Raw genomic sequence first — 138,025 nt, forward strand, 5'->3', positions numbered from 1 at the left:
CCACGCCCTCCAGGCCGAAGTCAGGGGGGCCCCGTGGCTCCCCCACCCCCTCAGCCCACTTGCCTTCTTTCTCTCCTGCTGGGCCCACGGCTTCCCTTAGTGCCCACAGGACAGGGCCCTCTGGTCTGTCTGGGGTACCCCTGCACCCCCTCCACTGGGGCACAGACACAAATGCCATGACCTGCTCCAGACCCAGAGCCCTCAGGGCACCCCCACTGCCTCCTCCCACTGCCCTCCCCCCAGGCCCCTCCTCAAGTCCAGCTGTGGCCTCTGCCTGGGCGCCGGGCTCTCCTAGCTCTGTCCCCTCTGGTGCATGGCCTTCCAAGTTCCCCAGGCCCTCTTCGGTCCCTCCTTTGAGAGCAGCTGGGAGGGGTCAGGGGTCTGCACTTGTGGGGCCTGGGCAGCCTACAGTAAAAACACCGCGGTTCAAGAATCAGAGCTCCCTGCCCCGCCCCAGGCCGCAGAGCACCTTTCCTGGGCCCGCAGTGGGGGTCGCGGGGATGAGAACACAGGAGGTGCCAGCGCCCCGCGGAAGGCACTGCAGGGATGGAGACGAGCGCCCTCCTTACTTCCGGCCCCAGGGGGCGGGCAAGTGCCTCCCCACGGGGCGTCGGCACACCCCCTCTAGCTCTGATGCCTCTCGCAGTACCTGGGGGCTGTCCCCGCGGCCGCTCGCCACCCTGCGCCGCTCAACCCCCCACCCCGCGCACCCGCCCCCTCCCGCCCTGCGCCCGCTCCTCATCCGGGCCGCGTTCGCCCCGTACCGACCGCGCACGGAACCCACGGCCCTACCACGCGCTGGCCCCCGTCAGCCCCGCCCCGCCGCAGGCCCCGCCCCGGGACGCGCGCGCGCCGTGACGCACAAGGTCTGTGACGCACAAGGTCTGCGCCGCACTCCGAGCCCAGCGCCGTCCTGAGACGCCGCCGCGTGGGCGTGGCTATCCGCTTCGCCGCAGCCCCAGGTCACCACGATCTCCCCGGTCAATACGATCTCCCCGGTCTCCACGGTCCCCGCGGCCCCGCGACCCTAGGCCATGGCCCCCGCGGCCGCCAGCCCCCCGGAGGTAGTCCGCGCGGCGCAGAAGGACGACTACTACCGCGGCGGGCTGCGGAGCGCGGCGGGCGGCGCCCTGCACAGCCTCGCGGGTGAGCCCCCGCGGGACCGCGGAGGCCATTGGGGCGCGAAGCGGGCCGACGAGCCTCAGGCTCTCCGGTCAGCCCCCCGCAGGATCGGCCAGGCCCTGCTCGCCCCCCCAAGACCTGAGCCGAAGGAAGGAGCGAGCGCCCCGGGCTTTGCCGCCTGCTGCCGGGGGCGGGGGTGGGGGCCAGGCACCCGGCGTGGAAGAGTCCACGGCTCTGGGGACACGGGGAGTCTCCCGTGGAGCAGCGGCGTCGGAGCCCAGTGGAGGGGCAAGAGCGTGGGGTGGATTCCAGACGACAGCGGGCTCCTCTTCGGAACAGCCGAAGCGAGGCTGGGCCGTAGACTCGGGCGGGTAGCCATGGGCAGGTTTTGAGCAGGAGAGGGACCCGACACGATCAGAACAAATGGCCCGTGTATTCGTTTTGCTAACACATTCACTTACTCTGTGCCAGACACTGCTCTCCGTGCTTCAGAACGTTAACTCATTTTATTCTCAACACATCTCTCTGAGTGGGACCTGCTGCTAGTCCTCTCCTTAGAGACAGGGAAGTGGGGATTCCAGAGAGATCTTGTAACTTCCTGAGGTCACAACCAGCAGTGTGGGAGCTGGGATTTGATGCTGGATGGGTGGTCTCGGCTTGAGCTCCTGGTCACTGTACTACACTGTCCTTGTGGCCCTTCTGGGCTCTAGAGCAGTTGCCCAGGCGGGTCCTGGACGGGAAGGTGGCTGCAGGTGGGTAAGTTCTCAGGATACTCAGTGGGCCAGGCGAGGCAGGTATAGATGGAGCAGAGTGGACAGCACAGGAGGCCAGGGAGAGAGCAGAGTGTGGTTTAGGACAGTCTCGGCCGCGTGAAAGGGTGACGGGGCTGGGCCTTGGCAGCAGGAAGGAGGCTTGTTCCTAATCCTTACGCTGCACCACCCTCGCCCCAACCCCTCAGAAATGACGTGGTTCCTCCTCTCAGGTGCGAAGAAGTGGCTGGAGTGGAGGAGAGAGATTGAGCTGGTGTCGGATGTCGCCTACTTTGGCCTCACTACACTGGCAGGTAGCAGCCCCTGGCAGGAACTCAAGGCCCACAACACACGCCGAGCCCAGAGGACAGGAGAGGGGCTGCCAGCAGAGTGAGAAGCTTCTGGAGGTGCTTCTCAGTGTCCCCGGAGCTGGGCCGCATGCAGCCTCAGGGAAGGAGGGGACCCCGAGCCCTTTCCCTAGGTGGGAGGCCAGGCCCTGAGCCCAGGCCGGGGCCTCTGGAAGCTCTGAAGTACCCGTCACGTCTGTCTGGGACCGTTTCTCCGTGGCTGAACCCATGGCCCGAGAGGGGTCCCAGCGCTGAGCCCTGTCACAGGGCCTGGGCTGTGAGGATCGTAGGGACCCGGTAGAGAGAAGGAGGTCGCTGGCAGGTCCCTGCCTGTCTCTCTCCCCGGTCCCTCTCCCCACAGGCTACCAGACCCTCGGGGAGGAGTACGTCAGCATCGTGCAGGTGGACCCGACCCAGGGCCGAGTGCCCTCGAGGTTGCGCCGCGGGGTACTGGTGGCGCTGCACACCGTCCTGCCCTACCTGCTGGACAAGGCCCTGCTTCACCTGGAGCACGAGCTGCAGGCCGATGGCGACGGCGCCTGGCCCTCGCGGGGCAGCCTGGCCCCCGGTGCCCGTGGCCAGTCGGGGGCAAGGCGCTGGGTGCGCCGGTGCACGGCCGCCCTGACGGAGCCGCAGCAGGGGACGCTCCTGCGGGCTGTGTTGGTGCTCAGGCAGGGCCTCGGGTGCCTCCAGCGTCTCCACGTCGCCTGGTTCTACATCCATGGCGCCTTCTACCACCTGGCCAAGAGGTTCACAGGCATCACCTATGTAAGTCACAGGTGCCGCCTGGGCCCGCTCTTCTGCAGGGGACTGCTCTTCGGGGCCTCTGTCCCCAAGCACAGTCACAGGGCCGGAGCTGAAATCCTCCACTGGAAACGTGGGTCTTGTCAGGTCCCGTTTTGCTGAAAGACCTGCGGAAGTCTGGTTTCCATAAACCCTGAGGTAGGGCGAGTCTGTCTTCCTGCCGCCAGCACGTGTGGCCGCCCCACTCTGTACCCTGAGCGCAGGCCTGGGGCCCCGGCTTCTGGGCCCCATGCCCACCCTTCCAGGCCGCCTGGACAGAGAGTCAGGTGTAGGGACATCCCGATGGTGACCCTACAGTGACCCTGTTGCTGCCAGCATCCCCGCTAGCCTCCCCTGGGCTCCGCCCACCGCAGGCACTCCGACCCTCCTGAGTCTCAGCTGATGCCCTTGCTCCCAGGTTCATCCGGAGGGCCTTCTCTCGGGCCCCCTGCCTCCCCGGAGGTCTCCAGGCTCCCCTGGCAGTGCTGTCTGGGCACGTGCACCCCCTCTCCTCAGCCCAGCCCCAGTCCTCACTGCGCTTGCTCTACCTGTTAGGTAGGGTGTTTGCTAAGCTGCTGCCACAGAGGAGCCTGGAAGCACGGGCTCAACCCAGTCAGGGCATTGGGGGTTGCCACGGGGCTCTTCCTACACAGGCACCCAGGGCCCTGCCTCTCGGGCTCCGAGCTCTGGCCAGTCTGGCTGACCTGACTGTCCCCGTTCCCTGGGGGGAAGGAGACAGAAGCGGGGGGCAAGCAGCTTTCCCTTGGGGGACGTGGCCGGGAGTCCCAGCTGCAGAACATCACCCGGGTGGTTGGTGCCTTGCTAGAAGCGGGAGCTTCTCTTCCTCCCATGGGGCTGAGTAGCGGGTGTGCCACGCTTGGCGCCCCCCCCCCATCCCACTGGGCGCCCCTGCTCAGGCTTCTTTGCCAGTTCTTTTTCTATGAGGCTTGGGGGCCTGGTCGTCCCCCCTCCCCGCGACACCTTGCCTGCAGCCTAGTGACTGCAGGCTTCGAGGTTCGTGGCCGTCCTCGCTCAGTGCTGGGCTCCCGCCGGGGGTGAGGCCCTGAGCTGTCCAGCTGCGCCCCCCCAGCTGCCGCCCAGCGCAGAGCCTGCCAGGCGCTCCTGCCCCATCCGCAGCCAGAGGGCAGGCCCTGGCTTCGTCCCACAGGGGAGGCCTGGCCCCTGGGCCACTCAGTGCCTCGTGCCAGCGGATCATGTGACTGTCCCCCCTCCCAACCCGGCTCCCTGACAGCTCCGTGTCCGCCACCCGCTCGCAGAGGACCCTCGGGCCCGTGCCAGCTACAGGTTGCTGGGGCTCGTGTCCCTGCTGCACCTGGCACTGGCCGCGGGCCTGCAGCTCTACGGCTTCCGGCAGAGGCAGCGCGCCCAGAGGGAGTGGAGGCCGCAGCGTGGCCTGTCCCACCGCAGGTGCGCAGGGCTGCGCCGGGGCAGGGGCTACCCAGCGCCACACGGAACTCAGGCTCAGTTCTGTCCCGTCGTCCCCCCTCTCCTGCCAGGAGCTACGCAGAGGAGAGAGCAGTTTCCAGAACCTCGCTGTGCACCCTGTGCCTGGAGGAGCGCAGGTACTCGACGGCCACGCCCTGTGGCCACCTGTTCTGCTGGGGCTGCATCACCCACTGGGCCGACACCAAGGTGGGCGTCCTGAGCACAGGCCCCCGGGCCACCCCCGCTGCACTGGGCCCGCTGCACTGGGCCCGCTGCCTGCCTCCACAGCCGCGCTCGTTCGGGGTGGGGGTGGGGGGCCTGTTTTTTAAAGCCCCAGGCTGGGCTGGAGGCAGGGAGCTGCGGTGGCCGGAAGCCCGCTGTGGCGGCTCCGCTCCCAAAAGGCAGGCCCCGGCCACCCACCTGGGAACCCTCGGAGCGAGAGCCGCCTGCTCGGCCTTGAGATCTCAGGGTGTGGGGTCCAGGGGGCCAGAGCAGGGAGCTCTGCCACCTCTTAGCCCTGCTCTGGCTTCAGGGAGGGGCCGGTCCCGGGCCCCCATGTACCTCCGCCCCGTCTCTCCTTGGGGCCTGAGGCCAAGCCCGCCTCGTTACTGGCATGTCCCGTCCACACGCTGCCCAAGGAGCCTTCTTCAGGGCCTGCGGGGTGTGGGTGGCTGCAGCCTCCTCCGTGGGGTCCAGGCCACTCCGCGAGGCCCCGGGGCACACGCGTGCCTGGCAGGCAAGGGGCTGACCTTCCCGGGCCAGGAGGGACCCAGCCCTGAGGGTGGGGACAGGGGACCCGTGAGCTCACACCCAGCAACTCCGAGACGCTCAGGGCAGCCACGGTTGTTCTGCGGCCAGGCGCCCTCCCTTGTCCCAAGTCACCCGTGGCCTGGCCATCTCCTCGCTGGTCACCGTCCCTGCTCTGCTCCCCGACTGCCTGCATCATCTCAAAAAAATGTTTTTCTGTCTTAAGAGAGACGTGTGTACATCCGTGTTTTACTGGAGATGCCAGTGGAGGAGGGACCCCCGGGGTTGTAGGGGTCACAACCCGTGACCTTCCTCCTCCCCCCACAGATGGAGTGTCCCCTCTGCAGGGAGAAGTTCCTCCCCCAGAAGCTGGTCTACCTGCGGCACTACCGCTGACCCGACGGAGGGAGGAACCCAGGAGTCTTTCCTGATGTCGGGAGGAAGTTTATTCTCAAGGTTGACAAGTTGACTTTACTTGCACAGAAATCGTGAAACTCTCAAGTCTTTTATTCTTTGTCACATAAGATACCGTGCCAGCCGCCGGGGAGGACAGGCGCTGGACCTGGACCTGGCCGTGAAATGGCTTCAGGGCAGGTTGGGCAGGGCCTGCAGGGCTGCCAGCCAGACAGCTCAGCACTTAAACAGAACTTCCCTCCCTTCCCCAAACCGGTCATTTCTATCCAACACCAGGCACACAGTGAGGGCGGGGCCAGACGGGCCAGGACTGAGCAGGCGCCGAGAACCAGCAGCGTGCCTTCCCGGCGTGGTCGGTCTTCCAGCCCCAACGACCCACAAACCTTACCCCTTGTCACCAGAGCCGGCTTTTGGGGCGAGGGGGCACAGCCCTTCCCGGAGAGCAAGGAGCCGTGATCGCCCCCTAACACATTTGGCAGGTGCCTTCTAATAAATGTCAAGTTTGTTTCCCGTTTTAGAAAATGGAGGGCTTTCCTGGTGGCGCAGTGATTAAGAATCCGCCTGCCAATGCAGGGCACACGGGTTCGAGCCCTGGTCCGGGAAGATCCCACATGCCGCGGAGCAACTAAGCCCGTGAGCCACAACTACTGAGCCTGTGCTCTACAGCCCTCGAGCCACAACTACTGAGCCCGTGTGCCACAACTACTGAAGCCCGCGCACCTAGAGCCTGTGCTCCACAACAAGAGAAGCCGCTGCAATGAGAAGCCCACGCACCGCAACGAAGAGTAACCCCTGCTCACCACAACTAGAGAAAGCCCGCGCTCAGCAACAAAGACCCAATGCAGCCAAAAATAAATAAATTTTAAAAATAAATAAAATGGAAGTGTGCGTCCTGGCCATTCAACACGAGCGGTCTCCTCCTGCTTGGAGCACCTGGCGGGCCCCAGCCAGCCTGACCCACTGAGGCCACCCGTCTCCAAAGCTGGTAGTGGGCCAGCTTGCCTACACCAGCTCACTGCTGTGTCCAACACACTTCCTGCCACCTTTTCTGTTATTTTCAGGTTTTTAGATCTACCTAAGCTGTGCAGAGACAGGACTTTGCCGTAGGCATCCTTACAACACCAATTCCACAGAAGTGCTGGTGTGTTAGCGCCATGAGGTGAACGGAAAAGGGGCCCTCCCAGGGCCCCTGCAGGCTGCTTCTCCCTCCATGCGACTCTGTGGGCGCGGCGATGCAGGAACAGAGACTCCTCGGTGAGCAGAGGTCAGCCCCAGACGCAGGCCGTGACCGTGGGCCCTGCTCCGGACAGGCAGGAGCCCCAGGGGAGGCTCCACGGTTCCCAAAACCCCTTACTTACACTCACCAAGTGCCCGCAACTTCCCGTATTTCAGGCCTGTGCATTTACCAGGAAAACAGTATGAAAAACAAAATAAAGTCTAGAGTTTGAACACCTCAGGTGCCATAATGTGGTAATAAAAGTACCGATTTGGACGTCATTTACACATGAAGTTAAAATTCAGGATCAGGTACACAAATGGTCTTCATACGGCCTCTTAAAAGCAAGAGGAGCTCAATTTCTGCTATGCAAAAACTGGCAAAAGAAAAGCCAGGCGGTAAACACTCGATGTCTGAAACCCGCAGACAGATGGAAACGGCGCTTGCAGCAGGGAGTGGGAACAGACCACCGGTGTCTGGGCCGCGGCCTCAGCAGCAGAGCCCGCCCTCCAGGGAGGCCACGCTCCCCCGCCAGGCCCTCACAGTGCCGGACGCGTAGCGGGTTAGATGAAGACTACAGGCGAGCAGGGACGTTGTCTTTAATGAAGTTGGAATTAAAAAGTCACTCGGTAAAATGTTTACGGGTATTGGTTTTTATCACATCAAAAAAGTTGACATGCAGGTCAGAGCTGTTTCCCTGTAGAAAGTGGGAAGCCATGTGTTAAAAGCCACAGAACTGGCTGCTCCTGCCAGGTGTTTCTGAAAAGGGGCTGCTGCATGAGAACACGTTTAAGTTAAAACAACCCTTCACGTATCAAAGAAATGTGTCAAAATAATCTCAAACAATTAAAATATATATATTTATAATTCCAGGCCCTCAGAAGCAATCATTGTAGTTAAGAACGAAGTTTTGAGTCATTATGATAGAGGCCAACTCAACACATCTCTAGCGAGATGAAATTAGGAAACCGGCATTAGAGCCCGGAGTTGCTGCAGAATCTCCTCCACGCGCCGGACGGACGGGCGAGCGTCCTCCGTGGCCACAGTGAGCGTCCTGGGAGGCGGCTGCTGGCGTCCTGGCTCCTTCCGCGGGCCCGGGCCCCCACCCCCGCCCACCAGCCCACCCGGCTGTCCACCCGGCCTGCGCTCTGCAAGGCCAGCGTCTGGACACCTGACCGGCACTGGAAAATAAATCAACGCGATTCGGTTTAAATGCCAGTTTCTTCAAGAACCTGATATTTCAGTTACAAATAATTGAAGCTCCTTTTTAAAAAGAACATAACTCCCTTGTAATCAACTACTTTATGTGAGGAAAGAAGACGGCGTCACAGCAACTTGCGGCCGTCCAGGGCCCGCGGAGGGCGGCCACGTCTAGCTGGCGAACGTCTTGCCCGCGTCCTCCTTCCCCTTGTACGTCCTCTTGCCGTGCGTGAACGGGATGTACCGGTACTTGATCATGTGCTGGGGACAGGCAGACACGTCTCAGCACGGCTTCCCCGTGACCCACCTTCCCTCCAACTCTGAGCCCCACCTTCTCCACATACCGGGCGTGGAGACAAAGCTCCGGCGGATGCCCCCGTCCCCCCACTGCCCAGCGGAGCCGGCCGAGCTGCTGGAAACCCTGAGGGTGTGGGATGGGCTTCGTGACGCCCCGTGTGCCGGACGGGCTAGCGCTACTGAGCTGGGGACGTGGGATGGGCGGCACCCGGGCCCAGGTGGTTGCGGTGGGGGGAGGCCAGGATGAAGCCGCACCGCCCTGTCTGGCCAGGCCCGTTCTAGGGTGATGTTGGTAGAACACACCATCCGGCAGGTCCTGGGCCCCGACTGTCCCGCAGTATGACGTGCCAGACCTGAGGGTGTTAACTGGCTGTGCTGTGCTGGCGGGGAGCGGGCACCACACCCATCAGACCTGCAGGGAGAGCAGGGTCCACACGGCCCTCCCGTGTCTCGGGCCCGAGCCGGCTCTCCCAAAGCTACCAGTACCGGGTGGCACTGTCTCACAGTGCAGAACCATCTGGGTTTTTACCTTTATTTGCCTCTTCATCGTGATACAGAAAAGCATGATGAAGTACATCACCAGGATGGGCCAGAACACCGGGACGTTGAATGCCTCAAAGAAGGTGCAGACCATGGCCACCAGGATGCCCTTGGTTGCTGCATGCCTAACGTAAGGAGAGAAGGTCAGTGCTGGACGGCGGCCCCGAGGAGGGTGTGGGTCTCCACTTGCGGAGTGGGGTGGGCGCTGCGTGTGGCATGTCTGACGTACTACGTGTGACCACGGACACAGCGTTCTTAGTCCCTTGAACACTCGAAGTTTTCTGAAATTACATAAAGTGTAAAACAGCAGTGGGGGCCCTGGCACTGCCCAGGCCGGCAGCTGGCAGATGCAGATGCCCCCCATGTGCTGCTGGGGCCCACGTCTAGAAATCCAGTCCTGAGCCTCAAGGCTTGAGTCCCACACGCCCAGCAGGCCGTCCCCCAGTGGCCGAGCACTGTCCCCAGGAGAAGCAGGTGGAGTCAGGCCTCAGGGCCGCCCTCCCTCCGGCTTAGAGCCCAACCCATAAGGGTCACAGCCCTACTTAAAATCCCCCTTGGTCTCCCTTTCCTAGAGAACAAACGCCACCTCAGAGAGCGGGCAGCCCCGGGCCCGGCGTTTCACGCTCATCCCACAGGGACTCGCCGAGCGCCTGCACGGCCGCCCCTGCACCAGGAGGACAGGCTGAAGGGCGGCAGCTCTTTGCCTTCACTTTTGTGACAACACAGGACAGACACGTTCATAGACTACCCCCCCCACACACACACACACACACTAGCGGGTCACCTCCATCCTCCTATCACATTCATCCTTGTCACAACGTCACACACACGTGACCGTCTCCAGGAGGCCTGGGGACGCCCAGGCCACCCCGAGGACCGAGTGGGAAGAGAGCTGGTTCCCCTTCGGGCCGCCGTGCACAAAGCAGCGTCCCCCCGAGGCCAAGTGTGCCGCATACCCGGGACCCGCCTCCCCAGAAGCAGCCTCTTTTCTGCAGCGTCGAGGTGCAGCGGTGTCACCTTGGGAGGGGGGTGGGCACTGCAAGGCCCCGTGACCCCCCTCCACGCCCAGCGGGCACGCTTCACGTTCTGGGTTGAGTCAACATTCAAAACGAGGAAACACAACAGAACTGGCGTTTCTCCAAGGGGTCTAAGCTGCTGGCTCGCTGGGACCGAAGCGCCTGCCCCCGTCTCACGGCCATGTGTGGGGACGAGCGCCCTTCGCAACCACCGTTAGGAAGTGACTCACCAAAACTTAAACTCTGGGAGCCTTCGAATGAAGGGCCGGAACTCCTCATTCTGTTTGGTTGGTAACGAGGGGCCATCGTCTGAAAGGCAGAATGTCACCCGGAGGTGAGGCAGGCGGTGCACCTTGTCATTTCCACCGCTGCCCTTTTAAGGTTCCCTAGAGCTTGTGAACCAGCAGGCCTGATACGTGACATACAGATTTACATCCTTTAACCGGACATAAAATGGGAACCTTCAGTTGATTTAGAAACCGATTCACTGCTTTAGAAGATCTGTATTAGAATTTCTTTTTAAGGCCACTTTAAGTGACCACGTAAAAATTCAACCACACGCCCATTTTCAGGAACGCGTCAACTGTACAACACGAGGTACAGGGAGAATGAACGTCCACAGGCCACGAGAGCACAGAGGCGGAAGCCGTGCATTCACTCTCAGGCGCGCTGGGCTCAGGACGGCCACCCTCTGCAGTGAGCCGCGAGCCGCCTCCCACCCCACGCAGGAAGGTGCCCTCCCCAGTTAACAGATGGAGAAACTGAGGCCTACTGAAAGGGCCTCTTGTTTCCTAATACCCCAATGCAGCACCAAACGAAAGGGTTGTTTCCTTTGCTATTTTCTTCAAATACTCCACAGAAAAAATACACAGGCTCCGAGCGTGACGCGAACAGGCTGCGTAAAGTGTGCCTCTGCCGTTAACAACTGTGCCTCTGCCTCCACGGGCTCCGCAGGAGCTGCGTCGGGTTTCCCCAACAGGGGCTGCGACGTGCCGGAATGGAGGCCTCAGCATCTGGTCGTGAGCCATCCCCGCCCCCAGCTGGCCCAGCAGGTGTGTGCCAAGGCCCCCACCTGGCCCAGGTACGCCAGGAGCAGCCAGAGCCACGAACCTTTCCACCCATCGCCCTCAGGGGACATCGGGGGGCCAGTGGCCTCAGTCAGCCACGCGGAGCCGCCGTGGAAGCCTGCTTTTGTGAGAAAGGGACCTAACAGGCAAGCGTGGAGGGGACGTGGACGGGCCAGCTACCCAGGAAGCAGGCCCTGGCTCCCCCCGCCCCCGTGGGACCTCGCCAGGTTCCACAGCCCAACGGCTCACTTTCCTCATCTGCCAAACGGGGGTGACAGGAGCGCCTGCCTCCTGGGACTGTCACAAGGGCTTAGCAAGTCGTTCCACAAACTTGCCAGGATCACAGAAGTTGCAGGTACATTTTAAGCGCCCAGAGAACAGTCCCCAAAATTTAGATTTCAAATGTTTCCAGAGAAAACAGAGCAACCCTGGCAAGTACAGAAAGACCACAACTCTCCCCAGACAAAGTGGACAGTCTCTGCTCTACCTGAGTCTTCCATTAAGGAAGGGTCCACTTTTGGAGACAGGAAAGCTATGAAGAGATTTAAATGGTAGATTCCCAAGGCGTAGGTCACGATGTACCAACCCTGGAAGAGAAGGAGAAACGGTCAGTGAGGCCACCCTGAACCCATCCCGTCTGGACTGAACCAGGACGTGGAGTCGTAACAAGTGACCGAAGTGCAGTGACCATCCACGCTGACAGTTTCTCTTAAACGGCACCGAGGGGTCTTGAGAGTGGATAAGCCACGGTCCACACAGCAAACGTTTTCAAGGGTCCCGTTAGGTGCACCCAGAATGTAAAGCCACCAGCCCCCCGGAAGGCAGCAAAAACGGGGGTGCTTCACAAAGCCTCACGCCCGAGCTGCACACCCGGGTCACAAGCCCTGCCCTCGGCCAGCGGCCCGTGACCCAGACGCAGGCTCCGGACCAGCCTGAGACACTGGGGCTCGAGCTCCTTCCGGCGGGCGGTTCACACCACCACACACTGTGTCAGGAATGTTCATAACGTTTGCCCAGAAGAAATCCAGAGCCGGAAAATCAGGAAACCAAGCACGAGTCAGCCGAGTGTCGTGGAGCCAACCTCCCTCAGGCGGCACAGAGAAGGGGGCACACGTGCCACGTGACTCGCTCTTCGAGGAGAGACTTCATCCAGTCAGAACCAGAGCTGCACTGCAGGACCAACTGTAAAAGCCTAGACATTTTCACACAAACAAGATGAGCCCCTTCTGCCTTAAAACGTTTTCAAGTCAAACAACAAAAACCTAAATGCAAAGCGTTAACAGCTGAATGTTCACACAGCTCCGCAGGGTGGGCTGAGTCTGAAGGGATGCCAAGTCGGGCAGAGACTCAGCTCAGAGCACAGGAAAACCAACCCGTACGAGATGCCCCCACCCAAATCCCCCAAGTCAAGGTTTCTAGGTCATTCTTTCCATTAAGAATGGACCAAGGTCCAGTTTCTTAAAAAAGTCTAGAGCCGATCACAGCAAACTGAACATCAGTTGTAGACACCCAATACAGACCGCACCCTGCTGCAGAGCTGGACCGGGGCCCCACCGCCTCTGCGCCGAGCCAGGGCGAGGCTTCCTTGTAGGAACGCAGACACAATACCATCCAAGGACAGGTCTCTACACTTAGCTTAGGTGAGAATTCCCCACAGCCCTGGAGGCAGCAGAGCGTCCAGCAGGTGAAGTATCCATCTACGCACACACGTACGCCTACGCCTTGGGAAGCACCTGGAAGGAGGTGTTTGCTTTCAAGGAGCGGGAGAAAAAGCCTCAGCCTCCTTCCTCTGGGCACAAGGGAGCACGAGCTGCCCTCCTCTCAGGACCTACAGAGCACTCCCGTCCAGGAGCCCGGCACTCACCAAAGGTGCAGGGAGGGCGTCCGTCCCGTGGAGGAGCCGTGCCACCCTCGGTCACCCCACCCGGCCCTCCTCGGACACCAGCACGGCTCACGGCGCCCAGGGAATGGGGTGGCCAGTCCAGGTGATTTTGTCCCTAGAGTCCCCAGCCCCCGGAAGTCCCGCGCGAGGCAGGGTCAGGGAGCGCCAGAAGGTCCCCTGTGCAGACCAGGACACTGGAGAGCGCTGTCACCTCACCAAGCCCGGCTGACACCAAGACTGTCCTGGGAAGTCCAGCAAGAGAATACGAGGAACTCAGGACGGGATGTAAACAACCCCCCTTTAAAGACAGTCACTGAAGTCTTTCTTTTGCTTGGTGCTTAACTGAAAAATGATCTTTAGAGACCCTTTCCTTCACCGTAAACCCACCTAATCCAGCGACAGAAGGAAAAACAACACCCCAGCCAACACCGCAATGCGGTGACTCATCACCGCCACCCCCCACCGACCTGCAGAAGGTAAACTCGGATCATGTAGACGAAGCTCAGGCCCAGCGTCACCACCCATCGCACAGCCGTGTATGGTGTAGACTTGTCCAGCCAGGACTGATAGATCTGGAACGAGAGCGCCCAAGTTACAGAGACCCTGCAATTCCTTCTGCAGAGCACACTTCCTGCCAGCGTTTGCCTCAGACTTTAAGTCAATGGCACTAAGCGGTGACTGCAATTAATCCAAGATTTGCAGTGCTTCCTGAGGCAAGTCCACCCCTTAAGCAAAACTACTACAGAACCACCTCTCGCAGCACGTGGTCCTACAGCATCGGCCCGAGGGGCCATCGTGGGGAGGCTGAACTTCAACCCCCGAGAGGATGGGACAGAGAAAGGAGAATGTCACCACCCTGCACGTGGGACACCACCCGAGGTCCCGTCCCAAAGCCTGCTCCCCCCGGAGCCGGTCCCAGCCCACCCAGGAGCTGCAGAGCTGACTGCCTTAATCCTTAGATTCACATATGTGCACATGTGTGCCTACATACACGTGTACGTGTGTGTGTAATTAATATACACGTGTGTAGTCTAAATTTAATTTTGAGATTTTAATTATGAAAAATTTCAACCATTCATGAGAGAGGATATGAGCCTACGTGTGCCCGTCACCTGGCTTCAATAATTATGAACTTTTCCAGACGCTATTTTTTAATTTTAAAAATCAAGACAGTTTTAGTTTTGAACCAAACTGTGCGATTCTTCACTGAGTTAGACTCCTTCCTGCAGAACCCACAGGCCTCGCTGCAGCCCCAAGGGGTATTCCCGCCGCGGAGCACAGGCCTGGGCCAGAGGGGCCGAGGGGACAGCAAGGGCAGAGCAGGGGCCGCCAGCTCCATCCCGCCCAGGAGCTAAGAATGGTTTTCACATTTTAAAAGCTGTTGGAAAAAAACACAGAAGACAAGTACGTGGCCTGAACCTCAGGAGACCCAGCACCCGCACGGCAACGGGAAAAGCTTCCGAGAGGGTGAACGAGAGGCCCAGGGAGGTGCCGCCCACCCTGCGGGGGCTGCCAGCACACTTACGCCCCAGGGAAACGTCCCAGGGTCAAGTCTCATTTAAATGTTTCTGCAACTCAGTGACCCAAAAACCAACCTGTCCGAGCCTTGTGAAGAACCTGTACACCACAGAAGGCTTCCCGTGGACGGAATCTCCCACACTGTCACCTTCGGACATGCTGTATACAAGAAAAATACAACACACTTTTAAATTCAATAAAAAGCACTCAAGGACTGGATCATTTTGCCCCATTTTCATCAACACCGTCAAGCAGGTTTCCTCAGTAGTCACTGTTTCATCCACGCCGTGGCTTCCTTCTGTGTGTCTTTACCACCAGTCACCCAGAAAAAAGAAACCAGCCAGCGACACGCCTTGGTGGAGAGCCAGGAAGGCATGTGACACGCGAAGCAGCAGCACCGGGTGGACTTCCGTTTCTGCTCATGTCACCTGCCTCACACGCCTCCGGCAGGTCCCCAGGAGCCGCCCTCGCTGACGGCCAAGTCCTGTGGCCCCGTTCCTGTGTCCACCTCCCGGGGCCGGTCCACAGCACGGGCCACGGCGCCCAAGCCTCCCCGGGGCTCGCCGGCCTCCAGCACCTCCTCCTGCCGCTCCTCGGGCTCCCCTTGGTGCCCCCACTTCTCTAGGAGCTGCCCTGCCCTCCGTCCAGGCCGCTGCCCACGGTGCCAGCTGTGCACCTCCAGGTCCTCCCAGACCCGGTCCCCACTCCATGGCCAGGCTCCTCAGCTGAGCGCCCGTCTGCGTCCCAGTTCCTTATCTGTGCGTGCAGGTAATCCTATCTGCTCCTGACCATTTCAACATGCCGTGCGACTCCACGCGCATCTAGCCCGCGAGAACCCAGGTCACTAAGGGAAGCCAAGGGCATCGTCACCCCTATTCCACAGCAGAGGATCAAGCCCCAAATAGTTTAAGCCACTTCTCAAAGTCAAGAGTAGCTCTGACCTCAGCTCCTGCAGCCCAGCACACCCCCACCTGAACCTCGGGACCAGAGGATGCAGAGGACGGAGGGCCCTGCCAGCCTGAAGCTGGTGAAGACGCCAGAGCAAAGCTCTCGCTGCCCGCAAACTTGCGGGCGGCTCCTTCCCGATCTGGCACCACGGCAGGGCTGGGGACCAGAAGCGGACTCCAGCTAGGAGTCTGTTTCCAGGGCCCCTGAGTGGCACGGCTGTGCGGCCTCAGTTTCCTCATCGGGGAGATGGCACCTGCTGGCACAGCAGCCCTTCCCATTCAGACAGAAAACCGCGGCTCCCGACGGCCCGAGCTGCCCCGTCGCCCGGCCTGCGCACAGCGGGGCTGGGGCCTGAACCCACGCCCGCCGACACGTCCTCGCCACGAGCACTGAGCAAGCCAGCAGGCTCACGATGCGATCCCGGGTCCCACGTGGAACAATGTGCCCGTTACAGCTGACCCTCGAAGAATGAAGAGTTAGGGGCGCCGGCCCCCCGCAGTCGGCAAGCCGAGTATACCTTTGCAGTCGGCCTCTGGATCCGCAGTTCAGCCAACCACGGACTGTGCAGTACCGCAGTACTCTTCTCGTGAAAAAAATCCACACGTGAGTGGCCCCATGCAGTCCAAACCTGTGTTGTTCAAGGGTCAACTGTACAACTCAGGTATTAAAATAACCTGAGCAATCCCACCACACACGTCATCACATCTGTGCTGAAAAGTCTGTCATTCAATAACACCATTTCCTGGAGCCACCGTGTGGAGGGGGCCAACTAGGCTAGCGGGCGCAGGAGTGCCAGGAGTGCCACGGAGGAGACTGAGAAATGCCCTTTGCTCTCAGGGGAGCCGAGGCTGAACTGAACAGGTGAATTGTGGCTCCTAGTCCTGTCGTTTGAGGAGGTTTGTCTTTACGTTCAACTGGGGAAAATTCCAGTTTTTAAAACGGGCTACGTTAGAGCCTGTTACCTAGGACAGCCAGCCACCCTCTTTAGGCCAGAGCCAGGCCAGCAGAAAGCTACATCAGTAACATCATTTATCCTGCGGTTCCATACAAATTACCCCTTATTTTACTTTTTTATGACCAAAGTGTTTACCTTTAGAATGCTTCTACTTGAGCTGAGGTATTAAGATGAACATTAGAAAAACCTGGCTATTCCTTTAAAGTACGTGCCCTAAACAGAAATGACCGCTTCTAAGTCTCATTCTTTCAACTGAACGTGTGGAAAAATCTTCCCAAAACAAAACAGCCAATTTCAGGTCACCTGGCAAACGACATACGTGGTAACACACGGCTCCACGCCGTGGCTGAGCTTGCCGACAGCGACGTTAAGAACGTGAACTTTGGAGTCAAACGGCCTGTCTATGGCGTGACCCGCAGGCCACCTCGGCCGGCCCCACTCGGATCTGTAAAGCACCGCAGGCCCCTCCCGGGCCTCTGTGGGAGTGAGCGGCCAGCATCAGCAGCAGGCCTGGCCCGTAGGGCGGCCGAGGGAGGGAGGGAGGGAGCGAGCGGGTCTCCCTCACACACGTCAGACCTGTTCCCGAGCCCGATCGGGGCAACCCTCGCAGGGCTGGGCGTCTGCGGTCCTCTTCCCTCTGCTGTTCCAAGGCCGCCTCCTCGAGAGAGGCGCCCTGTGACTGTCCAACAGGTGCCGGTCCCTCACATCACGTCACCCTGTTTTATTTTGTGTGACGATCGTTTCTGATTGCTTTCCGCTTTCTCTCTCTATTGCCTCCTACTAGAACGCAAACTTCCTGAGGGGGAGCCTTGTCTGTCCACTGCCAGCCCCACGGCCCACAGGGCCCGGCACAGAGCTCGCAGTGGGTAAGTTCTCTGTTGGATGTCACTGCTTCAGCCTCAACCTCAAGAAAACAAAGGCAAAAACAAGACAAAACCATTCCAAGCGGAGACCAGGAGTATCACGTGTGCAGATTTGCGTACAGAGTTCCAGAGTCATCACTGCACCTGTCTGTGGAGTGGACCTCCCTCCTCAGATGGCCCCCATCACACAGAGGACAGTCCCGCCCGGCGCACGGGACACCCACTGTTTGGCTCCCACTACCTCTCCATTCATCCCCCCTCCCCATTCCTCCTGGGTCCCCAGCGTGGTAATTTCCCCCACTTTCACCCTCTGATGCTGTTCCCTCCGCTGAAATGCCCTTCCAGACCTCATCCACTCAAGCGCTCGGCCAAGCCCCGCAGCCAGCTGCTCCCTCCCCTGGGCGTGACCACCTTCCCGTCTCCACCGGGCCCTGACCACACCGCACCTGCACCACCAAAACCGGGGGCCCCGGGGGGTCCACCTTACACATCCCCTGAAGTGAGACCCAGCCGACCGAGCAGCAGGCGCCCCGGGACGCTCCCAGGCCCAGTGCCCAGGGCAAGTTTCCCGAGGAAGCTCTGGGCCCAGCACGCGGGGCGCCGTCGGGCGGCTCGACCCGAGCGCTCGGAATCCTCGGTTCGCAGAATGGCCAGGACTCGACCTCAGGAGACCCAAGTCCACCGCGACGCTTCCTACCCAAATCCCGCAGACCGCCCTGGTTCGGCGAGGACACCGAGGCCCCACGGCCCCGGCCGGGCGGCCGACCCCTTCCAGGACGCGCCAGCGGGGGGCGGGAGCCGGTCATCGCGGCGACCCCAGGGGCCCCGTTCGGCCCCGGCCCCACGCGCGGCCCCCAAGCCCCCGGCCCCCGCCCCGCCCCGCCCGCCGGCACCTCGCGGTCCACTGCGGCCGAGCGCGGTCTCCCGAGGGCCGCGAGAAGGAGGACGCGGGTGGCGGCCGCGCCGGCGCTTCGCTCGGTCCGGGAAGACGCAGCCGAGCACTTCCGCTCCGTCTTGCGCGGCGCCGCCTCCCGGGCCTTCAAGATGGCCGCCGGGGCGGGGCCGAGAGCCTCCAACCATTTCCGCTTCCGGTGCGGGCGCCCAGGCCGTTGGCGGGGCGGTCACGTCGGCGGAAGGGATGTAAGCGGCGGAAATTCGCCGCGTTGCGCAAGCGCAGTCGCGTCCTCTGGCTCCGGGCCCAGACAGCTCCGCTCCAGAGATTGGTAACGCCCAGAGACTGAGACCGAGGCCACGCCCCCTCGCGACCAACGAGCCAATGGAGGAGTGCTAGGAGGTTGCTAAGGGAAACTCTAGAGGCAAGATGGCGTCCGCCCGTGATGGGTGCCCGAGCTCCCGCCTGGCGCGCCGAGACCCGCCGGCGCGGCCACCGCGGGACGGTAACAGCCGACTGCGCCCTACCGGGCCTCGGTCCGGATGGGAGGGAGGCGGGCAGGTCCGGACGCTCGCTGCGCGTCCCCGCACCCGCACTTTCACTTCAGGAAGTCCAGAACCCGCGGCCCCCAAGCCCAGCGGGGCTCCCCACGCGCGCCTCCCCCGAGTCTAGCCCGCAACCCCCGGAAGCCTTGTCGCCCCCGATCTGGGAGGGACGCGCCTTCGCGTGTCCCGGTGCCCGCGGGATGGGTGGGGTCCCGGGCCCAGAGTAGCAGAACCGGCCGTGTCTTGGAGACCCAGCCGGCAAGAACCGAGTCGGCCCTGGGTGTCCCTGCGTCCTGGCAGGGGTCGCCTCTGACCGCGCCTGCCGACGTCCCCGACGCGCGGTCAGAGGAGGTTTGATAGGACCTGTTCATAGAATGAAAAAAACGGGGCCATAGAGATCCGAGTCCACACCTCTTAACTTCAGGTAGAACCCGAGTCTCGTTTATGGCACATACCAGAGTCTGGCAACCCCACGCTTCCCTAGAGCCGCTCGCCCCAAGTTGGCCTTGAAATAGGGGGGCTGGTGGGGAGGGGGCCCTGCCCCCCCCAGGAACTACTGGAGTTGGGAGTTGGGGGATGGTGCGCCCAGCAGCTGAGTGGCAAGAAGTGATGATGGGCAGGCCCTCCTTGGGTGCAAGTGTGGATTTTGTCCGGAGGGCACAGGAGGCCACTGGGGGGATGAGGTCCCTGCAGAGAGATGACCGGGACGGCTCTTCCCCTTGTGCCCTCACTTACCCCCAGCTAATTCAGCTCAGTTCAAATGTCCCCTCTCAGGAAGGCTCCCCACCCCTGCGCACACCCGTCCACACTCCCACCAACCTGCACGCTCCTCTCAAGGACCCTGCGCTCACTCCTAGCCTGCCTCCCCCCGGGCCTCTCTGCACAGAGTAGGTGCTCAGCGTGTCTGGTGCATAAACAGATGAACAGGGAGAGTCGTGACCCGAACTGAGCCTTTAGGGAGCAGTGGGCAGGGGAGTTCACTGGGGGTGAAGCCACAGACACCTGGAGGAGCCCCCGGGACGGCCCGCACCTCAGTGCTTGCTGGTCATCAGCCGAGTCACCTGTGTCTCTTGCTCACCTGTGCGCCCTCCTTTCAACATTCAGGTTACGGAGTCTGCGTTTACCCGAATTCTTTCTTTCGATATGAAGGAGAATGGAGAGGAAGCAGGAAACATGGTAAGGATGGGCTGTGGCCTCTTCCTGCAGCCGTGCCGCTGATGGCCCGTGTCCCTGCCGATCTGGGGGCCACACGGGTGCTGGCCACACCGAGCCCTCAGCGCTCACTAGTGCCCGTGAGGGGCCATCCTGCAGCACTGGAGGCCTGGACGGCTCCCCTGGTGCTGATGAGATCTGCTTTTCTTTTTTTTCTGATGATAAAGAGACTGTCTGTTTTTGTAGAAAATCTAAGAAGCAGAGGAGAGCAAGTATCAAGTGGAAGTCCCCTGGAGTCCCCCCCAGAGTCAGGCCTGAACTTTCCAAAGTTTACACTCACGGTTTTATGCCTGTTTGGGGTTCTGTCTGCTCACATCCTCTGCCTGTTTTTCTGCTGGAGGATTGATCTTTCAGTATTTTCTCATGAGCTATTTTTATATCTGTTGGCTGCCAGGATTTTCTATATTTTGAACCTTTTGACTTTTATTGACTTTTCTTGTAACGTTTTTGCCCCACGGATGTTTCTCACTTTTGTGCTGAAATCTCTGATTCTCTTCCTGGCCTGGACAGAGTGGTCCCTCCTTTTTGAAATGTGCTTCAGTGTCACCCTGTGACCACAGACTCTCTCTCTCTCCTTCTGCCCCTGCGCTGACAGAGGTGAGGTGGCCATCGAGTCCCCTCTGAGGAGGTCTGGGGGCGGGGTCCTTGCACTTTTGATGGCCAGGACAGCAGGACGACCCTCAGTCATGTTTCACGGACGTTCTCGTTGGTGGACGTGTGTGGGTGAGCCTGCAGAGAGCACGTACTAGACGAGAGATGGAGCCAAACGCAGAGACTTTCACGGCTCCGCTCTCGTCCCTGAGAAACGAGCCCGGTCACACGCACGCCCCAGCGGTCACTCCCAGCCACTGCCTGACAGCACGATGTCTTTCACCAGGTCAGGGCAAACTTCTGTTTAAAGACGGGAGTTACTACGAAGGCGAGTTTGTGGACGGAGAGATCACGGGAGAGGGCTGCCGGCACTGGGCCCTGACAGGTTAGCGGCCCGACGCTTTCCTCCTAAACCAACCCTGGTGTGAGCTGGCCCCTCCCTTCCGGGTGCAAAAGGCACTTCCATCTGTAACCTGGGGACCCCTGGTTTCCCTAAGGTGTCTCGTAACAGCCTCGTGCCAGCCTGGGGCAGGGTGGCCACACTGCTGCCCGCAGAACCTCAGACCCCCACCGGCAAGCGGGTGTTGGGTTCTCAGCGGAGAGAAGCCTCACCCCACGGGCTCTGGCCTGGCGGGGCCTTTGCCCCCAGCACCCAGATGCCCCAGAGAGGGTCCCCTTGCGGTGGACTCCGCACGCACGCTGCTGGGGGGGAGGGAGTCCCACTTCCCTCGTTCAGGGTGAGCCGTGAGATAAAGGGACACCGTGTTCGGCTACCACTGCCCGGGGGTCGGGCAGGAGCTACTGGTTATCCCGCGGGACTCAGGAAACGAGTCTAACCCTGGACACCGCCTCCCGCCTCCCGTCCACACCAGGGAACACCTACACCGGACAGTTTGTTTTGGGAGAACCCCAAGGACACGGCGTCATGAAGTACAAAGCCGGCGGACGTTACGAAGGGGAGCTCTTCCGCGGCCTGAGAGAAGGTCCGGGGTCCGCGGGAAGGCGTGAGGCATCGGCCTCGGGGTGGACACTGGGGGGCCCGGACCTCAGCCCTCCCCGGATTCTGACTCGGGGCCTGAACGGGCCCGGGCGCCCGTGTGCTCCCCGGTCCGGTGCGGTTCAGAGCGCAGGGCTCACAGCGAGCCCCTCAAACCTGGTGACTCAGGTCCCCGCTCTGCCTTCGCCCTCGATCCCGCGTCAGCGGTCTGGCCTGGGCTCGGCCGGGCGGGTCTCCTGGCCTCGCTGAGGGTCGCAGTGGCTCGACCAGCGCTGTGGGTCCTCTTGACCCTCGGCTCGGTCACCTCCTCCACGTCCTGTGGGACCCAGCGAGTCAGGAGGCCACATTCCGGGGGGCAGCGGGCGGAGCAGCCCCAGCCCCCGACAGCACGCCCGGCGCGGGCGCAGCTCTGTCCCCCTCCGAGGCCTCCCGCGAGGTGTCAGGGCGCCCTCCCCTTCCCAAGTGTGCAGGCCCTGAGACTCCGTGTGCTCAGGGGCACTTCCTCTGGCCTCTGGGCCCTCTGAGTAGATGGTGGAGGCCCAGCACGACTGTCGGTCCTCAGCGTGCACTCGCACCTGCGAGCTGGCCTTGACCGCGCGGCAGCACCACCGCAGCCGGACAGCAGAGCGTTTCAGTCTCCGATGCTGGGGGGCCCGGGCGCCCCCACCCTCCCTCGGGACCTTGAGAGCTGGACCCAGAGCCGCTCCCGCTGCGTGTGGCTGCCAGGCCGCCCCAGATCGGATTGCGGGGCCGAGGGACCCCCATGGGGCCCGGCTACAGGGGGTGCCGACCCCGTCCTTCTTCTAGACACCCCCCTCCCTCAACGGAGGCACGAGGTGACCCTCAACTCTCGCCCCCCTCCAGGACAGGGACACCTGGTGGACGCAGATGGACAAGCTTACTGGGGGTCGTTTCACGACAACAAGCGGCATGGCCAAGGGCGGATGGTCTTCCGGTGAGTCCGCCGTCCTGTGGGCTGTTCCCCCGTCGAACACCCAGCCCTGAAAGTACAGTCTGGGATTTTTTCATGTGATCCTGCAGTTTCTCCCTCAGTTACTGACATTGGTTCTGTGTGTATTTAGTAGGAAAAACATCCATCCCCCTCCTCCAATGAAACACCAGGTGGGAAGGTGGGGTGGATGGGAGGGTCAGGTGGGTGGGTGGATGGAGCGCGGCCGAGTCGGGTGGCGCCCGCAGGCTCTCTGCTTCGGGCCCAGTGCTGGGTGTCTTTCACACTCCAGGCAGTTTTCGTGCAAAATTCTGCCCTTGGGATGTGCAGGCCCCCCCATTTCCTTCCCGTTATCCTCTCCAAACCTTCACACCCGGGGCCCGGCAAGCGGGGCCTCCCGTCACTGCACCCCACCGGGCGCCGAGGCCACCTGCCCCTCTGGCCGGGCCCTGGCAAGGCCACAGCTCGCACCATCTGTTCCGGGCCTATTTTTGCCTTGGTCCCGGGGGTGCGTGCTGAGCCCCAGTCGGAGGAGCCGGTGTGCGTCACACAGCCACCTGGCCCTTCCCGGCCTGAGAGCAGCCTCCGCGTTTGTCCCTCAGGAACGGAGATGAGTACGAGGGCGACTGGGTCCGGGACCAGCGCCAGGGCCACGGGACGCTGCGCCGTGCGGACGGCTCCATCTATGAGGTACTGGACCCACCGGCCGGGCGTCCTCTGCTCCCGGTGCCGCCCGGGGCGCAGCCCAGGTGCTGCCCTTCTGACCCTGTGAGGTAGGGTTGGCCGCCGTTCCCGTTTCGCTGACGAGAAGATGCGGTTCAGAGAGCTTAAGGGCCGCCCGCCAACACCTTTCTGTCCCGTCGGGTTCCTGAGACACGCCATGACCCAGCGCTCTCCTGTGGGAATGGCCTGGTGAAGCCTTTTTGAGAGGAGATACCCGTGGGGTCCCAGTGCCCTCGACAACCTGGGGAAGCAGGCGAGGGCCCCTCCCCGCTCCTCGCGAGCAGGGCTCTGCGCCCCACCCCCCATCATCGTGGCAGCTGCTACTCTCAGGTTGATGAGGGGTTTTAGGTGCCACGAGGCCAAGGATGCAGGCACGTGGGAAGACCTTCTCGGGCCCCCAGAATCCATCATCCTTGTGCCTCCTGGACGCCGGCCTGTGGGCCCAGCCTGCCCTGCAGAGATGCAGCCAGGGGCCAGAGAATGCCGCGTGAGCCAGGTCTGAAGGATGGGAAAGGGCCGCCGCGTGGAGACCACAGGGAAGGACATTGCAGGCAGCGGAAGGGCGAGGCTGGGCTCCGAGGCAGGAAGAAGCCTGCGTGGCCAGAGCAGGGGGCAGGGGAGGCAAGGCAGGAGGTCCGGGCAGTCCCACGCATAGGCCCCGGAGCCACGAGCGGTTGGAGTTTTATCCTACACATCACAGAAAGTGCTGGAAGGAGTTGGTGACCTGATCCCTGTGTTTGGAAGGTTTCTCTTGTTCTCACTCATGGAAAGAGGTGATGGCGGGCTGCATGGGGTATAGAACCAAATTTGGGGTGGTTTGGAGTTACAGACACTGGACTGGTTGACAAGAGCAGAAGCGAAGATGTCCCTGCATTTTTGGCCCAAGCGTCGGATGGATGGTGGTGATGCCTGAACCAGAATCTGCCGGAAGACAGAATTCACACCAGTAATTGAACGTGAAAGTATTAACTAGTGAAAGACAGCAAAATACTCAAAGGGGTAAAAGCAGGAATATGGCAAAAGCAAATGTGAAAGTGGCCCCAGGAGGCGCCCTCGAAGATGGGGTGTGGGTACCGGCTGGTTGCATCCTCGGGCCTGACCGCATGGGGCTGAGGCCATGGGAGATGTGACTCGTGGCACGTGGTGGCTTTGGGAGTGACTGAGCTGCCACCGAGCTCAGCTGTGATGCGCCAGCTGAATCTGGGCCTCGGGAGCCGAGGATTGCACGTGGCTGTGGATGTAGTGACGGCGGCCACGAGGCCCCTGGTGTCCTGGACGGGAGCTCAGGTCTGCACTCAGCTCCAGCCACGGCCCCGAGAGTCCCTCACTTCTCACAGCCTCGGGGCTGAAACAAAATTTGATCGTATGGGTTGCAGAATTAGGTTGTCAGCTGAATTCATATCTCTGCGAAGTCTCTCATGTGAAAGTCAGAGTGGAGATTGGGAAAGAAGTCCCGGGAGACGAGGGAAAGCCCAGCCCCTCTGGAGACTCAGACCCTGCAGACAGAGGGTGTGGCCGCGGCCCGCTGGGTTGGAGGAGCTTCCCTGGGCGTCGGCTACCAGCCGGGCCGTGTGTGCAGGAAACCCTGGGACACAGAGGAACTCGCCCAGGACAAACCCCTGTGCCTGAGGGATTAGGAGTGGGCACCCTGGAGCCCGAGGGAAGCCTCTTCCCGGCAGGGTCCCTGCAGTGCCCAGCACGGCACCAGCTGGCAAAGCGAGACGTTTCAGGGTCCAGCTCCCGGAGCCCAGAGTCGGCAGGAAGGGTCGTTTTGGGGCCGAGAGGCAGTAAGCTGGTAACTGGCCGGGGCCCTGCCTGAGATGGAGTGGCCTGCTGGGGAGCGTGGAGTCTTGCCCTGGCTGCGAGGCTCCCCCAGGCATGCTCACCTTGCCTGCTTGTAAAACGCGGAGCTCTGCTTAGGTAACACCACCTCCCGGGCCCCCTCCTGGGACCGCAAGTCCTGGTCTGGGCAGCCAGCCACTCCCGGGGTGCCGCCTGGGCCGCTGCGGTTGGCAGTTTGCGCCAGAGCCCATTTGCAGATGCCACTGTGCCCCGGCCAGAGCCCTGCTGCTTCTCCCCAAGGGGGACGTCTGTCCATCGTCATGGGGCCAGGCTTTAGGGCTCACCCTGGGCAGCCACAGTCCCTGGGCTGAATTCTCCAGAGCTGCCACGGAGGAGAGGAGCGCGGGGGGGCCTGGGAGAATCCTCCTCGCTCGGCACCCCCAGCAGAGTCCACGCCTCGCAGGCTGGGGGCGCGGGGGCGCGGTCTAGTGCCCGGCACTGCCCTCAGCTGCCCTCTGGCTCCCCGACTCTCTCGACCACCGTTCCAAAGATGAGGAGGCCACCCAAACCAGGGGGTGGCCGAGCCCTCGCCTTCTTCCAGAGAATCCCGCAGGCCTCCGCCCCCGCCCTCCACCCCGCGTGCCCTTCCCCCAGAGGCAGTTTGGGCGCCTCCAGGGCCTCCCCATCAGCGGCCTGGGCACTGGGGGCCCTGCTCGGGCCTCCCCGGCAAGTCGCTGCTCAGCCGGGGGGCTGGGGGTTCCCCGCCGCCATCCACCAGGGGGCAGCCCGGCCCTGCCGACCGCCTGGCCCTGCAGGGGCCTCCTCCACTGGCTGCGGAGCTAGAGCCGCTTCCGTCCAAGCGGATGCCCAGTGGACGCCGGCTTGGATGTCAGGCGGGAACTGGCAGAGTGCGAGGGGCCGGCGGCTTCGTCCCCCGGGCGCTTTGCAGGTGAATGAGGGTCCTTCCCCAGGGTTCAGACCGTCCGCCTGCGTTCCCGCTGTTCAGCAATGCCCCAGCCTCCCAGGGCTGCGCACTCAGACGACCTGCCCGCACGACCCAGACCCTGAGCCCCGGGACACGCAGCCCCGCGGTCGGGAAGCGCTGCCCCCACCCACAGTCGCAGCCATGACCATGTCCTGAGGGCCCCGGGAGGACACCCAGGCCCTGAGTCCCCGCGTCCCAAACAGCTTCCCGACGGTGTGGACACAGGAGCTCCCAGCTCTCAGCGCCCGCCTCTCCGTGCTGTGGGGATGCCTCCTGCGCCTGACCTCTAACCTGCGACCTCTGGGCATGAAGGGTCACCTGGGAGAGGTGGAGCCGCCAGAGGGAGTTGGCATGTCTCCCATGAGGGTACAGCTGTCCCCAAGCTTTCACTAGGCAAATAGCTTTCTCTGTTTTTCAACTTTATTGCAAAATACACATAACGTAAAATTTATCACCTCATCCATTTATAAGCGCGCAGCTCGGTGGCATTAAGCACATTCACATTGTTGTGCAGCCATCACTACCGTCATTTCCAGAACTTTCTCATTTTCCCACACTGAAGCTCTGCCCCCATGAGACACTCCCTCCCCACCCCTCCCCCAGCCCCCGGCCCCCACCCTCCTACTTTCTGTCTCTATGGATCTCCTCCAGGGACCTCGCAGAAGTGGGATCATGTAGGATGTGTCCTTTCGTGTCTAGTTCATTTGACTCGGCGGCGTGTCCTCTAGGTGCATCCACGGTGGCGCAGGGGTCAGGACCTCCTTCCTTTTCCGGGCTGGCTCCTGCTCCACTGTGTGGGTGGTCCTTCCACGCTGCACCCAGCTGCTCATCCATCGATGGGCACTCGGTCTGTGTCCACCTCTCGGCGCCTGTGAGTGACACCACCGTGAGCACATCCTGCTCCCAGTTTTGGGAGCAGCGCAACTGCTGGGTCACGTGGTGATTCTATTTTTAACGTTTTGAGGAACCTCCACACCATTTTCCATTTTCCATTCCCACCAGCAGCGCACCAGCGTTCCAGTTTCTCCACATCCTCCCCCAACACTTGTGTTTTCTGGGGTTTTTTGGTTCGTTTTTTGTTTATTTATTTATTTAATTATTTATTTATTTTTGGCTGCGTTGGGTCTTCGTTGCTGCGCACGGGCTTTCTCTAGTTGCGGCGAGCAGGGGCTACTCTTTGTTGCGGTGCGCAGGCTTCTCATTGCAGTGGCTTCTCTTGTTGCGGAGCATGGGCTCTAGGCGTGCAGGCTTCAGTAGTTGTGGCTCGCGGGCTCAGTAGTTGTGGCTCGCGGGCTCTAGAGCGCAGGCTCAGTAGTTGTGGTGCACGGGCTTAGTTGCTCCGCGGCATGTGGGATCTTCCTGGACTTCCAGGGCTCGAACCCATGTCCCCCGCGTTGGCAGGTGGATTAACCACTGCACCGCCAGGGAAGTCCCATGTTTTCTGCTTTTTAAATAAGCACGGTGCCAATGAAGTGATGAAGAGGCAGGCAGCCCCTCGGAGAGCAGCGTCCTCCGGGGCCGCCTCCGTGGAGCCTGGGGACGGATCGTGGGCTGTGGAGGCGAGCGCACGCCTGGCGGACGGGACAGAGGGGTGCTGTCCGGTGAGCCTCAGCCTCTGTGCACACGGAACGTTCCTACCTGTGCGGCTGTGCCGTGGTGCCGCCAGCAGTGCGCTTCCGCCCTTCCCAGGGCACCTCCGTGTGCATTGGCTGCATTTCTCGTGTTGGCGTTCCTCTGCGTTTCCCGAAGGGAGGCCTGCTGGGCGGCGCACCTGCTCACTGCACGGAGCAGGTGGTCGGCCTCGTGCGCATCTTCACCTGCTGGTGGCTCTCCTCACCTGCGCACCTGTAGGAACGCCAGGGGCTCCATGTCCCCGTGCCACTGTCCTGGCCGGGAGGTCACAGTCCAGGAATGGGGGCCTGACCGTGAGAAGCATCTGGGCCCATTGGAGCGTCGTGGGAGGAGGGGCCTGGGCTGCCAGAGCAGATCCAGCGCGGCCCCACGTTCCCGGTGGGGTTCTACGCAGACGGATGTCAGAACCCGGCATGTGAAGGCAGCTTGTATTTACATCAGCAGAACTTGTCACACTTTGAAATCTGAGGAACTTATGGCCAGGATCGTGGAGGTCAAAGACACCTTAGGGACCCTGCTGCTAGTTGGGAAGTGAGGAGCATTGTGTCTGCAGAGAATGATGGGCAGGGGCCACCAGCACTCTGGCCTGTGTGGCCACTGCTGCCCCAGCAGGCCACCCCGAAAGCTGGAGCCCCCGGCCCCCTGCGGCCACAGGCCCAGGCAGGTGACCCGGGGCCACGCCTCTCCCTGGTCTAGGAGCCGTGGCCTCAGGAAAGTCCTCACCTGCTCCAGGAGGGAGTTTGGCGACAGTGGGACGTCACGTCCTGCAGACTGGATGCCATCAAAGCAGATGTTGTGGAGAGCCGGGCCCTGGCCCCTCCTGGTGTGGTCGGCCAAACCCCGGTGCCCTGGAGAGGACTGGAGGTGGGGAAGAGCTGGATGAGCTGGGAAGGTGGGCTTCTGACCGGGACGGAGTTTCAGAGTGTGCCTGGGAGCGCCTGAAGACGCAATGGGGCAAGGCAGCCGCAGAAGCAATTCCAGGAAAAGCGCCGTCACTTTCCCCGGGAAAGAAAAATAGCATCAATTAACTAGAAAGTGCTTCCCGAAATGAGAAGAGTCAAGTGTGTATTTCTCACAATTTATTCAAACTCGTGTGGTGGGGAAGGCACCCAAGGAGCCCCTCGTCCCACCCCCGACTCCGCGCTCTTCAAAGAAAGGACCAGGGAAGGAGTCCTGAGCACGTAGGTCCCCATCCTGGAGCTGAGAGGCCCTGGGGTTGCCTCAGCCACCGCCGGCCACGAGGTGCGCCCCACTCACCCCGCGGGGCCTCTCCTAACGGGGACCCCGTCCCCCCCGTGCTTCGTGTGCAGTGTGGCCCGGCCGTCCTCGCATCCTCCTGCACTGCGCCAGCCGCACACAGGTCCTCACCTGGACGGGGAGGAGGAGGGAGAGCCGGCAGGCGCGTAAGACGCGTTAACACCTGTTTGTTCGTGCTCTGGTGCACGTCAGCTGACTGAGAAAGGGCAGGATTTTCAAAAGCATGATTTGTGACATTAATTAGATGCCACGCTGTTGGATGAGTTACTCTGCTGGAGTGTATCGTGTATCTGTCCCGGGAAAGTTCTGTGTTGCAGCCTGAGCTGGGCGGGGGGGGAGGGGGGGGTCTCAGATTACGGGAGCGCAATTGAGCGGTCGGTCAACGTGGATGACCGTGGATGCCCGTCGACGTGCTCGCGTGGGTGGCAAGCACTGGACGGCGACTTGGCGGGGAGCCCGACCCTGCACACAGCCCGCGGGGCGGGGTGGGCCGGGGCCCCGTGGTCTGACGGGCACGTTCACTGCCCGTCTGCTCTGCACGCGGCAGCCCGTGCGCCGCAGGCCGTGCTCCAAGGCTCTGTGTGCTGGACCCGCCTGAGTCTGCCCCTGGCTCCCGGGCGACCCCGAGGCCCTGCCTGCCTTCTTCCTGAAAGCCCACGCTGCACCTTCGCAGAGGGCCGAGGGGCCGGGCAGGGCGCGCAGAGACGTGGAGCCCGACACGGTCGAGGGGCCCAGTGGCCATCGTGCTGTTTGGAGAGTAGCCCGCGCTCATTCGAGCCCTAGTTGTCCCCACGGAGCCCTGCCCTGGGAAGCTCGTGCCCCGAGCAGACAGACAGACAGACAGACGAGACGGGACCACGGCTGAGAGGGAGCGGAGAGGCCGCTGGGAGGGGCCCACGGGGCGCCACGGAGCTCGGCCCTCTTTGGCGGGAGCGCTCGGCGTCACGTGATGGAGCAGCTCGAAGGGAGGCCGAGGCCGTGTCGTGGGGGCGGGCAGGCGTGCACACTGAGCTCCGCCACTTCCCCGCGGCTGGAATCCCCGTCTCCCACCTGCCCCTGGGCGTCCACCCCTGTCCACCCCGCGGGGGCGGTGACCCAGCAGCGCTGCCCAGGACGGGGATGAGGCCTGCGGTCGTGCGGGCGGGCAGCACACTGGCCCCAGGCACCGAGCGGGCGCAGCTCCTGCTGGGGGGGTGCGGGGGAGGCAGCCGGGCCCCACAGGAGGGTGTTTGGAGGTGACCACCCTTCCCCGGGGCCACCGGCCCACTGCCCAGGCACCCCAGCACAGAGCCTCAGAAGAGGGCATGAACCTCTACGTAAAAGGGCTGCGGGGCGGGGGGGGCGGGTTGGGGCGATGAGTTCATTTGGCTCCTGAGAGGCTGCATTCGATTGGCCGTGAGACCTGCTTCCCGAGTTGAAACCGGTCACTTCTCAAGCCTGGGGATGGCGTCGTGAGGGAAGCAAAAGGTTCCAGCGACTCGTTCAGCACCACTGCCCCCAGCAAACCGACTCCTGGCGGCTCAAGCTGGGAAAGCTCTGACATCCATTTGCTCTACAGAGCTCGGGGGCGGGGGGCGGCGACCCTGCCCCCCAGGGCTGTCCCCACCCAGACTGAGGGACAGCGGCCCAGCTCGGCCCAGGACCCTCCTGCTCTGCTCCCCCCCAGGCACCCCGCCCATCGCAGTCACTGAGCACTGCTGCCCCCACCGCACAGACACAGACACGGGTGCACACGCCCGTGTGCACGCACACCTGCACACAGCGTCCCTTCCTGGGAGCAGGCGTCCGGCCCAGCAGGTGCTGCCGCGTGCAGGCCGCACTGGCTCCGGGGATGGCCAGCTGGCGACGCCGGGGCTCCCCAGCGCCAGCCCAGGACGGCAGCACGGGGCCCACTGGGTTGGCTGCGGTCCCCCTCTGCTGTGATACCTGGGGCCTCGCCCCCTCTTTGGCCTGGCACGCTGCCTGCAGACGTGAGCCACGTCTGAGGGGAACGTCGATAGACCGTCTGTGGTGTCAGCCGTGCTGGCACCGAGCTTTCCGGGAACGCAGCCTGAGTGTGGGCCCAGAGGGCTCAGCTCTCTGGGGCTGGGGGCTGGAGGGACGAGGCTGCCCTGCGGCCCCAGGCCTCCCGTGGGGGGCACAGCCACGCCTCTGCCCAGCTGCCATCCCCAGCTGGCAGCCGGCCCCTCCTGCAGCCGCGAGCCGTTGCCTTGCCACTACTGCCAGGCACCCACCAGGGCGCCACAGTTGTCTGGTGCCCCAGCTGGAGGGGGAGCCGTGGCCAGGCCCTTCCCTGTCACCTTGTAATGTGAGCACAGTGACCCAAACAGCCGTGGAACCTGTTCCCCCAAATCTTGGGGTGTCTGAGCTCTTCAGGGCCCTTTCCCACAGGCCCCCCCTGCCAGGCGGCCCCTCCCGAGGGCCTGAGAGACTCCCGCCAACCGGAGCCCGGCCCCAGCTGCTGGGCGGCCTTGGGCCACTCGGAGGGCTGGGCAGGAAAGCAGGAGCCCAATCAACTTCTGCCAAAGAGTGAAAGAACCAAAACGTGCCTTTGGCTAGTTCTTCTTCTAATGGGAGTAATTCATAGTTGAATAAAACACCGTTAGGATCCCGAACTTTTCCACGAAAACAATTTTCCTGCTCTTTCCACCATTCTTCCACTCTGTCGTGTGTATCGTTTGCAAAGCAGGCTTATTATGGGGGTGGCAGAGTTGGGGTGGGCGGCGAGTTGGCACTGCCCCCAGGGTGCGGCTGTGTGGGTTCACAGTGTGACTTTAATTGGCCTTTTTATTATCAAGGAGCCTGTCGGAACGCTGAGCTCCTCGACCCCGCAAGCCTCCGCTCGCCCGCCTGCACGGTCGGCCTCCCGTGACTCTCTGCACAAATGCAGTATCTTGGTGTTAAAAGGCTTTTGTGCTAAAAAGTGTGCCCTTTGGAGCCATATTTTCTTTGCATTTTGTATTCGGGCCGTTGTCTCCAAGCTTCCTGGCTTCTTAAAATTCAAAGGGCAGTGCCTTCTGCGAGCAAATTGGCTTCCCGGCAGCCTGTGGTCCCCAGGGGCCCTCGGAGCCTGGGGGGCCGCCGGGCCGTGCGGCAGGGAGACCAGCCCATCTGAGCCCGTGGTTCTCTCCGCAGGGACAGTGGCACGGTGATGTGTTCAGTGGACAGGGCAGCATGGCCCACTGCTCCGGGGGCGTCTACCGAGGGGTGTGGATCAATGGCCACCCCATGGGTAGGTGCCCCCGGCCTTGCCGCTGGCCCCGTGGGGTCCTCTTGTGGGGTCACGTCTGGGTCTGGCCGTGTCCTTTCTCGGGTGGCCCTGGGCAGTCTCGCGGGAGGCGTGGACCAAGCGGGGCTGGATGAAGTGGAGCTCAGAATCCCCTTTTGGGAGAAACATGCTCTGCTGTGGTTTCACGGGGCTCGTGACATGCAGAAGCCCCCGTCAGACCCTGGACCCAAGTGGTCCTGCTTCAAGCGGGGCTCCCAGCCTTGGGGTCTCCCACTCGCGGGGCTCTGGGCATCTGGCCCCCGTGCACAGCCTCCATCCAGCCCCCCACCCTGAGCTCTCCACACTGCAGTGTGCGCACAGGTGGCCTGTGGCCTGCAGGGTCCTCTGCCGGCGCCACACCCTCCCCGTGTTGCCCCCGGGTGTAGGAGCTTCTGTTAGACTCCAGGGACTCGGGTCACTGGTCAGAACCTTGGTGCCAGGTCCACGGGTGCAGCTGCTCACTCAGAGCTGCGGGTGGACCCTGCTCGCCAGGCCGGCTCCCGGGCAGGTGGCCGCAGCCTCGTCCAGCGCTCATCAGGTCACTGACAGACGCACGCAATGCAGGGCCCAGGTCCGAGCAGTGGGTGGGAGGGAGGCCGTGCGGGAATGTGCCCCGGGTGCACTGGGCACTGCTGGGCCGTCGCCTCAGCTCTGCCGTCCCCCTACCGTGATCAAGTCAGTTCTGAGACGACCCACTTCAAATCACTGTAGGCGGCCCTCAGGACGGGGTTAAGGTCACGGCGTCAGTGACGGTCCCCCAGCCCTGACAGCTGTGCCATCCATGCGCCCCCCCCCGCCCCCCGCAGCGCCCCTCAGGGACACGGTCAGGCCTGAGCGGCTGCACAGGGCATGCGGGATGCAGACGTGTGGCACTCACCGCCCTGACCCCACGGCAGGTGCGCTCTGCTCTCCCCAGCACAAGCCACAGGGATCGTGACTTTAGATCCGGAGGTGATGGACGTGGCCCGGGGATCTTCCTTCACGTTGACCATTCAGCTGCAGCGGGACGATGGGGAAGTTGCCACGGGTAAGTGTCTCCAGGAAGGCGGCCAAACTTTTCAGAAGGATAAGCAGGTGTCGGGTTCTGAAGTAGCAAAAACGCAGACAAGATGCCACAGGTGGCTTCTGGCCTCCCGGCTGCGCCCAGGTCCCCCTGTTCCCAAGTCCTCGCTGCCGGAGCGTTGGCAGAAAGGGCAGTGGGCGTGCGAGCCCTCCAGCCAGCGGGAGGCGGCCGTGCGGTGCGTGTGCGTGTGTGAGCACGTGGGCTCTGTGTGTGCATCTGTGTGCGTGTGCGTGAGCACACAGGCGGCCCTCCCGGCGGTCACACTCAGAGTCAGAGGACAGAGGAGGCCGCGTGGGCGCTGGGCCAGCCGCTCAGCCTGGCAAGGGGAGGGTTTCTCAAGCTCCTCGTGGGGTAACCAAGGTGGACAGACGCCCATCCGTCTGGGCTGCGTTTAGATGCTCAGTCGGCCCTGCGGCCAAGCAGAGGGACGACCAGACTTCCCGCCCCGTGAGCAGAGCAGACCCAGAGGGACGGGGCGGGACCACCGGAGACAGACGTTCCTGTACGGTGGTCCACCTCGGTTCCACGGCTCTGCGTAGGAAGCACGACGTGCAGCATAAATCAAGTATACTTAGTCACAATTGGTTTATTTTAACAACTTTATTGCGGTATCATTTACATACCATAAAATTCATCTATATTCAGGGATTTAATGATTCTTAGTACACTTGCAGAGTTGGGCAACCATCGCTACACCAATTCCATTTCAGAACATTTCCTCCCCCCCAAAAAGACGCCTCATTCCTGCCCTGTTCCCTCCCTCCACCCCAGGCACCACAAGTGCCTTTTCCTGGACACGGAGCGTGGATGGAATCTCACCTGTGGTCGCGCTCCGCCCCTCCCTCCCGCCCAGCGCGCATCGCTGCTCTCCTCTTTGTGGACCACTAGCCTCCCATCCTGCCCGCCCAGCACTTTGCTCACCTGCGTCCGTGGGCAACAGTCCAGTCCTTGGCACTTGGCTGCTGTGAACATTCATGTGCAGGTTTTTGTGTAAACATGTTTCATTTCTCCCAGGTATATATTTATGAGTAGAATTGTTGGGTCAATTGTTGGGTAGGTTTGTGTTTAAATTTTTCAAGAAACGGCCAAACTCTTTTCCAAAGTGGCTGCACCATTTTACCATCCCATTAGCAATGTGCGAAGGTTCTGATTTCTCCACGTCCTCGCCAGGGAGTAGCCATCCTGAGGATGTCAGGTGGCATCTCCTCATGGATTTTTGTTTTCTTTGTTTTTGGGTTTTTTAAAAAATTTTTTGGCCACACCACGTGGCATGCAGGATCCTAGTTCCCCGACCAGGGATCGAACCTGTCCCCCCTGCAATGAAAGCACAGAGTCTTAACCACTGGACCACCAGAGAAGTCCCTCCTCATGGTTTTGATGTGCATTTCCCTAAAACTAATGATGCTGAGCATCTTCTCATGTGCTCATTGGCCGTTTGTACGTCTTCTACAGAGAAATGTTTATTCATATATTTCACCTTTTTTTTTTTTTGATTGGGTTGTTTGTCTTAGTTTTTAGTTATACAAGTTCTTTATGTATTCTGGATACAAGTGCTTTAGCAGATATATATTTGCAGATATTTTCTTTCAGTCTGTGGCTTATCTTTTAATCTTCTAATGTCTTTTGAAGGGCACAATTTAAAAATTTTGATGAAGTACAGTTTGTCAGTTTTTTCGTTTATGGACCATGTTCTTGGTGATTTGTCTAAGGATTCTTAGCCCAAATTCACAGAGACTTTCTCCTGTTTTCTTGTACAACTTTTGCTCTTATATTTAGGTCTCTGATCCCTCTTGAATTAATTTTTGTGGGTAAGATAAAGGTCTAAATTCATCTTTTTTCATGTGGACTCCAGTTGTCCTAGTGCCATGTGTTGAAAAGACTTTCCTTTCCCCACTGAATTGCCTGCGCACCTTGGTCAGAAGTCACTTGACTGTAAGGGTGAGGGTTTATGTCTGGACGTCAGTTTTGTCCCTCGATCGATGTGTCTATCCTTAGGCCACTGCCACTCCGTCTTGATTATTGCAGCCTTCCAGTACGTTTTTTTTTTGTTTTTTTTTTTCCCACACACACACACACTGTATTTTATTTTTACAAGAGATAAATAGACTGACACCAAGCATTGTACATGGATGACCACAACAAAAGCAACAATGATTGCAATTACCAAACATGAAACACACTCATTCCAGTACGTTTTGAAACTGGAGATTCCTCCAACTTTTTGTTCTTCTTTTTCAAAATTGTTTTGGCTAATCTGGGACCTCTGTATTTCCATATAAATATTTTAGGATCAGCTTGTCCATTTCTGTCCCCCAAAAAAGGAAAGAAAACAAGCTGCTGGGATTTTGTTAGGGATGCATTGACTCCAGCTGGGAGAACCGCCATTAGCAGCACTGAATCCTCTGCTTCATGGACATGAGACATCTCTCCACCTATTTTTCTTTACGTTCATCAATGTTTGTATTTTTCAGTGAGCAAGTCTCGCACTTTTCTTAAATTTATTAATAAACGATCAATGATTTATTATTGTTTAATTATAATTTGTTTATTAATACATTTGCTACATTCTTGTATGCTATTATAAATGGAATTGTTTTGTTATCTTCACTTCAGAAATTACGAGACTACGGTTGATTTTTACATGTTGATCTTATATTCTTTGACCTTGCTGGTTATTTCTGAGGATGTCTTAGGATTTTCTATACACAGGATCATGTCGTCTACAAATAAATGCAATTTTACTTCTTCCTTTTCAGTCTGGATGTGTTTTCATTCCCGGCAGCAATGGCTGAGGGTCTTCAATCCTCCACCTCCTCGCCAGCACCTGTTGCTCTGTCTTTCTGGTTATGGTCATCCTAGTGGGCAGGACATGGTATCTCATTGTGGTTCTGATTTGCATTTCCCTAATGAGTAATGATCTGGAGGATTTTTTTCATGCACTTATTGGCCATTTGTAGATCTTCTTTGTAGAAATATCTATTCAGATCCTTTACCCATTAAAAAATTGGGGCAACTTGTCTTCTTATTGTGAGTTATTGAGAGTTCTTTATATATTCTGGATACAACTCCCATATCAGATATCTGATTGGCAAATATCTTTTTCCCATTTTGTGGGTTGTCATGCAGTTTCTTGATGGTGTCCTTTGAACACATACATTTAAATTTTGATGAAGTCCAATTTACCTATTTTTTTCTTTTGTTGCTTGTGCTTTTGGTGTCATATCTAAGAAGACTGCCTAGCCCAGAGTCATGAAGACTTATTCCTATGTTTTCTTCTATGAATTTTATATTTTTAGCTCTTACAGTTAGGCCTATTATCTATTTGGAGTCAATCTGTATATGTTTGGTAGAATTCAATTGGAAGCCCATCTGGGCCTGGAGTTTTCTTTGTGGGAGGATTTTTAACTACTAATTCCGTTTCCTTTGCATATAGAGCTGTTCAGTTTATCTATTTCTTCTTGAGTGAGTATGGTGTTTTGTGTCTTCCAAGGTTTCAGATTTCTTGGCATAGCTTGTTCATAACACTCCCTTGCTCCCCGCTTACTGAATTGATACCATCTCTCTTGTTCCTAATATTGATTATTGGGGTCTTCTTTCTTTTTTTCCTGACTAGTCTAGTGAGAGGTTATCAGTTTCATTGATAAACAACCAACTCCTGGTTTCATTGATTTCTCTATTGTCTGTTTTCTATTTCATTAATTCCTATTTTGTTTTGTTTTGTTTTCTTAAAATTTATTTATTTATTTTTGGCTGCATTGTGTCTTCGTTGCTGCACGTGGGCTTTCTCTAGTTGCAGCAAGTGTGGGCTACTCTTCATTGAGGTGCGCAGGCTTCTCATTGCGGTGGCTTCTCTTGCAGAGCATGGGCTCTAGGCGCACGGGCTTCAGTAGTTGTGTCACACAGGCTCAGTAGTTGTGCCTTGCGGGCTCTAGAGTGCAGGTTCTGTAGTCGTGGCACACGGGCTTAGTTGCTCCACGGCATGTGGGATCTTCCCAGACCAGGGCTCAAACCTGTGTCCCCTGCATTGGCAGGTGGATTCTTAAGCACTGCACCACCAGGGAAGTCCCACTAATTCCTATTTTGATCTCATTATTTCCTTGCTTCTGCTTAATTTGGATTTAATTTGCTCTCCTTTTTTAGTTTCCTAAGGTGGAAAGTTTCTAACGTCATTTCAAACCTTTCTTTTCTAATATAGAAGTTTAATGCTATAAATTTCCCCCTTCATACTGCTTTAGCTGCGTCCTACAAATTTTGATATGGTGTGCTTTCATTTTCATTCAGTTCAAAATACGTCCTGATTTTCCTTTTGAGTTCTTTTTGGACCCAAGAGTTATTTAGCAGTGTGTTGTTTCATTTCCAAGTGTTTGGGAATTTTCCAGAGATCTTTCTGTTATTGATTCTAACTTAATTCCATGTGGTTGGAATCATACTTTGTATGTCTTGAATTCTTTTAAATCTTTTGAGACTTGTTTTATGGCTCAGAATATGGCTCAGAAGAGTGTGAATTCTGCTCCTGAGTGGAATTGGGTGGCATATTCTATAAATGTCAATCAGGTGAATTTTGTTGACACCGCTGTCGAGTTTGCTATATCCTTGCTGATTTTCTGTCTGCTTGTTCCATCAGTTATTGACAGTGGTATGTTGAAATCTCTGATTATACTTGTGTTTTTGTCTATTTCTGCTTTCATTTCTATCAGTTTTAGCTTCATGTATTTTGAAGCTCTATTATAAGAAGCATAAACATTTAGGATTTTTTTGTCATTTAATTAACTGACTTCTACAATCCCAATCTTTATGCTATTGTTTTAGTACATTTTACATTCATGTATCTAGTAAACTTTATAATACATTGTTATTATTTTTGTTTAAACAGTCATTTATCTTTTAAAGAGTATTTAACAAACAGAAAAGGAAGTCTCATCTGTTTGTCTCATCTGTTGAGTTACCATTTCTGGTCCTCATTCCTTCCCATGGATCCAGATTTCCATCTGCTACCATTTTCCTTCTGCCCAAAGGACTTAACTTTTAACATTTCTTGTCATGTGTGTCTGCCGGTGATGAATTCTCTCAGCTTTCGAACGTCTTGATTTCGCTTTCCTTTGTGATAGACGTCGTTACCGCACACAGGATTCTGGCTCATCTTCCAGTGAGCTTCGTGGTGTCACCTTGTCTGCGTTGTCTTCCCTGAGAGATCTGCTTTCATGTCCCCGTACAAACGTCCTTTTCCTCTGGCTGTTTTTCAGGTTTTCTCTTTTTCTCTGGTTTGAATAATTTGATTGTGATGCAACACGGCGTAGTTGTCTTCGTGGTTCTTGTGCTTGGAATCTGTTGAGCTTCTTGGATCTGTGGGTTTATAATTTTCATCAAATTTGGGAATTTTCCAGCCATTATTTCTTCTGATAATTTTTCTGTGATAGCCTCTGCCCCCACTTTGGGGACCCCAATTTTCCATGTATCAGGCTGCTCCCCCATCCATGGATTCTCTTTCCCACCCTCCCTCCCTTCCTTTTTTTCTTTTTTCTCACAGTGTCTCATTCTGGATTATTTCCATAGCTGTGTTTTCAAGTTCATGAATCTTTTTTTCTACAGTATCTAATCTATTGTTGATTACATCCAGTGTGTTTTTTCATCTCATGGTTTTCACCTCTAGAATCAACTTTGTTCTTTTTTATTTTTATTTATTTATTTATTCATTTTTTTGGCCGTGCGGCATGCGGGATGTTAGTTCCCCCACCAGGGATCGAACCCACGCCCCCCGGCAGTGGAAGCACGGAGTCCTAACCACTGGACCGCCAGGGAAGCCCCAACTTTGTTCTCTTTTATATCTTCTGTGTCTCTACTTAACTTTTGAACACACGAATACAGTTATAATAATAACTTTCAAAAACGTCCTTTTCAGGACTTCCCTGGTGGTGCAGTGGTTAAGAATCCACCTGCCATTGCAGGGGACATGGGTTCGAGCCCTGGTCCAGGAAGATCCCACATGCTGCAGAGCAACTAGACCCATGTGCCACAACTACTGAGCCTGCGCTCTAGAGCCCACGAGCCACAACTACTGAGCCCACGTGCCACAACTACTGAAACCCACACGCCTAGAGCCCATGCTCCACAACAAGAGAAGCCACCGCAATGAGAAGCCCGCGCACCACAACGAAGAGTAGCCCCCACTCGCCACAACTATAGAAAGCCCGCGCAGCAATGAAGACGCAACGCAGCCAAAAATAAATAAATAAATTAAAAAAAAAAAAAAAAGATGTCCCTTTCCACTGTGTCAGTTCTGGGTCGGTTTGATTGAGTTTCCTCCTTGTTATGGGCCATACTTTCCTGCCTTCTCTGCCTGGTAATCTTTGATTGGATGTCGGACCTTGTGAATTTTACCTTGGGGGCTAGAGGCGCCTGTGTCCCTGTAAACATTCTTGAGCTTGTGCTGGGGCGCAGTTAAGTAGCTTGGAGACAGTTTAATCCTCTCAGATCTTGGTTTTAGGATTTGTTGGGTCTGGAGGGGGAGCTCAGTCTAAGACTAGTCACCCCCGCCCCATTACTGAGAATTCTGCTCGACGTGCCCTGACTTCTGAGTTCTCCAGCCTGGCCGACAGGACGAGCAGGCCTCCCATCCTGCTGGGGCCTCTCGTTCTCCCCTCACTCATGCTCTGATCTGTGCTGCACTGACCCCGAGATCCCCCTCTGCTCCGCTCCTGCGTGGGCCTGTCTCCCAGCCTCTATCCGACCCGCTCTGCACCAGCCCCGCACGTCCTCTCAGGGCAGGAACTGGGCAACTGTGGAGTCCATTGTGTTTCCCGTCCCTCAGGAGCCACTGTCCTTGCCTGATGTCCAGGGTCTTGAAAACCACAGTCTCATTCCGTTTCGTCTGCTCTTTGGTTGCTTCAAGTCGGAGCATCCGTAGGTCCCAGTCACGCCTTCTGGACCAGAACCAGAAGCCGATCAAACCACAGTTGTCTCTACACTTGGCTCCTTTTCTCCCCAAGTCCACGACGTTCTGGTGTTTGCCCTGCGTGTCTCCTTTTCCGATCTCAGCAACTCGAGGCTGCACAGGGCCCTCACTGGCACTGGTCAGTGCTCGTTGTTGACCCCGAGCCCCTGAGTGCGTGTGACCAGGCCTGTGCTGAGTGCCTCGGGTAGGTAGGCGAGTGGGTGGAGCCCATCCCCCAGGCCGAGGGGGGAGATGCGTGGCCGTGTGCTCAGTCGGTCCCCCACGGCCCTGAGCCTGTAGCCGGTGAAGCCCTGAGGCCAGCCAGCAAGGAGAGGCCCTCCCAGAGAGTAGGGACCGGTCGGAGCCAGAGGCACAGAGGTACCCTGCGGCCCGGAACTGGACTCGAGGTCGGGACTCCCAGGACGGGGTGGGGCGGGCAGGCAGAGCGTGGACGGTCGGCCGAGGGCCAAGAGGAGGGGAGGGACCAGGAAGGCGAGCGGAGGGTGAGGTGACCATGCTCTTGGCCCCTGGCAGCGCCCTGCTCCTCCTGGACACTCTGCTGCAGACGTTCCTCACGGAGGCCGGGGTGGGGGGCTGCGGGCACCCAGGTGCGGCCGCCCCGCCCCCACAGCCCTCGGCAGCCCCTCTCTCTCCTTCGGGAAGGTGAGCACGGCTGGGTGGTGGAGATCTCCGCGGGCATCCGATACGTGAAGCTCCCAGCCTACTCGGAGGTCAGCTTTTTCAAAGTGGACGATGGTCACAGAGAGACACCCATCCAGACCCCGTTGTGAGTAAGGGTGACCCCACGCGACACCCATGAGGGTGGGGAGGGGTCCCTCCTCGACTCTGCTCCCCCGCGCCACTCCCGCACCCCTCCCACTCCTGCCAGGACACTGCGGGCACTGGGGTCACGACGCGCTCTGTCTGGTGGAGGGGAAACCAAGGCACCTTCTGACTGTGGGGTCCGGGCAGGGAGGGGGTCCAGGCAGAGGGCAGGGAGGCAGGGAGGCCAGGGCTGCAGTGAGACACCCTGCCTGCCCCCCCCCCTTCCTTCCCACCACCCTGGTCTCCGAGTGGCCACCTCAGCCCTTTCTCCTACCTGGACCGGCCCCTGGATCCCCATGTCCCCGCAGCCAGGTGTCACCCAGCTCGGTGTCGAGCAGAGCCCAGCCCTGTCCTTCCCTCCACAGCGGGTTCCAGTGCATCTCCTACCCTCGGTCCGGCCCCAAGTCCAGGGCCCTGGAGCCCAGAGCTGCCCTGGAGAGTGCCGGCGCCAACTCCCCACTCCCCGAGGGAGACCCCTGCGACCTGCCCGGTGAGTGGGGTTAACCAAGGGGTCACCGGTGGGCAGCACAAGCTCAGGGCTGCATGGGGTGACAGCGGTGCCCCTGAACCTGGGCAGGAGCAAGTGTAGTTGCTCCCTGAGAACAGTGGACCTGGGAGACACGGGACGTCCCGGGAAGACATCCCTGCAGCTCCGAGGGGCGGTCACCGTGGCGATGGGTTAAAAGGCAGGCTGGGGCCGCCAACCTGGCGTCCGGGCTGCTGGATGTGCTCGCCGTGCAGACCCAGGGCCCCCGGTGGGGGAGGGGCGGGGCGGGGTGGGATGAGTGGTCCGGGCCGCTGCACCATCGTCCTGGGCTGTCCGCCTGCACAGCCCTCGTTGCCGTGAACGCAGAGTGAAGTCGGTTTGTTCGTCCCCTGTGAGCCTGGCAGCGGGTGAGGCCCCCGGGCCGCTGGTCTCAGGGCTGTTTCTGTTCAGGGCTGTCCCTGGAGGGCGGCAAACCCACCAAGGCCGCTGCCAGCGGGAGGCCTGTGTCGGCCTGGACAGGACACCGCGTAGGAGCCCTCCCCCAGGCCCCCCAGGTCAGCCCCGGCTCTGTGGGGACCTTGCGGGCCTGATGGTCACACGTGTTCACCTGGTTTTCCGACCGATTCCACCCTGCCTGGAGCACAGGGCCGACAGCATCTCTGTGTGCGCTCGGCTCCCGGTTCTTCATGGAGATGTGGCTCCGGTGTCAGGCAGAGCCCGCGCACCCCAGGCCCGGGCAGGGGAGACCTGCCTCCGTGGAGTGTGGGCCTAGCTTCGCCACGGGTCTTTTCTGGAATTACTCCCGGAAGCTGGTGCTGGAGCTCGGGCTGAGTTGGTTTAATCACTGCAGTTCACGCTCGGGGATCGAATCCTCCCGCAAACCCAGGGCTCACGTCTTCGGGGAGAGTGGGCATTTGAGTTAACAGAGGGCGCGTCCCAGCCGAGCGTCAGCTGATCAGCTGCCGGGGGCCCCACCTGGTCCCCAGGGCCCTCGACGCTCCTGGGAGGGCTGCTAGGTAGCTGGGGCTGGGGTCCCGCCGGGCAGACTCACGCACACTTCGGTTTAGGGCCCTCATGCTCTCCTCAGCCTCTTTTTTATTTTTAAATTTTATTTATTTATTTATTTATTTATTTTTGGCTGCGTTGGGTCTTCGTTGAGGTGCGCGGATTTCTCATTGCAGTGACTTCTCTTGTTGGGAGCACGGGCTCTAGGCACACAGGCTTCAGTAGTTGTGGCACGCGGGCTCAGTAGTTGTGGCTCGCAGGCTCTAGAGCGCAGGCTCAGTAGTTGTGGCGCACGGGCTTAGTTGCTCTGTGGCATGTGGGATCTTCCCAGACCAGGGCTCGAACCCGTGTCCCCTGCATTGGCAGGCAGATTCCTAACCACTGCGCCACCAGGGAAGCCCGTCTCCTCAGCCTCTTGAAGGGGCCCCCATCCCTCCAGTTAGGATTCCAGCCCTGGGCGCGGCCAGGTGGGTGCGGGGCACAGACTTGCCGTGTCCGGGGCCCGAGCCAGACAGGGTGGCCGTGCAGTGCTGAGATGAGGCACGTCCAGACTGAGCCCCGGGTGCCTCCCTCACGGGGCAGGTGGGGCCAGCCTGGCCAGAGACCCCCTCTCTGCTTCCGCCTCAGTTTATGGAAGCAAATTTAGCTGCACTGTCGTCGGGGAAAGTGCTCCTAGTTCTGTGTGAAAGCGCTCACTGGGCGCCAGGCCCTCCGCTGGGAGGGCTTTCAGAGCCGCTAGGAGGTCTCGGTGGAATGCGAGCCCTGCGTCGGCCGAGTGCGGGCCTGCTGGGTGGAGTCAGCGCGGCTAGGGCATGGGCATCGAGCTGTAGAAAGTGCCCCATAGGGAAGCCGAGGGGCACAGACCCCCTGGGTTCCAGCCGTCACCCTTCTGCGTTCGGCGCCGAGTCGGAGGGCCCTGGGTCCCCGGCAGGAGCATCTGGGGACCGGCCGGAGAGTGTCCGTCATTTTCCGGCTGACCCTCCCTGGGCTTCAGTTTGCTCTTCTGCCAGATGAGGTGGTCACAGCGTCCACCTCCGGGACGGCTGACCGAACCCCCGCGCCCCACTCCGTCCCCGTCACGGGTCTGACCCGGAAAGTGCCCTGAGAAGGGAGAGGGCCCACCGCCCAGAGGCCAGGGAGGCGGGCTCCCTTCTGCTTTTGCTCCTCTTAGCGCTGATGCTTCCCGTCGTGCGAGTGGGTTCACGCAGGACCATTCCCGGTGAAAGTCCCCCCACCCCGCCACGGACACGGACACGGCTGCGGCAGAGCATCTCGCCCACAATGACACTCGCCCTGTCCCCGAGCCCTTCGGACGTGTTGCGGGGAGCCCGGGTCAGCCCAGGGTGGTGAACACGCTGCGTCTGTCTGTCCTCCGTCTGTCCTGTGGTGCACGCTCCAGCCCTGCCGCGAGGAGGTGAGCGGTCAGCCGCCAGTGAGAGAAACGGCTTCAACTCGGGGGCCCCGCACCCCGTCAGCAGGAAGGTGGACCCTGGGCTGCAGGCCTGAGGGGCACCCAGTCGGACCTGGGACCCTGGTGGGCGGAGCAAAGCCTCGAAGTGGCCAGAGGGGGACACGGGGCTGCTGGGCTAGGGAGGGAGCAAGCCTTTTCTTTCTTTTTTCCTTTTTTAATATTTATTTATTTATTTATTTATTTGGCTGCACCAGGTCTTAGTTTTGGCACACAGGATCTTTAGTTCTGGCGTGCAGGATCTAGTTCCCTGACCAGGGATCAAACCCTGGCCCCCTGTACTGGGAGCACAGAGTCTCAGCCACTGGAACACTAGGGAAGTCCCAAGCCTTTTCTAATTCTAATACAATGGCTTATTCTGTGACTATATGGGGATAGATATCTTTAACTTTTAAGTTTTCTTTATCCCTCATCCTAAAAGAAAGCACAGTGCGGAGTTCTGGGGCAGGCCCACGTGTACAGGGATCAAAAACCAGGAGTCCTTTCCTCATAAGAGTGAACTTCTGTATTCTCAGAACCAGAGAGATAAACCCCGTCCCTCTCATGCTCACCCCAGCACGGCTGTGGCCCTTTCTCGCTTGGCTTTCGGACCCAGACCTTCACCAAGGACCCGAGCCCTTTCTCCAGCCAGCACAGGGCCTGGGGGTCTCGGTGGCTGTCTCTGCCTGTGTGATCACTTGCATGAGGGCCGTGAGGGGCAGGACGCGGAGGCAGAAGGCGGCCCCTGCTGAGTCCAAGGGCAGGGGCATCGCCGTGGGCCCTGGGAAGCCTGGGGAACGCGCTCTCGGGGCACCGGCCGCAGCCAGGATCCCCACGTGGACAGGTCTCGAAGAGACACAGAGGGTTTCAGATCGAAAGATAATTCAGCACAAGTCCTGAGATAAACTTGGGCCAGGAAATCTCTGAGGTGACAGTTTCTACTGAAGCGAATTACAGGGACCCCCGCACAGAGGAGTCCAGTGAAATGTCCGGCTTCCCTCTCAGCCCAGAGTCGCGGACGCTATTGAACGCCCGCCATGACCGACACATGCCACAGAGCCAGACACGGGACGGCTGTCGCCGAGGCCTTGTCACTGGGCCCCTTGCCCTCACCGGGCGGCTCCACCGTGGTCACCCGTCTCTCCAGCTGACTCTCAGGGCATGGAGCTCACACACATGCCTGCTTCGTTTGGCTTCTTCCTGGGCAGACCACATGCTAACGGTGAGGCTTGGCTGCTTCTTACAACACAGTCGTGGCTTCAACTCCATCGACGTTTGCTGCTCACGTAAGTTCAGAGGCAGGGGTGACATCCTTCCTGATTGCCAGGGACTCCCACTTCTGTTTCCTATTCTGCTACTCTGTGTACCACCTCGCGGTCCTCGAGGGTTGCACAAGCACCAGGCAACATGCCCCTATTCCAGCTAGGAGGAAGGGGGAAGCATAAGGAGCGAGGGGCCCTTCGCTTCTAAGAAGCTTCCCTAGGGGCTTCCCTGGTGGCGCAGTGGTTGAGAATCTGCCTGCCAATGCAGGGGACACGGGTTCGAGCCCTGGTCTGGGAAGATCCCACATGCCGCGGAGCAACTGAGTCCATGAGCCACAACTACTGAGCCTGCGCATCTGGAGCCTGTGCTCCGCAACAAGAGAAGCCGCGATAGTGAGAGGCCCGCGCACCGCGATGAAGAGTGGCCCTGCTTGCCGCAACTAGAGAAAGCCCTCGCACAGAAACGAAGACCCAACACAGCCAAAAATAAATAAATAAATAAGAAGCTTCCCAGGGGTATCACTCCCACTGCCGCTTACACCTCATTGGCCAGAGCTTGGTTACGTGACCACACCAGGCCATACGGAGACAAGCAACACAATTTGCCAGCTCGGAGCAGGTTCTGCCCTCAGAGAAGGAGGGGAGAATGGTCAAGCAGCCATCTGCCAAGTGGTTTGGAAGCCCGAGTCAGAAACCGTGTCATCATGCTGCACTGCCGGCCCCTGCTGGGCGCCAGCTGAGCGGGAAACAGCCTGTGGGCAAGGATCCTGGCCTCCTGCCGCCTCCGTGCCGGTGCCCCCCCGCCCCCCGTCTCCTTTTAGGAAGCAGGCCCCGTCCGTGACCCCTGCCCACCCTGCGACCTCACCCTGCAGCCCCGCGACAGGACTGTAAGGTCGTGATTAATGGGTTTGGTAAAACGGGCTGGTGGTGAAGATGCTGATTCTGTTAGACCAACGGGGAGTGAAGGAGACGACCGTGGTCGTGCCGTGAGGGTGTCGCAGCCTCGGGAGCTAATGAGTCCCCCCCGGGACTGGGTGGCCCGCCAGATGGGTCAGGCCGGCTGGGGCTGAGTGCTGGGGGTCCGGAGCTGCCACCCCCCAGCCCTGCCCTGCCCTCCTGCCATGGGGTTCACTCACCGACAGGAGGCAGTGCCCCGGGCCCTGAGCCGAGGCCCCGGTGGGTGAAGGCAGTGCTGGGGGCCTGGCCACAGGTCGGTCCAGCGGGACCTGGCAGGTGGCACCTGCAGGCCTGCTCCTAGAGGTAGCGCTGGGTGTGGAAGGCGGTCGGCACCGGGTGCAGGTGGGGAGCCGCTGCAAGTGGGGGAGGCCACCCCACCCCCGCCGCTGGAGCACAAAGTCGGGTTCAAACCTCGGAACAGTTAGGGGTCTCCCGGAGGTTGGAGGTCGGGCCGCCCCAGGACAGGAGGGAGGGAAGGAGGCCCCAAGTAGAAGCATCGCAGCTGAGGCTGACCTGAAGTTAGAGCAGAGCCCGAGTCGTCTTACATTTTGAAGCAATTTTCCAGTTCCAACCTGTTCTGAGACTCGTGCCGACAGCCCGGGGTGCGTGAGCACGGACCCCGGCAGGTGGCAGCAGCTACGGGCGCTCGGCACCCTGTGCCCCACGCTCCGCCCCCAGACTTTTCTGGACAGAAGGGGATGTGGCCTCTCAGTCACAGGTTCAGAACCTTGGGCGCCTGGAGCCGAGGCCTGTGCACAAAGGAGGGGCCCCTGGAAGTCACCCCCACTCAGGGGTCTCAGCCCCCGTCCGCCCAGCCTCGCCCAGGCCTCCCAGCACCTACCCGGGGGCTTGGCCCTCACCCCACCCCCAGCCAGGGCCAGGTTCTCAAGGATGGCAGGTCAGCATCTTCCCTCCTGCATCTGGTGGGCAATTAAGAAAGTGGACCCTCTAAAAACTTGGCTTCTAATTATACAAATAAGTAAAAGGAGGAGAGAAAATGCTTTCTCTTTCCCAAGGCCTAATGTCAGTAATATGTAATTCAAACTCTGTATTTTATTATTTTGTTGATATGAAATATCTCAGTTGTTCAATTGTTTTTAACTTTTGAATAGACGATTTGCTTTTCGTTGAGAAGAAAAGAGGATTTCATCGATGTGGACTATTGCCAGATATTCTAAACCCTATTTTGGTTAAATTATAGCACCCAGATTTTAGTTAACAAAGCACATTGATTTTATATTCAAAAAATTTTTTATATTTAGTCTCTTAACCTTTTGTAATTCCCACCCACAGCTTTAAATGGTAGAACCCTTTTATGTTAATTGTTGTCAGTGGGGTGTCTGCCTCGGCCCCCCCGGTAATTTAAGCCCATTGAATCCTAATGCAGGTGCTGGTAATTGCGAGAGGGACATTGTCAGCCTGGCTGAGCCTGGGTGGTTCAAACAATCCCCTGTAAATTGGATTTGGGAACCTAAAAAAGCCATAGCAGTGAGGGAGAACCTCAGATTGCTTTCTTTTTTTTTTAATGCACAAAACCCTCCCAGGAAATGTTTCCAATTGATCTGAGTGGTTCCTCTTTTTCACTGTTGAACAATGGTTTTGAGTATTCATCAGATGGGATCTAGGAAGAATCATCATAATTATAAGATGATTTTAAAAATCAAGGTGCCCTTTGCTGCTAATCCAGTCTTGCCAATAAAAGTGGTAGAATGTGTGGCAGAGAACTTCTGGAAATTTCATTGCCTCTTGGGGTGTAACACGTTTTAATATTGTCTATGGTTAATTATGGCAGAATAGCATGAAAGAGTCATACTTTTAAAGGAAAATTTGTGCTATAAATTTCTTGTCTAGGAATCATCCCCGCTAGAGGAAACGTCCCAGAGAAATATAAAAAGATACCGCGTTGCTTCCAGGGCCAACGCAGTGGGTAACGATGGAGGTGAACTCAGATGTGAGGGGGGATGTCTGCCTGGAACCAAGCATCAGGAGGGTGAGGGGTGGGGGCCGCAGGACCCCGAGACCACAGCTCCTGGGAGCCGGGGCCTTAGGGGGTGCCCTCCCCGGGGCTCTCCTGGACACTGGGCCCTCTGGCCCTGCGGTGGCCCTGTGGCCTGGGAGCCTCAGGAAGGAGGAGGGGCCGGTCAGCAGGGCGGTGGGGGCCTGACCCCCAGGGTGGGTCCAGCGGGAGCCCCCGCTGGCTCCCCCTTCCCATGGATGGATGTGTGGTCTGGGGCCGGGCAAGAGGACACCAGCCCCTCCCTGTGTCCCCCGACCCCGAGGGCACAACCAGCGGGAGGGCCCCTGCGCTGCCTCGGATACCCCACGCCCTTTGGCCCCGACAGCGGATCTCTGGCGGCCGTTTGGTGGGACCCACAGGGTGGAGAGCAGAGGGAGGCGGGTCGGCACCCAGGCTCCCAGTGCAGCCGAGGTCTGGCACGGCGGCAAATCTGCACCCCCGCAGGTGCTCGCGCTGGGTACTCACGTGTCCTTAGGAGGGACCGCGCGGCGGGCAACCGGCCTGGCCCGCCCCCTTCAGCCCCCGTCGTGGCCTCGAGGTGAGGACATCCTGCCGGGGGGCAGGTGGGCTCTTTCCCTATGACCTTGGGGGTCCAGGCCGTCTGCTGGCTGGGCCCCAGACCCCTTAGAACCACCAGACCAGCCAGGGATGGTGGCTTATTGATCTTCAACTTTACGTTCTGACAGGGGACCAAGAAGCAAACCCGACCAGTGGCTGCTGGCAGCTTCCAGCATCAGGGGGGGCAGCTCCTGCCTCGCCCCGCGCCCGGGACCCCGAGTCAGCCCTTCTGCCGCCCACATGGGCGCCGCCCATGGGGCTCCCCGTCTTCTGTGGTCAGAGCCCGCACCTGTCTGCAGCCTCGCCCCAGGGGCTCTCCTGGGCACACTTTCTGCCCCCGTGTCACCTCACATGTCACCGAGCCTGTGGCCTTCCTGTGTCGGCCCCAACACTGCCTGTGGGTCCCCGTCCAGGGGGGACAACCCAGGGCACCACACTGGGGTCAGGCTTCTGCACCGGCTGAGGTGCCGGTTGACGCGGCCACGGCCCAGCTGGCAGGGCACCGGGGTCTCGTGGTGCAGGCTGTGGCCTCTACGGTTCAGGAACAGCTTTAGCCTGGAGACTGTTGAGGGCGGCAGGCGAGTCAGGCACCATGACTTGTCCAGGGTCGCTGGGCGAGGGGCCAGGACCCGGCCACCATCAGGAAGCTCGTTCCGATGGCGCCGGGGAGGGGCTTGCTTGGGGGTCGCTGCTGTCCTGGAGGCCTGGCCTGGGGCCCCCACGGGCGGGGCAGGGTCAGGACAGGGTGACGCGGAGGAGGGGGTCGCCCCGGGCCTGCGGGGCTGCACTCGTGGGCCCGTGAATGCGCGGGTGATTGCATACCCCAGCTGAGCCTCTGTACACAGGTGTGAGTGTGTATGTGCACCAGAGCGTGGAGGGCCTGTGCACGGGGAGAGCGTTTCCCGTGTGGCTGAGTCCTGTGTGCGAATGAGGCCGTGTGACTTGTGTGCACACTCGTGTGTGTGCGTGTGTGTACTCGCACCCCTCCGTCAGGGCCTGCTTCCCGGGAGCAGCGCGGGGAAGGGGGCGGCCTCCTGCTCCCAGGTGCCTCGGCCCACCTGCTCCCAGGTGCCTGGCAGCTGGAGCTCCCACAAGCCCTTTCTCGAAGCCTCAGAATCAGCACGTTTTCTTTTTAAAGGCAGTTTTCAGCTCTGTTCCCTCCTTCCCGCCGGGCCTCGGGCCTCATGCCAGCCCTGCCCTGTGCGGGGGAAGGAGGCCAGAGGCAGAGGCGGTGTGACCTGGGCCGTGCCCCACACGCCAGCCACAAGCTCTGCGGCCTGATGGTCTCCTAGACACAGTGACAAATACCCCTCCACCCTTTTCTGGAAGAACAGAAGCACATGAGTTCTTTGTTGTTGAGAAGCACAAGCCCCCAGCCTGAGGCTGACTCAGTCCCCTCCGGAAGACAAGCTCCTGCCCCCGGAGACCCCAGACCTCCAGAGGCCCAGCGAGAGCCCCGCGCTGCAGTCCAGGCCTCCTCTGCCTGCTGACCGCCCCCTGCAGGTGGCCCTCACATTGGAAGGCAACCGCCGGCCGCCCCACTTCAGGCCATTTCATGGCCCCTGAGGCCTCTAACCAGGGCCGTCCGAGACCCCCAGGATGGATGTCGTCGAAGTGGCAGCTTTAGAAACGGCAACTTCCCAGCAGGTGAAAGGACACATCATCACCGCAGGAGAGACCTTGGACGCAGCGTCCTCGGGCCCCTCCCCACCCCCACTCCTCCACCCAGGACGAGGCCGCTGCTTAGTGAGCCGCGCGCAGGAGACAGAGTGAGCACACGGGGAGCAAGGGGCCGCCGGCTGCTTTCCAGTCTCTGGCCAAGGACTGCGGGGACGGACAGGGACCCGTGGCTTAGTGGGCACCTCCAGGGGCCCCCGTGTGGGTGGCCGGCAGCTCACCTCTCCCTGCAGGGCTGGGGCCCCGGCACAGTCCTCCCCCGGGCCCGTGGGGCCTGCCCAGCCTTGCTCTGCCAGGCTGCGTGCAAACGGCTTGGCTGGGGGAGCCTCGTGGAGGCGGGGAGTGGGCGGGGGTGTCAGAAACAGGCTCGGAGAGAACCCCAGATTCGTTCCCCAGCCCTGGCAGCTTGCCCCTCGTGTTCCTCAGAGTGCCAGCGGGCCGGTCTGAAACCAGCAGCGTGCCCTCGAGGGGGCAGGACGCCCCAGCGCAATGTCTCTGAAAAGGGGGAGTTTTCAGCCGAGCTTCGGTGCGTACAGAGCATGCAGCTCCTTTCAGACAGAAACACAACTGGCAGCAGGAACGTGGCAGACAGAAAGCTCGGGCTGTAGGAGCACGTGCCCTGTCCCTGCTGAGCGTCCAGAGAGGATGTGGGCCAGTGGGGACGATGGCCTTGCTTCACAAAAGGACGGGGCAGGGCTTCCCTGGTGGCGCAGCGGTTGAGAATCTGCCTGCCAATGCAGGGGACACGGGTTCGAGCCCTGGTCTGGGAAGATCCCACATGTCGCAGAGCAACTAGGCCCGTGAGCCACAACTGCTGAGCCTGCGCGTCTGGAGCCTGTGCTCCGCAACAAGAGAGGCCGCAATAGTGAGAGGCCCGTGCACCGCAATGAAGAGTGGCCCCCGCTTGCCGCAACTAGGGAAAGCCCTCGCACAGAAACGAAGACCCAACACAGCCATAAATAAATAAATAAATAAATAAATAAATAAATAAATAAATAAATATTAAAAAAAAAAAAAAAAAGGACGGGGCAACACCAGGGTCGGGCTTCTGCTCAGTAACCGGTGCCGTGGCCCCAGAGGCGGGATCTGCTGACCTCAGCCTGGGGTGGCTGCCGGGGCCCCTGATCCACAGGCGCCCACCACAGGGACTGGAGATTCCAAATGCCCACCATGCCCACCCCTCCCAGGCCAAGCCAGGTCACGGTCCCCTTGCTAGCCTGGAAATTCTCGAGTTTGAAAATCTCTTAATAAAAAAATAAGCCAAGCCTCGCCCCCGGGCAGGTAAGAGGGCCCAGTTACAGATGAGGCACTATGTTCCCCACACGGTGAATTTCTGCTTCCGGGGCTGATTCTCAGGCCCGTGTCTCCACCCCAGGTGCAGGCAGCCTGGACAGACGAGGCTGAGGTAGAGGAGGGTGCCCTTGCAGGGGCTCCTGAGGGACCTGCGGGTCCAGCCCTGGGATCTCTTCGAAGACAAGATCCGTGCACCCGCCCCCACCCCAGTGGTGCCTGCAGAGCAGCAGGGCCCCTTGGCTGGAGCTGGCTGTCCTCAGTTTCCCCCTCCATAAATAGGGAGACAACGACTCCTCCTCTAGGCCGAGGTGAGGGTTAAATGTGTGTAAACTACATGGGAAGAGCTTAGCAAAGGATCTGGCCCCTGGAGAGTGTAGAGTGACCGTGCTGTGGATGTGAGAACAATCCTGGTGGTGACATCAGTGATGGTGTTGATGATGGTGATGGTGATGATGATGGTGGTGGTGGTGATGATGATGGTGATGATGATGGTGATGGTGATGATGGTGATGATGGTGATGGTGATGATGATGATGATGATGATGATGGTGGTGATACTGAGGATGGTGAGGATGATGGTGATGATGATGATGGTGGTGATACTGAGGATGGTGAGGGTGATGGTGATGATGGTGATGATGATGGTGATGATGGTGATGATGGTGATGATGATGATGGTGATGATGATGGTGATGTTAATGGTGATGGTGATGATGGGGATGATGATGGTGATGATGGTGATGGTGATGATGGTGGTGATGGTGGTGATACTGAGGATGGTGATGATGATGGTGATGATGATGGTGGTGATACTGAGGATGGTGAGGATGATGGTGATGATGATGATGGTGATGATGGTGATGGTGGTGTTGATGGTGATGTTGATGGTGATGATGATGGTGGTGATACTGAGGATGGTGAGGATGATGGTGATGGTGATGGTGGTGATGATGGTGATGGTGATGGTGGTGATGGTGATGGTAGTGATGATGGTGATGGGGATGATGGTGGTAGTCAGGGTGGCGAGGACAATGCAGCAGGCAGACCTGGTCCTAAGGACACCTAAGGACTGAGGCCATAAGAGCCAGGAGGGACTGTCCAGGAGAAGCAGGCTTCACTCCTTGGGATGTCAGCAGCCAAACAAGGCATGGAAGGAGGCCCAAGGGGGAGTGTGTTTGGGGATGAAGGAGCCAGTGGAGGTGGGCAGCAGGGAAGCTGGAGAAAAGCACAGGCAGATGGGGGCCCTGGGAGGTGGGGAGGAGCCAGGAGGAGATGGAAGAGGCCCCTGAGTCTGGCGCAGGTTAGGAGGGACTCTTGTGTGGCAGCGTGGATGAAAGGGGGAATGGGAACTGGGCAGGAAGGTGGGTGTGAGGGCCCTGAGCCCCTGGGGGCAGAGGCAGCATGAAGGGCTGGAGCAGGGAAGCCAGGGCATCACTCGGCTGGAGAGCTACCACTTGCTTCCTGTGTTCTTTCTCGAGGAGCCTGGCTTCGTTTTTCTGTAACAGAAACAATCCCCACTTGGTGTAGGATGCTCGCAGCTGGATCGAGTTGTCCAGAGGGTGCCAGGTGGGGTCAGAAGGCAGGACTCCTGGTGGATGTCCGGCCACGCCTGGGGGACAGTAGCCCGTCCACTCTGGTCCCTGCCGGCTCCAAACGGACCCACCTGCAGGGTTTTGAGCAGGCAGCCATGGCCTGTCTTACCTCCTCCTGGCCTGGACCATCCCCTGGTACCAAATGTTTCACGGGCGCCAGACTTGATTCCTGGCTCCAGGGTCAGGAGGGCAGGAGTGGGAAGGTCGAGGGGTCCCTGCTCCGCCTCTGGTCACCTGTGGGGCTCAGGGTGCACTCGGCTCTCCCAGCCACACCACTCACCCCATCGGCCAATAGGACAGGCTGACCCGTTAGATGTCAGCAGCTTGGAGCTGCACTTCCCCCGCTGCAGGCATTTCTGTCACTCTCATCTCCCTGGACAGGACACACACGTCCACTGCTGAGGTGAGCCCCTGCCCATGGGGTCCGCTGCGTGGGAAGTGCCGCTGGAACAGCTCCGCAGGACGCGGATGGCAGGACGAGTGTAGGGGGAGCCCGTCTAGACACGCAGAGTGCGCCTTCTGGCTGGCTTGCCAAATGCACGTGGAGGAGCCCCAGACAGGACCCAGTGAGAGTGGGAGAAGGCACTTCCTCTTTCTCCTGCCCTCCTCCCCACCCTCCAGGAACTGTGGCAGGGCTGGGGAGGCATCCCTCAGAGGTTTTTGCCAGACGTTAGGAAGCCCTCCGAGGCAGACACCACCAACAGGACCAAGGCCCGGTCCGGGAGGGGCGGCTCCGTCTGGGGGGCTCTGCATCCTCGGCCACTTCCCCAGGTTGGCAGCAGCCGGTCTGTCCAGAAGGGCGCGGGCAGCGGGCTGGAGACCTCCCTGGGCAGGGGAGCGTGAGAGTCGGGACATGTGTGCATGCGTGCCTGTGTGTGCACACGTGTGCCACGTGGGGAGACAGCTGACAGCATCGGGGACTCTGGACAGAGGTCAGCAGGCCTGGTGGCAGGGGAGCCTGGTACAGATGCCCCCAGACCCTCTCTGCCTGCGTCTGGCTGATGAGAGACCCTCCAGGCCAGACCCCAGGCCACAGCAGAGCTGTGTGCGCCCACTGGACAAACAGGGGTCGGGGGGCTGGCACGCAGCCCAGAGGGGGCCCTCGCCAGGGGACTGGGCGGCTGGAGAAGGGGCCCGAGGGTGCCCACCTGGCCGTGCACGGCCCTAATGGATGCCTCCCCCCACCCCCGGTCATGGAGACCCAGGGCCCACGTGTCCTCCCTGCATGGCCCTCCCTGCTTCACTGGCTGCCCAGGTGCTCGTGTGTCCCTGTCTCTGCAACCCGCCAGCCCCTCGCTGATGTAGTCTGCCCTGAAGGCTTGCGCCGTGTGTCTGGTCACCAGCAGACGGGGTGGCTTGTCCGCTTCGGGCTGATAACCTCTCAGGGGTTTGAGTCTCGCAAATGGAGGAAACATCCGGCCTAGAGCTGGCTCTCCCCCGGGTAACAGCCGGGCCTGCACGAGGTCTCTGTGCCTCGCGCCTCTCTCCTCTGCGTCCTACACAGGTGATTAGCGAGTCTAATTGAGTCGGCTGTAAAAAGATAATTAATTGGCATTTCCCTCCCGGAGAGGTCAAGCTGCCCGATCTCCCTGGCCAGCAGTGACCTTTATCTTGCTGATAAAGCCATAATTGTTGTAATTAAAATCGACATAAAGGCTTCAGAAGTCACTCCCCAGAGCTGGAGTCTCGCGTCTGCTCGCAGGGCCGCCTGGCTGGGGAGGCCCCAGCAATGCGCCAGGAGCAGCCCCAAGGGCCCTGGAGGCCAAGGCGGGACCCCCCCCCCAGGAACACTGTCCCCTTTGGAGCATAAGGGGGTGAGGGCGTTGCTTCCTCTTGCGTGGCATCCTCAGGGCATTTGATGCACTTGAAGTGGCCTCTCGGCCCGTGCAAGCTCGGCCAGGAGAACGGCTGGCTGGCCTGTCCCCAGGGGGGCTCTGCGGGGGCAGTGCCGTGGCCTCGCCGTGTGCCCGGCGGTGTCTCTGCGGCTGTCTGTTGTCAGAAGTGGGGTCTTGCCTCCCGTTGGGGGGCACCCCCCTTTCCTGTTGGTGGTTCGGCCTCTCGCGACCAGGTTGGCCACAGAGCAGGCAGGGTGAGGAGGGGCTGAGGAAGGGGTCATCGCACGGGCAGCAACGTCCTGGGGAGGGGTGTGGGCAGGGGCCAGCAGGGCCAAGGCCCAGAAGGCTCAGCCGTAAGCGAGGACGGGACCGGCTCGCGCCCAGGGTGCAGGCGGCAGTCGGCCTGTGGGTCTGGTTGCGGGTCCGTGTGCTGGAGCGTGAGGCATGGCCTGGACGGCCGGAGCTGGGCCGAGGCCGGCGGGGCCGGACCTGAGACGGTGGCCGCAGTGCTGCGGGCAAGGACGAGGACCAAGAGGGTTTGGGGAAACTAGTATCGGGCAGAATCGAGGGTGTCGCCCAGGTTCCTGGCGGAGTAACCAGTGGGTGGTGGGGCCCGTCACCAAGCGGGGGACCGAGCTGCAGGAGGGGCGGGAATCAGGTCTGGGGGACCCAGAACGCCAGTTGAGGAGACAGTACGCGGGGGTGTCCGCAGGGAGCTGAGACAGGTGAGGAGAGGCCAGTCCGCCCCCGGACGGCACATCAGGTGTCCCGCAGAGGGGCCGGGAGCGAGGCAGACGGGGCGGCGGGAGGAGGTCGGCCACGGCTGCTGCCGCTGGGGGTGGGGGAGGCCCGGAGCCGCCGCAGACGCGAGCAGCTTGTGCTGACCGCCCCGGCGCTCCAGCGAGGCCGACCGGTGAGCCACCGCTCCTGGCAGGAGAGCAGAATCCGCGAGGCCTCTCCGCCCCTGCTGTGAGCTCCTCGCCTCCGTCCCGGGGGGTCCAAGCCCCCCACGAGGCTTTGGGCCTTCTCGAGCCCCCTCACCCAGGCCAGCATGCATCTCCGCAGCCTGTCTCCAGCCGGGCCTGGACACCACCCACCCCACCAGCGCTCCACACCGCAGTCCGTGCGCGGGCCACCTGAGGACGGGGTGGCCGGGGACGGCAGGCTTGGACATCACACAGCAGAGTCGACAGAAGCTGAGTGGCCCAGTGGACGGGCCAGGAAGCCACCGTCCAGCCAAGACAGAGGCGGCCGGGAGCATGTCCGAGACGGGGGTCAGCGAGCGGGGCTGAGCGTGGCCAGGCCGGACTGTGCTCTGGGGGCAGCGGGGGCAGCGGGGGCGGCGGCCTGGCTCCATGGAGAGCAGCTCGAAGGGCGAGGAGGACCCTGGAGTCCCACCGAGGGCAGAGCGGGCAGCAGGCGGGCAGTGCTGGGGCCCGCGAGGTCGTGGTGGGCATGGAGAGCGTAGTGGTTCAGAGTCGAAAGTATTTGTGGCAGAGCTGGCGTCGCTGGGGCTGCTGAGAGCAGAGGAGGCGCGCGGTGGGGGGGGGCGGGGGGGGCACGGAGGCTGCCCCGGCTTCTGGCTCAAGCGCCTGGAGTGGGTGCCAATCACCGGGACGGCACCGCTCAGTCTCCTGTGTCCGGGATCCCAGTTCCAAAGGCTGCCCTGCCACCCTCCCCTCCTTCCCCTGTGGGGCCATCCACTGGGGTCAGATGCACTTCCCAGCCCCCAGTCCCAGGCCAGGGTCCAAATGCACCTGAATCTAGGAAGATTCGCCCCCAGGACTGCAGACACAGCTGCCACTGGGGTTTAAGCCATTTCGTGCCGGGCCTTGGAGCCCCCTGCCCTTCTGTCCCTGGATGGCGTACGGCGTGTCCCGGGGGGTCAGGAATGCCCGCCCTCGTGGCCGAGATGGAGGCGGTCCTGAGCCGCCATCGGGTTCGCCATGCCCTCTCCCCGCCTCGTCCACCCCATTGGTTTCCGAGACCTGGGCTCCGAGGCTGCCTGTGATGGTCGGGAGGACGGGCCTCTTCAAACAGCCCTGCTGGCACCCAGAGCCGGGGGGCGGCAGCTCAGGCTGGGTGTGGACCGTCCCCCAGCCCACCCCCTGGCCCCCGGCCGCCAGCCCCTGGCAGTGGCGTTTTGCGGGCCCAGGTCTGAGGTTACTTCTCCAGGAGGGACGGCAGCCCCAGCAAGCCCAGCTCCGCCTGGCGCCACTAGCACGGTCACCTTGTCAGAACACAGCGCAGGGTCTCTATTGTCCAGAGGTGTTGATAAAAGAGGCAGGAGAAGTTAGCGCCTCGTGAAGTCGCGTGGAAGCCGGCGGTGCGTTAAGAAATGGAAATGACGCCGTCAGCAGCACAGCTCCTGTCTTTGCCCAGGACGTAAATAGCGTGAGGGCAGCAGCAGCTAACGAGGGGAGGACGTTAGCAGAGAACGTCCTCGCGGAAGGGAAGACTTTCCTTTTTATAATGTGCCATAATGATGAGATGAAGACACCTCCGAGAGAAATAATTCCCCACCTGTAATTTGGAAATTCTTCTGGGACCCGTCTCCACCTCTCCCTGCAGAGGCTGGGCTCCGGAGAAGGCGCGTTAATGCCTGCGGCCCCAGGGCCCCATCCAGAGCATGCATGAGAGACGCCCCTCCGCTCACCCAGGGGCCCCCCCCAAGGGGGGCCGATGAAGGGTCCACCCTGCAGACTCTGCTGGCAGGAGCGTCCAGCCACCTCCCGGAGGCTCCTCCCCACTGGTGTGCAGGGGCAGAGGGTGGGCAGCAGAGCCCTGAGTCCAGCCCCCATAGGACAGCGGGCCTGATGGGCCTGTGTTTGGGACGGTCCTGGGGTGACCCTGCACCAACGCCACATCGCAGAGTCCCCTGCAAGCTCAGCTGTCGGCCTCTGTGCAGAAAAGGCAGAGTGCGGAGGTGCGGGGCTGGGGCTGCACCCCTGTCTGTGAGCGGCCTGAGCACGGGGGCGGGCCCGCCAGAGGAAACGCTCCCTGTCACCCTTGCACCTTGGGGCCCCAGGGGGAGGAGGGGTGGAGGAAGCCGGGGTGAGGAGCAGTCCCAGGGGGCACCCGCTGCAGGACAGGCCGGCGGAGCCCAGCCCTCTGACATTCTCCAGCACTGGAGGGCGGCAGGGTCTCCTGGGGGGCAGCCGCAGCCCCATCCATGCTCCTCGCCGTCACGGGTGCGGTCTGACGTCACCCGCACCGGGCAGCCATCGTCCAGCAGGAATGTCCTCTGGTCACACTGTTCAGAAGCGGGCGCTGGGCTCTGCCTGGCTGAGCACGAGGTCTCTGACCTGCGGCCTGCCCAGGCCTGCCCCGGGCAGCCAGGGCCTCAGCCGGCAGGGGCCTTGCAACAGGAGACCCTCCCAGCCCCAAAGCATAGCCTGCCAGGCCTGGTGGCAGACCCCAGATGAAGGGGCATCAAAGGGCCGTGGCCCCCAAAGCGTACCAAGCCTGCTCCGTCTCACCGGGCCTGGCCTGGCCCTGCCTGGGGATGGCCACGTGGCCCCACTCCGGGCAGTAGGGCCAGGCCCCCAGGGCCCCTGTGGCCACCGTGGCCCGACCACCTCAGCCACACAAGTCACGCTTCAAAGAGGCCACGTGAAATGTTCTTCCCAACTTTTGTTTTGTGGCACTTAAAGGGCCTTTTCGTTCTTCATTTTTCTGGAAAACCTCTTTCCCCTCAGCTGGGGGACACAAGCCCCACTGTCCTGAGGACCGTCGGCCAGCAGAGCACAGCTGCGCCCAGTTCTCTGCCGTCCGCCTCGGGCCCCCTGCACCCGGGTACCACCCCATCCTCTTCCTGGACAGCCTCCACGAGGTGAGGCGGGAGAGCCCCATGTGGCTCAGACACTGAGGCCAGCGCGGGGGGCGGGGGAGCGGAGCACCACGGGGAGCCCCTCCGAGCCCCACCCGCTCCTTCTATAAGGCGGGCAGCAGGCCCAGAGGCCTGGGCTGCAGAAGGACGACGCCCAAAGTGCAGGACCCGCCAGCAGACAGCAGGTAGGAGAGGTCGACCCCACTCCCGGGCGCCTGGGGGCTTGGTCTGGCCTCCCCATCAGCTGGGCCACAGGCAGGGCCTCCCAGGTGTGTGCATTCGAGGACGGGGGCCCTTCTCCACCCGCCTGCCCGGTGTCCCCAGGCCTGGGCATGGAGGCCGCAAGCAAGACCTCTGTCTGCCCTGGCATCACACATGCTTCCGTGGCCTGGGGCGAGGGGAGCCCGGGGCCTGGTCCAGGACGGCGACATCCCTGCAGCACCGAGGGCCTCGCCTGGGATGGGGCGGTGGGGGTGGAGCCCCACCGGCATCCCGCGGCTGTCCCACGTGGGGACTCGCTCAGCCGGGCCCGAGGCGTGTGGAGCAGAGCGGTCACAGGGGATCTCTTCCTCGCGGGGCCTGCGGGACGCTCCAGCATGTGGACAGAGGCCGGGGGCCACTGGGCGGGGAAGCAGGCCCTCAGGCGGTGGGCGGGCACCGTGGGCTGGCGCTTTGTCTCCCCACATCCCTCCCTGCCCCACACGGACGCTCAGGCCACCACCACACACCCTGGGCCATAACCAGCCCATCCTACAGGCCGGGAGACCGCGGCTCGCCCAGGCTGAGTTGGGGTTTCTGTCTGACAAAGTGGGCAGGGCTGTGTGGGGAGGCGAGGGGACACCCCTCTGCTGTTCCTTCTCAGACACACGCTCCCTGCAGCGCTGACCCTGCCCGGCGGGAGGAAGGCTGGGTTCCAGAGAAACTTCCTGGGAGCCCCTCACCCGCCCCCGCCAAGCCACACAGCCCAGCCCCAGAGGCTCGGGCGGGACTGACCCTCACCCGCCTCCAGACCCGAGTGCCTGGGAGCCCTGAGCACGGGGCAGCCCTCCACGGAGCCGCCAGCGCCCCGCCACCTGGGGCCCCCTTCACGGGTGGAACCTGTGAGGTGTGGCCACGCGGAGCAGACCCGGGCTGGCAACTCAGACGTGACACCCGGAGAATACAAGCACCGCTCCTGAAAGATAGGAGCCCTCCTTCCCGAGACAGGCAGCCGGGCCCTGGGTGGGCGGGGAGGGAGGACACGGCCCCTCAGGGGCCGGGGAGGGGTGCCAGGCCCTCCGAGACGCTCGCCTGCCACCAAGGCCCGGCCTCCGACCCGAGCGTGAGGCTTGCCAGCCACAGGAGCCAAGGTCGGGGTGCCGTGGAAGCCTCTCGCCGCCAGCGCGGGGCACGCGTTGAAATAGCCACACAAGAGCGGAGGCCCGTGGGCACAGACGCAGCAACAAAACTCTAGGAGAAGGAGAAACGCAGGACAGATGGGCAAGGCGTCCACAGCACCGCCCTGAGATGCCACAGCCGCCGACGCTCCCTGCGATTAGCTTGTTCATCGGTGACGCCAGCGGGTGTGGGACGGGCCGGGACACTCGGAGGCTGGCACGGGGTCGGCAGGCTGACAGGCCTTTGATCCCACTCGCCAGGGGGAGCGGGGGTGAGCCAATTCCAGCAGAAGGGGCCCTCCTTCTGTGTCGTTCTGAGTCACGGTTTGTGAATTAAATATGAAGCTCACTGATAACCGGAGAAGCACAGACTCAAAACAAAACAAAAAGGCAAGATCCCGTGAGACACGAGACCCCACGTTGCCCAGTGTTTCGATCTCGGGAACACACGTGCAAGCCAAAGACTGAAACACCCCAGGAATAACTCACAGAGCTGTGCACAGACCCAGATGCTCAGGGCAAAACGGAGCTTGATTTGGTAACTGTGGCAACCCGGCAGCTGAGGTTGATGTGGAAACGTCTGATTTCAGCAGAAAAGAAGCTTCTCACTGTCCGATTCTTCTGAGAAGACGGGGGAGCGGCCAGCTCCTCCTCCCGCCTGCCGGCCCTGCTGAGGGCTTTCCAGGCTCTGGAAATGAAATGCCCTCTGCTAGGGTGGGTACCGCCCCAGGAGGGCACGTCTGCATCTTACAATGCCCCGTGCCCACGTACTGGCCCGAGTGTGAGGCCTGGCCCATTCTCCCCGGGGAGCCCCATCTGAGCTTGTTCTCCGAATATAGAAACCCCGGAGAGATATTTATAATCCTGAATTCTCCCACAGCTCCTGGGCCACCCCCTCAGCCGGGCCAGCTGTGGAGGGGCAAGGCCCCGTATGCAGAGCTCCCCACGGGGCCTGGAGCTGCCGCGGTTAAAGACACGTGCCGGCGTGGACAGGCAAACCCCGACCTGGCCCTGGCGCCCCGGCGCCCTGGCCCGAGCCCACCTGCCTGGCCCGCGTCCACCTCCCAGGCCCCAGGGCCAGTTCCTGCAGCCGTGAGGTCCTTTCCCCCCCGCAGACCCCAACGCCCCCACTGCCCAGACGCCCTGTGCTGACGGGCATTGGCCTCAAGGCTTCCTCCAGGGCCCCCGCTCTGTGCCCCCGAGTCCCGGACCTGCTCTGGGTCTGCGTGGTTGCCGGCCCCATACAGGGAAGAGGTGGGGAGCCGGCCAGAGGGCCCCAACGCCTCCTGCTCTGTGTTATGGGGCGCGGGCTGTCCTGGTCCCTGCCCACCACCACTTCCTCGCACTTGTTCAGGCGTCAGTGCCCTGTGCCAGCCTCCACACCTGCCTCTGGACCCAAAAGCCCACCTTTGGGACTTCTAAGAAACCCATCCTCTCCAGCAGCCGGCTCTGGCAAATCAGAAGCACCTGGGCCTTCGGGTGTGCATTGAGAATTCTTGCAGAGCCGTGGACATTTGGTTCCCGCTGGGCCCACTGTCCCGCTCCCCGCTACCTGACCGGGGTAAAGTGACACCTCCTCCTGACACCCTTCGAGGCCCCACGCGGCGGCCAGGTCCCAGGCTGGGGCTCAGGTTTGTGAATGACAGACCCACGGGGGGCGGTGGGGAGAAGGGGCGTGTGGGCCCCTGCAGCAGGCGGGTCCTCCTGAGTCCTTAGTGCCTTCTGCCCTGAATGGTCTCACCAGCAACACACGGCGGTTCCCTCCCCCACCAGGGCCACCATGGGGCCACCATGGTCGGCTGGGGGACCCCTCTTTCTGTAATGGGCAGCTGGCCTGCAGGGCCTGACCCAGACGCCGAGACGGGGTGCAGGGCCAGTCGGGTCTCCCGCTGGCCCCCCACCCCACCAGGCTGGCTCAGGCAACGCAGAGGCCACAGGGCCATCCCCCGTCCAGCAAGGCCAAGCCCGTCCTGTGTCACCATCCGCATTTGTTTATTGACAGTCTGCCTCCCAGCCCTGTGGCAGGGGAGGGCTGTGGGGGGGGCAGAAGGAGGCAAAGCCTGGGAGGGGCCAGCACGGGGGCTGCCCGCGGGTCTCACCCTGTGGCAACCCTGGGGGCACAGACCACCGGTCACTCCTGGTACAGCCCAAGGCTGCCGAGGCCCTGCCAGGGCCACCCCAGACGAGGCTCCCCCCGCTCCCTCTTCTCCCCCTGCAGCAAACCCCAGAGTCGCCGTACCCTCCCGCCGGGGTGGTTACTCTCTCAGACGTGTCCATCACTCTTGCTAAAGATGCAGATATTGACAGAAGCTGATTGCAAACTGCCACAACTGCCTCCTGCTTGTTCCGAATCTCGGGCCAACTGGCAAACAATTGCCTGCAGACAGGGTTCCCTGAGGTGCCAACAGTCTTCATGGGAGCGAGACGGGGTGCGTGGATGCCTGGCGGGTGCGGCCCAGCCCTCGCCCTCACCTCTGGTTGGCAAGCGCGCAGCAAGCAGCTCTGGAAACCCTTTCCGTTTCCCCCAAAACCCCGTCCACAGGGCCCTGAGTTTGGGGCCATCCGACACCTGGCCGTGACCATGGGGCCTCCGGGCTGGCCTGTAGGTTTTGGCCTCTAGCTGTCAGACCCCAAGGTCCAGGAAGGGTGGAAGAAGCCGCTGAATTCAGGTGGCCGCCACCCCCCAACCCAGGGTGACCCAGGAGGAGACCAAGGGTAGGCCGGCACTCCTCAGCTTCCGGGGCCCGCGGAAGTGGTCCAGGCGGCCGACTGTGGGGCTGGGCCCAGGGCGAGCTGACCTTGAGGCCCCAGGGCCACTTGACCCTCAGAGCAGCCCCAGCCATGCCCACAGCCCGCATGGCCCCCCACTCAGCCGCCACCTTCCTGCCCTCCTGCCCCAGGGCCCCTGTGTGTCCTCCCCTGGTAACCCCTCAGACCCACAGGACACCTCACGTTGTCACTTGTTAGCTTCACCCATTGTCACCATCCAGAGGGTTCCAACAGTAGACAGGGTTGCAAAGGTGCCTCTCCATCCCCACGAGGGCTGGGGTGACACAGGCCCTGTAACCTCAGAGCCGAGCGGGTCTTTATTTCACGTAACAAGGGGGCAAGTTCAAGGGGAACCAGTTGCTGTTTGTCACAATGTTCAGGTTTAATTAAATTACCTTTGTGCTCCCTAAAGTAAGCCTTTCAGTGGAGGGAAGGGGTCCCGCTGGGGCGGACCGGCACCCTCGGCCTGGGGGTCGCGGCCTTCCCAGAGCCTGGCCGGCAGCCCACCAGGCCCCTGCCCCTCCGCAGACACGCTCTGACCATTTGCTCCTGCGGGTGCATGCCCGCCCAGGGAAGGGGCGCCCAGCCCACAGGGGGCCCTCACCACAAAGACCCCGCCCTGTGGAGGGAGCAAGCAGGGTTCGTGCCCACCCGGCAGGGTTCCGGCCTGGAAGGGCCCTGCGTGTGGACGACAGGGGAGGCCCCGAGTCCTGGGGGTCGTACAGGGGGTGTGGCCGCCTTGAACTCCCCTTCCCCTGGGAATGAATGGCCTGCGTCCACGGGGCTCTGGCTCTTCCCGGCCGTCGCATACGTGGCTTCTTTGCGTCTCAGAGTCTGGCTCCTGAGATGCTGCCCCACCACGGTCAGGGGAGCCTGCCCTGGTCCCCCGTCCCCGCAGTGCCAGACCAGGGGAGACGGCGTGTGGACCGGGTGGCCCCTCCGTGCGGCCCCAGGACCCAGGAAGGCCGGCGGGCGGCCCTGTGCCGTGCTGCTTCCCGGGAGAGCGCGGTCTCCACCGCAGGCCTCGCTGCATTCCTGCGGAGACATTCCTGGCGTATTACGGAATTTCACAGCATGACACAGAGCCCTGTCAGTTCCTGAATGATGTGAGACTGTGTCAGCTGCACAAGACAGAGTCCATTTCAGAACCGGGGGCCGTGAGCCTGCCCGGCCACACGGGAGAATTCCATCGAATTGGGGAGCACGTGGCTCTGGTTGCATCGTCCCCAGAAATCCTGGATGCCGGCCCTGTGACAGGAGGACACGCCTGCAGCCCCATCAGCCTGGTGGCTGCACTTGACCTTGCCCGAAACTGCTCAGCGGAGGACCAGCCGGAGCCTGACACACAGCGACTGGCCCTGCTCGCTCAGAGAAAAACGGGTTTCATTAAGACTTCCATGATTAGTCATTTAATCAGTCATTAGGCCAACGCAGATGGAGACAATTTTCTACTTGAATAGATAGTTGAAGCCCACAGTCCAAGAGTCCCCCACCTCCGCAGAGGGTCGCAGTGACCGCCGAGTCCCTAAGACAGGCTCTCGTCCCCTCTGAAAGGCTGGGCTCCCCCTCCGCCCGCCGTCCCCCCTCCTCTGCCGAGTCCAGGACAGCCCTGGACAGGGGTGGGGCGCGGTCCAGGAACCACCGGGGTCAGCAGTTCCTGTCTCGAGCGCCGGCCCCCGCACCCTGAATGTGCTGGGCCCAGTCAGGCAGGCCCGGCTGGTGAGGCCACGGGGGACAGACAAGAGGGAGGTGCACCCCCAGCCGTAGGGCAGGGACAGGGCCCCCCTCGGCCCCCGTGATGGAGTAAATGGGCAACTCCATGGCCACAGGCCGGGGGCTGCCTGCCTCTCCCGGGACCCCCAGGCCTCCCACCATACCCTCTGGCCTCTGGGGGCCAATTCTGGGTGCCCTCCCCCGATTCCGTGTCCTACACGGGGCTCAGCCCAGGGGGCCACAGGCAAATGCTTTAGAACTGAATCTCGAATGACCCAAAAGATCTCCACGTGAGGACCGAGGCGAAGCCCACGGGCCCTCTGCCTTCCCGGCCCTCGGCAGGGAGCTCCTCTGGGTGGGCATTCATGGAAGACAAGAGAAACAGAAGGTTCTTTACTTCTTTAGAGACTTTCAAAGACTGAGAAGTGAGCCCGTCTTGTCCGCAGGAATAACAAACCAGAGCAGGTGTGGGCCAGGCAGGAACAGCTGGCCGGGAAGCGCGGCTCTGGCGCCCTGACCGCTCCGCCCCCCAGCAGAGGGGGATGCTTCCCGCCTGACGCAGGGCTGGAAGAATCGCCCCAAGGGCAGATGGGGAGGCTGGAGGCCCGACAGAGCCCTTAACCCTTCACACGCCTACCCCCAGGGCACCACCCACGCTCCCCCTGGCCGAGGGACCCCCTCACAGAAGACACCCTGCAGGCTTTCCAGGGCTGGAGCTGACTGCCCAGCGGTGCCCCGCGGGGCACAGGAGCCTCTGGGAGAGGAGCCGGCCAGAGGCCCGCGCCAACCTGGGGCTGTGCCTGGGGCTGTGCCTGGGGCGGTTGCGCCAGAGCTCACGGCCCTGCGTGAGACCCCCTATCTCTCGGGGGTCCTAGGGAGGCAGCGACAGTTCCCAGCTTGGCCCCAAATCAGGGCCAGCCGCAGTGCTGCAATGAGCTGACTTTTAATTTTGGAACTTTCGTATGGGCTCCCTGCGGGGGCCAGAGAAGCCCCGGGGCCCACGCCCCAGCAGCAGGTTGGAGGGGCCTGGGCCGGCTTCTCTGCAGGCCGCAGACCCTCAGGGCAACAGTTTTCCCAAACTGGGGCCTTGACTGGGCCCTCTCAGCCGGCACATCCCACGAGCGCTGGCGTGATGCGCCTGCCCACCCCCAGGACCCTGGGCCTTGACCCAGACTGCCCGGGGCCGTCCCCTGACCAGGCCGCGGGAAGGGGTCCCCACCCTCTCGCAGCGGGTCAGCCTCGAAAACTGGTCCCCGTGCCCAGATAGGCCTCGGGGGATCCACACCCCATGCCATGCCCTTGTGTCCACTTCAGAGACTGGAAAACAGACGGTCACAAAGGTCAGGTGCAGGTCTGACCGCACCCAGAGCCCGCACCCCAGCCCGTCCCCCGCGGGTCTGTGGGTGGCCAGGCCCGGGTCACGTGGGCTGCTGGAGACGCCTGGCCCAATAGGGAACCAGTCTCTCCAGAGCGTGAGTCCCTTTCTCCCATGGTCACAGGGCACCTGGCCAGGGGCTCCCAACGCCCAGCATCTCCTCCGCCCAGCTGCCCGCAGAAGAGCCGGCTGTGTGCAGGTGCTCCACGCGCCGGTGTCTGGCCGACCAGACTCAAGCTTCTCGTCCAAGTATGGCCCTTTTCTCACCTCTGCCCTTTGGATCCCCGGACCTGGGCCACGAGGAAAAGCAGTGAGAAGCCACGGGCCACGGAGCTTGGCTGTAGCCCCACACCCCACCCAGGCTCAGCGGGCATCGCCTTGGCAACAGCTCTGCTTAGGGTCAGACGTGCTCGCGAGAATTTCAGCGGAGAAAATCCAGGGCAGATTCCTAGGGCCTCTGTGACCCCAGTGCTGCGACGCACCAGCTCTGGGGACACTCTCGGGGCCTCCGGAAAGGAGAGGCATGGCCGTGGGGCCACCCGTGCCAAGAGGACAGCCAACAGACTGGCGGGTCCCTTGGGTAGCTGAGCGCCCAACAGGGACCCTCGCGGCAGGCCCAGCTTGACCACGTGTCCCACTGGAGCAGTCAGAGGGTGAGGCCCCTGGGCCTCGTGGAGGACTCGGGGGGACCCACCAGGGGAGCTTCACTACAGGCCTCGTGTCACAGGGACACATCTGGCAGGTCAAGACGCCTGACAAACGCCCCGGAAGGACAGCCCACGCAGCAGGAGCTCGAGGCCGCCCTCCCCCTGAGGAGCCCCACCCTTCAGGTCGGGTCACTGGAAGACAAGTCGGTGGTGTCTGGGCACCAGGCCTCGGTTTGGTCTGTAAATGCAGAAACGGACTTCTGCTTCCAGCCAAGATGGAACGCAAGGGGCTGGATTTGCCCTCCCACAAGTAAACAAGTAAAAAACTGGACAAGATCCAGGACACAACAGTCCTCGAGACAGTGTACATCTGATGTCGAGGAATGGGGAGCCATGACGCTGAACCATTGGGGTGAGCCCTCGGGTCCCCCAGCACGCTGCCTCCGGGGTCTCCAGCTGTGGCGCAGGCAGGGGACCCAGGCAGGTTCAGGGGTGCCCCCCGGGGGGAGACACGGAGCTGGGAGGCCCGGAAAGCCGAGGCGGCAAGAGTTCGCAGGACGGAGCCCTGGAGAGGAGAGAGCCCCAGAGTCTGCAGAGCACGGATCAGCCCGTGCACGTGAGGAAAGGAGGCCAGGAAAGACCCACCAAGAAGGTTAAAGGGAGTCGTGTCCAGAGCTCACACGGGCTGTGAAAAGTGCAGGCTCGTTCCAACAGCCGGGCCAGAAGACCTCCAAATTCACGGGGCGTTGGTACTCACAAGGGTCCTACCTTAAACCCCACCGAATGAACCTTAAAAGCAAGACCCAAAAGGATCACACTGTTTCTAAGTAATATAACAGCACCAAGAATATTTACAAGAATACAAAAGTATCCGGGACCCAAGAAGGTAAAACCCACAATGTCTAGCTTCTCATCAAAGATTACCAGGCAGAGAATGCAGGAAAGCAGAACCCACAACGAGGAGAAAAATCAATCAATCAAAACTGATCCTGGACGACACAAGTGAAAGAATTCATAGGCAAGGACACTGGACCGGCGGTAACTGGATGGAACATGGAAGGTTGAAAAGACTGAATCAAACGTCTGGAGATTGAAACGGCGATGTCTGAGGGAGGGGTAATGGCCACGAAGCAGGTGAGTGGGCTTGAAGACACAGCCATCCCAGATGAAACCCAGAGCAAGACAAGAACGGACACAGCAAGCAGATCTTGCTTATTAAACCCTGAGACGACTTCAAGAGGCCAAATGTGTACACAGAATCGGAGCTTCCAAAGTGATGGGGCGAGGAGGAGATGGAAAACATATTTGAAGAAATTATGGCCAAAATTTTTTCAAATTTGATGACAACTATGAAGCCACAGATCTCAGACACTCAAGAACCCTGAGCACAAGAAACATGAAGACAAGGACACGAGCCACAGACAGAGGGAAGGTCTTGGATGGGGGACTGCAGGACCTCGGGTGCACCCGGCCCCTCCCACATCCTGCCCCATCCCCACTCCACCCAAACCTGGGTCACGGGTCTCCCCACTGACCCCACGCACGCTTTCCCACTGACCTGGAGTCCAGGTGGATTCCGAGAGGAAGTCCGTTAGTGGCCCAGCTCTGAGCCCTCCTGATTCCGGCGCTGTGCACACAGTGGGTGCACAGTCAGCATTTCTGGGCTCAGACAGAACCTCCACCTCACACACCGCCCGGGCTGCAACTGCGCCGGTCTCCACGGGGCCAGGCCCCGAGCCCTCGGGTCTACCAGAACCGTCAGCTAATCCGCTGGCTCCTTCCTGGCTCTGCCTCTGTTTTCTCGAAGCCCTGAGGGTTCTGTAAAAACTCTCAGGGTTCTTGTAACCCCGTTTATTTCTCTTAAAGCTGGCAGCCTGACAGGCTCTGGTTATTCTTAGAGCTGAATACCCGCACTTCAGAATATTTAACGCGGCTCCTGGGTCCGAGCCAAGGCCCATTTTCCCCCACTGGAAATGAAGTAATTCTAAAATCTTTTGTCTTTAATTTTTTATCACCCAAACCACGCTTGAGGTATTGAAGCTTGGCAAGGGGTCAGAACCTGGTGGGTCACCAAGCCTGTGCCAGGAGCCCCCATGCTCTGCCCAGGCTCTGATGACAGGAAACCGCCAGCCACAGAGGGCAGGGGTGGCGGGAGCCCGCCCACTCCCCTAAGTCCCTTTGCGGGGTAAGTCAGGGCAAAGCCCAGCCTGTGGTACCTGGGACTCTGTAGCTCCGGCAGCCCAAGGATTCAGGGTGGCCATCCACACGGCACCGGCTCCCTTGTCCCCCGAGGATGCGTGGAGAAGGCTGGGCAGAAATGGAGGGTGCAGCCGGGGCACAGTGCCCTGCCCTTCCCTGGAGGTGAGGCCTGGGTGGTCCTCCTGGGCAGGTGAGCCTCCCCTGCGGGCAGGTGGGGTGAGCCCATCACTCGCTGCAGAGCAGAAGCCGGCATGGTCGAGACGGAAACGTTGGGACTGGGCCTCGGGGCTGAACAGCTGTGGCCCCCGGGACCCCCGCGACCTCCTGTCTTCACCTGCTGCCTTTTCTCTCCTGCCTCACGAGGGGACACCGGCGCCCACGGCCCCAGCCCGCCTGAGTCCCGGCTGCCGCTTGTCACTTCTCGCTGGGAAATAAACGCAGCTCCTGTGTCCTCTCCATACAGACTCTACACATCCGTGAGGCCTCGGTGCAGCTCTGACGCCCACTTTTCAGAGCAGCCCCTGGATTCTGCACGGGCAGCGCCCGCAGGGGGGCCGGGACTGGGTTTGTCCAGCTCCAGCTCTGGCTCCATGCGTCTGTGGGCACGTTTGGGATCGGACGGCGAGGTTTGGGGCTGAGGGCCGGAGACCCAGGTCCCAGGGCTCGCAGGGACCCCCCTCCAGGTGCAGGCAGAGCGGAGAGGGGCTGGGGCACACTCGCCCTCAAAGGCAGCAGTGGGCCTGGGAGGACAGGATGGTCACACGAGGGCGGGCCTGAGGCTTCTGCTGTCCTCAGGCCCGGATGCGGGGGACCCGGGCAGTGCCTTCAGGGGCCTCCTCCTCTTCTCCCCGCAGGCCTGACAGGGTGGTCACGGCGGAGCTGGCAGCAGCAGCCTTCCCAGGTAGCCGGGCAGCGGGCGGACACGGCCGGGCGGGGCATCTCCAGCCGTCACTCCGCGATCCGAATGGGTCATTTGTGTCGACCTCCAAACGCCCAGTGGGAGAGGGCAGCTCCCAGGGCTCCGGATGGGCCTTGGGTTGCACGAGGGTGCCCCCAACAAGGGTCTCTGGGCACCCCCGAGGCAGTACCAAGAGGGCCCTGGGCGGGTGGAGGGGCAACCAGCCGAAGGTCCTCACCAAGCCCCCCCCAAGGCTCAGCCCCTTCCAAGGACTGTGCGTGCCAGCAGGGCGCCTCCCTCTCCCCTCGGCCAAGGCGGAAGTCCCTGGCTCCTTGTCTCTGGGGTCCTGGTCAGAAGGCAGGCAGGCCTCCAGGTGTGGGCCCCCGACCCCTCGTGCAGCTGGGAGTGTTAGCGAGCCCTGCTGGTGGCTACAGCCGGAAAGGCCCCCGTGCACGGGCAGCGCTGGGGTTCCAGGCAGTGCCCCCGCCTGGCTCTTTGCGCTGGCACTGGTCGTCCTAACAACAGCTACACGTGCCTGCCAACTGGCCAACAGGGCCAGCCCCATGGTCACCCCCAACAGGACCCTGGGACCCTCGCATGCGCCCAAGGAGGAGGTGGCAGGGCTAGGCAGAGAGCGTGCCCCCGTGCAGCAGCTGGGAGAAGCCATCAGGGGACCGGCTGGACCGCCAGGCTGTGAGGGGCAAAGCCAGGTGGACGGTCAAGTCTCTGAGATGTGGGTCAAGCCAGGCCAGGCTCGGCCGGGCGCCGGGCCCACGGCGGGACCACGTGGCGGTTGGGCTGGGCCTTGGGTGGTTTCCGAGGCCGGCAAGGGGGCCCCTGGCCAGGCCCTTTCCCATCTGCTGGGAGAAGGGCCTCAGGAACAAGGTCAGATGAGGGCTGGGGCCCGGCTCTGCGGCCGCTGCCCACTGAGCTCTCGCCGGCTCCCCCGCCGGCGCCCTTGGCCGCGGCTGGTGTGGCTGCGTGTTCCCGGGAACACCTAGAAACCGGGCTGCTTGGAAACACTGCGGCGTTGCCATGCGCCGTTTTCCTCCAGGCCGGCCAGGGAGGCCCGGTGCCCGGCTGCGGAATGTGGGCCCCCTCCCAGCGGCCCGAGCCGGCCCCCAGGACCCCCAGAACCGTGGCTTCTTCTGAAGGAACTGACTCAAGGTCAAGCAAATTCCTGCCAGCCCCAGAGGCCCTTTCTCGTCCCGCCCCAGGCACGCGGGCCGTCCGCGGCCCCCAGGCTGGCCCGAGCCGGAGGGTAGCGCGCAGCCAGGGAGGTGGCCTGTTTTCCACCCCGGGTGCTGGAATGTTCCCTGACGGTGGGAGCCGACTCCCGCGCCCCCCTCAGCTGCGGCCGCATTCCTGGTGGGAGCCCCGGCCAGCCCTGCGAGCTTTTTCCACGCTCCGGTGCCAGCACTGGCGGCCTCGGGCGGGAGAGGACGGTTTCCATGGCAACCTCACTTTCTGTTATTTCTTATTTTCTTTTTTATGGTTTCTCCAACTTTGAAGCTCTCCAGACAGTTTACAGACTGCAAGGAAGAAAAGTGTTTCCTTCTCTCCCATGTCCCCCAGCGGGCGGCAATCCCACCCCCAGAGCCGCCCCTTCCCACAAAACAAGCCAGACAGCCATGTCTTCAGAGGCTAATTATTTTTAAAAACATTCTAGAGGAAGTGAATTATTTTTCTCCTAAAAAGATAGGAAAGTATTTTCAAAAGAACCCCTGCGCTCAGCCACGCAGCCCCATCGGCGGGGTGGGGAGGCCCTGAGCCCGGCCCACCTTGCAGAGCTGGCACGTGTCCTCGGGTCCGGCCCCAGCTCTGCCCCAGGACACGGGGTGGGAGGTGGCTTCCCTCACCCCAAATGCACTTATTCACCTGCGTTGCCCACCCAGCTCCCCAGGAGGAGAAGGGCCTGGAGCCCCGGGCAGGGTACCAAGGCGGGGTCCCTGGGTGGGGGTCAGGGGGTGCGGAGGATCTGAGGGCGGCGGGAGCCTGGTCCAAGTGCCCGCCTCTCGCAGGGGGGGGTGTGTCGTCGTGATCCGTGACATGACCACCCCTCTGTTCCCGGGCCACACGCTGCCCACTGCCTTCAAACACCTTCAGGTCTCGGCGCAGGGTTCGGCCCTGCAGCCCCGAGCTAGGGGGCTGCCCGAGGCACCCACCACTGGCTTTAATAGAACGCGCAACACCGACTTCCGAGGGACCCCTCCCCCGACCCCCGGACACATGTGGCGGCTCATCTGGGCGTCCCAAGGAGGGGTGGCCGGTGGTGGCTGGTGCCCTTCTCGGCTGGCACGTCTGCAACATCCACGCTCTCCCCGGGGTGAGCCCAGGCCTGGCGGTCCCAGTCCCCCGGCCACAAAGCCCTGCAGCAAAGCCGGCCCAGCTGACCTCTCGGCCCAGCACTGCCCAGAGCCCGGCCAGCCAGCGCCTGCCTCCCCGCCGTCCCTGCCTTGGAGGGTGGCTCAGGGGCCCCGCTGGCAGCCTGGAGGTCAGGACGGCTCCCAAACGAGAAATCAAGAGGCCGTAGGCAGGTGATTGGTTTTCCAGAAACCAGAGGCCGTGTCTGCAGGGACCGCTTGTCAGATTTTACAGCTGCCTCTGAAATGCACCCCCAGCCAATCAGCCAGGTCTGGGGCTCGGGGGATAGAGCAGGGGACACACCGGGAGGCCTGGGGGCAGCCAGACGTGCAGTCACGTGGAGGAGCCGGTGGAGGGGCCCGCACCTGCCAACCCCCTACTCGGGGTTCAACCACACTCCAGACCCCGGATCCAAAGCCTCCGCCCGGGGCCCCCAGATCTCCCTGCATCCGCACGGGGCTGGGCTCACCCCCTGCCTCGAAGCCCATGACCTCCTCCTCATCCTCTCCCTGACCACCTGCTGCCCTCACGGAGTGTGAGGAAGGGGGAGGGGACACCCAGAGCCCTCAGCCCCTCCCTCACCGGCACAGTCACCCCTGGGCCCGAGTGGATGGGCCCGAGCTCCCAGCCACGAGGATGGAGCTGCTGCTTCCCATCCGAAACGCCCTGCTGACCCCACGCCCCTCATCCCGCACCCATTTCCCTCCTATGCTTGCCATCTGCAACCTTCCCCTCACCAATGAGCACCCCACCCCCATCTCAGTGCTCAGAGCAGGGCCACCTGCCCCAAGGGGCTCCAGACACCAGACGTGGCCCTGGCAAGGCCCCCCATCCCCTTGACTCTCAGCCCTGGGGCCCGGGGCTCGGGCCGCCCCCCACCTCCCGGGAAGCTCGCTGGCTCCTGGTCTCCCCTGGCTTCAGCAGCGGTGGCGCGGCAGCCCCTCGGGCGTCCAGGGCACCGTAGACCTGATGTGCCCCACACCCGCTCCTCCTGCTCGGCTGACAACTACACAGTCTTCTGTCGTTAAGGCCCAAATCCTCCGCGTCCGCCTTTGTTCTCTCTTGCTCTGTGGTCCACGCCCCCACCTCAACCCCAGCAATCCTGCAGGTCTTCAAGGTGCATCCCCAGCTGACCCCATCTCACCACACCCAGCACTCGCCCTGCCCCTGACGTCTCTCCTCCACCAGAAGGTGACCCCACGGCTCGCTGCCCCTACTGCCCCCCTGCTCCCTGCGTCCTTCAGCCAAGCTGGGCACGCTTCTGCCTCAGGGCCTTTGCACTTACTCTTCACCTCACAAGGCCTTCCCCACCCCAGCTCCAGCAACACGGCCTCCACGCTCCCCGCTTCCTCTTTCATCTTCTGCACGTGTCACGGGCTAGGACGCCGTGTGTTTCACAAACCAATCTCCCAAAGGGTGGGCCTTTCTTCAGTTCTGTACACCAGCACAGCTCGGCACCTGGTGCAGCGTGTGGCCTACACAAGGCACCCAGCGGGTATTTGCAACGAACGGGTGAACGCGGAGCACCCAGTCGGTGCAGCCGCTACTCCAAGCCGGGCAGCGTGGAGGCACTGGAGACAAACAGGCAGAGGAGGTGTGCAGGCCGGGGTGGCTGGGGGGGGACAGCTGGAAGGATGGGTGGAAGGGCAGACGGACGGATGGACGGATGGTGGGTGGGTGGGTGGACGGATGGAAGTATGAATAAACAGAGGGATGGATAGAGGGATGGTGGGTGGATGGATGGGGATGGATGTAATGAGGCATGGAGGGAGCAGAGGTCCATTTGTCTTTAGGACGTAGGTCTATGTGGAATAATTATGTTCTAACGTGAAAGGCAAGAAGAGACTGATGATCAAAACCAATCCAAAGCCCGAGAACCCTTCACCCTTCCTGCTTTTCTCTTAGTAGGTTTCCCACCCAATTTTCCCTCAATACACCTGCCTCAATACACGGTCAGCAGATGGGGCGGCCGGGGTGGAGCTGATCCCCCTGCAGGACCAGGGGAGCTGAGCCCCGGTCCCAGGCGATCCTCCCCTCTGCTCGGTCCCGGCTCCCAGAGCAGGTGGAGCGGCTGGGCAGTGAGCCCCGCCAAGGGCCCGCTTCGGCATCAGGAACAGAGAGGAATGACAGCCAGTGAGGGAAAGGGGGTTCCAGGACCTCCACGATGAGGGAGTTGATGCAGTTCTGAGCCTGAGACGTGGGGTGGCAGCTGGGGAGCCTGGAGCAAGCCGCATCTGTCAGCCTCTTTCTGGTTCGACGAGCTCAAGGAGCCACAGATGCTGCCAGCCTGGTCCAGCAGGGCCTCCGCCTCTGAATGTCTGTCAGGAGAGGACAGGCTGCGGGTGTCCCAGCAGTGAGTTCCCAGAAGGGGCCCGTCCTCGGGAACCCCTGACTCCTGCATCATGCCTGGGCTCCTGGGGGCTCTACCCCACCCAAAGTGCGTGGAGGCAGACGGAGGGGGTGCAGGACGGCGCCCCCTCCGGAGGGTGTGGCAGGTGAGCTGCAGGGGGCGGTGTCCACACAGGGCTGCGTGAACCCCGTGGGTAGAGCCCTGGCCAGGACCCCATGCCCTTGAAAATCCCCTAAGACAGCTTCCTCCAGGCCCCGTCATCCACCGGCTCCATCCCAAGACTCGGCAAGTCGCTCTGCAGCTCCTTCTTCGCATCAAGATAAAACCACACTTCTGTCAAAAGAAAAACAATGAAAATGATGTTTCAATTTAAAAAACAAAAATGCTGGAAACAGAAGCAGCTGCTGTGTTTCCCACACGCCCGGGTCAGGAGGCATCTTCTGGGGCTGAATTCCAAATCAGCACCACGGTTTTCAGTCCCCAAACCCAGGGCAGCAATTTCAAGGTCGCCGCCCCACAAGGACAACGCGGGCCTCCCGGGACGCGGGGCGGGGGCTGCCCATCGTGGGTGTCCCCGCAGACTTGGAGCGAAGCTGGCTGTTCAAGTTGGCAGCCTCTGCAAACACAGGGCCCACGAAACCTCCTACCTTCCGAAGCCCGAGGGCAGGGGCTGCTTGGAACCTGGGAGGTGGGCTAGGGACAGGACCGGTCCCAGGTGAAAGGCGCTGTCCCCTGCTCCTCCCCTCGTGCCCACCCTCTGCCAGGAGTCCTGGGTGGGGGGCGGGCGCGGCCCCAGGGACCCGCCCAGACTTCTGCTGAAGGTGGGGGGGTGCGGGGGGATTTCGACACCAGAGGCACCACCTCAGCCCGTTAGGACCCCCCAGTCCTCACACTGTGTCCCACAGACAAATCTGTAGAAAATCTGAATTCTCAAAAAAAAAAAAAAAAAAGAGGGAGGGTCAGCAGAAGCCAGAGATGCTGGCCCGGCCATTACACCAGCTGGAGGAGGAGCTCGGCGGGAAGAGCGGGGTCCTGAGAGGGGCAGCACCCAGCCTGGACCACGAAAGGCCAGAGCCGCAAGGCGGCCACAGGCAGGGCCCTACCTGGAGACAGTGCCCCCAGGCAGGCGGGGGCTCCGGCGGGCCTGCCTCTCGGGGGCGGCTATGCGTCTGCCTCTGGCCTGGAGAGCCCCCCCCGCCCGGGGCCTTCTCCTCAGAGGCAGGCAGGCCTCTTGGGAGTCTCCCAGGAAAGCAGCACCAGTGGGCCAGGTGGGGCCTCCAAGCCACCCTCCTCCACACCGGGATGGGGCAGGCAGGCGGACAGAGGCTGATGGAGGGCTGCCTTGAGGCTGCCCCCCACATGCCTTACACCCCAGGAGGCTACACGGGCTCCAGCAGGCTCAGGGAGGGGGCTCCTTTCTTCCCTGGGCCTCGACGTCCCCGGTGGACCCTCCTCCTGCCTCTGACTTCTGGGGCTGGGGATTGGCTCCGGACGGTCCACTCACGGAAGGGACATTTACCGAGTGACAATCACGCGCCTGAGTCCTAGCCAAGCCCCACCAGGAACAGAGGACACCTTCGTTCCTCGACTGGAGTCTGGAGCCAGAGACGAGGGACACACACAGAGACGGGAAGAGATGGGAGCGGTGGGGGCACCTGCCCTCTGCCCAGCCCACTTCCCAGCAGGGCCTTGGCAGGCACAGCCCCTCAGAGCACCCAGCGGCGGCCTGGTACCAGACCTCCCAGCCTCCCCTCCCGCTGGCCGGCGGGTCGCCCAGGATGCCCCCGGCGGAGGCCTCCCTTCTCCGCAGCCCGGGCAGGCCGCCTGGTCTCGGTGCCAGTCGGGTGGCGAGGCCAGCTGTGCAGAGCAACTCCCCCACCACCCCCAGGGAGGGCTTCCCGGAGGGCGCAGGGGGGCCAGCCCGCCAGCCTGGCTCCGGGGCAGCCTGGCCCGCTCGGTGAGCTCGCTGCTGGCCCGAGGTGCCCTGGGAGCCCTCGGTCCTGGCGGAGTCGGCGAGGGTCTCCAAGTCTGTTTCAGCGACACCACTGGGGGACACAGACAGCTGCCCGTGGCGCCCCCCCCTTCTTGCCCCCTCCCTTCAGGGCAGGGGCAGCCACTGAGGGCCAGCCCGGGGCCTCTCTGATGGAAGAGCCGGGCTGGGGCGGGCACAGGGGACCTTGGGAGGCAGGTGGGGAGCGGCTGCCGCGGGCCCCTCTCCTCAGGCCCGGGACTGCCTCGGGCCCTCAGCAAGCCTGGGGGCGGCCCGGGGGCAAGCGAGCCAGGCGGTGACCCACACTGGCCGCAGCTGCCCCAGCCCGGGCTCCTCTTGGCGCGAGGCCCTAGGTCTCGAGGCGCGGGCGGGCGCCCCACTGCCACGGCCGGGGACGTTCTCTGATGGAGACTATAAATAGGTCTGTCATGGGGACACCAGATGTGCGGTCTCAGCCGGCAGGCCAGCCCTCCCGCCCCACACGGCCCCTGAGCGGGATCGCTCCCCCAAACACGGACACCCGTCCTCCTGGTAACCCTCCCGTCCACAGGGGTTCAGAGCACTGCCAGTCGCCCCCGGCCCTGCCCCCTGCACACCCAGCAACAGGAACCAGGACAGGTCCCTCCCACAGATGCGGCTCCAGAGCCCAGTGGGTGGGACCACCTGGGGAGGGGCCCGGGAGGAGTGCTGTCCACCCCCCGCCCCCCCCCTCCCCGAGCCCTCAACACCCCTTGGCCCTCCACGCAGCACAGATGCCAGCCTGGCCGCGTCAGCCACGGGGGCCTCTGCACCAGATCGAGGCCGGGCTGGCCCCCCAGGGGTTTCTCATCCTGTGGGCTAATCCTTGGTGAGCCCCTCTCGAGGACCCCACTAGAAAAGAGGGCAAAGGTGGAGCAGAGATGAAGGGGAGGCTTCAGGCAGATGCCCAGGTCAGGGCTGGGGGTGCACCTGGAGCACCACAAAGGCCCCCGATCTGGAAAGAACCTGCTGGCCAGCGAGCAGCCCAGACCTGCTGTGAGCTGGGGCGGGGGGTGGGGTGGGGGAGGACCCAGAGGCAAGGCAGGGCCTGGGGAGGGGGCCCCAAGTACCGGACAGCGCCAGGGAGAGGAAGGGTGTGCAGACGAGGGGATTACCATCCTGATGACAGTGAGGCCTGGGGACAGAGGAGGCCAGGCCTAGAGAAGGCAGGGACGGAGAGAGGGGCAGGGGAGAGCATTTCTACAGGGGGAGCAGGTCATGCGAGGCCTTCTCTGGTCACATCCTTGAAGGCGCATCCCACCTCCCACCCTGGGGGCTGGGGTGTCCTGGGGCTTCCCCACCCCCACCCCCCTACCCCCGTCCAGAGGAGGTGCTTACCCCCCCAGCAGTTCTAGGGGACTAGGATCAACTCTGCGCCTGCATGGGGGGCAGTGGGGAGGGACGGGGCCCAAGGCCTCTAGGGAGCCCGGGCAGGGTTCTGGGCACAGGGATGCTTTTCCACACCGGTGGGAACGCGCTGCCCAAAGTTCGAGGGGTCTTCAAGGATCCGTTTTCCTTCGGATCTGGCATAAAAGGCAGGCAGTCCCCCCAGAGAAAAGGGCACCCAAGCAGGCTGAGCAGAAACCTCCTGGGGAGGGCGGGTTCGGATGCGGACCCCGGAGCAAGCCCCTCCCACCGCTCGGTCGGGAGGTGCAGTTCCCGCCTCTGCCGCCGGGGGTCGCGCCGACACCCCGGCCCCCCTAGGCCGCGCGGCGCTCGGATGCGTGGACACGTCAGCGCCCGCCCGCCCCCGCAGGGGAGACGCTCGGAGCGCGTGGGGAGCCCCTACCTTACCCCGGAGCGAGGGCGCGGGGGCTCCAGCCCAACGTGCCCCCAAGGCCCCTCCCCCCACAGGGTACCCCTCTGTCTCCCCCCATCGCGCCTCTCCCCAGCGCGCAGGGCGGGAGGGGAGGGGGCACTTCCTGCCGCCCGCTCCCTCTTTCCCGAGCGCGCGCCACCCCCAGGCCCCGGGCCCGAGTGCCCGGGCTGCGGGGTGTGGGTTGCCCCGGCCCGCTCCGCCCCCACCCCGGTCCGCTCCGCCCCCACCCCGGTCCTGAACCTGATCCCGCCCCTCGCGGTGGGTGGGGGGGGGGGTCGATCTCGCGGCGGCGGGGGAACGCGCGGCCCCACCCCCGCGCCCGGCGCAGGCGTGGAAAGGAGGGGCCTGGGCGGGGACGGGCCGCCCCGTCGTAACCCCATCTCCGACCCCGCCCCACGGCCGGAAGCGCCGCCGTGCCCACCCCCGTCGGAATCGGAGGCGGACGGAGCCTCGCGCCCCCCGCCGGGCAGGGGGAGGGGAAGTGAAACCGGGCAGCGGGGCCCGGGGGCCGCGTCGGGGTTTCTGTAGACGCGTAATCGGAAACTGAGGCCACGGGGCGGGGGCGCGGCAGCCGCGCGGCCCTTCCGGACCCCGGCCGCCCGCGTTCCCGCCACCCCCGCTCTGCCGGGGAAGCCCCCCTCGGCCGCGGAGATGGGGCGCAGCATCCTCCCCTCTCCAGCTTCGCTGGATCTCAGGAGGCAGCTCCGGGGAAGGAAGTGGGGGGATCTGCCCTGTCCCGACTGGAGCGGGGCCTTCCTGGGGAGGGCGTAGCCCACCGCCCCTGTCCCCGCAGCCCGCCCCCCAGGCTCCTAGCACCGCCCACGAGGGGCGCACACCCTCCGGATGACTCACTCCGGCGGAGACACCCACTCCCTGCCTGACTCACTAGGTGCCGGGCCCCACACGGACACCCCGTGCTGGGGGTGCATCTCGGGTTCGCGCTCTGCACCCCCATCGGCACGTTTGCTGGGCGTCCGAGACCCGCGTGACTCGGGAGAGGCCTCTTGGGGTGCTGCGCGGCCTTGGCCCAGCAGGGCGTGGCCCCCGACCCGCAGCCCTAGACTCCGGACCGGGAACCCGGAGCCGCGTGCAAGGCAGGCGGCAAAGGTGCTTAGGTTTACCCCAAAAAGGGCCTGCCAGGGGCCTCCGCACCCAGCCCGCCTGCCACCGCCCCCCCCCCCCCCCCACTCCCCGCCCGGCTTCCGGCCAAGCCGGAAGGAGCAGGAATTTGGAATGTTGGGAACCAGCATTATAATTCTCCAGGGGTTTCTCCGCCCCCGCCCTTCCCCCCAGGGGTGGGCGGGGCAAGGGGAGGAGCCTAGTCTGCCTCCGACGAGGCGGGGTGGTACCTCCAGGGCCGGGGGCCACCCTGGCGTGTGGCCGAGACGCGGTCTCGCGGGTGCCGCGTAAACCGGGGCTGGGGGAAGGCCCGGGTGCCCGGCCCACCGCCAACCTCAGGCACTGGGGCGCAGGAAGGCGGGGGCGAGGCCCGAGTCCTGGCAGGGGTGCCTGCAGGGAGACCGCACTGGGCGGAGGAGCCCCGACCAGCTGGGCCTCCCAGCACCGGGCGTGTTGGAGCAGCCGCTTGCCTTCCCGCCGGGGAAGCAGTTGTGGGGAACGGCAGACGCCCCCAGTGACGGGGCCAGTGACACCTGCCTGGCCGCGCCGGCTGCAGCCCTCTGGACACAACACCACCCTTCCCCGGCCCGGCCTTGGCAGGGAGCCTCCTCCACAAACCACCAGAGCCTTTTCTGGGACTGTTTTTCTTAGAAACAGGAAGTTGGGGTGTGGGCCACACGTCCCCCAGGTCAAGGCCCCACCGAGGGCAGAGCAGGGTGGGGGTTTGGACCCATGGGAATTCGCCATCCTGCCCGGCTCCTGCAGCCCTCTGGCGCCCGACGGAACCCCAGGTGTACGCAGACAGAGGAGAGGGGAAGGAAACAGGACGACCTGGCCTGGCCGCCCGGGCTCTGCTACCCACCCGGCGCCAGCCCCAGCACTGGGTCACTTGGGCCTCTCGGTGGCACCTCCACGAGTCCGGCCCCGGGCGTGTAGAGCGGGCGCACTGGTGCTCTCCTCCCGGCCCCAGCCCCGCAGCCGCTCGCCCGAGCAGAGCCTGCCCCCCAAGGCCAGGAGACCCCTGCCCCAGACGAGATGCCGCAGCCGTCCTGGGCCTGAAGACCTGGGTCACTGACCCCATCCCTGGTGGATCAGCCCCTTCCTCTTCTCCAGCGGAGCTCCTGGGCCCTGCGTCGTGCTCACTGGGCAGGGTGGGGCGTCTTCTTCTCTGCTCCTGCCCCGTGTCTGACGCTTTCTCGTGCTCACAGGTGAGCATCTGTCCCGGTGGTCCCACTGCCAGCCGCTCTGGCTGGGAGCCCCACGGAGGGCACTGTGGACACAGCCCTGGATGCCTGACCCAGCCCGCCTGGCCTGGCCGTGCACCAGGCCCAGCCAGGGTCACCAGCTGGCCCCACCCCACCCGCCTGGCCAGAACAGGGAGGTTTGATTTTGGAGGGTTTCAGGATGCAGGCCTTCCTTCCAGGCAGGCCCCCACCCGCACCCTCGTTGTGGGCCTGGGGACCCCAGGGCCGCAGAGGATGGAGCCCAGGAGGGCCTGTGGGGTGGGCCCTGATGCAAGTCTGTGCACACTCGATGCCCAGCTTGCAGGGCGCCTGGCACCTTCTTCTCCTGACTCGGTGGAGGGACCAGAGGGTTCTGAGCGTGGGGGAGGGGTATGTGTGGGGGGAGGAAAGCTGAGGGGCAGAGGAGGGGGAGGGCGGGCACCCGACACTAAGCGCGCGCTGCCAGGGCTTTCCCTACACGCCAGGTTGCAGACCGCACAGCTGCGCCCACGGCCTGCCTGGGTGCAGGGGGGACCCGATGCCACCTGCCTCTCTGGGGCTGCAGGGGGCACCGGTGACGGGGCGCTGCCAGGTACCTGCCTCCCCTCTCTGCTTGGGTTTGCTGGACTCAGGTGGCCTTGGACATGAATGCTCTGATGGGGGCCTTGCAGAGAAGGCGACCTCAGGCTCCCTCCCACACAAGGTGCCCTGTCCCTGGAGGTTTCCGGAACAGGCCTCCATGGCAGCAGGAGTGACCTGGGAGAGAGCTTGGGCCGAGCTTCCTGCCTGCAGGGGCTGCCAGGCCAGGCGCAGAGCAGGAAGGCCCGACCCCAGCCCGGCCGGACACCTGCCTGGCACAGGACGCTCCATGACAAGCCAGGTCGGGCTGGCTCCACCTGCCTGCCCACCCCCCTGCTGTGCGGCCACCTGCTCCGGGGCTGGGAGCCCCAGCGGCCCTGGCCCCTGGCACAGGCCTGGGCACAGATGGCCCTGTGTGTGAGGCCTGCCTGCAGGAGCACGTCCTCAATCCTTGGGGGCGGGGCCGGCAGGCATCCAGACCCCCAGAGTTCTGTCCCCGTGTCCCTCCCAGGGTTGCCCGTCAGCGGGCGGGCAGACAGGAGGCTGCAGGGCTGCTGCCACCCAGAGCGTAGTGGGTTTCTGTGGGGAGGGGTCCAGGGTCCCTTCCGAGGCCCTGGTTTCACATCCTGCTGACAGCCCCACCCCTTCCTGAGGGCACAGACTGTCCTGGGGGCCGGGCCAGCCTCCCTGTTCCCTAGGGGATTCCACCTCCCTGCGGGGAGAGGGGGGATTACCCAGGTCACCCAGAGTGCGGCCAGGGCTCCTGGCCAGCCCCGGTGGACCACCAGCTGCCCGGCGGCCTGGTGAGCACAGTGTGGGAAGGAGGCCTCAGGGATCTCGCGAACCGCCCTAATCTGACTTAGACCCGCTCGTGGAGCGCTCCGACCATTCTCTTCTGGCCAGCAAGGAGGCGTGACCCTGCGACAGGACAGGCAGAGACGAGGGGGCAGGGGCAGGCTGGGGTCTGGGGCCCACAGCTGGGCTCTGCTGGAGGTGTGGGTGGGGTGGAAGCTGGGGGCCACACCGAGGGCCAGGGGCTCGGGGAAGGGAGGACGGGCTGTGCCAGCTGTTGCTTAAAGGGCAGGCGGCTTCCTCTTTCCACGAGGGCGCGCCTGGCATCCGCCTCCCCGGATAAGGGCCCGGCGCTCGGCCTGCGGTTGCCCCCTTTGACCGCAGGACGCTGGGTAGGGGCTGGGGGGGCCAGACTGTGGCTCTGGGGCCGGCAGACTGGAGGGGTGGGGACCCCAAGACACAGGCAGGCACAGCTGAGAGCCGAGGGGGCCGGGGCGGGGCCCCCAGCTGCCAGTGACGGAGCAGAAGTGAAAGCCGGGGGGGGGCGGGAGCCGCGGGGCAGGGACAGAAGCTGGGGAGGCGAGGGGGTTCTCAGGAGCACCCCGCCCTGGGCTCACTTCACCCCAGGCCTCGGGGGACTTGGGAACTGGCTCCAACGTGGGGGGTGGGCCTGCCGAGAGCTGCCGGTGCAGGGACACTCGCTCCAGCCCAGGGCCCTGGGCAAAGGCCAGGCTGGGGGATGGCCCCGTGGGTCCCTACAGCGGCCCTTGCTGGTGTGACGGTCCCGAGCCTGGGGACCCAGAGGTGAGGGGTGGGGCAGGGGGCTGCCAGGAATTCCCGAGGAGGGGTCCCTCCCTCCCCGAGGGTCTGATCTCCTCTCCCTGAGCCCTCGGGGTGCCCTGACCCCTTCAGCATGGGCTCGGGAAGGGAGTTCTGAGCTCAGACGGCTCCCATCCTGTCTTCTCTGGGCTGGGGGTGCCCAGAGCCCTTGAATGCCATCAGGTTACACCCAGAGGTGAACCCAGAGGGAAGCCCAGGGCAGCGCAGAAAGACGGCAGAGCCCAGAGCCCCCGGGAGCTGCCACCGGCCCAGCTCCAGACCCCCGATGGGCTGAGCACCACACTGGCCGTGGACTCCCCCAGCCCCAGAGGGCCCCCAGTCTCCCTCGGGAACACCTCCCCCACCCCCCCATTTCCCTGGCCGTCAGGACCATGGGTGTTACGTGGACCGCCCAAGCGGGGAGCCAGGGTGGAGCCGGGGGCCGAGGGGCTGGGCGCTGGCGGCCAGAGGTGCTCTGGGGAAGGGTGAGGAGAGGCCGTCGCCAGGCGGAGCCCAGACCGAGGCCTCGCGTCAGCTCTGGGGACAAGCGCAGACTGCGGAGCACGTGGCACCCACGCAGTGGAGACAGTGCCGTGCAGGGGCGGCAGATCTGGACACGGGACATCACCCCCAGTCACACCACCCAACCCTGCTGGGCTCAGTGGAGGTCGTGAGGAAGGCGTGCGTGTCCAGCGTTGGGAGTGGCAGGGCCTCAGCTGCCCTCAACTGGTGTCCATGCCTGCAGTACCCCCGACGGGCCGCAGCGGACGGCTGACCACTCAGGAGACCCCAGAGGATAGTGCTGCGCAGCACCCTGGATGTCCAGGCAGAGGCAGTGGTCAGGTGGACGAGGGACCGCACGGCCCAGTAACATGGCCACAGTGTCCGGCCACCGGCCTTTCTCCTGCTCTCCTCCCCCCTCTGGGTACGTGGGCCAGAAGCGCTCCCTGGGGGCCATGCCTGCCTCATCTCTTGCAGGGCAGTGCCCCAGGGTCCAGCCCTGCCCGGGGAAGGGGGGCCCTCAGATTCTGACTGATGGCCCTACAGCTCAGTGGAAGGCCACTCCTGAGAGGGACAGTAGTCAGGCCCAGGTGACACCTGCACCAGGGGGGAACAGAGGGTATCGGTGCCTTGGCCGTGCCCCATTCAGGTGGGTCTGTCGCCCACACCACTGGGCCCAGGGCCCCAGGCACCGCTCTCGGGTCCAATGCACGGGCGGGAAGGGGGCGGGGCTGCAGCTTAGGGCCCAGCCTGCCTCCCTTCCCCTGACCTGTCCCCGACCCTAGGTGGCACCCCATGACCCTGGACCTTGGGGCAGCTTTCTCCTGGGCCCTGCTGTCCCCCGCCCCAGCCTGGCCTGGGTGGAGTGAGCTTCTGCTTCCACACTACAGGCCATCGTGCACCCCTCCCCGGGGGCTCCAGGGGAGCACTTCTGGGCCCAGGTCTGGGGGGCTTCCCAAGGCTGGGGAGAGGAGTAGAAACCCGGGAGCCCTCCCAGGCTGGGGTGTGTTTTCTCCAGGTGACCTGTGAGGCCCCACAGCCTGGGCTGGGAGGCCGGACCTAGACGGCCAAAGGAAGCCTAGTGAGGTGGCACCCTGGGGCCCAGAACCAGGGGCGGGGCGGGGCGGGACGGGGCTGGGGCGAGGGGGTCCTGGGGAAGCCCCCAGGGAGTCGGGCAGGCGGGGGGTGGCCCTCTGCTCATCCTTCAGGGCAGCACATTGGGGTCTGCGGTTCTGATGCCACCTGGCCCCCTCCCCGTTAAAGACGTGGGGCAACTCTGCAGGGAGCTGGCCATCTACCCCCGGGGGACAGGCCTCCAGGCCCCATGGGGGACAGGCCAGGAAGGGCCCCCAGCCGACGTCCACAGTACAAGGAGGAGCCGCAGCTTGGCGTGACCTTGAGGGAGAGGGATGGAGGGCGCCCCAGCTGGGACCTGCCCGCGTGTGCCCCGTGTCCACTTGGGGTCAGTGGAGACTGAAAGGCCCCAGGGTCGGACCAACCGGAAGACAGGCGCCCCTTCCCGGGCTCAGGCCTAGATGGTGGCTGGAGGAGGGGCAAGGAGTGCTGGAGAGGAGGGGCTCTGGGGTGGCCAGGCGAGTGAGTATCTTACGATGTCATCTGTTTGGGGAGGGGCGCCAAAGGACTAACGGGTACACAGAGAAATAGAGAAATATGCCAAGCTCTTTTTTTCTTTTTAAATCAGGCATTTATAAACAAGAAAGCATACATTAATTACATAAAAATAGTTTTCGAATAGTGAGTAAGTCATCATATTGTCATTAGCAGCAGCAAAGGAGAGAAGGGGACGGCGATGCAGACGCTCCCGGCGGGTACGAGGGTGGAGCTGTGGTTTTTTTCCTTAATTGAAAAAAAAAGTGTTGTTTGTGACTCCTGACTTAAAGCAAGAACAAGACGGCCTCCCCCAGCCTGGTGGGCGCGGCAGGCGGTGTCGCCCAGAAAACCGGCTCGAGCCGGTGGGCATGTTCTGCCTCAGTTAGAAATAACCCAGAAAACAAGACAGCTACCAGGTAAGAAGAGAGTCCCGGCAAAGGACCCACCACGTACACGTATGATACACGAGTATCAGAGGAAAAAATATTTACATGGTCGCTTTGTACATTGGCGAGTTCTGTACGAAAAGCAGGATATTATGTGAGTTAGCTGCTCCATAGATATGAATGTTATTGCTGTTGTTTTTTCCCTTCGTTAAAAGTCTTCTTTCAGCATAGAAATAATGAGTGATTAAACTGAATACACGATCATTTCGATAATGGGTATTACACAGGGGGAGAGTCAACAGCCTACGGGAGAGTGCCTCTTCAGAAAAGAAACGCAACTGCAGCTGCACGGCAGGAGCCCGGGGACCCTGCCCCCGAGGACGGGGACGAGGACAAGGGTGGACAGCCCCATGGCCGGCCTCACCCAGGGGCCGCCACCGGCGCTGGCAGGCCAAGGGACCTCGGGGCAGGCCTGAGTCCACCACCCCACCTCCAGCTCTTCCCGACATCTGGGGACCAAGCCGGACAGTGGCGGCGTAGACCCGATGGCCGAGACGTGCGGGTGACCGGAGGGGACAGAGCGCGGGTGAGGAGGCGCAGCGGCCCCCACTCGCAACTTGGAAAAACGTATCTCCCTCTGGAGCCTAAAAACTCAGAAAGTAAACGGAGCAAAGCAGGTGGCCTCGGGCGGGTCCCGGGGGCCCTGCGATCTCACTACGGATTTTCAGACTTGGCAACAGAGCACAGCCGCACAGAAGCACACTGACACGCTTAACGCTTTGCTCCAACTAAATCATTTACTTTCCCTTGAAGAAATGACCGCAAAAACACAACTCTGGAAAAACAAAGCTAAACACAGCATTCTGAGTGTTGCGTGACACAACCGACCCTCTACACGACACGGTAATAATGCCCATCGGTGGATATACGTATGGCAGAGGTTTTAAATTCCATGCATACAGATTTAATAACTGCAAAGAAAAACAGAAGCAAAAAAATTTAAAAAAGAACAAAAAAAAAAACAAAAAACAACAACAACAACCAAACAAACGCTGCATATACACGATGTCCCTTTTGCATTGCACTTTAGAAGGGGGGCCGGCAGCACCCGGCCCCCACCCAGTAAACCAAGGGCAAAACCCCACTGACGATGCCGTCACCCGGTCTCCGCTCCACTCAGCGGTCGCGGCACCACCCCCGGCCACGCTCGCAGCTGCCGGGGTGCTGGAACGGAGTCGGGCAGAGGGTTCTGGTAAGATCTCTCCATGTAAATAAATACCATGATTTTAGGACGGGCAGCCACCTCGTCTACTGGGAAATCATTTTTCAAGCTTGGGCATAAGAAACCTTATACAATTCGCATACAGTTGAGAGTAAACGAGATTATTTGGAATAAATGCAAGTAACTCATTGTGATAGTGGCAGATTCAATAGCTACTGAAGACATATTTTGGGGGTAAAAAGACAAGTCAGGGTTTGCTGTACAAGATGCTGGAAGGCACAGAACTACCCCCCGAAGTTCAGTTTTTGCATTTTCGTTTTCGTGTGATTCCCTTGTTCAACCAAGCACCAGAGGGGTTTCTAAACACTTGAGCACTTAGGATGTGAATGCTCTATAAATCGGTTTGCAGTATTTGAAAGTAAAAACCTCAGTTAACTGGGGAATAAAAAGAGAAGGGAAGATTTTTGACAAAGTGCAGTTCTAAATATACGTTTAAATGAACAAACAAACAAAAAGAAAAAGTGAAATAATGCTGTGTTTTGTTCCAATGCTGCAGCCTCAGTCCCCAAACAGAAGGAGCAACGCTTGCCGAATTGAGAGGGTTGCCTGGTCGAGGGCGCGTGTGCCCAGCCAGCGCGGACCCGTCTCCCGTCGCCTCCAAGCACACCTGCGGACACACCTGTGGAAGGCGGGCGGGTAAGGCGGCAGTGTTCCAGCTCATCGTGCCTGTGCGGTGCTCTCCGTGCCCTTCCCGGTGGCAGCACAGGAGACGGGGGTCCTTATGGCTGAAAAAATAGACTCTGGAGAAAAACCCTTTGTGTTGTCACGCGGCCGCGGGCGCGGACGAGCTGCGATGGCTTCGAGGGGCAGGGCGGCTGCCACCCTGGCTCCCTTGCGGGTCCTCAGGTGGCGTCACGTGTGGGTGGGGCTTTTAAAAGTTAGTCATTAAAAAACATGTTGATTTCTTTGAATATCAAGTCTCCTTATGGGTTTTAAATAGCTTATCACAAAAGTGTAAATGTTAGAACGATCCGGCAAGCGGAGGGCCAGCTGCAGCTACCGAGCTGGCCTCGGCTCCGGCTGCAGTTGGGGACCGGCTTGCTCGCTTGACCTTGGCCAGTAGAAAATTTTGCAGTGGATTCCAAAAGTATGTGGTTCCAAACACTTGCTTGGTTCTAGGCACAGTAAGACGTTGTGCTATATGGACTGGGGCTGGGGGGGCGGGGGTGGGGGTGGGGAGCAGCCCCGCCGGCACGGAGCCCCCAGCCCCGCTGCCCGCCCGCCCGCCCCGCACAGCAGGCAGTGGGTCCGGCTAGGGCTCCAGCTCGGCCGTGCTCTCGCCGCCCGTGGCCTCAGAGCGGGGCCGCGGCCACAGCTGCTCCTGCAGCCCCTTCACCACCTTCTCCAGGTGCTCCCGGGCCTCCCGCTCCCGCAGGAGGTCAGCCCGCAGCTGCTCGCGATCGGCCTCCGCGTGCTGCAGCTTCACCTGCAGGTCCTCGATCTGGAAGGGGACGCCCCGCGTCAGCCGGGCCCGCTCCCCACCTGGCCGCCGCCCTGGCCCCGGCCTGACCCTCCGGCCCATCACAGAGGCTCGCCACACCCGCCGCCCACTGGACCCGGGCTGGTGAGGCTGGCAGGGCCTGGGGGAGCTTCCCGGGCGGCACCAACCCTGCCCGCAGAGACCCTGAGTGGGGGAACTACCCGAGCCCCGAGCGCGGCGGCCTCGCGCCTCTCAGCCTCCTGGGCCCGGCCCGGGCCCCCGAGGCGGCAGTGAGGCCGGAGCAGGGGCTACGTGGACCCCGTCTCCCGACCCCAGGTCAGGCAGGGCGGCCAACTGGGACAGGCTGAGACTTTTAACGGTGCGTGAGGGTGTGGGTGCAGCCCTCCCCCCAGGACAGGAGGTGAGGAGAGCCTGGGGCCAGGACACCCCCGTGGAAGGAGAACCCCAAAGCCCAGCAGGGCCGGGCCGGGCCGGCCTGCAGGCTCCCCACGCCCAGGGCGGCCCCGCGAGGAGGGGAGGGACCCTGAGACGCCGACGGCGCGCCCGCCCTCCCGGCGGCCCACGTACCTGGGCCGAGTACTTGGCCCGCAGGCGGCCGGCCTCGCAGCCCTTGTCGCACACGCGCGCCTGCCGCGCCTGCTCCAGCTCCCGCTTCAGGCGGAGCCGCGCCTCGTTGGCCTCCTTCATCTTCTTCTCATTCTCGGCCCGGAGCCGCTCGATCTCCTTCCGGAGGCTGCGCTTGGCCTCCGTGGCCTCCCGCAGCTTCTCCTTCTTGGCCACGCGCAGGAACTCCAGCTCCTGGGGCGAGGGCGCCGGCTCAGGGGCGCCCTCACGCCAGGCCTCCCCGGCCCCGGCCCTCCTGTGCCCACTGCGCACAGCCCGAGGGGAGCCCCTGGGGCCGGGGGAGGGGGCTCACCCAGGCATCGCGCCATCTGGGGGCCCCGGGGACCCTACGCGGCCGGATGGAGAGGCGGCGGCCCTTTTCGGGGTCTCACCCCCGGCCCCCAACACGCTCACGGATATGCACGTGGGGAGCCACACCTCCAACCAGAACCAGGAAACCGGTGCGGGTTTCCGAGAGAGTGGTTGAAATGGGGCTCTCGGGGCTGGCAGGGCTGTGCTGCGCTGGGGCCACGTGTCAGACGCTGGCTGAGGTGTGAATGCAGCTGAGCCCTGGGGTGACAGACCCGCCCTCGGCAAGGTGGCGCACAAGGCGACCAGGGGGCTGATGGCACAACCGCAGGGTCTCTAGCCCCCGCCGGGAAAGGAAGCAGTCCCGGGTGGAGTCGCCCGGAACCGGTGCGCGAGGGGCCGGCGGGGCAGCGCCCGCTCCTTCCCCGCACACTCGTGCCCCCGCCGGCCCCCGCCCGCCCCACCTGGTGGAGGCTGCGCTTGGCCTGCAGCGCGGCGCTCAGCTTCTCCTCCTGCTTCACACGCATCTTCACCACCTCGTGCAGGAACTTCTCTTTGGCTTCCTTGGTGTCCAGGCCGCCCTCCAGGGCCTGCCGCAGGTGCTCCAGCTCCACCTCCAGCCCGCTGCTCGGGGCGTCGGCGGGGGCCGCGGCATCGGGGGCGCCGGGAGCCGCAGGCAGGGCAAGCAGGCCTGGGGAGCTCAGGTCCTTGGCGGAGCCGGATGAGGTAAAGGACGGGGAGGAGAGCGAGGACAGGGAGGAGGTGACTGCAGAGGCAGACAGACGGAGGTGCGGGTTAGCAGGGCGTCCGCCCCCAGGAAGGGCCGGGCGGGCGCCCCCCCACACCGAGGGCAGGTTTGCGGGCCGCACTCACACTCCTCTCTTCCCTCCACCTCCACCTCGGCCTCCGAGTCCTTGTCCTCCTCTGGGGCAGGCCCGGGTGCCGGCGTCTCCGGGGCTCCAGGGGTGTCCACCGTCAGCTTCCGCTTCCGAGGCTGGACGCAGCTGGTGACGGGCTCGGGGGCCCGGGAGACGACCGTGGCGCAGGGCGGGCTGCTCACCACCTTGTGCTGGGCTGGCGGTGCTAGGGCCACGTTGGGGGCCACGCCCGTCTCAAAACTCTTGTAGGAGTAAAAGCTGCAGGGGTGCGGCGGGCGTCGGGCCCTCGGCATCTGCCCCCCGCACCCCCTTGCCCCGCCCCTGTACCCCTGCGCCCCTGCACGCCTCCGCACCCCCGCTGCACACCACCCCCCATCGCTGCCCCGGCTCCCATGGACCGCGTGAGGACGCGGACACTACAGCCCGGGGCCCTGGGGGAGCTGCAACACGGCGAACGGCCACACCCAACGCAGAGCGCAAGGCCAACTCCAGACGCCACTGAAAATCCTAGCTTCCCCCCCGCCCACCCCCCATGCCATCAAAGAACCAGCACTTCTGCAACTGCCTCGACTGGAGGGCTGGGGATCTGACACACAGCCTCCAGACCACATGCCCGTCAAGCTCAGTGATGATTAAAGTGGGAACCTGCTTCCCCGGCTGGTTCGGGGCCCCGCAGCAGGGTCAGGCTGAGCTGGGACGCGGACATGCCCATCACAGCTGGCGGGTACTCACCTGTCTCGAATCAGGGCTGGGAGGTGTGGGGAGAGCTCTTTGTCACTCGCAGAAACCGCAGGGGACCAGGGTCGGAAGGCAGAGAGGCGCTGGCGAGGGTGGATGCAGCCCAGGCTCTGTCGGGAGAGAGGCGCCGTCAGAGGCCGGGCCCCGGGCCGCCCCGCACGCCCGCCCCGCACCGCGCAGCACAGCACCTTGCTGGAGGAGCCGGCCAGAGTCCGCAGCCAGCCACACTGCTTGTCCTTCTCGGAGGACGTGGGGTGCTGGGAGGGGGCGTCGTCTGCTTTTCTTACGGAGGCCGGGGGCTCGGAGACCTGTGAGCAACACAGAAGTTCCCGTTGGCAGGTTGTGAGGGGTCCCCCGGGGCCCAGCCTCAGACACAGCGGAGCACGAGGCGTGTCCAGGGACGCGTACACCCTGCCCGACTCGTCACCCAGGGCAGGCCCGGCCCCACAGCAGTGCTGCACACGTGCCCACCGGGCACTGGTGCAAGACAGCAGGAGGGACCCCTGCTCCTACCCTCGGGCCACGGCCGGTCTGGAAGAGGCAGCCCGGCGGGCAGGCTCGCTGGCCGAGTGTAGGGCCCTGTCGGCGCCACCCGGAACTTTCCAGGGGTGCCACGCAGCACCCCCAGAGTTCTGGATTTCACCACACGGAACTAACTTCAGAAACTCCCTGTGGGCCTGGGGCAGCTGCACGGTGGGCTGGCAGGGCAGCCCTGGGCCATGCCCCCTCCCCGCCTGAAGGAACATTCCCAAAATGAACTGAGTGTGTTCAGCTTGACAAGGAAGCCCCCTCGACTTTCCCAAGTCTTGCTGTCAGGGGAAGGAAGCTTGGGACAGTGACCCCGGGCCCAGCAGCCGCGCGTTGTGTCTGCTGGACGCTGTGGTCCAAGTGGCCTTCTGCTGGTGTCAAACTGCCCCCCAATCTGCCGGCACCAGAGTCCTGAGGACACAGGGTCCCTCCCCAAGAAAACAGAACAGTCTTTGGAGAAAGGACGGTGCCTCCCACCCCCGGCCGGAGCCTGGGCGTGTCCGGGAGGCCACTGAGGGCGAGGGGCTGGGGGACAGTGCCCATGACCCCCGGGCCTGACCTCAGGAGGGGTGGGGGGGATGGGGGGGAGGGGCTCCTTCCGCCCCAGGGGGCACTTGGAGAAAATACTGAACGTCAGAACTGGCCCGAGAGTCAGCAGGGCCATCACCACAGAACTCAAGAGACAAGGGGCAGGCTGGGCCAGGCCCCCCAGGGTGAAGGAGGCAGCACGCGTGGGTGTGTGCGCAGGGGGCCGCCCCCGACCCCGCAGCCAGGGAGCCAGGCTCCCTAACTCTGCTCCAGGCACCGTGTAGCCCTCGGGCCCCAGACCTGTGGGACTGGACGGCGAGGCTCTGGCCTCGGTCCCCGCACGGGGCAGCTGTCCCAACAGCCTGCCCACCCAGCCCCAAGAGACGGCGCGGGGGTCCTACAGACAGCGGGGACCGTCTGCTCAGACCTGAAAACACTCACTCCGGAAAGAGAGGCCCACTTGGTGCTGCTTTTCAGGGGAAAGGAGTCGTGGTGATGCCTAGACCGGGCGACACCCACAAGGGTGGGGTTTCCTGTCTGAGCCCAGTTCTCAAGGGAGACAAGCCACAGCGGCCCCGCCGGCTCCTCCGATTCCAAGAAACCTCAGGGAGCCTCGTGGCGGGTGTCAGTGCACCTCGCGGCAGGGGCGGCTTCCCACTTGGGAGAAGGGCCGGAGCCTCCTGCCCCCGCCTCACCCCGAGCCCTGGTCCACCCAGGACGCAGGGAGGCAACTCGGGAAGCCGAGCAGCCCGTGAGACTCCCGACCCCGGCGTGCCTGCCATGAAGCTCAGCCAACCGGTTACGAAAGTGAGGAAGCAGCGGAAGAGGAGCTTGTGGACCGAGGCTGGGCGGGCACGGGGCTGCCAGGGCCCCGAGGGAGTGTGGCCTCCTCAAAGCCCTGGGAAGGACGGGCCGGCGACAGCAGGCGGTCGGGGACAGAGCTGTGCGCGGCAATGGCCGCACGTCCCCCCTGTGCGAGGAGGTGAGCCTGTGGCCCCCCGGCTCCTGACCCCGCTGGGCGCCTCGAAGTCCAGGACGCTCCCCAGCAGCGGGGCTGGGAGCCCGTGGCCACGTCCCCACACTCGAGGACCCGGGTGGGAGCACGCGCCCCGTGCACACGCCCCAGGGCAGGGGGGTGTGCTGCCTGACGGAGAGGCCTGTGGGGACAGCGCCAAGACGTGGGTCCCAGGAGACACCCCGCCGCCACAGGGTGCCGTCACCACGGAGGACAGGACACGCGTCTGCCCGTAGGGCGCTCCCCGCTGTGGGGTCTGTGTGTCACCCAGGGACCTGTGTACGTCTGCAAGGATGTGGGGGTACAATTTGGGAGTGCTGTCACTCCCGTGACTTTCATGTCCGGCCAGGCCACGAGTGTCAGCCAAGTCAAAGGCACCAAACCGTGGGGTCCGCGGGATATGGGTGGAGTGGGGTCTGGATGGCTGCTCGGACTGTGGCCACCGCCAGAGACCAGCGCAACGGCAGCAGGCAGACCGGGGGGGGCTTCCAGCGTCCCCCACCTCGTGCTCCCAAGGGCCATACTCAGTGCCTGAGCCCCAAAGGCCCTGCAGGCCAGCCCAGCCAAGCAAACCTGGGGGCTCCTCCCTGCAGGCAGCAGGCCCTGGACCCGCCGCGGAGCAGAGCAGCCTGCACCCTGTGCTGAGGCCCAGAGGTGGGGAAGGGGCGGAAGGAGGGCTTTGGGCCATCGAAGACGAAGCTCACCCTGGGTTTCTGAGTCCCCACCCCCAGCGCTGCACTGAGAGCCCCAGGGTCCGGCAGCACGAGGGCCTGGACGCTGGGCCCTGGCCTGCACATCTGGGGACCTCAGGAGCCCCCGGATGCTGGCAGTCCCCACGCCATGGGCCTGCCCTGCCGCACTACGCTCCGTTTCTTATGCCCTACACCTTGGACATCTTAAAACAAAGCGACAACGTACACGAGGCAGGAAAGAAAGGAGAAAGAACATTCCAGATGCAGCTCGTGGCACCGGGCTGAGGCCTGAGCGCACAGCGTGACGTCCGCACACACAGAGCGCTGGGGCATCCCATCCTCCGTGTTCCCAGCTCTGGGGCGACCCTGGCAGTACAGAAAGGCGGATGCCACTAACCGCAATGCAGGGCCGGGGGCCAGCAGGGCACAGAGCCGCCCAGAGCTAACCTGCACGGGACAGAGCAAGGGAAGCCCAGCAGCAAGGGCAGGACCAGCCCCAAAGGGCCTGGGGCTCGGAGAGGAAGGCTCAGACTCACGGCCTCGAACACAGACACGCGGGCAGGGCTGAGGGAGATGCCGCCTGAACACAGCGCAGCGGGGCTGCCCGGGCTGGGCCCAGCATGGAGCACGTAGGAGGAGTGAGCGCCACCCAGGCGCTGCCCGGCGGGAGCAAGCGGCCACCCAGAGCACCTCCCTGCTCAGGTCCACGACTGCATCCGCGAGCCCCCGTGGGACGTGCGGGTGACAGGGCTCCACTCGCCCAGACGGGCGCCGCGCTGCCCTGAGACCCACCACCTGCGTGGAGGCAGGCTCTGTCCAGGGCGCCCCGGGTCACCAGGATGTGGGGCCTCCCTGCACCGCCCAGGGGGCACACGCACCTGCTCAGGGCCGCGCACACGCGAAGCTCAGCTGTGCGGGCTGCGCACTGGCAGCCGCAGGAGAGCAGTAAGCACCCGCCTCCCTGCGCCGGGTTGGTCTGTGTTCTCGCAGCGCAGAGGCGTCCCCTCTGGCCTCGGGGCCTGAGGCCGGGACGCCCGCTGCCCTGGGCGCTCTGCAGGGCTGAGGGCGGCTGGTACCCACACGCCCTCTGGTCCAACAGCGCTGGACGACGCGGCTGGGGACCAGGTGGGAGCGCCCACCCAGTGAGGCCTGCGCCACTGGCCAAGGAGCACGGCCTGGATGGAAGACCTGCCCCACGGAGGAACGACACTTGGCTCCCCCAACTCTTTGCTGGGGGCGGGAGTTCTGCCACCTCGGGGACCAGGCCCAGATGAGGGTCCGGCCAGGCACTGTGCTCGGCCAGGAAGCGACACGCACTGTCCAGCGGCCAGATCCTGGTCGTCAACTTGTTAAGAAGAAGAACATCAGCCTCGGCGTCACCCCCTGCCCCCCAGGCCCGGGTTGACCCAGCCCAGCCAGCAGCATGGCGCGCCTCCTGCCATCAGATACAGGAAGAGCGCCAGCCTCTCCATGGAGGCAGCGAGCAGCCTCCACAGATCAACCCGAGGGGCCACGTCCCCACCTCTCGGGTGTGAGCACACACCTTCCAGGTGAGCAGGAAGCCCCCCGGGAAGCTCACACAGAGCTGGGGGTGTCCTCCAGATGCATGTGCCCTGCTGTGCAACGTACCTGCCTGCACCCCCTCCTCCAGCCCTCCTGCACCCCCTATATCATCCCCTCCCCATCACCCTCTCCCGCACCCCGCACCCCTCCATCATCCCCTCCTCCACCTCTTCACCAGGCGGCGGCTAGTGTGCAGAGCTGCCATGCGTGCTGGGAGAGCAGCCAGTCTCAGACCTGACCTGCAGGCAGCAGCTCCCCTTTGCCAGCTCACAGTCCGACAGATTCTGCACCAAAGGCCTGGGCAGGCCGTGCTAGGGGCTGGGAGAGCGTCTCACCCACCGTCCAAGGCAGCTCTAACTTCAGGGAAGGGCTCCGGGAAGCGCCGGGAGGACCGGGTGGGCGTGGGGAGAGTGACCGCTGCCGGGTCCCGTGCAGAAGGCAGAGGCCGAGGGGCAAGACCACTGGCCGCCAACCTGCAACACCAACTGCTCCAGGAAGCTGTGACGACGGCCCAGAGCCCGGGGCACCTCCCCCCCGGCCAGTGCGGGCGAAGCAGCAGGATCACCCGAACGCCCAGGCCCTCGCCCAAGGGCCACCGGTCAGGACGGAGGCGTCCAGGGCTGCTGGACCGGCACTGCCACCGTCACGAGCTCATTTTCCACGTGGCGGGAAAGCGGTTCCTTGAAAGGACACAACCCAAACCTCCCCTCTGCTTCTCACGTCCTCCCCCGGCTCTCGGGGTGTGGGCGGCCAGGGGCGGCCCCTCCCGGCTCCCGAAGGCCAAGACTGTTTCTGTACAGCTTCCCTCCGATAAACTGCTTCCTTAAACCATCTCAGAGAAAACCCGAAGGTGAAGCGCCTGGAGGAACCATGAGGGCTCCAACGGTGTGAGCCCCACCCCCAAGGAACTGCTTAGACGATACCAAAGCACAAGGAACCAAAGGTGAAATAGGAAAGGGGGAATTCAGCAAAATCCGAACATTTGTGCTTCAAAGAACACCATCAAGAAAGTGAGAAGACAACACACAGAACGGAAAAAAACCTTTGCAAATCACCTCTGATAAGAGACCTGGATCCAGAACACACGAGAACTGCAACTCGAGAGAAAAACAACCCAACTCAAGGGCGAAGGCCTTGGATAGGCGTTTCTCCAAAGAAGGCACACACACACAGCCAACAAGCACATGAAGATACTCAGGGTCACTGACCATCAGGGAAACGCACCTCACACCCATTAGGACGGACGGCTATGGTCACAACCAGAAAGCAAGTGTCGGTGAGGATGCAGGGAAATCGGGAGCCTGTGCGCCGCTGGCAGGGATGTGACCCGGGGCAGCTGCCGGGAAAGCTGCTGTAGAACCACCCCGCGACCCCCAGTAAATACCCGAGAGGACTAGAAAGAGGAACTCAGACGTGGTACCAGAATCTAGACCGAGTGCACAGGAATATGTTACCTCGTACACCTGCACGTGAATCTACAACCATCTCAAAAAGAAAGTAGAATTTAAAAAAACACCATGAGGTGCCCCTTCACACTCACTAGGACGGCTGTAATTGTTGAAAGGATGGACGCTACAAAGCGTCGGTGAGGATGTGGAGAAACCGGAACCCTGTGCGCTGCTGGTGGGGAGGAACAGAGCTACAGGCGCCGCGGGACAGTCTACAGAACTGCCACACAGTCCAGCAACTCCACTCCTGGGCTTTACTCACGATTACTGAAAACACACCCACAAAAAAATCAGACACGGGTATTCACAGCAGCATTATTCATAATAGCCAAAGAGCGGAAACGTCCCAAGTGTCCATCAGTGGGTGAATGAAAACCCAAAACGTGGTCCCGTCCATCCACACACCGGAGCATCGCTCGGCCTTGATGAGGAGCGAGGCACAGACACGCGACACGGTGGAGCCGTGACAACACGGCGCCCAGTGAGAGGAGCAGACACGAGAGGCCACACGGTCCCATTCCCGTGAAACGTCCAGAACAGGAAGTTCCGCAGACAGGAAGTGCATCGGTGGGTGCTGGATGATGGGGGGCCCACGGGGTACGGGTTTCTTTCAGGGTGATGGAAATGTTCTAAAAGTAGACAATGGTGATGGGTGGCATATACTAAAAGTCACTGGATCATACTCTTAGAAAGGGTGCATTTGATGGCATGTGAATTACATCTCAATAAAGCTATTACTAAAAATATCTATTAGAAAAATAAGATGAACTGTTGGTTGAAAAGCCAAACCACTGAGGATCGAGGGTTCCTGACTGAGCAGCCCGGGGAGCCGCTCAAGGCCCATGGCACCGAGACGGCGTCAGAGGTCAGGCAAGGTCCCGGCGGGGCTGGCATCCACTGGGCACCTGGCCAGGCAGCCAGGGCACGTCCAGAGTGACAATGTGGCCCTGGCCAGGGTTCCATGGCGGGTGGGTGTGGGGCTGCACACAAACGCAGAGGCTCGGCACGGAGGGCGGCCCCGAGGTCCTGAGGCCCACCCCGGCCCCCGCCTCCCAAACCCTGTGGCCCGGCGTCCTGGCAGTGGGCGCCCCGGAAGCCCCGCCCCGGCTGGCTCTCTCAAGCCTGGTGCCACTTCACAGGTAGGGTCAGAGGGCGCTGCTCAGGCCGCCGCCTCACAGAGCAGGGGGCAGGAGAACCTTCAGCGCGTTGGCCGGCATCCACCTGCTCCCCCCACCAGCACCCGCCCTCTGGCCCTCCCCGCTCTGTGCCCCGACCCTCAGCAGCTGAAGGCCCAGGTCCCCTGCCAAGACATGGGCACGTGGGCACGCCCGGGGTCGGCACCCAGGGGCAGCACCCTCTGGGGGATCAACTCGGCATCCCCTGTGGCCCCATCAGCATCTTATGAGCCACTCGGAAGACAAAGCAGTCCCCCCGCGGCTCCCAACCTCAGGGACCTTCCACCCACAAGAACGAGCCTGCACCCCCCAGACTGAGGCCTCAGAGCCAGCAGGGCCTCAGAAAAGTAGTGAGAGACGTTCTTACAAATGTACAAATCGGCAAAAACGTGTCTACGGAGCATTTTTTTTAAAGTTACAGACGTCATATGAAAACCACTTAAAAAAAAAAAAACAACATAGCAATCTTATAAAAATAAGAAAGAAAAAAAATTTAGGAATCTTAATACAACACATCTATTTCTAACTAAACCTTAACATGGAATTCCACTCCTAACTGATATTGCTGAGTTAGAAAGTCACTGCTAGTCTGGAGCTGAGGCAGGACTGAGGGTCTGTCACCCGGATTCTAGGTGATGAACAAGACACACACTGGAAGCATTCCTGGGATTTCCAAGCCCCAGGACAGGACCCAGGGGGATCTGTCCCCCAGAGCAGGGACAGGTGAGTGTAAGTGACCGCAGCCCGGCGGGGGCTCGAGGCGGCGGTCCAGGGAGGGCACGGGCGTGGGGCAGGGGTGGGGGCAGGGAGCCTGGGGTCTCCCCGTGACCCTCAGAGAGCCCCACGGTCCAGCTGCTCCTTTTGCGATCTTCCTGTCATTTGGCGGATCAGCAGAAAAACAGCCAGGACCACGAACAGAGACGAAAAGTTCCTGCTGGGCAGCATCGGGCCTTCACAGCAGCCCGCCCCCCCCTCTCCAACCCCCGCTGGAGCCGTCACAGCCTTCAGGCTGGGACCCCCGGAGATCGGCGGGGGCAGCCGCCGCCAGCCCCGCTTCTCGGCCCCGGAACCCCCGTCCGCACACTCTGACACTGGAGAAGACAAGCGAGCGTCCCCTCGGTGTGGCGCTGAGCCCAGGAGGAAACGCCCACGTCACGTGCTGGCCCAGGAGGCCCACCAGGCGGGGGAAAGCCCCTCAAGAACCCATAACCGTGGACCTGCACGGACCCCTAAGAGGGGCAGACGCCCACAGGCCCTACACGCAAGGAGCACAGGGTGGAAACACCCAGAGAGACCCAGCCGGAGCGGAGCAGACACAGAGGGAAGCTGTGCGTGTGGGTGGGCACCAGCGCCGGGCAGGCACGTGGCACCCCGCAGAGCGGCCCTGCTCTGCTGGACTCTCCCGCCCGGGGTGAACCCGGTGCCCACGGGGGCCAGAGCAGCCCCGCTCCTGCAGCCACGTGGACCCACCGCCAAGACCGGGGCCAGCCCTGCTGGGCCCCTGAACCCCTGCCCGGGGTGGGCGCAGCAGGGAATTGCAGGCGCCTTCCTGCAGGGATGCCCGCCTCGCCTCAGAGGGAGGCCGCAGAGGAGAGAGAGTGGCTCCCCCGGGCAAGGGTGGGGCTCCGGGCCACCGCGTCCCACCTAGGCTTTGTGACAAAGTCCTGCCAACACCACCCACGTCTCCTACACCGTAGCTCTCAGCCCCCATGCTTGGGACCACTACCTCTAAATCAGCCCAAGGGCTACGTCACGGATGGTCCTGCAGATTTTACAGTTCCAGAAACTGCAGAGCTATTTTTGTAAGTACCATTAATATTTTCCACGTGATAATTCATGTTTCATATTATGCTTAAATTAACCTATTTTCTGATTATTGTGGTACAGAGGAAGCAGATTAAATTTGCAAGACAACCCCAAACCCCAAAATGAAGTGAAAATAGCAGTTTTACAGATTTGCTTTGATTTTTTTTAAACTTAAGTGGGTCATCTTTTCTGTTACTTCCACACCGTCGATGAGAAGAATAAGTTAAAACTTTTCTAGGGAAACAGTCACTGCCCCTCCCCCGAGAACCAGACCTCAGCGGCTCTCTGCTGAGGGGTCCACATTCCCTCCGCAAGGAGGAACCTTTGGCCTGGCTCCCAGAGGGAGGTCCTCCCACCCCCCACCATCCCTCCTGCGGAGGAGACTGCGGGGAGGGGACGGGAGGGGCGGGGCTCCGGGAAGGGGTGTCCCTGAAGACCCTGGACATCAGCCCCGACACTGGGAGGCCTCCGGTGGCCTTAGTCCCCGCCACGTCGCGGACCCGCCACCAGCCCTGCTGCACAAGGCCTCCCACACCCGTCTCCCCACACCCCTGCAAAACCTCCCTTTTAGCATCAGAAAATCAGGGGAAGTCCCCCGCTGGACCAGGCGGGGTGGAACGGAACCTTTTCTTTTCCTTAGCAGTCACTGGAAAGTAACTGTTAAAAGGACTTTAAAAAAAAAAAAAAACCCAAACACCAGAACCCAGAGAACAATGAAGCTGTCCTGGGGCTCATTTTACTCTTAGGAGGATGTCCTCGAGGGGTGGTGAGGAACAGCGCCTTTCCCAGCGCCCTGACCGGCCAGTGGGGGGGCGGGGGGCCACAGTGGTCGTCAGGCCTCCGGCCCTTGGGCAGAGAGGGAGGAGGACCAACAGGCCTCTCCACCCAGAACGAGAGAGAAAGCCGGCAGGCAACACAGGACGCTGGGGCCGCCCTTCTGGAGGGTGACTAAGAACCAGCCTGAGGGGAAGAGGACAGTTTATAGGACAGCAAGAGGGGCGAAGGTGGACACCCCCGTGCCCCACGCGGCCCTCACCCCACCAAGGCCCCTCGGGAAGGTCGGCCTCCCCCTTGACCCCCAACAAGCCTCTGACGCAGGAACCACCAGGACGCACGGGCGCTGTCCCCAGATAAGGGCCCCGATGGAGCAGCAGGCACTCTGCCGGGTCCCCAGCCTCCCCGCCGCCCCTCCCCTCTCCCGTCCTGCCCCCCAGCCCACGTCCGTGCCAGATGCCAGCCTGTCCCCGGCCCCTCTGCTCACACCCACATCTGCCGCCAGGGGCTCCGTGGGCGCCTCACCACACCCATGGCGTGTCTCTCGCCGCCCCTGGGGACACAGGCCCCGTGCCCTGCGGGCCCCAGGCCCCCTCCACCTCCGCTAACCGGCCTCCTCCTCCGAGCTGCACGCCCTGCCGGGTGGGGGCCAGGGCCACCCTCCGCTGCTTAAACCTCCGGGGCACCCCCGTACGCTCCCGACTCACAGCTGACACCTGCCGCGCTCGGACCAGGACAAGGTCGGGGCACGCGCGGTGGGCGGGCATGTAGGGGCGTGTAGCCTGCGTACAAACGTACCACCACACTCTCGCGTGTAATCTTCGCCTGCTCCAGGTGAGAGCCTCAGAGAGAAGCCCGGGCCCGGGGCAGCTGGGAGTCAGGGGGGACCTGGCAGGCCTTTCACTGAGCAGAGCCCTAAACCTGGCAGGCTGGTGGGGTGGCTCCCGGGTGGCCCTGGGACAGGCCCTGGGGAGAAAGCCCCCAACCCCGACGGGTCACATCAGTCAGGACACCGATGCGGACGCTGGCTGGGGGCGCTGAGCCAGGATCAGAGGCTGCCGGCACATAGCAGCCTCCCACGTCCTTCCAGTAAAAGGCCTTCCGCTCCTCCAAACGCCGACGTGACGCCAGACGAGGGTCTCCTGAGGCCTCGGGACCCTAGGCCTTGGCTGAGAGCGGAGCACCCGGAGGCCCAGGGAGGCTGAGGCCTTGGGCTGCTCAGCGTCCCACCCTGGAGGACACACGATCGGAGGCAGAAGCGGGAACGTGTCCCCAGACTTGGCTTCGCCATCTCACCCGCCCCCCACTCCTGCGGGAGGAGCCGCCGGGCCTGGGGCTGGGAGCCGGAGCCTGCAGGTCTCCGTGCACAGAAAGCCTGCTCTTCCTCCAGCCCCGCTTCCCATGAGCCAGGCCCTGCCACGAGCTACGCGTCACAACTGGCCTGTGCGGGAGCCTCGGGAAGGTGGATGCGTGAGCCAGGACCGAAGGAGGACCAGGAACCTGGGGGCCGGGCTCCTGGAGGGGGTGATACAGGTGCTGGGGGCTGGTCAGTTTTGTGGAGGGACTCGGAGGACCAGGAGCTCCACGCCCAGAAGAAAGGCCCGGATCCCGGCCACCATCGGTGTCCCGAGGGCACTGCCACGACCCCCACAGGTCAACTACACCCCAACCTCAGAGCTTACTGACACACAGACACGACTCCAGAAAAGAAGCCCAGCCCCAGGCGAGGGCACGTGATGGACCCCCGAGCGCCCCCAAGCCGTGCGTCCTGAGAGGCAGGATGGGGGGCTGCCAAAGAGGCAGCCGGAGGGGGACGAGGAATCTCTGCTCTCAAGCGACCCCTCCCCCTGGCTGGCACCCAGCTCCCTGGGCCCCGGGAGGCCCTCGGAAGACGAGGTCCACTGCCCACACGCCCCATCCCACTTAGGGGAGCCCCGCGCTCCGTCCACGGGAGCAGACCCTCCCAGCAGCCCACCTCGCGGGGGGCCACAGAGCCTGAACCGTCCTCGGGGGTGGAGGCCACTCACGACGTTCTCGGGGTCCAAACTGCCCGTGTCAGGAGCTCCCCGTTTCTCTCCACATCAGGATTTTTCCTGTCCAGGGAACACTGTCCCCGTCTTCAGAATCTAAGTAAAAATATCCCCAAGATGTGCCCACCCAAAGGGGACAGGCGGCCAATCTCTGCACAGAATGGGGGTCTCCCGGCCCTCCAGAGCCTGACACCAACTCCCACACACCCCCAGGAGCAGGAGGAGGGCCGGGAAGGGGGTCCCAGGAGGCCCCTCCCACGAGGGCTTTTTAACCTGAAGGTAAGACACCAGGGCTGGCTTTGCAGGCACACGACGGTGCACTGGGGTCAACGCTCTGCTGGGGTCACCTCTTCACCTTTGATCAAATGTTATTTTGTAAATGAAATCCAACGGGACAGGGGTGTGTGCAGAGCCAGAGAGACGGCGCGTGACCCCAAGGGGCCAGGGCTTCCCTTCAGACAGAGGGGGCCATCCACCTCCCACCCCAGCCCAGGAGGCCGTCCTGGCCTCTCGGTACCCACGCTAGAGTCAGAGACGCGGCCAGAACGGGAGCTGGGGACCCGGGTGCTCGTGCCTCCCGCCCTCCACACCTCAGAGGGAGGCAGAGGCAGCTGGGGGGGCAGCAGAGTCAGCCAGACAAGGACGAAACACACACGCAGGCTGCAGCGACCCTGCACACACCTCAGACGCTCTCACCTTTGCATTTAACAGTGGCATCACACGACGGGAGGAGGAATGCTAAAACTCAGGGTGATAGCTTAAATTTTTAATTATTTTTTCTTTATTTGAAATGGTATTAAATAACGATAAAACCCCCGCGACAAGTTGAGAGACCTCAAAAGAGAGATGAAGTGTAGGCATTTCAGGCCCTTTCCTCCTGCTTCCCAGACAAAAGCCGGGTTACGCAGCCAGCCCAGACCCTCAACGTGCACGGTCACCATGGACCCGCAAAGTGCCCAGCTGCACAGGCTCAGCAGCGGCCACTCGCCATCCTGGGGGATGCAGAGCAAAGGGCTGCCCATAGAAGCCAACTCTGCGGTCCAGTGTCACCCACGTGGAGCCCCAGGGCGCGTGTGAGCGCCACCCGGAGCTGAGCCTCGGCTCACGCCAGAGCGAGGGAACTTGGAAACAAACCACTCTCTGACCTGTTAACGATAAGATCCTCCAAAAGAAGACTTTTAAGCCCATTTGTCAACACCTCCCAAGTGCACACAGAGGGCTGGTGATGGCGGGGAAGATAGAAATTCACTGGGGAGGCTGCTGTGAGCTGCCGCCCAGCTCCCCACAGCTCCGCGAAAACCACCAGGCATCTGAACCAGAGCTCAATGCAGCACACAGGCTGCCCACCGGGGTCCAAACACACTTCAGAGCCAAAGGGTTCTCTGTGCTCCCAATTCTAATTACAGAAAAAAGTCACTTTTTATCGTTGGGGGTGCATCTGTCCAGGAAAGCACACACGTGGGTCCCTAAACTCCCCTGTCCATACCAGCCACTGACGGGGATGTGACGGGGATGGAGCCACAGGACCGTGCGTGGAGCGCCCACCCCGCCCTCCAGCCACGGGGGCCACAGCAGAACCCCGGGTGGGTGCGATCTGGTGGGCAGGTGACCCAGAGGAGGGCGGCCGAAAGCCCCTCTGCCCCCACCTCTCCTCCTCCAGATGCAGGCCTCCTGGGAGGGAAGGGAGCCTGACCCAGGGCGATCTCGCAGCGGCGTTGGCATCGGCTCCGGTCGGCTGGAGACCCTGGGTTCCCCTGGAGGGGTTCGCAGGAGGGGCGCAGCAGCAGGGGGAGGCAGCCTGGCCCCTCACCCAGACCTGCAAGCAGCCCCGAGAGAAATCCGGGTGACCCGGGGCCAAAAGGAGGCTGCGGCGAGCCAGGCGTGGGCGGCAGGACCAGTGGGCGGCGCAGGCACAAGGAAAGACACACCGGACCTGGCCACTGCTGCGGCACCGCCGGGCCAGACCCCGTGCAGCCTCCTCCGCCAGCAGGCGGGGTCCCAGGGGAGCTGCCCTCCACTCCTCAGCAACCTAAAGGTCCCCCCCAGAGGCAAGTCCCCCTCCCCCGGGCACTGCACGTGCCGACAGCCGACAAGGCCGAGCCCAGCTCTTGCAGGCACCCCGGCCTCAGCGGGCAGCTGGAGGGACGGCACTTTCGCCTGCTTCCCCGCCAGGAAGTAGCCCCGGCCGGCCCCGCCCACACCCCGCCTGCGCCACCGGTCTGTTTGGCTTCCTCAGCGCCTGCACCTCCTCCCTCCCTTCCCCTCCCCCTCCCGGCAGCCGCCCTGCTTGTTTCCTCGCCATAGAAACCGACACAACACTGAGCCCAGCGCTCGAGCCGGCGCGGGTGGATGGTGGCGCTGCCCGGCCGCGGGGCTGCTCAGAGCTGGCGCGGTGGCCGCCTCTGCTTCCAGGCTGAGGCACCGAGGCCGGCAAGGGGCCAGCGAAGTCACCGCTGGTGTGTCCCTGGTGAGTCCCCGAGCCCAGGCTGAAAGACAGCTGCTCATGGGTCCCGAAGACATGACCCTGGAGACACAGAGCCGAGAATCCACGGCCCTGTCGCCAACACCGACCAGGACACAAGAAGGCAGGGCCACCAGAGTGGGTCCCTAGTAAAATGCAGAACACATGGCATGAAGCTCACTGCGTCACCTTCACACTTGGATGAGGGTCTCCAAGGGGGCCCAGCCCCTCCCATCTGAGGTTCATCCCTGCCAGTGGGGTGGGCTGGGGTGGGGAGGGAGACAAGGGTGACCAGCACCGGGGAGGAGGCTCTGTGGGCCACACCGGGCCCAGGAGAGCCAGGACGCAGGCAACAGGGGCCTGAAGAATCCACACCTGTTTTTCATCTGAAAAATGGGGCGACGCAGGCTCTGCTACCTCAGAACAGAGAACATGGCGTTTCTCGAATCTCTAGCCCTAACACATCTCGCCTACGGCAGGAACCACGCCAGTCACATGACAGCCCCGTAGCTGCAGAACCCCCACCACTGCTGAGCCAGGCAATGGGCCCTGAGACCCCTGAAGCTCCCCTCCTGCGGAGTATCCCAAGACACCCCCCCCGCCAGCAAGACGCAGGTGGAGGCAGGGCCTGGCAGGGGCAGGAGGCCGGGGGCCCAGGCACCAAGGCTCTCCCAGTGCGGCCAGGCCAGAGTCTGGGTGACATGGCTGCACCAGGGGACCCGGCCCAGGACCTGACCCCATCCCCGCCCCGGCCCACACCAGCCCTGCATCGTCCCCTCGCTGACAGGCGCCCCGCCGGGCCCCTTCTCTCACTGCACAAAGCCAAGGACCCCACGGGGAAGGGAGGGGTGTCCCGGCAGCCCTGGTGGGGAGCAGAGACAGGGGCTCCCTGTGCCTTCTCCTTGGGGGGAGGGGCAGCAGCCCTTCGCAGGCCCTGCCATCAAGGGCAGCGGAGGGCTGGGGCCACCATTAGAATCAGCGGCCGGCCCCTCGCCCCAGGTCTGGGCCTGCTCTGCTCACTGTGGCCAAGGCCACAGCAGGGACCAGAGCCCACGGCCCACCCCCCGCTATCTCTGACCCTCACTGACTCTAAGACCTGGGTTCACATGATCTAATTAGGAAGACTGGGGCCTCCTGTTTCATTTTTTTAATACCCACACTATAGCCTGTGTTTGCTGCTGTTTTTTAGGCCAGGTGTACATTCTTAAAAGGTGCACATATGAGGTGTCAGGTGACATGGCCTTCTCTCTGCAGGCGAGGAGACCGGGCGCCATGTCGGGGTTGTTCAGGGGTTCAATCTCGTGCGGTTACAGCAGGCCGGGCTCTGGCAGTGACATCGGGAACACCAGGCCCTCCCTCTGCGATGGTGACCCAGGCGGCCTCCTGGAGAAGGGGCCGCCGTCTGCCCACACAGGAACGGGTTCCACCCCAATGGCTAACGTGTCTCCTAAACGCTAATGACACAGACGGCGGGAGAGGGGGTGTCACCACTGATTTTTGAAAGATCCCACTTGAAACAGCTAAAGAAGAAACACCTCACTTCCCTCAAGGAGTCCGCTGACCTCCGGCCTCGGTCTCTCCCCCTGGCAGGGCGCGCACATGGGGCCAAAGCGAGGCAGACAGCACCCCTCTGTCTGCAGGGCTGGGGCGCGGGGTTGGCCTTGGCCGGGGACAGCTTTCCGCGCCCGTGCCCCTCCCCCAGCCCCCTGCACTTGCAGCTGGAGCAGTCCTTAGAGGGAAGGAGGCATTTCCTGTGCCCCCCCCCAATTTCCCGACATTCTTGGCAAGCCCAGAGGAGAGGAGGTGACAAGGACGGGAAGGGGGCTTGGAAGTGGGGGGTGGGAGGATGCGGCGCCCGGAGAAGGCCGGCGGGGCAGGAAGGGGCTCTCCGTCAGGGTATCCCCCGTGGGGTGTCCGCCAGGCCCGCAGCACCCGCAGAGAGGCGGGGGGCAGGGACTCGGGCCTTCGGGACACGGAAATGCCAGGCGGCCGGGAGTTGGGATGACTGTCCAGTCCTTGGCCCCAGTAGTACTAAGTAGTACTAGTAGTAGTACTAAGCCCCAGCAGTGCTCTGCGGCCCCACCTGGCATTCGGCCGCCCCCGCTGGACTGGGAGGGAAAGCCCTGCACTGCTCACCAGCGCAGCCTGGGGCCTCCAGACGCCAGGTCCGTGACAACCAGGCCAGAAACACCAGCGCTGCGTGCGGGCCCAGAGCGACCGGAGCCCAGGAGCCCAGGAGACCAGAAGACGGGGCGGCCGCTCCTCCCACAGGCTGTGGAAACGCCCTCCCCGCACGCCCAGCAGGACAGGAGGTCGGAGTCTAAGTCTGCAGTCAAGGGCTAAGGGAGGGACCTGGTTGGTGGAGCCATGCCCCCGGGGCCAAGTCACAAGGACCAGGGCGGGGTCACCCTGGGGTCCACACACGCCATGCAGCCCTGTGGGTGCACGGAAGCCCGGGGGATCCACGGCCATCCCAAGGCCCTGGGGTTCTCGGGGACACAAGGTGTCTGAGCTTCCTGGGGGTTGAGGCGATTGCTGGGACGGAGACCCTGGGCCCGCAGCCCCACGTGCTGGGAGCTCTGGAGTCCGGCCAGCACTGGCCCTCCAGCAGGTGGTCTCTTCCTCCTGCAGGGTTAAGGACGCTTCGGACCGTAACAAGAAAGCCCAGACGCTCGGGGTCGCCACCCAAGGCCAGGACTGATCTCCACAGACGCCCTGGGGCTCAGCGGCGCTCCTGCCCTCCTGCCCACCCCTGGCAGCAGGCCCAGGAAAGGGTAAAGCCCTGCAGGTCTGCGTGGGACCCCGGCTGCGCACCTATCAGAAATGAGAACGCCACAGCGGTTGGCTGACAGCCCGGACCTCAGGGCCGCGTGCCCGCTAACCGCGCACGGCCCCGACAGACACCCCGTTTATATTCGAAGCAGCCTCGGAGCAGCCCCATCTCCCCCCAACACGCCAGGACCCACGGAGAGGCCTCTGTCTTCACAACAGGAAGGTCAGGCCCCTGCTCTGAGGGGCTGAGGGAGAGGGACACGTGAGGACCACGTGATTCTGCCTGGGGAGTGACCAGGTGGGGACTTCTCCACTGGCAGTCGTCTTCAAAGCAAGTTTAGGAATCTGCATGTTGCAAGAATGGCCCCAGAAAAGCCGCTAGTCTGGCCCCGGGGCCCATCTTAGCTGCTGCCCCGCATGGCCTCCCAGCAAGGACAGAGGAGGTGAGGCTGGGGCCAGGCCTGAGCCCACGTGGCCGGACCTGCAGCCAGCACGCCCTGCTCAGCTGAAAGGACTCCCTGCAATGACACGAACCCACGTGACTCCATCCGGCCCAGGGTGCCGGCCTCTCCTGTGCGTGGATGTGAAGGCTCGGCCTGAGCAGCCACTTTGGGCCAGGAGGCAGCAAGCAAGAGTGACACAGAGAGCCAGCAAGGACGGGGCTCCTGCCTCCAGGCTGCACTCGCCACAGGGGGCGTGCGCACTGCGTGTCCTCTGCACGAGGGGCCAGGCCCCACCCCGGCTGGGGGCGACCACGAAGCAGGGCTGCCGGCAAGGGTGGAGCGAGCCCTTGCTGACATGCACCCAGAAAGCAGAAGGTCACGACCTCAAGAAGTTTTAAGTTTGGAAGGTTTACAATAGTCTTTCTTTTTAAACAGAACAAGTGTCCCCGCGGTCAGCCAGAGACCCTTCTCCAGAGCCAGGCTTGGCGGCTGTGGACACCCACCTCCTGGCCCCCGGGTGGAGTCCGGCTGCGTCAACAGCCCACACCCGTCCTCGCGGGGGAGCAGCCGGAGGCCACGACACGCACACGATGCTCACTGCAAACGCACGCGTGGACACAGGGGCCCAAGAACCCCCCCCGTTTTGGAACAAAAGGCAAACGCCTCAAAGACTAGGGGTCCTGCATACATCAGGACCGAGGTACCAGGGAGGCTTTTCACCTTTCCCAGGGAGAATCCGCAGCACTAACAAGGGAGCGTCACAGGAGAGCAGCCAACCCTCTGACACGCGAGGCTGCAGCATCGAGGTGGGGGCACAGCCCCAGGGGTGGGCCAGGGGGACCCCGGGAAGCACAGGGACACTGAGGGCCCCCCCTTCACGCCCAGTGGGGGGAGCAGCAGAGCCAGGCAGTGCAACCTCCCCCTGGGGCCCAGCTGCCCAGGCAGCTCCTTTCACCGCACGGCCTCGCCCTTCTTTTGGAGACAAATACTGGGCACCAAGAAAACAACTTCTGAGCGTAAAAAGTGACCTGAGAGCTTGGAGAACGGGTCCCGGTGCCCCTGGGGGTGTGCCCTGCCCACCGCCCGCAGAGAGGCAGGTGCCGGGCCAGGACCACCTCCCTCCAGGATGCTGGGCGGTGTGGACTGGAAGTTGGAACCAGGCCGCAGGCTGGGGCTCCGGGCACAGCAGGCGAAGGAGGCTTGAGCCGCGGCAAAGCCGACACCAGTTCTTCCACACAGAGCAACCTCCACCCCGGCGGGTAAAGGCCAGAGAGCAAAGGCACGCATGACCCCAGCATCTCCGCAGTAGAGCAAAGGCCCCAGTCCCCCACCCCTAGGCAGAAAGGGCTGAGAGTGTGCTCGGGGCTCTCCCATGGGGCCAGACCCCTCTAGGGGCCCCTCCTCACCTTCCGGCAGACACTTAAGGATGTGCTAGAGTGCTCATGGAAAAACCAAAGCCCCGGTGAGTGGGAGGCCCCGGCTGGGAGGAACCTTGAAGGACCAGTGGGCAAAGGACAGCAGAGCTCAGACACGACCGCGGCGCCCGTCCCCGGAAGAGCAGGGAGGCCGCAGACGCCGCCCCGTGCTGGCCAGAGCGAGTGACGACAGATGGCGGAGGGGGTGCGCGTCTGCGGCCCCCGTCATCGCCGCTGTCCTCCCGGGGCCAGCACGGGGCTGGCACAGCGTCCACTTCGCCGTCCCTCACGCCCCAGGCCCCGACCTGACTCCTGCTTCTAGAAACAGCACGGGGATACACGTGGCCAGGGCGTGGACGTGGAGCCCCAGGCAGGCGTGAGCGCGTGGAGGGTGCCGTCCACCAAAGTGCGGGGAAGACGCACAGGCTTCACAGCACAAGTGCTGCGGAAAGTCACAGAAGGAACCAGAACAGACGTGTGAGGGAGGTTTCCCCAAATACGTGAGCCTTTCCAGCCTGTCAACCACTCACCTACTCCCAGTGACACAGAAAACGGAAGGACAGAGCTGGGAGCCGGGCGGGGTGGCGGGAGGGGAGGAGGGGAGAGGGCCCCGCGCCACGCCCGTCTCCACGGCCACCTGCCCCTGCAGCTCCAGCTCCTGCAGCCCCGTCGTTGGAGCCTGAGTGGCCTGGCACACACTGGGCCACCGGCCACAGGCACAGGCAGCAGCAACATAACCCGTGTCTCCCTGGACCTAAGAGCCAGGCTCCTGCCACCTGCCGCCCCCAGAAAGGAGCACGTCTGAGGCCGGCTACAAGCAGAGCACCTCGGGGCCTCAAGAGGGACGGCTCTGTTTAAAAAGGTACTGGGGGTCATCCTGGGAGCAGAAACACCTCGCCTGCTCCAGGGTCCAGAGAAGCAGGGCCGGCGCAGGCCAGAGGAGGTGGGGAGAGAAATGAGGTCCCAGCACCGCGGACGGACACAAGCCACGGCAGCAACAAGAAGGCTCGGGTTTGGGGCAGACGACATCAAGGACGACGTGGATGAGACGGCAGCGCCGACGGGTCAGCACACAGGGACACCGACTCGTCAACCCCCGTCATTGCTAGGAAAGTCCCGAAGGTCTTCCCCAGGCCGGGCCGCCCGCAAACAGGGGGCTCCTGGCGCGGCCTCCCACCTGGGGATGCCCACCTCACTGTGCTTTAGCAGCTGGTGTCGTCCCAACCAGTCCTGGTTTCTCTTTGTCCTAAACCGAGACGTGTGTGTGTGTGTGTGTTTCTCAGCTTTAACACCACTTTTCAGCTACTGAAACATGTCACCTCAGGGCTGCAATTCAGACCTTTCAGCCTGTTTCATCCCCTGAAAGGCCGTGTCAAGCCCCAGCCCTGCCCGTCTGTGCGGAGGGCGAGGGGTCGTGAGAACACACGACGCGGCGTAAAGATCAGGGCAGTGACCTTTCGACCCGGCCTCTCTGCAGGGCCCGGGCCTGCAGCGCCAGTGAGGGGCCCGGGGCGGGGCGTCTCTCCCCAGGCCCCTCGGCCCGGCTGGCCCTGCACCTGCCCACAGGGGCCAGTGCCCCCTGGGGAAAAAGGAATGAGCAAAGGGGGTTGACACATCCTCCCTGCAGCCCCTTGTTCTGATAATGCTGCCTGTTTTGGGGATCAGGTCCCCTTTTCAAGGAGCCGCTTCTGTAAACTGAGCAACTCTTCCCCGGGCACTGTCCTCTCAGGCCATCTGCACCTCCTGGCCTTCAGCAGTGGCCCGGATGGGAGGAGGGGGCGCCCCAGGGGCCCCCCAAGTCCCCATGGGCCGGGCAGCCACACAGGAGACCCCCAGGGACAAGGGCCAAATCTCAGCCCTGGAGGTCCTGCGGGGGCGGAGAGGGGTCCGGGTGCCGGCAGGCCCAGAGGGACAAAGGTTTCCGTGGGGCGGGAGCAGCTCGGCATAAAGGGGCGTTTGGGTGGGCGCAGGGCAGCATCAAGACTTTGTGCCGAGGGTCCCGCAGCTGCAAGCTCCCGGACTGGCCCTTCATCCCCGGTGGGAACTGGGCGACAGGACGCCGGGGAGGTCCCTCCTAATTAAGCTCCAAAGGGACGAGCCGCACCGCCCACGGCGCGGCCATCAGGCAGAGACCACAGCACCTTCGGGGGCAGGTGCCCTCCACCTGGGGCAGCCTGAGGGCCTGACCACAGGTGAGGGCGCATCCCGGGGTGCCCGCGCTCCCGCCACCCACGGTGAACCGTGACAGTCCCTGGGATGCCACAGGCGGGACCGCGTCCGTCTGTCCCGAGCCCAGCCCCGCCCTGCGAAGAGCAGGCCGGTTTGCTGAATCCAGGGCCCAGGAGGAAAACAGGCAGTGGCTCCGCCCCACCCCCAGCTCCCTCTGGGGCTGGTGGCCTGAACTTTTCACCCTCGGCACAGACACCAGGAGAGGAGGGCGCAGGGGTGTCTGCCCGCAGGCGGGGGAGGGGAGGGCGGCCAACACCCACCGCCCCCCTCCAGAAACGTGTATGGCCCCTTTTACAATGGCCAGATGGCGGCCCAGGGCCCGCAGGCCTCCTCACCCTCTGTGACCGCCTGACCTCTCGTAAACGGGGACAGAGCTGGGACCTGTGGCCACACCCCCACACCCGGGAGGGGCCAGCGAAAGTCACCAGGGCTGTGTCCAGCCCCTGGCCTCGAGAGGTGGGCCAACGCCTCCCAGACGCTCCCCCAGACGCTCTCTTGTGAGAACCCAACCCGCTGGTGGGGACGGGGCAGAAGCGGTGGAGGGATCGCGGCCCAGAACCCACCCGACGGCGCAGGGCACGGCCACGACGGGCAGGGGACACGCGGGGACAGCTGAGGCTCTGGGCGCAGAGACCGACCCGCACGCCCCATTCCCCCCCCACACACACACGTCACGACGACAGGCTGGGAGAAGCAGGGACCTGCCAGCCACGGGGCCGGGCTCCATCAGCAAGTGACCCCCGTCTCTCCTGGGGGTTGAAAGCAGCGCATCGTCACACCCTGAGACCAGACGCTACCAAGTCTCGCCGTCCCTAAGGACCAGCCAGGGCCACCGCACGACGCAGCACACAGCCCGCCCGCCTGTCCACTGACCTCCTTCCAGGTCATCGCCCGTCCCCATGAGGCCTGTCGTTCTAAACTGCCACACGGGGCGCGAAGAGCAGAGCCTGAGGAAGAAAAGACCCGCTAGGACGCAGGCCCCGCGGCTCTGTGGCCTCCGAAGGACCTGCTGGCAGTGCCTCTCAGGGGACCTGCTGCCCAGAGGTACACGATGGACGTCACAGCAGGTCCCAGACAGGGCCGCGAGGAGTCAGGCGTGGGCTCACCCAAAATCCCCAGCAGCATGGCCACACCGAGGGCCCAGCGTGGCAGGGACACCTGAGCCAGAGCCCAGTGGGTCCCGAGTGGCGGGTGGACCCCCAGTACCACTGAACGTAGGCTGGCTCCCCACGAGCGCCCAGGGACCTGACCAGGTGACCTGCAGCTTCCTCAGCAGGAACGCCAGGCCTCGCCACACCGTGTGTGCCCACTGCCCCTCGGCCCCTCTGCTCTGCAGCCCTCCACCAGCAAGTCAGGTCAGTCACCCCCTCGACCAGGGAAAGCACTGTGCTCTAACGCCAGGCAGGAAAGCTCTCCCGCACCGCCAGAAACCCAATCAAATATGGTTCCGACAGTCCTCTAGAGTGACTCGGAGGCCCGCAGTGCCGACCGGGCGGGAGGGCACCGGGCAGGGGTCTCGGCCGGCCCTGCCCGCCTTCCCCGTCACCCAGCATTCACAGCCTCCTGCCCCGTCACCGCCCTGTGGTCAGCTCTGCACCACTGGGGGGGCCAGACGAGGCCCTGTGCCCCTGGATGCAACTTCCCAGGCAGCCGTGTGCCCCCAAGGGCCCCTCTCGACTCAGGAAGCAAAACGTCCCCCAGCAGCCAAGCCGTGGCCAGCACCTCCTCCGACCCACGTGCTGGCACTTCGCCCCGTCAGGTGCAGCTGTGGCCGAGGCCCCGTGGCTCAGCCCACCGCGAACCCCAGCAGGAGCCCGGCCCCTTGCCCAGCACCCGCGTGTGCTCACTCGAGGCTACGCCTGTCCAGAAGCTGGGACGGAGAAATCAGGGCGGGGGGCACACACGGGGGCATCTGCCGGCCGCCAGGAAAGACCCAGAACAGCAAAGACAACGTGGATCAGCTCCCCGGGGCGGAGGTCCTACTACGCGACGAGTTCTCTGAGCTGGAGCCCTGCGTCCGGGAGGCCGCCAGTCCAGGGCTGGGGCCGGTCAGGCACCCCCGGGGCAGGGGCTTCCAGGGTGAGTGAAGCCCACCGAGGGGCTCCCCGCCCGGCGCCCAGGTCTGTCCCACGGCAGCCCTGCCCCCGACCCCAGAGCTTGGGTCACCCGGGCTGCTCAGGAAGATCTCCGGCCACCCGGTGAAAACCGTTCTGATGCAGCTCCGGGCAGACACCGGGGTGGCACTGCAACCTGTGACCAGGGACAATCCGGAAGTAGGAGGGCCACAGCCCCACCTGTGCCCTGGTGCCCAGGCTCACCATGGCACAGACGTTCGCACCCCTCCTGGGCGAGACCACAGCACAGCCCTGACCTGCTAAGCCCTGAGCTCCTCCCCACAGTGTCTAGGAGAATGCAGCCCCACCCTCGGCCTGGCCGAGCCCCAAAGCCACTGACCACACCTCCAGACCTAAAGGAAGGCTCTAGGTGGATGTGGTATTTTAGCACGAGAACACGAGGGCACACAGGCCACTGTCACCGCTCTGCTGCACCCCGACGGCATAACCGATGCGCCACCCTCCTCACTCTGAAAGGCACCACACTACCTGGAAATTTCTGAAAAGCAAAATACACAGCTCTGTCCCTGCTCAACCTGAAATGAGTGGCACCTGGTAATCCCCCTTCCCCGACAGCCAAGTCCTCAACTCTGAGTACTGTCCGTTCTCGCAGGTGCCACAGAGAGCGCGTGGACGCAAGCCCATTCTCGCAGGTGCCACGGAGAGCGTGTGGACACCAAGCCTGTCACTAGACTGGTTAAGCGCTGGCTCGACGCAGCTGCTACTCTGAATAGTCAAAATCATGGCACTTTGTTCATAATCAATTCTGACTAAAATTGAAAAGGCAGTAATGAAGATGTTAACAAAAACGAATTTAATGTAGCCAAGATTACTGCAAAGAGGAAAACATATCTGCTCACGACGGACATGCCAGTCAGCACAATTCAGAGATTTTTTTGAAGCCTTCCACCTCGGAGTCTGACTTGCTCACCTTCCTTCCGAGGGCCGACAGCACCCCTGGGGTCTGCCACTCAAGTCTCGAGCTCTTTTTGCTTTTCATGGGATTCCAGCAGCGCAGAGGACCCCCCCACACGCCCCCGTGCAGAGAAGCCTCCCCAGATGTCCGCATCCCGCAAGATGACAGCGATTTTTTAACTTCTGATCTCGTTTTTCTAATGTTGTTTATGAAAAGAGTGCCTGATTAGACAAGCTGGAAGCCGATTTGGGGGCAGTAACCACGCCGCGGGGAGAGGACCCGCCTGCAGCCCAGATGGCGTCACAGGGACCGATCACCCCCTCCCCCAGCCAGTTAAAACCCAGACAAGATCCAGGAGACGACCGCCCTCAAGGCGCTGGACATCGTGACCAAGGACAGCGACGCCCCCCCCCCCACCAGATGGGGAAGCTCTCGGCCACCCAGCTCACTGCCTTGAGCTCTCAGACAGCGGGGCCCAGGGCACCCCGAGTTGAGGAGACAGAGCTGATGGTCCAGAGGGACCAGTGTGGCTGGAGTGCCCAGGACAGAGCCGCAGGGGGAGGGCAGGGTGGGCAGAGCGCAGGCTGGCACACGCGTGTGAGGACACTGCCAGAGGCCGGGAAAGACCCACCAAGAGGACTCAAGGGAATGGAGCCTGGGGCCCACACGGGGCTGGGAGCAGCCCCTGCTCCACCCAGGAGGCTGGAGTACCTGAGTCCTTGCAGTCCTGGCTACTCAGGATGGTTGTGCCACAGTGCGGGGGGTAATTACCCCTAGAAGGAGCATTCCTCCGGACCTACCCAAGAAATCGTAAAAGCAAGACCTGTGAGGATCAGACTGTCCGCAAGTAACTTAACTGTGCCCCAGGACAAAGCTTGAGAAGATTTACAGGAATTCAGAACATTCAGCATCAAAACGTCTATAGCCCAAGAAGCAGGAAACCACGAACCACAATGCAGAGATGCACGAATCCACTGAAACGGACCGAAACTTGGAATTCACATAGAACGTTAAAACCATTACTAAGGCCAGACTCCACGTGCTCAAGAAGTTAAACAGAGACACAGAAGGTCTGTGAAGTCAAACGTCCACAAGATGAAGACGATGCTAGATGCACTGGCAGAGCAGATGTGCAGCGCAGATGCTCGCGACAAACTGCTCACAATGGAACAGAGAGAAAGAACCCAAGAGAAGGGGAAGAGCATCTCTGGGGGGTGGGGGGGGCAACTTCAAACGGTGAATCGGCAGGTAACTGGGGCTCCCACACGAAGCAGGGGGAGCAGAAAAAGTCTTCAGAACACCGGCCAAAAACTCTCCAAACTTGAAAAACACTATGAACTCCAAAAGCTCAATAAACCCCAAACACACGCAATCTAAAGAAAGCCACGGGGCTTCCCTGGTGGCGCAGCGGTTAAGAATCCGCCTGCCAATGCAGGGGACACGGGTTCAAGCCCTGGTCCAGGAAGATCCCACATGCCGCAGAGCAACTAAATCCGTGCGCCACAGCTACTGAGCCTGCGCTCTAGAGCCCAGGAGCCACAACTACTGAGCCCGCGTGCCACAACTACTGAATCTCACGTGCCTAGAGCCCGTGCTCTGCAGCAAGAGAAACTACCGCAATGAGAAGCCCACGCGCCGCAACGAAGAGTAGCACTCCTGCACCCCAACTAGGGGAAGCCCGCGCGCAGCAACAAAGATCCAACGCAGCCAAAAATAAATAAATAAACTAAAAATAAGTAAATTTTAAAAAATAAAAACAAAGAAAGCTACAGGGACTTCCCTGGTGGCGCAGTGGATAAGACTCCACGCTCCCAATGCAGGGGGTCCGGGTTTGATCCCTGGTCAGGGAACTAGATCCCACATGCATGCCGCAACTAAGAGTTCGCCTGCCACAACTAATGAGCCCGTGTGCCACAACTAAGGAGCTGGTGAGCTGCAACTAAGGAGACCACCTGCCACACCTAAGGAGCCTGCCTGCCGCAACTAAGACCTGGTGCAACCAAATAAACTAATTAGTTAATTTTAAAAAAAGTTTTTTTAAAACATAAAGAAAGCTACAGCAAAGTACATCAAAATCAAGATGCTCAAAACCAGTGATAAAATGAAAATCATAAAGACATCCCAGAAAGAGGAACAAAGGACCATAGCAGATCAGCATCTTTAAAGTACTGAAAGGAAAAAAAAACCTATCAACCCGGAATTCTATACCCACTGCAAATACCTTTCAAAAACAAAGGGGAACTAAATACGCTTTGACACCAAAAAACTCACCACCAGTGGACCCATACTAATAAGAAATATTAAAGGACATGCTTCAGGCAGAAGAAAAACAACACCAGATGGAAATCTGTATCTTTGCAAAGGAATAAGCAGTGCTAGAAATGATTAGTACATAAGTAAATGTATCAATTTCTCTCTTATTATTTAAGCGCCTTTAAAAAGCAATTGTTTAGGGGCTTCCCTGGTGACGCAGTAGTTAAGAAACCGCCTGCCAATGCACGGGACACGGGTTCGGGCCCTGGTCCAGGAAGATCCCACATGCCACGGAGCAACTAAGCCCGTGCCCCACGACTACTGAGCCTGGGCTCTAGAGCCCGTGAGCCACAACTACTGAAACCCGCATGCCTCGAGCCCGTGCTCCGTAACGAGAAACCACTGCAATGAGAAGCCGGCACACCGTAACGAAGAGTAGCCCCCGCTCGCCGCAACTGGAGAAAGCCCGCACGCACAGCAGCGAAGACCCAACGCAGCCAAAAAGAAATAAATAAAAGAAATTTATTATAAAAAGAAAGTAATTGTTTAATCATAAGCTGTAATGACGTATTACAGGGACTATGACACGTGTAAAAGTGCAGTGTGTGACAACCAAAAGCCAGGAGCGGAACGATGGGCAGACTGCAGTGAAGTTCTCGCGCTGCAGGTGCTGCGCTGGGTGCCGCTGAACGGTGACAGGTCCAAGGTGACGAGGATAAAGGCTAAAGCCTCGGGCAGATCCTTAAAATCCCAAAATGAGCACAGCAAATGAGGCAACAAGGAAATACTATGGCATCGTAAACAGTATGTGATTAATCCAAAGGAATGCAGAAACCCACGAAAAATGAAACAAATAGATGGAAAAATAGAAAAGGAATAAGATGAAAGACTCAAACCTAATCCTGTCAATAATGAAAGTAAACCTCAGTGGGGTGAACACCCTCAATTAAAAGGCAGAGATTGTAAGACTGGATAAGAAAGCCACATGCAGCCTACAAGAACACATTTCAAACATAAAGACAGGTTAAAGCAAAGGCGTGGGAAGGGATACGCAAATTCACAGGAGTAAAAAAAGTAAACAAAAGCTGAAACGGCTACATTAACATCAGGCAAAGTACGTTTCAGGGCAAAGAGTATTCACCAGGGACGAGGCTGATTTCATAACTGATAAAAGGGATCAAGTGATCTTTAAAAAGAATCATAAACACGGATGCCCCTAATAACAAAGCTACAACATACATGAAGCCAAAACCTGACCTGACTGCAGAGACAGATCCACAATCATGACAGAAGATGCCAATTCTCTCCTCGCAATAACAGAGAGCAGGACACAGAAGACCAGCCAGGATGGCAGCTGTGAACAAGGCTGCCAACATCTCGACCTGAGGGTTCGGAGCAGCCCCCAGCTCAGCTCCCCCAGCGTGCACAGAGGGTTTACCGGGATGGACTGCACTCTGGGCTGAAACCAGCCTCGGTACCTTCAAAAGGAGCCACGTCACACGGGTGGGTGCTCTTACCAGGTGGGATTCGATGCGCAATCAGTAACAGAAAGACCGCTGGAGAATTCCCAAATGTTTGGAAACTAATCCACTTCTAAATAACCCGTGCATCAAAGAGAAACTCACACGGTAATTAGAAAGTTTTAAACTGAATGGAAATGGAAACAATGCACCAGAATAGTGCAATACCCTTAAAACAGGACTCAGGAGAAAACCAAATGTTTGGATCACAAAAAAAAGAAAGGTCTCAAATAAATGGCTCAGCATCCAATATATGAAACTAGAAAAAGGACAAATTCAACCCAAAGTAAACCGAAGAAACAGAAATATAAAGACCAAAACATAAATCAATGAAATAGAAAACAAAAAGTAACAGAAAAAAATCAGTGAACCCAAACTGGTTTTTTGAGAAGACCAGTAAAATTGATAAACCTTTACCCAGATTGATCAGGAAAACAAAAAAAGAAAAATGATCAGCATCAGAAACGCCCTGATTTCTACAGCTAACAGGAAAACACTGTCAACAACCCACGCCAATAAATCTGACAATTTAAATGAATTGGGCAATTACGTGTAAAAAACAACTCTCAGCCTAGAACAGATAACCTGAATAGTTAAAAACCTCCCCACAAAAAAACCTCCAGACCCAAATGGGCTTCAATGCTAAGTGCTACCAAATATTTTGAAAAGAAGTAAATAATTATTTCAAAAAGTTTAAGGACGGAATACTTCCCAAATAATTCTATGAATCCAACATTACTCTGACACCAAAACCAGACAAAGATATTACAAGAAGAAAAAAAAACAAAACAGAAACTATAGCCCAATATCCCCCACGAATATAAATGCAAAAACTTATAAACAGGGCTTCCCTGGTGGCACAGTGGTTAAGAATCCGCCTGCCAATGCAGGGAACACGGGTTCGAGCCCTGGTCCGGGAATATCCCACATGCCGCGGAGCAACTAAGCCCGTGTGCCACAACTACTGAGCCTGCGCTCTAGAGCCTGCAAGCCACAACTACTGCGCCCACGTGCCTAGAGCCCGTGCTCCGCAACAAGAGAAGCCACCTCAACGAGAAGCCCACGCACCACAATGAAGAGTAGGCCCCGCTCGCCACAACTAGAGAAAGCCCGCGCATAGCAATGAAGACCCAACGCAGCCAAAAATAAATAAAACAAATAAATTTATTAAAAAAAATTTATAAACAAAATTTTATCAAGTCAAACTCAACAATATTCTAAAAAGTATAAGACACCGTGACCAGGGGAGATTTATCCCAGAAAACGAAAGGTTAGCTGAATTCAAAATCAGTCAATGTAACTCACCATATTAATAAACTAAAAAAGATATGCACCATATAAATAATCTCAATAAATGCAAAAAAAGCATCTGACAAACTCCAACCCATTCCTGATCAAAGCAATCAAGGACAGAACTGGAGGGACTCCTTCAGTCTAATAAGGAGCATCTACAAAACCCAGTAACGTGTGAACAACATACCCAACAGTGAGACACTGCACGCTTCCCCTAAGACCAGGAGCAAGGCTGTCTGCTCTCACGAAGTCTATTCAGCCACAGGAGGCTCCAGCCAGTGCAATCACGCAAGACAAAGAAAAGGCATGCAGATCGGAGAGGAAGCAAAACTGCCCTTATTCACAGACGTAAAACCTGACGGAATCTCCAAAAATCTACTAGAATGATTTGCAAGGTTGCAAGATGCAAAATAAATTGTACTAGCAACTTATAATAAGGAGCTGAAATTTAAAAAACAAGAGTACTTATAACAACACCGAAAGAGAAAAAGAAAAAACTTGGAGATAAATCAATAAATCTGAAAAAAGGCATCAAAGACCTGTGCCCTGAAGACTATAAAATATTGCTGAGCGAAACTAAGAATAACTTAAATAAATGCAGCAATATACCTTGACCATGGGTTGGAAACTCAAAACTGTTAAAATATCAGTTCTTCCCAAATTGATCTATAATCTAATTCAATCCCAACCAAAAATTTCAGCAAGATTTTTTTTCATAGAAATTGACAAACTGATTCTAAAATTCATATGGAAATGCAGAGGACCTGAAATAATCGTAACAACTCTGAAAAGGAACACAGCTAGAGAATGAATATCACCTGATTTCAAGAATTATACAGCTATGATAATCAAAAACAGCACAACATTGATATTAAAGATAGATAACTCGACCAACTGAACATAAGAGAGTCCAGAAATAAATCCACACACATATGGACAACTGATTTTTGACAAAAGTGCAAAGATAATTCAGTCAAGAAAGTATAGTCTTTGTAACAAATGGGACTGGAACAACGGGGTCATCCACATGCAAAAATATGAACTTCGATGTAGACCTTGCATCATTCCCCAAAATTAACTCAAAATAGATCACAGACCTAAACGTAAACCTTAACGCTACAAAATCTGTGGAAGAAAACAAAAGAGATGATCTTTGTGACCTTGCATTAGGGAAGATTTCTCAGCTAAAACATCAAAAGCCCCGTCCAAAAGAACCAACTGGTACACTGGAGTTGATCAAAATGTTAAAATTCTACTCTTGAGAAGAAAAAAAGAAAAAAGAAAGCCACAGACAGGGAGAAAGCTTTGCAAAGCATAAACGTAAAAAGGGACTTGCACTCGGAATACATAAAGAACTCTCAAAATTCACCAGTAAGACAACAACTCCACTTAAATAACAGAGAAATCTTGAACGGACACTTCACCATAGAAGACACACAGACGGCAAACAAGCCCACAAAAAGATGCCCAACGTCATTAGGGAAACGCAAATTAAAACCACAATGAGATACCCCTCCACACCTGTTAGAAGGGCTGAAAGCAGAGAGGAACCACAGCAAGCGCTGGCGGGGATGGGGAGTGGTGCGGATGCTCTGGGCCAGCTCGGCGTTTCTAGAAAGGCAAACCTGCACACAAATACACGACCCAGCCATTCACACCTAGGTGTCTACACGAGGGAATGAGACGTGAACGTCCCGGCAAACCCTGTAAAGGAGCGTTCTCGGCAGCTTTATGAGTAACAGCCAAGAACTGGCAAGGAGCCCAAGCACCCGCAGGTGAATGAAGAAACAAACTGTGGCAAATCTGTACCATGGAGCAAAAACAAGAACAAAAAACCCGACTACTGACACGACCACACGGAAGAATCTCAAGATAATTATACTGAGTGGAAGAAACCAGACCGAAAAAGAGATTTCATGTATATAAAGCTCTGGACAAGGCAAACCCATCTAGAGTGAAGGAAGCTGCTCGGTGGCTGCCCGGGGTGCGGATGCGGAGGGACAGGCCGGAGGGGCCGCCGAGGGGCACGGGACACTTTGCGGGTTAGAGACGGTTTCTTCACCTTGACTGTAGCAATGGTTTCACGTGTGTACACGTTTGTCAACGTTATCAAACTGTACGTTTTAAATATGCACAGCTTATTATGTTAATTATACCCTTAAAAAGCTGCCTTTAAAAAAACTATACAGCAATTATCCCAACTGGAGCCTTTATATTCCAGGACTCATTTGTTCCATGGCTTGAAACAATCCCTAAAGGTCAATGACAAGTGTAAATGAGCAGCACAGGCCACCATTTCATCCATGGTCGATCCCAAACACGTCCTTTTCCATCCCAAAAAGATTCGCAGAAATGCCGTGGCCATGCATTCAAGTCATTTCTTTGTCTAGATCAGGAACCTGCAAGCACTTCCTATAAAGGACAAACCATATTTTTGGCTTTTTTTTTTTTTTTTTGGCTTTTCGGGGCATGCATTCTCACTCCAGCTGCTCCAGGCTCCCACAAAAGCAGCCCCAGGCCAAGTGGATGCCACGGGCAGGGCCGCGAGCAGATACAGCTTTACTTACATAGATGAGTGGGGTCTGGCCTCAGCCCAGGGCTTCTCCCAGGGGGGCCCAGGGGCAGTGTCACCTGGGAACTTGTAAGAAATGCAAATTCTCAGGGCCCACCTCAGATCTAGGAATCTGAAACTCCGGGGGTGGGACTCACAAGCTAGTCACTGAAGAATTCTGAAGCTCAAGCTCTAGAACCACCCGTCTAGAAAACCGGCAAGAATGACGGACTGAACCAGAGGCAAGAATCAGCACTAACAGAAAGCTGCAGCCCACACTCCGCAGGGGAGGCCCTGGGCCTTGGGCAATCTGTGATAAAACATGTCTGCTGACTTAGCCACAGGAGAAAGTCTCAGAAAAGGAGAAAGGAAAACGAGACTTGTCCTGACGAACCTCTATTACTAAACAGCTCCTGCCGGTTCTTTTCACTTCTTGACAAAGAGTTTTCAACCCACTTTTAAAAGGCAATTCCAAAATTGTCTTGGTTCACATTCTCCCTTGACTGCCTCCGCTTGCCGCTCGGGGATGATTAAACCTCAGAACAAGGGGTCTGACTCATTCCTCCAAACATCAGTCAAGACGACACTCAGCCCGAGACACTGAGTGCGAGACCTTCAAGGGCGGTGAACCCTATGTGGACACGTGTGCACACACATGCACACACACACTAGCAAGAAACAAAACACTCGGAGAAAATAAATCCTGGTTATCTGAGGGCGGCTTCTGGTCAAGTCACAAATCACTGGCAACACTGCACCTTCCTTTTTAAAGCAGCTCTTCATGCTGTTCCTTCCCGAACGCTTACAACGCCAAAACCTTTTGCAAATTCAGAGACACTCATCAAGAAGATGGAATAATTAAAATGCGTAACGATAAAAAACCAGTTTCAAGATGGAAGAACAAAGATGCTTCAACCCCGCTACCCTCCAGCGAAGGAGCACCTGTGCGGGCGGGAGGAGGCTGGGCCGGCAGCGGCGGCGAAGGGCCAGGGCCACGTGGACACGCGCAGCGTGCGAGGACGCCAGCGACCACGGCCGGCAGACAGGACGTCTCCATCCGCAAGTGTGTCCGCGGAACGGTTCAGCGGACCCCAGCGCCCAGCCACACCACACCACCACTGCCTGCCGCAGTCACCTGCCTGACGCCGGGCTCAGAGCGAAGAGGCAGGGCACACGCCAGGTCCAGCACCTCAGCCTCAAGGAGGGGGACAGCACCACCCAGGGGAGCAGCAAACAATGACCAAGCCCAGGACGCAGGATGGACATAAAGTGAGGTCAGGATGCGGGACCCAGAGCAGACAGGAAGTGAGGTCAGGACGCAGGAGCTACTGCAGACAGGAAGTGAGGTCAGGACGTGGGACCCAGAGCAGACAGGAAGTGAGGTCAGGACGTGGGACCTAGAGCAGAGGAGAGGAAGTGAGGTCAGGACGCGGGACCCAGAGCAGACAGGAAGTGAGGTCAGGACACGGGACCCAGAGCAGACAGGAAGTGAGATCAGGACGCAAGAGCTACTGCAGACAGGAAGTGAGGTCAGGACGCGGGACCCAGAGCAGACAGGAAGTGAGGTGAGGACCTGGGACCTAGAGCAGAGGAGAGGAAGTGAGGTCAGGATGTGGGACCCAGAGCAGACAGGAAGTGAGGTGAGGATGGGGGACCCAGAGCAGACAGGAAGTGAGGTCAGGACGCGGGATCCAGAGCAGACAGGAAGTGAGGTCAGAACACATCCGCTGGCTCAAGGTAAACACGTCCCACAATCACAACAGTCAGCACGAAGGGTGGATTTATCCAGACCTGAGATGCAAGGGCATGGGCAGGCCTGGACGGGTGGTAGGCACAGGTGACTTGAGAAACACAGGTCAACAGAGGATAAGCCGTGAACCGAAGGAAGCCCCTGCCCAAAGCCAAGTGGGGAGTACAGGACAGGGACACTGGGTTTGTGCCTTTGGCCCTTTAGCCATGACCCTAAGTGACAGTAAAGGTAAGAGGATGCCCACATCGTGGTAAGAACAAACATCAAACCCTCAAACCCCAAAAAGATGGAGAAGTGACGTCTGCGTACATGGGGAGCAGGGGCACAAGCCCGCACCTTCCACCACATTACAAAGCGGGCCTTGCTGGGCAGCGTGTGGCTAAAGGCCACCTGTGCCCCGCCGCGGGAACGGGCATCTGGAGGAAAAAGAGCCGCCACGGCCGTGTCCACCCAGGACATCCCCGATCCTGCCTGCGAAGGCCGAGTCACAGCCAGAGTCAGCTGGCCTGGACCTTGAGGATGTCGGAAGCAAAGAGAAGAACCCAACTCAGCTCCCCCCACCAGGGGCAGCAGTGACAACCAGAAGTGCACACAAGGACTGTCCGGCAACCAGAGAGAGCGCACCAGCATGTCTAGACTGAGCACCAAGTAAGTCAAAATGGACAACAGGCAAACAAAGATCCTGAGCTTTCCCTGTGACGGCTCCTGGGGGAGGCAGCACCGCTTCAGGGCTACTCGAGGGACAGGGAGCAAGGAGAAGGACCCCCGGTGGGTGGGGCTTCCCAGCCCCCTGTGTGCTCCAGGATGGGCCAGAGGGCCTGGGCCAGCTAGCTCCTTCCGTGAGCACCAATCCTGGAGACAACTCCATCCATCGCTGGGCCCACAGCCCAATGTTGCCTCGTCTAAGGGCAGAGGGGCCGGCAAGAGGCCGGGCGGGGAGGGACACAGGCCCGCCGGCCAGCGCTCCAAGCAGGTGCATCATGCTGGACGACGGCCCAGTCTATAAGGCGGACCTTCCCGACACTTCAGAATCAACATCTCGAGATGAACAAGAAGCTCCCACGTGTATCAGAAAGTCTTGGAGAAACTTTTGAGAGAGGTCCCCCTGGACCAACCTAGAGACCACCTATCAATGTACCTGGGGCACCTGAAACAACGCAACACAGCTCAGGACGGCTCCAGGCCCGGCAGCGCGCACACACTACAGGACCGCGGCCCACAGACGTCTGGCCACCTCTGCTCGTGGCACCTCCGGCCCTTCTCTGACTGCAGAGCAGGGGAACACCAGCGAGCGCAGTCACCTCCCGTGGCAAGGGCAAGCTGCGCGGCAAAGCAGTCGCGGCGGGGCGTGCATGGGGCCCGGACGGTTCCCCCGTCACAGCAAGCCCTGCCGTGGATGAGCGGGGCAGGTGTGAAGCTTCCAGGAGAACAGAGCACCTCCCGCCCCGGCAGCAAGCGCTCTGCCCGCAGGGTCCACCTCTGCCCACGACGGACAGGCGCCACCAGCACTAAGCCTGGTCAAGGCCTTTGCCAACGGGTCGCCCCCGCCCCTCGCATCCCTCATGCCCCCTGGCAGCCATGGCACTCCTTCCCACTCGGGCTGGGCTCCCCGGGGCCACATGCCCTCCGGCGTCCAAACGAAGGCACCTTGGTTCCCTGTGCGCCACACAGAACCCGACACCCAGGCGGGGCGCGTAACGGCACCAGGGCCTCGAGCGTTGGAAAGCACTGGTGTGGCCCGGCTGACGGCACCGCGCAGCGAGGCCCTGTTATGCCCGCTGCTCAGGCACACGCCACCCCCCGGGCCCTGCGGGCGACAGGCAAGCCAGGGCAGGCCAGGGCCGGGACACAGCACCCAGCTGGGCGCACAGCAGGGCCACCTCCTCCTTCTCTCATGCGGCCCATCTCTGCCTCTGCCTCTGCCTCACCGTCGGGCTTGGAGCGCGTGGCTTGTCTACTAAGAAACGCACATGTGTGGGAACGCGTGCCCAGGAATAAAAGCGAGGCCCCTGGAGGGGACAAGATGTGTATGCAGGAGGGCTTGAGAGAATCTGGGTTCACAGGCTGTCTCCTCCAATCGCCGTCTGAGGACAGACCCGCGATGGGTCCTTCTCCCCTCACCGGAGGCCCGGCCCCAGCGAGACATAAAGGGTACAGCAAGAGCAAGCACACACACTGACCAGGGGCCCCGGGGGGACGCGAGGCCCCGGCCCTGTGACGCCCACGCTGGCTGACCGCGGGGGCCGGTGCCGGGAAGGGTGGCAGGGCTCGGCCCACACCCACGCGCTGCAGGTCGGGACGGCGAGGCTGTGGGCCGTGGCGCTCAGTACCCCACGGAGCAGCCAAAGCAGCTTTCATCAAGTCGGGCCCTGAACATCCATTCCAGTCAGGCCCTCCTCGTTCTCCCGTGAGGCTCAGTACTCACAACCTCCTGCCGACAGCCTGGACCCACCGAAAGGCCCTCTGGCAGAGATGGGCGTCGGCCCGACACTGGCCGCAACCAAGGACCCCGTCCCGAGCTCGGAGGGGCTGTGGGAACGCGGGCCTTGTCCTCTCTGGAGGCACGCGGACTGTGCCGGAAAGCCAGGGGCAAGGTGCCCATGGCCAGGGGCCAGGCGTGTCTTTAAGCTCTGTCTTCTCTGTGGGCACAAAGCACTGACGTGCCTGTCCTTGGGTTAACATTCTGGCAACTCTCTGTGGTCAGCAGCTCACACGGATGGAGACCCTCAGCAGGTACAAAGCACTGTAGCCCTTAGGGACCCTGCGAACTGCTCCCTGGGAGGCTGTGCCACCAGCCTAGGGCCTGGAACCTGGGGGCCTCCCCAGCCGCACGGCCACGGGGCACCTGTCGGGAGCCCGGCCGCCCCTGCACAGCCCAGAAGAGCTTCAGAGCGTCGGGCCCTGCCAAGGGCGAGACCTCACCCTCGAGCAGCCATTACTGCTCTCAAAACCCTCTCGCCCTTCTGAGGGTAGCTAAACTGACCAGCCCCTTTTTCTTCTTTAATCTTACAGGGCTTTCAGAGATTTGAGGTAGGATTAAGGTTTGTTTTCCAAATGGGGAAAAAAGGGATGGTTTGCAATTCTCTCCATTCCACCTCAAACCGAAGTGACAGGCACCTGGAGGCCACGCTGCGCACCAGGCTCCCTCCCCTCCTGAGATCCAGGCGCAGGAACGAGAGAACATTCTGGGCAGGGAAGAGCGTGAGTGACCCCAGCGCACGGCGTGTCCGGGCACAGCCCAGGGTGGAGTGGACAGAGGCACAGAGACAGCCTCTGGACTCAGGGACAGTGAAATATCAACAGACGCAACCCCGTGGGAGGCCCCCGAGACACGAGCCACTGAGGAGGAAGCGGCTGGGTTCCATCCACGACCCCCAACAATGAGAAGTGGAAAACGGCCCAACATTCACGTGCAGAAAGATCATCTGCCGTCAGCAGTCACCTACTGCTGCCCGACGTGACGCAGCCCCTACAGAGACTGGTACCCACCCCCCAGGGCTCTGGCTTGGGAGCAGGCGTGTCCACATCAAGGGGCCGCGTCTCAGACTAAACCACTTGGTGACCCGGCTCCCTGTAAGGGAGCCGTCAGGAGAGGACGGGCCACACGCTGCCATGAGGTGTGGGGCATGGCGGTGGGGGGTGGGAGAAAAGCCATCAGGAGGGACCGAGTCCCAGTAGGTGGCCAAAAGAGGGACAATTTAGGCATCAGATAATGGCAGAACGATTGCGACACTGAAACGGGCTGAATTTGGTGACACCAAGCAGCAGGAGGGGGAGGGAGTGGAGAGCTCCGGGAGAAGCAGACCGGGCACTGTCGCTGGTCAGGCAGCATCGCAGAGGGACACCGAACCCACCAGGAGAAAGTTCACGGGGACAGGATGCTGGCAGGGTCTAAAGTCTGCCCACAGATTACTTATTAACCATGGAGAGAAAAGGCAGACACCACTCATGACAGTGATCAAAAGCTGCCGTCCCCGAGGGGCGGCGGACTCAGAGCCTCCTGCAGCTTCACGATCCCCCCAAACGCCACCTGACCCCACCTGACCCCACCTGACCCCACCTGACCCCACCTGACCCTGACCAGGAGACCCGCCAGGCACCCCAGCTGGGGGATCCACAGGACGGCTCCGCCCTCCAAATGCAGCGTCAGGCAGGACCGAAGGTGGGGAGGAGCTCAGGAGACGGCCCGGAGGAGACGGCCCGGAGGATCGCAGGGCGCATCCTGGCAGGTCCCCGGCAGAAGCAAACCGCTGCGAAAGGGCCGAGAGGGACGACGGGCTCGGGACGGGGCAGCAGCTGGGCCCCCCGGTGGTCACACACCCAAGGACCACAGTGACGGACACTCCCTCCAGCATAGCAGGGTGTGAACCCTGGTGAACCTGCTCTCAAAGCTTCACTGCAGGTTTGAAGATTTCCTAAAATAAAAAGTCCCAAACCAAGGAGAGGCGGCAGGTTTACCAACGGGAGCAACAGCCACGCCACAGAACAAGGACACGGGATCACGCACCAAGAGTGGACACTGGCGCTCTGGGGACGCCCAGCTCGCGCAGGGCAGTGACCGCCTGCGATATTTAAGCCACGCTGAGTGATTTTCCTAAGACGGACCCAAAGGCGTCAGAAATCAAACAGCACGAAAAACCTAACTCTCAAAATTCCAGATTTCCTGAACAGTAACAAACCTGGTTATAAAAACAAATGTCAAATTCCAGTTCAACTCTCTGGTACAATGATCCAGAATCCAGCACGTGAGGACCTGGACCAACAGGGAGCAGGGGAATGGCGACGCCCACATCCCCTACCCCGGGCCCCGGTGCAGCCAGGCCTGTCCGAAACCCAAGACCCTGGCTCCTGCCGACAGGAGAGGTTGGCCCGTGACCCCGCCCCACGGGCTCCTCCCTCCCAAGCCCCCAGCCCAACAGCAGGACAGGGAAGGAACCTCCCTAAGCGGGTCCTCCACACACTCCCTTGCTTCCGCTGGAGAGGACCGCTGCTGGCTCGTTTACCCAAATCACCACTTGAAAAATTACCCAAAGTTGTCCCACTTGAAATCCCATCCCGTCAGCCTTGCTCTGAAACAGAATGCAGGTCTTCCCTCCCACCATGGGGCCACGTGAAGGTTGAACTTGGCAGAGAAGGGACTCCCACAGCCCGTCACCGGGCACCACCTGCTGGCATGGCTGAGGTGGGCACCCGAGCTCGCCCACGCACGCCCGGCCTACACACAGAGCCCAGGGGCCCCCAGGACGTGGGTGGCTCCCAGCATCCCAACAGGACCACACGCAGGGGCCCAGGCCAAACGCACCACTACCCACCCCATCTTGGACCCCACCCCTCGGAAGTGGGCTGAGAACTTGCAGGTCCATCGGGGTGGCCAGCATGGGGCACACTGACCACAGACGGCACAGGCCCCAGTCCACCCATGAGCCCGCTGCTGGCACAAGGAGCTGCGGCCGCCTGGCTCACCGTGTGTTCTGCTCACAGCACCTGCTGGCGCCCGCCCCACTGGCCCGGCTGGCTGTAGGGAGGCCACCGTGCCAGCCCGCTATGCCCACACATGGCCCCGGCTGGGCTCCTGGGATGGCTTGTTGGGCCCGCTGCCTCCTGTCAGATGCCCCAGCTTGGAAAGAGAAAAGGGCTGGAGCAGCCGGAAGCACACGCACGGTGCTGGGCCTTCATCACCACCAACACAGGGGTGGGCACCTCCACCACCCCACTCTACAGGCGGAGACACCGAGGCCCGAGGAAGTGACGGGGCCTCAGATCCAAGTGAGAAACTGGCCAAGCCAGGATCTGGGCCCGGGAAGCAAGTGTTTTTCGGTTGTTTGTTGTTTCTGTTTTTGCTTTTATTATTGTTTGTTTATTATTGTTTGTGTTATTATTGTTTGTTTTTATTTTTTTAATTTTTAATTTTTCGCTTCACCACACAGCTTGTGGGATCTTAGTGGCCCGCCCAGGGATGATACCCAGGCCCTCGGCAGTGAAAGTGCCGAGTCCTGACCACTGGACCCCCAGGGAATTCCCAGGAGTCAGGTTTTAAGAATCCATGCCCCTAACCACTAAGCTAGACTGCCTCTCTAAGTTTCAAGAAACTTCTACTTGACCAGAAATACCAAAAAATTATACTTACTACTACTTGCACAGAAAAGATGGGGGGGAAAGAAAAGGTTAAAATCAGATCCAAAGACAGTGATTTCTGCTTCACTGTGGGCAGCGGGAGAGGCCAGGGAGAGCCCTCTGAGCGATTTCCAAGTCCTTCTTTTCTTTAACCCAAACACAAAGAGCCACCCTCACTGCGGTCACTGCAGGCCGCGCCCGGGTTCCCGGGTTCCCACCACCGGGTCTTCCTTTTGAATCCAGCCGGTGGCGTCACCCCACCCAGCGGGCGGACCGGCAGTACCTGCCGAACAACAATCAAGGACCCTCCTTTCGAGCGCCAACGGCGGGCCGCACAGCCCCACCGCCCCGTCTCTCAGCCGCAGTCAACAGCTGAGACAAAGCTGGACGGAAGAGCAGACGGTCACCTCGGCCCCCCAGGTCCAAGCCCACGCCCCACCCCCCGCAGGAGGCCAAGACGGGGGCGTCTGGAAAGCAAACATCGGGGATGGTCCGGGTCATCAGCTCAGGCAGTGCAGCCCCGGGGCCGGGGTGCGGGCAGCGGGGCATGGCCGCCCCGGCCAAGGCCACCACCCAGGCTCCAGGGGCCACCCCGTGACCTCAAGGCCCTTCGGGGCTCCAGGGAAGGGACGCCGCCCCCCCCACCCCAAGCCTCACCACCCACACCTCCACAAGGTGGCGGAGCACAGCAGCGAGTGGCCCACCCGGAGGACCCGTGTCTCCCGGGCCCCCCCGTCACCATGGCCTCCTGAGACCCAACGCCAAACTAGTGGAAATCACGGCTGGGGGCCGGGCTGGACCCAGGGCCACGAGGGGGACACGAGCGCCAGTCACGCGGGAAGCGGTATCCGAAGGTGGAGGGAGGACACCAAGGGGCCAGCGGTCCTGGGCTTGGGCTCCCGGGCTCCCAACTGTCCTGGAGCTGAGCCGGGTGGGGCTGCAGGTCCGCACGCTGGCCCCCGAGCTCGGCGTCGGCCCCCCGGCTGCCCAGGAGCAGCTCTGACCTTCCTCCTAGTCTCCCTGGAAAAGTCAGCGTCCGGCCAGAGGGCACTCCTGCCCCAAGCTGTCCAGGGCAGGGGCGGGTGTCCGCCTGCTCTGGGCCCAGCGTGCCACCCACACCTGGTGACACGATTAAAAGGTGGAGACGCGGTTCTCTGTGTGGGGAGAAGCATCAGTTTCAGAGAGTCCATCACTTCCTCTTACCAGAACTTTCTCCAGAAACTGGGGCAGGAGGTAGACTTCACAGAGAGAAGACAGCCTCACGCCAGGCTCGCTGGGCCACCCCTCGAAGCCTGACGCGCTCCTGCCCTGCCCTTCCCCACCCCGGGCCGAGGCCCGGCCATCTGTCCAAAGCCTGGCCCCGACCAGGGCGCCCCCGCAGCAGCCCTCGCAGAGGCCTCCCCAGGACGCGAAGACGGCCGGCGCGTGGTGGGCAGAGCCACCCCCGCCCCTGCAGGCTCTCTCCCAGCCCCCACGAGCCGGGCACGGTGCAGGCATCCCATCACGAACGACCTCTGCATCCAGGTCCACCCGCCGCGCTCCACCATGAGACTCGCCGGCAGCCCCTCCTCCAGCAGGTCACTGCCCCGCCCACCGTGCCGGCTGCACCAGAGGCTCTGAGGCACGCGGGGTCTCCTTGTACAAAGATGGGTGTCCAGCCACACTGACAACAGAGGGGTGACTGAACCAGCACACAAAACATCAGACTCCAGGAAAGGCAGAGAACTCCTACAGCTGAACAAGGCAAGACAAACAGCCCAGTTCAAAAAGGGCAGAGGACTCCGAACAGGCCTTTCTCCAAAGAAGACACACACGGCCAACAGGCACACGACAAGATGCTCAACATCACTGATCATCAGGGAACACAGATCAACGGCACAGCGAGGCACCACCTCACACCCATGACCGCCATCAAAAAACAGCAACCAGTGTCGGCGAGGATATGGGGAACCTGGGACGCAGGTGCACCACTGCTGTGGAAGACAGTACGGAGGTTCCTCAAAGAGCAGACACAGAATTACCGTGTGAGCAGCCGTTCCACTTGTGAGAATGTGCCCCACAAAACTGAAAGAAAGCTAAACCCATTCATAGCAGCACTATTCACCGTAGCTAAAACATGGAAGCAACCCAACTCTCCATTGTCTGGTGACGGATAAACAAAATGTGGTCCATCCATACAATGGAATATTATTCTGCCTTAAAGAGGGAGGTGATTCTGACACCTGCTCCAACGTGGATGGACCCTGAGGACACGATGCCGAGTGAAATAAGCCAGACACAAAAGGACACCTTCTGTGCGATCCCGCTTCTGTGAGGTCCCTGGAGGAGCCACACTCACAGAGACAGAAAGTAGGAGGCTGGGGCCGGGGCTGGGGGAGGCGGGGGGAGTGTCTAATGGGGGCAGAGTGTCGGTTTGGGAAGTTAAAAAAGTTCTGGAGACCGGATGGTGCTGATGTTTGCACAACAGTGTGAACGTGCTTAATGCCACTGGGCTGTGCACTTAGGAAAAAAAAAAAAAAAGTGGGAGATTTTATGGTACATATATTTTACCACACACACCAAAAAACCACGTATAAGGAAAATTACAGAAAAAAATACTAAAAATAACAAAATGGCTGACTCCATTAGCAAAAAAGGAATCGAGAGCTATTCACCTCTCACATTAACAAAGCTATTCTGAATGACGGTAACCTAACGTTGTGAGAAGGTAGGAACGTGTGCGTGTAACTGGCACGCCATTTAGAGAAAGAATTCTGGTAACAAAATCAAGAGCCCTTAAAAAAGGCCTACACCCTGCGGGGGTCAGAGTCTCCTGAGAAATGCCCAGGAATGTGCACGTAGATTTAAGCACACACAGTCACCCCACGCGACCAAAGATGCCAGAGAAGCATAAAGACACACCGTGTGCGTGAATAATTAAATGAAAGAAACAGGCCAGGGAGCTCGCTCTGAGCCACCGAATCTCCTACAAGAAGCTCACTGAAAGTCCCAGGCGTCTGAGGAGGTGCACTTGCGGTGACCACTGATCTGGGCCACCTCAGGGCCCAGGCCCTGCCCTCCCCTCCGCTCCCCGCAGGGGCCGGTGCTCCAGACACACGTGCACACGCTTGCACCAAGGGCGCTCCACACTCCTGTTCGCAGGCGCCCCCAAGTCCATCGACACAAGGGTGGGGACAGGGTGGCGTGCGCCCAGCAACCAGGCGAGCAGACCGCACGACAAGGCCCAGGTGGGAGCCAGCAGCCTCGTGGACGCAGGGCCAGACACAGGGGGACGTTCAGGGTGGTGTCCTGGGAGGGGCAGGAAGCAGGGGGCAGGTGTACGTGACTTTCCGTGCTACCACGCGCTGCTGTGCTGAGATTTCTGCGAGGGATCCGTGGTAAGACGCTCCCTGAAGCATCACTTGTAATAACAAAAACATGGCCCAACCCTCGGATGCAGAATAAATGCCAGGACCCTTGATACAACAGATTACTCGCAAACATGCTACGTGGCTGTAAACACGCACAGACGTGCACAGACATACGTGCACACAGGGGCGTGTGCCCAAGGGAGGGCTGTCACCCACTCACAACGGCGGCCCCGGATCCTACAAAGCCCCCACAGGGGACTGTGTCTGAGATGGCGGGGATCCGAACACAGGCCGGGAAGCGGCTGGCATTAAGACATTCTCGACAATTTTGTTAGATGCGCTAATGGCAGCACGGTGGTGATTTTCCACAATTCCGTATCTGTTAGACGGATCTTGAAACACTTAAACGTGAAGTGAGATGACGCCTAGGATCTGCTTTTAAAGAGGAGGAAGGAGCTAGATGAAACGAAACGAGTAACACGATGGCACGTGTGGAACCGGGCACGTGGCTGCATGAACTGACCTCCCGACTTCGGGGCACTCTTGAATCTCCCAGTTTATAAGTCACAGACACGTCACCACGGCACCGAGAGACGAGCGCTGGTCCCTTCAGGTGGTGGGCTCTGCTGGGCAGGATTCTGCTCCACTCACCCCGTAGCAGCAAAGGCACAGGCCCAGGCGGCCCCGGAGCGTCTAGGACTCTCTCGCGAGCCCCCAGGCACTGCCTGCGCCCCCATCCCTCTGCCCGCTCACAGCCGCCGCGGGGCCAGGCTGCGGGGCTGCCCTGCGGAGTCCCGGCCCCAGCCCTCAGCCCCGGGGACCCCAGGGCCTCTGGCACGGGGACGCGTGAGAGAAATCGCAACACAAGTGTAAGCGTTTAACGGAACACTTAAAAGCCTAGCTACGTACGTGATGCGTGAGAGGCCTCCAGCTCGGGTAGCTAAATCCCGAGGGGCACTAAAAACCACAGGAGACCCCCCAAGGGACTCAAGACCACCTCAATAGCAGCGACAGGAAAATTAAAGCAAGTTCTCCCCAACCAGGAGAAGACTCCAACACGGATCCAACAAGAAGAGCAACACGCCCCAACCTCCCCTGCAGGACGCCCGCCCCGCGGCAAAGACTGGACACGGGGCCAGCCTGGCCGCGCTGTCGGCCGGGGGGGGGGGGGGGTGGGGGTCAGGAGGGGAGGGCTTCTTCCTCGCGGTGGGAAGGAGCGCGGTTCAGAATCCCCGGGCCCTCACGGCAGGCAGGGATGCCGGGGACCCAGCCCGCAGGGGTCCCAGCGCCGGGCGGGGCGGGGGCCCGCGGCCGCGGTCCACTGCAGTCGCACCCATCGGCACATGGCCTGGCCCCGGCTCCGCTGCAGGTGGCCGGACCCTGGCCGGGAGGAGGGTCCTGAGTGTCCCCCACCAGGGAGCCCAGGACCCCGCACAGCCGCCCGGGGCCACGCGAAGCACAGCTTACCTCCTGGAGTGACACGGGGCCAGCCCAGGGCCTACCTTGGTTTCACAACCTAAAGAGCTTTATAAATGCAGAGAAGACCCACTAGGGTCAGGCAAACTAGGCGACACTTATTACATACAAGGATGTTAAAAAAAAAATCACAGTTTTGATAGTTCTGCAAAAAAAAACTTAGCAAATTTACAACAAAACTGTCAAGTAATTAAGGCTAGGCACTTCACACATGAACTTAAACTGCTAATTAAAATCCCCTCGCTTAATTGACTACATTTGCATATCATTCAACTGGGGAGTATAATTTTTTTAACGGTTTGGGCAACGCGGTTCGAACGCCAGGAAGCGGGAGGCGGCAGGTGAGGGGAGCCAGCAGCCCCAGGCATGACCAGGGAGGGCAGGGCTGGGACCCTGGGGGCTTCACGCCAGGCCTGGGGTCCCCACCCCAGGTGGAGAAGGAGGGCGAGGCCAGCAGAGACCCCCCCGGCCCCAAGGCTCCCCCCTTGCAGCCCAGCACCTCTGCCTTGCCTTGACCTCCAGTGGGGAGGGGCCAGGGGCTTCCAGAACCACTCATGGGACACATGCACCTGCCCCTCCTCCAGGGGCAGCACGGCGGCCCCCCTGCCCCATCTGCCCCAACTCCTCCATGGGCTCATGGAGCACCGGCCCTGCGGTTCCAGAGACACACCCGCCCCGCAGGGGGCAACGTCTTGGAGTCAGACCACCACACCCGCCTCCCAGCCCAGCCTCCCAGCCCAGCCTCACTCGGCGGCGGCTGGAACACGAAGCACCGGGGCACCGAGGCCCCACCGTCTCTAGGGCCCGGCCCGCGCCCGGCGGGCCCGCATGAAAACTGTGCACCTTGCCGTCCACGGCTGGACCCGTGGGTTCTCGTGTGAGGCATCCCAGCCGCACGCAGGGCGAGAGGGGGTCCGCAGGGCCGACGGCCCGCCCCTCTTGTTCCAAGGGTGGAAGGGCAGCAGCGAGTTGATCCAAGAGGAGAACGCCGGGCAAACAGGAACGCGTCCACGAGGACGGGCAGGAGGAAGCACGAGGGCTGTGGGAGAACCACCAAGCATCACCGCGAGGCCCATGGCGACCCCGGAGAGCGAGGAGGTCGGGTGTGAAGGCAGCACATGCGGTCACCGGCCAGCTCGCCTGTCACTGCCGCTGCCACGTGGATGCCTCGCCCACCTGCCAGGCCTGAGCCATGAACCAGGGCCACGGGAACATGAAAGAACCCTGAGGTGTCAGAGAACAGACGTGGACCCAGAAAGCTGGCCACTCACAGCCCCAGTCACAGCCCCGCAGGCCCTCCAGATACCCCCAGCCTCGGAGCCAGGTGGGCCGCCGGCCTCCCCAAGGCTCGGGGCCCTCTGGGCTGTTGGTAGCGGGTGTGGCTGTGACGGCCCATGGATGTGGAGGTGGGCTCCCGTGCTGGGGTAGTTTCCTGCACACGAAGCGGGACAGACCCTCGGCCCTCCCGGAACACGCTACGTGGCCCAGGAGAGGCACGGGGGCGCCCCTGGCCCAGCTGGGAAGAGTGGGGTGCGGAGAAGACCGTGCTGCCAGGCCCAGGTTTCGGGCAGGTCCCCAGACACCAATCACAATCCCCTGGCTCCCGTGACGACGTGGCCAACAGCTCCTCGGGCGCTGAGGGAGGCCAGCGCGGGCACACAGGACCACCTGACACCCAGTGGCTGACCCCAAAATGCATCCATCGCCCCCACCTACAGTCCTGACATTCAGCCCAGTTCCACACTGCCGGCCACGTCGCGGGGAACCTACCTTCAACAAGAGATGTTCCTTTCGAAGCAGCCCACCAGCGTCCCAGCGGGAGCCACGTCAGGGCCGACGCCACGCGACGCCTGTCCAGGGAGAGCCGTCCCTCGAACCCCCCACGCAGACCCAAGCAAGTGTGAAGCACGGCCAGGACGCCCGACACCTACAGGACAGCTCTGTCCACTCCCGGGAAAGCTCCCCGCTCTCTCCTTTTCTAGCCATCGACAGCCAAGCTGCCAGTAAACCTTGACGATTAGTGATTTCATGCCTCTATGAGTCATTCAACGAGTATTTATTCCAGGCCCGGAACTGGGGACCCAGCCGAGACCAACACCCCCCCCCCATGAAGCCAACAACACAACCACAAACACACAACCCCAGAGCCGGCCGCAACAAGGGCTCCCCGGAGAGCCCAGACCACGGGGCAGGCCTGACCGCTGCGGGCTGCGCGGCCCACAGAGCCACGCCAACTTCCTGAATTATCTGTAGCTGCAAAATCAAGAAGTCGCAGTGTTGAGTCTTTCTAAATCAAAAATGTAAAATCAGAGGAGACGCAAACGCCAAATACCCGACAGCATCCTATCTGCTCCCCAGGCCGTCCCACTGCGCTGAAGTAGGCGCTTCCAGAAGCCAGCCCTGCGTTCACAGAAAGCAGCATCAGAGCTGTAGTCTGCTCCCCGCTTGCCCTGGGGCTGCATGGGGGCCCGGGCCACGCTGGCACAGGTCACACCGTGGACATACATGCAGCCCAAGGCCCCGCCCACCCCACTCCACTCACACGAACACACGGACACCGTTCGCAGTGCTAACCCAACTCCGACCAAAACCAGCTTCAGACCCCACCGCGTGGGCCCCACACTCCTGGAAACGACTTCCCGTCCCTTCTCTGAGGCTCAGATCGGCCCTCGTTAACCCACGGATGCGTGTGGCCCGGAGCCCCCGCCCCACGATCTCAGGGCCCAGCCCCCCTGGACTCGCCCCATCCCCCCATGGCCAGTGGGCAGGAGGGAAGGAAGGGCCCTCGGAAAAACGGAGCCTTCTCCCTCTCCCGCAGCTCTCACAGATCTTAAGAAAATAATTCAGCCTCTGTATTTTAACTCAAAACAAAGAAACTTCTAAAAAACATTTCAGTTGAAACTTGCATAATTCCTCCAGTGGAGAAATCCTCCCCAACTTTCGCAATCCTTAGAAAGAGACACATTATTGCTGCTTGTGTAACAGTCTCCGGGCCACAGAGAGTCCGGCCGCCGGCCACGGACACCTCCCGCCAGACAGCCGGGGCGCAGGGCCCGGAAGCACCGCCTCCCCCAGGCCCTCCCGGCGCCCGGCGGTCACCCTCCCCAGACTTCCTCGTCGGCCTCGCCTGGCATCTCAGACAGACGGTACCCAGACGCGCTGCAAGGAAGCGTGGGAGCCACTGGCCCTACTCTCGAAGCCCCACGCTGACTGAGGGGCCCCGGGGGGCAGGAGGATCAGAAGCGAGGGCCACGCAAGAGAGATGAGGGCCCCGCCCAGCTCCAAAGAG

General features: G+C 61.4%; 5 protein-coding genes and 1 long non-coding RNA gene across 12 annotated transcripts in view; 4 read left to right on the plus strand and 2 right to left on the minus strand.

Annotated features, from left to right (window-relative positions):
* The first annotated feature begins 882 nt into the window (after positions 1-882).
* PEX10 (peroxisomal biogenesis factor 10) lies at positions 883-6,491 on the plus strand. 4 transcript variants are annotated; one of them, XM_082412879.1, is made up of 7 exons: positions 883-1,146; positions 2,105-2,185; positions 2,580-2,986; positions 3,420-3,556; positions 4,254-4,429; positions 4,519-4,654; positions 5,522-6,491. In XM_082412879.1, the coding sequence occupies exons 1-7, from the start codon at positions 1,035-1,037 to the stop codon at positions 5,661-5,663; spliced, it is 1,191 nt and encodes a 396-aa protein (XP_082269005.1). In that variant the 5' UTR covers positions 883-1,034; the 3' UTR covers positions 5,664-6,491. The 4 variants fall into 4 exon arrangements, with proteins under 4 accessions (XP_082269005.1, XP_082269006.1, XP_082269007.1 ...); XM_082412880.1 differs by having other exon boundaries at positions 5,423-5,552; XM_082412881.1 differs by lacking the exon at positions 3,420-3,556.
* Positions 6,492-7,662: 1,171 nt separating this feature from the next.
* On the minus strand, positions 7,663-18,153 carry RER1 (retention in endoplasmic reticulum sorting receptor 1). Its single transcript, XM_082412921.1, has 7 exons — positions 18,004-18,153; positions 14,422-14,503; positions 13,294-13,398; positions 11,432-11,531; positions 10,108-10,186; positions 8,851-8,986; positions 7,663-8,285 (listed from the first exon to the last, which is right to left on the minus strand). The coding sequence occupies exons 2-7, from the start codon at positions 14,500-14,502 to the stop codon at positions 8,196-8,198; spliced, it is 591 nt and encodes a 196-aa protein (XP_082269047.1). The 5' UTR covers position 14,503; positions 18,004-18,153; the 3' UTR covers positions 7,663-8,195.
* Positions 18,154-18,255: 102 nt separating this feature from the next.
* On the plus strand, positions 18,256-59,079 carry MORN1 (MORN repeat containing 1). Of its 4 annotated transcripts, none has more exons than XM_082412860.1 (12): positions 18,256-18,507; positions 19,652-19,723; positions 20,637-20,735; positions 21,223-21,333; positions 22,155-22,302; positions 22,899-22,986; positions 31,811-31,907; positions 32,860-32,970; positions 40,601-40,724; positions 41,128-41,252; positions 58,591-58,724; positions 58,833-59,079. In XM_082412860.1, the coding sequence occupies exons 1-12, from the start codon at positions 18,432-18,434 to the stop codon at positions 58,908-58,910; spliced, it is 1,263 nt and encodes a 420-aa protein (XP_082268986.1). In that variant the 5' UTR covers positions 18,256-18,431; the 3' UTR covers positions 58,911-59,079. The 4 variants fall into 4 exon arrangements, with proteins under 4 accessions (XP_082268986.1, XP_082268987.1, XP_082268988.1 ...); XM_082412861.1 differs by having other exon boundaries at positions 22,212-22,302; XM_082412863.1 differs by lacking the exon at positions 18,256-18,507 and adding an exon at positions 18,962-18,971.
* Positions 59,080-61,643: 2,564 nt separating this feature from the next.
* LOC309637755 lies at positions 61,644-63,277 on the plus strand. The gene is made up of 2 exons (XR_014250786.1): positions 61,644-61,728; positions 62,316-63,277. It is a non-coding gene; the product is annotated as an uncharacterized lncRNA (long non-coding RNA).
* Positions 63,278-86,047: 22,770 nt separating this feature from the next.
* SKI (SKI proto-oncogene) overlaps positions 86,048-138,025 on the minus strand; it is a gene marked incomplete at its 5' end in the record, with an annotated part of 57,533 nt that continues 5,555 nt past the window's right edge. Inside the window, 6 exons of the mRNA XM_082417790.1 lie at positions 86,048-87,992; positions 88,560-88,790; positions 89,369-89,670; positions 89,778-90,040; positions 90,515-90,630; positions 90,709-90,828. Coding sequence (XP_082273916.1) covers positions 87,804-87,992; positions 88,560-88,790; positions 89,369-89,670; positions 89,778-90,040; positions 90,515-90,630; positions 90,709-90,828 — 1,221 coding nt within the window. The 3' untranslated portion in view covers positions 86,048-87,803. The remainder of the gene's footprint in view (positions 87,993-88,559; positions 88,791-89,368; positions 89,671-89,777; positions 90,041-90,514; positions 90,631-90,708; positions 90,829-138,025) is intronic.
* On the plus strand, positions 104,380-113,486 carry LOC309642545 (uncharacterized protein; the record flags this gene model as incomplete). The annotated part of the gene is made up of 2 exons (XM_082424230.1): positions 104,380-106,568; positions 106,599-113,486. Exon 2 carries the CDS (start codon positions 112,299-112,301, stop codon positions 113,484-113,486), a length of 1,188 nt encoding a protein of 395 aa, XP_082280356.1. The 5' UTR covers positions 104,380-106,568; positions 106,599-112,298.

The sequence above is a fragment of the Balaenoptera physalus genome (assembly GCF_965194825.1).
Source record: "Balaenoptera physalus genome assembly, chromosome: 1".
Lineage (NCBI taxonomy): Eukaryota > Metazoa > Chordata > Mammalia > Artiodactyla > Balaenopteridae > Balaenoptera > Balaenoptera physalus.

Coding starts and splice junctions, on each gene's coding strand:
- PEX10 (XM_082412879.1), top strand. CDS start 1,035: ATGGCCCCCGCGGCCGCCAGCCCCCCGGAGGTAGTCCGCGCGGCGCAG. Junction 2,186..2,579: donor TGGCCTCACTACACTGGCAG/GTAGCAGCCCCT, acceptor CTCTCCCCACAG/GCTACCAGACCCTCGGGGAG. Junction 3,557..4,253: donor GCGCTTGCTCTACCTGTTAG/GTAGGGTGTTTG, acceptor GCTCCCTGACAG/CTCCGTGTCCGCCACCCGCT.
- RER1 (XM_082412921.1), bottom strand. CDS start 14,502: ATGTCCGAAGGTGACAGTGTGGGAGATTCCGTCCACGGGAAGCCTTCT. Junction 13,399..14,421: donor TCTTCACAAGGCTCGGACAG/GTTGGTTTTTGG, acceptor CTCTCGTTCCAG/ATCTATCAGTCCTGGCTGGA. Junction 8,286..8,850: donor CGATGAAGAGGCAAATAAAG/GTAAAAACCCAG, acceptor GCCTGTCCCCAG/CACATGATCAAGTACCGGTA.
- MORN1 (XM_082412860.1), top strand. CDS start 18,432: ATGGCGTCCGCCCGTGATGGGTGCCCGAGCTCCCGCCTGGCGCGCCGA. Junction 22,303..22,898: donor CAAGGGCGGATGGTCTTCCG/GTGAGTCCGCCG, acceptor TTTGTCCCTCAG/GAACGGAGATGAGTACGAGG. Junction 41,253..58,590: donor AGACCCCTGCGACCTGCCCG/GTGAGTGGGGTT, acceptor CTTTCCCCTCAG/CTGGGGGACACAAGCCCCAC.